At 46.2% G+C, this 144179-nt stretch overlaps 2 protein-coding genes, 1 long non-coding RNA gene and 1 pseudogene across 3 annotated transcripts; all 4 read right to left on the minus strand.

The window, feature by feature from the left end:
• Positions 1-9955: 9955 nt before the first annotated feature.
• On the minus strand, positions 9956-12938 carry LOC120709854 (BTB/POZ and MATH domain-containing protein 2-like). The gene is made up of 5 exons (XM_039995492.1): positions 12491-12938; positions 11736-11872; positions 11567-11632; positions 11225-11437; positions 9956-10753 (listed from the first exon to the last, which is right to left on the minus strand). Exons 1-5 carry the CDS (start codon positions 12705-12707, stop codon positions 9956-9958), a joined length of 1431 nt encoding a protein of 476 aa, XP_039851426.1. The 5' UTR covers positions 12708-12938.
• On the minus strand, positions 11043-12153 carry LOC120710634. Its single transcript, XR_005689959.1, has 3 exons — positions 11736-12153; positions 11512-11632; positions 11043-11375 (listed from the first exon to the last, which is right to left on the minus strand). It is a non-coding gene; the product is annotated as an uncharacterized LOC120710634 (long non-coding RNA).
• An 8192-nt stretch (positions 12939-21130) lies between the features above and the next one.
• LOC120710635 (BTB/POZ and MATH domain-containing protein 2-like) lies at positions 21131-22286 on the minus strand. The gene has a single exon (XM_039996259.1). It carries the CDS (start codon positions 22284-22286, stop codon positions 21216-21218), a length of 1071 nt encoding a protein of 356 aa, XP_039852193.1. The 3' UTR covers positions 21131-21215.
• A 714-nt stretch (positions 22287-23000) lies between these two features.
• On the minus strand, positions 23001-68004 carry LOC120709855 (annotated as a pseudogene).
• Between the last annotated feature and the right edge of the window lie 76175 nt (positions 68005-144179).

The following is a 144179-nucleotide window of genomic DNA, read 5'->3' on the forward strand; positions in this document are numbered from 1 at the left end:
TTCATGTAGCTCATCGGAAGTATAGGAAAAACACATATAATAAAAATCTGACAGTATAGATTTAAGTGATGATGTGGCTTCATGTAGTTGCAGAAAAATCAGAGTTAATGTTGTTTAGTGGGTTCCATTTATATAGGATACTAGGTGATTTTCTTATGCGTTGCTGCGGGACTAAAAGAGTAGTTTCTAATGAATTCTCAATCAATAATATTTTGTAAACACCAAATCGAACGCATAGAAAAATGGAACTCGATTATTCTAGAGAAGAATAATGAACTGAATCTTCATTGTTTGAAAATAGATACTAAAAATGTCGTCGGCAGCCGGGTCTGAAAGATGGTGGGTCTTGAATCTTTGCGCCGCGCTGATCAATTCCTCTTCATCTTCCAAATATCATTGGTTGTTCTTATCCTTAATTGTTATCATGAGTGGGTGCATCAATGTTAGAAGGTAGAAAGACCATATAGATCAAGTCTGATTCAACGGATATAAAGAGCTCACTGGAAACAATCGAATGGTCAAAATAATGTTGATAGTGTGGCTCGCTAAGGTTTGAGAGAAATAGATATCAATGCTTTGTAGTGGGGACTAACTATATATATTTTATAGATATAGATATATGATGTTCTTTTACATCATTGGATGGACATGATAAAAGCCGTTTCAAGACTAGACTGATCAGACAAAATAAGAGATCTGAAAAGCAAGATATTTGGGTGTACTGCCTCTAAATCCAAAGGAACAATTAACCGAGGCTACATGAATCTTTGGTTGGACGTATCCTGAACAGACATTAAAACCCGTTGCAGAAAGGAAAGTAACAATTTTGTTGCAAACCATGGACATGGTTGTGGTCCACAAAATTAAACACAAGGACATGGTGTAGTAGTTATTCGACGTTGATGGTGTACTAGTATGTTTGAGGGGTCTGTTGTCTTGTCTGAATGTTGGTTAGTCCTGTTGAAGGCTTCAGTTTGACTCTCAAGGTAGTAGTTTGTAGCATTAGCAAGTGTGTCTGATGTCAAAAGAAAAGTGTGTCTGATGTGGCTGGACTCGAGCCAGATCGATCCAAGTTCTGTATGCAGCTGATGGGTCGTCAGCCAGATTTACAGTACACGGTAAAATTTTAAGAAACTTTTTGGCCCTACTGATCTATACGGGCTGGGATGTTCATCCCTCGATTGTACAAGGACACCAAGCCGGAATAACAGGCAGAATGCTCCGATGCCCTCTGTTCAGTTGGCTGTAGTTGATAGCTGGTGCCGATTTGCTATTAGAGAAAAATACTGTTGGCTGGCTGTTGTTGATTCGTTGTGAGAGAAAATACTGTTGCTGTGCGTGGGACCTAATACTACAGATCAAAATATCTAGGACCGTAGGTACGGTCGTGGATGCACTGCAGGGCCGTACCGGCAAATTCGAGGGCCCTGTGCGAAACAATGGACTGGGCCCTAGTGGCCTAGTGCAGGATCGTGAATACCAAGTGATAGCAGCCGGCAAGCGCGATATGCGCGATGTGCTGTGTGAAAGCACAAATGTTAGAAGTCACACGTGTGACTGACAGTTAAATCATCACAAAAAGGTCTAATAACTATTTTTTTGTTCCGGAATAATTTCTTTTATTGCTGGAACAATTGTTATTGCTTGAGCAACAAAAATTTTTTCCAAAAAAAGTTTGTTTTAGCAACAAAGTATTGAGGGGCCTAGTTTATTAGGCCGATTTTAGGTTCAAAATATGGAATCCTGGAGAGGTTGTGGTGCTGTGATAGGTCCACTCGAGATCACACACCTGACCCCGAGTAGCACCCATGTAAAAGGAAGTGATAAGTGATACGCCTACAATGATTTATCTTTTAGGAGCAATTTGGGCCATATTTTGCTACAAATTGAATCAATAATTAACTAAATTAAAGTATTTACATGACTATATCTAATGTATATATAATATTTTGGGGCCCTTCAAATTCGGGGGCCCTGTGCGGTCGCACGGCCCGCACGTGCTTAGATACGGGCCTGATGCACTGATCCCTGGACCTCCTATTGTCGTCAACAACCAATGCGTTAACCAATTCCAGAATTCCTAACGTATCATCGTGTTACGTTTTCTCTAGAACAGGACTGTCAAGGCATTTTGCTCCGCAAAGGGTTATCCCTAATCAACTTTGTTGATGCCACTTCATCTTTGGAAGTTTTTTAAGACATAGCAGTTGTTGTTATATGTCTTTCACGTGATTATTCCGCGATTTTTTCAGGCTCTTCACCCACTCTTGAGGAATCAAATCGAGTATATTGCATCCAATTGTTATTTAATTGTTTGGATTTCTTTATGACTCCGTCACCTGTGACTGTATCATAACTGTACGTACATAAGTTTTAATAAGCACTCAGATATGTGTACACATAGGGCCAATTTGGTAGAGCTTCACATAATTCCAATTCACTATGGGGTCTCATTATATGAGAGAAGTGATTCACTAGCTGAAAATGATTCTTTATAATTCTCTAAGATTGACATTATGAAAAAACATAAGTGAATCATATGAAGCTACTTCAGCTCCCAGCTTCTTAATTCTTTTCAGAGAAACAATTCACAGAATCAGCACATAATCACTTCTCTTAGAGAAACCGTTTGCAAGAACTTCTCCTGAATTCAGCCTAGAAATTACTCTGCAAAGTCTCCCAAATATGGCCGTAGTGCACCCGTTAAATTTGGGCTATAACTCTATCACTAATAGGAAATATAATATATTGATAGAATTAAAATTAAAGTAAATTGCACCCACTATACGACAACTTGTCAGGTGGGTGCAAATTGGTCTAACAACTTGTAAAATACTCAATTTAGTGCAATAACTTGACAAGTGGGTGCAGATCGGTCCAATAACTTATAAAATATCAAATTTAATGCAATAACTTGGCAAATATGTGCATTCACAGTGAAAACATTACACGGCAATGTAACTAACGCAAGGTCTCAATAAAAGAGTATATTCACATTAGGACAAATTATTAAGTATTATTTTGACTATTGATTTTTGTGGTGCGCCTGCATGGCAATGTATTTGGCCAAGATAAAACTCTCAGTGTTTAGAAATTAATATTATGTCTTTATATTAATTATTTTTGTATAGTGATTTAATTTTAATTAAAACTATTTAATATTAAAAAAATTCACCCTCACTGTTTTCGATATGTTGATTAAAAACTATTTGTATCTTTTAGGAGCTTGGTACTTATATTTTTAAAGCCTCCTATATACACTAGAAAGAAAAAATAAGCTAAATAAAGTAATAAACAGAAACAAACATGAGCATTATTGAATACACGAGCAGAAGCGCAGAAGAAACTTAAGGTTTTAGGGTCACTCTTATCGACTTCGGTGTTTCAGTGATGCTAATCGTGTAATTCAATTTGATTGAATTTGAACTAATAAGAAATTATACATAGTTGAAAAACAACAATCGGATCACCATTAATAATTTCCATTTATAAAATTTAAGAATTATTGACGTTCATCTACTTTGCTTAATATATTATTGTTGTAATGGTGCTTAAATAATATATTATTTTTAATAAAACCATAATTAATTTATTCTGAGAATAAAATTATTGGTGTCCATTGCAAAATAAAAATCTATGATAAAATAATACGCTCCGATGTGAATATACTCTTTATTGTGACCTCACGTTAGTAAGTACATTGTCTAGTAATGTTTGGACTGTGAATGCACCAATTTGTCAAGTTATTGCACTAAATTAAGTATTTTCTAAGTTGTTGGATCAAACTGCACCTAGCTGTCAAGTTATTGTACTAAATTAAGCACTTTACAAGTTGTTGGACCAATTTGCACCCACCTGCCAAGTTATTGTATGGTGGGTGCAATTTATTATTAAAATTATTCTATTGTCTTTGATTATAAAAAAACCATATAGTTAAACTTTACCAGATTCACGTGAAAAAAATGCTTTCATAACATCCTAGCACTACTCCAACATAGGTCATCACGGCCAGTAGTAAAACGCATCTTCGTCGGTTTGGGTCCCGTTTGATTAGGGTCGATGGTGACGGGGAGAGTCATCACCAACGGTTCTAGAATCGGCGGTGATGTCCTACCTAGAAAAAAAAAGCGTTGCTCAGCGCCCGTGTGCCACACCGCGCATTGCCGCGTTGCCCCACGCGCAGCGCCTCACGGCCCCTAGCATGCGCTCGCGGCCATGCGGGCCTTCTGCGTCCCCCCATCCGTTCCCTCGCGCACCGCCCCACAATGTTGCCACCCATGCTCGCGCCTATGCGGCCCATCGGCGCTTGCCTGCAACTTCGCACCCTGCCGGGAAAGGAGTGGAGGGGAGGGGAGGCGGCGGCGGGCTTCGAGGAGAGGATGAGGGAAGGGCCGGCCGTGCGGCACGGCGCTGCTCCCCTACACGCCGCCACGGCCCTCGGCCTGACTGCTTCACGCGCCGTGGACCTATGCACTGACCACCGTGGACCCACGTGCGGTTGCTCCCCTGCGTCGCCGCAGCCCCATGCACGGCTGCTCTCCTGCACGCCACCGCGGCCGTTGTGGTCTCCGCACTGCAGGAGAGGGGGTGGGGAGGAGCGACGCAGGGGACGGCCAGGGAGGGAGGGAGGAGGAAGTGGCGGCAGGGAAGGCGGGAGGAGTGGCGGAGGGTGGGGATCCGGTAGGAGAAGAAGGGAGGGCAGAGGAGCTGTGGGGGATCTGGGGAGGAGGTGAGCCGGTGGGGGAGAAGGGAGAGGAGGGGGCAACAGAGGAGAGAAAGGAGAAGAGCACGGGAGGGAGAGAAGCGAGCTGTGGGAGAGAGAAGAGTAAGAGAGGAGGGAAAATAAAATAGAATGGTGATTGTAGCACCACCGGATCGGATCGTATTACGATCCGGCAGCGATGTTGAGACTACAACAAAACATGCATGTAAAGACATTATTTTTAACTTCTAGAGATATTTTACATTGTCTCTCACGTAATTGTAGTCATTTTTCACTTTGTTAATTTTGTCTATGTTCTATAAGACAACTTGTAATGACACACTATTATGTCTCTACCCTTATTGCATAATCCTAAGCTTGCTACCATCTCAACCTTACATCAACTATTATGCATATACTTAGTACAATTATTATGAGTATTCCATAATGTGCCTCAATGATCTAAATACTGTCTCATGATATTAAAAGGAATGAATCAAACTATGCCACTATGGGCTAAAGTCAAAAATTAAAGTGTCTCAAACTTTCCCCTAATAATCTGTACTGACATTTTACAAAATAACTTAGAAAAATATCTCTATGATTTAAAATATCTCAAATAGTGTCTCAATACATATGCCTCTTTTTAAAGTGCCACAAAAAGTGTTTTTACAATTTATTGTGACATATTTGTAAAGACAAATTATAAAGTATCTATACAAAAGTGTCTACATTAGATTCGTATTGCGACCTGCCGGTGATGCTTGTCGAGGTTATCACCACCGGTTTGTAATAGAAATTGACGGTAATGTCCACTGTCACCACCTGCTAAAAAAGAACCCAGCGGTGATAGTCTTAATGTAGTAGTGTAGTTAATATCCAATGCTTTAATAACCAAGTCTTAATGTATACTTCTATAGAATAGGACTGCCAGGCATTTAGCTCTGCAAATAAAGCGTTATCCCTAATCAACTTCTTTGATGCCACTTCATTTTTGAAAGTTTTTTAAGTCATAGTAGCTGTTGTTATATGTCATTCACGTGATTATTGGCACGAATTTGTCCGGCTTCACCCACTCTTAAGGAATCAAATTGAGTATATATGCATCCAATTGTTTTTGTAATGATAATTTTACGACTTCTTTATCAGAACCACTAATAATATAATTCTTGGCATGACTTGACGGAACAAAGATTTGTATTGGACTGTGAGTGCAGTCTATGTTCTAAATAAGCTGTATGCAAGCCTGACCTCAAGGAGGCGGGACGTTACAATTAAAGGCTTCTCTAGATCGTACTACTTTACCTATAATTTAATTGAGTCTGAGGCTGAATTTGAGTTGATAGAATCCATACGTAGCAAAGGACCAACCCGAGTTGTAAGGTCTCCTCCAAAGAGGTAGCTCTAAGCTAGCAAAATAGTTTTTTTTACTTAATGAATAGTAGTAAAAGTGAAGAGCTATTGTGGAGTGAAGAGATAGCCTCAACCACAATGTATATATATGGACTAGATTAAAATACACCAGCAGTCTATATACTTGTTGTGGCGTGTTATCTAGGTCCCTAAACTCTTAAAATGTAGTTTAAGATTCCTAAACTTGTTTCAAGGTGTCACTTAGGTCCTAAATCTCTCAAATGCATTTTTAGGTCTATAAATTTATCTCGCGGTGTCATGCAGGTCCCTAAACTCTCAAGATGCTATTTTTAATTTAATATAAATGTTGTTTAAAGATGAAAAATTCTTTTGCTACTTTAAGTTTAACAAAATTGCTATTTTGATTTTTATTGAGAATGGGAACAAATTATCTTAATAAATTTATATAAAGCGCATTCAAAATATAATTAGTTAGTAGAAAATATTCAGGATTAGCATTGATATCTCCATGTTAAACAAGAAAACTAATTCAGAACTAAAATGGTCTTAGTGGTAAAATTTCTAAATAAATCGGCTCAAAAATAGTTTAATAAACTGTCCATCCAATTAATTAATGGTAATTTTGGGATATGAAAATTCACCTTGAGAGTTTGGGATCGAAATGACACATTGAGATAAGTTTGGAGACCTAAAGATATATCTTGCTCGTTTAGGTAATTGAATGACACAAGTTTATGAATCTAAAAATATATTTTGAAAATTTAGGGACCTAGATGATAACTTGAGACAAGTTCGAGGACCGCTTATGTATTTTACTGTATGGACTAAGTAGTCCATATGAGCAGTTTTTGCGTTAGTGGACTATAGCTGATGCTGTCTCCACAATGTTTCTGCCAACAAGTAGTCTATAAGTTGGGCCAAATATGAGATAAAAAAATCTTTTTCTTTACAATCATGTGCAAAACCGAGAGAGAGGAGTATATGAAAAAGCAATATTTTATAATTCCTATGGATAGTTTAAAAACTTATGGGTATCTTATTTTTATGGACTAGTCTTAAAATATTCCAGCTACCTGATAGCAAATATTTTAAACCTATGGACTACCTTATGGCAAACATTATAGTTGCTCTATCGTTTTTCAATGCACTTCTCTCTCACCGCACTGTATTCAGGACGGTCTATTCATCTCATCAGTAGTTGCAAGCTTAGAGCATCTCCAAGAACTCTTGTATCTATAAATAGCTAAAATCCTAATATAGCTATTATGTAAAACGAAATAGCTAGCGAAAAAGGATGAAATCCAACAGTTTCTCCAAAATCCAAAAAGGAATGGCTAGCGCTCAGTGTTAGGCAAAGATGCCTAGCGACACCCCTTGGATAGAAAACGGGAATAGAAGACGAGATAGATAGAGTTTCTGTTAGATAGAGACTTTTTGTCTTCCTTTTCTTTTTTAGAAAACTCACCAAAAATACAAGAGCTCTTGGAGATGCTCGGTACCAGCGGGCTCTTGCCATTAGATAAGGCCTAATTATCTTGTTTTATGTACTAACTAGGTAGACAAAACTCCGGTGGTTTTTCAATAAGTTTTGTAAAGCTGACGAGGCGCACTTGCTCCCGCCGTAGGTACGTGTCGCCTACCGGGCGAGCTGCTTCTGCGTCTTGCCGGCGCTTTCCAACGAATTTCAAGTTTTCAACGGGTAGGTAGATGCCAGCTCGATGTGCTTGTGGATGCCACGCGCCCTCCTCGATCAGTCACCTTTTTATCCCGAGCATATTCCACGCCTTTCACCGGGTTCACACATCCCCTCTCCGGTCACGTCCTGCAGCCGGATCAAGATTCCTGTTTCGCTTTTGCTTGCAACCATGGCCCAACGACTACTCATCATCAGTTATAAGAGTAGTTCAAATTTGCTTACCAGACAACGGGAGTCCTGGACTCGTGTGCTTCCCAACCTAGCTACTTCAATTTGGTTTTATTTCAAGGACTTGAGGTAATCGAGAGAAGATTAGACCAGAAATGCATGGCCCTGTACGTTTGGCATGCTTGGCCGTGTTTGGTTACATTTCACGTTTTTACTGTAGCACTTTTGACCAAAAATTTAGAGTAGCAAACGAAGTCTAATTACAAAACCACCTCCACAACCCCCCGTGTAAATCGCGAGACAAATCTAATGAGGCCTTTGACCGCGCGATTAGAGGATGGTTACTGTAGCATCACTGTAGCAAATCATCAATTACTTACCGCCATTAGATTTGTCTCGAAAAGTTACACTCATCCCTGAAAAGGTTTTGCAAATAGACTTCATTTAGTACTCCATGCACACGAGATTCTTTTCTCGAAAAACGTGCGCAAAAAATTTGGTGAGTAACCAAACACGGCCCTTAAATAATTTTTCTTCAATTTCGCTTACTGCAGCTACCCACGGAAGCAACTAGTCGGAGAAGTTACCGAGACTGAAAAACTAGATATTTGCCAACTTGCTTTTCCACCGCCTTTTCATGGACACTGACATGTGGTGGAAGTAATAGAGGAAGTGAGGAATAGTATAGCTGGAGCTGCCTGACCAGTAGCCGAAGCCGTCACAACGTTGTGTGCATTCACTGAAGCCGTCACATTAGTGAACCATCCCCGTAGTGCAACTCCCCCGCCATGCGCGGGTGCAGACCATTAGGGGAGGTCTATTCTTAACGCGCGCGACGAGGCGCAGAGCTATCACATAATGGATTTTCAGTCAGGCGGCACCACGCGCATGTTTTCTTCCTGGGCCGATTCGTGCGTTTTCGTGGGCCAGTTGTTTCGTGGGCCTGTGATTTTTAGATTGTTCTCAAGGCTTTTATAGAATGTTCTTCCATATTCTGAATTGTTTCCAAATTTTTAGATTGTTATATTCTTCACCATTTGGGAGTAGTTTCGAACTTTTCAAAATGTTCACAAAGATGAAAAAGTTCTGCAACATTCCTAATTGTTTGGAACTTTCCAAATTGTTTCGTAAACTTATACAAAATGTTCTGAAACTTTTTTATTTTTTTCCAGAACATTTGCAACAATAAAAAAAGTTCCACATGTAGAGCAAAAGGTTCTAAGAACATTTAGAGTCGTTTCAAACTTTTCAAAATGTTTAAAAATGTTCTTTACAAAAAAAATAAAATCTCAACACTAAAGTGTCATCTGGAAGGAAACGAATGGGCCACAAAATTTTGTCTTCTTGTCTGCTCGGATAGGTGACAAAAAGTGCTAGTGCCGTCCTGATAAATGGGCCGTGAATGGTGCCCAGCAGCGCGAGTACGCAGCAGAAACAGGCTTCTGCGACAGGACGGTGCCCAGTAGCGCGCCCGACCATTAGGGTCTGATTGATTGCCTGTTTGCTCGGCTAGGCTCGTTGTCAACGACCTATAATTTGGAACCGAGGGAGTGTATTTTTAGAAAAGGAGGAAAATAAAGAATAATAGGGGAAAGCCCAAATAAACATATTTTTTTAGAATTATTATTGTAGTGCCGGACTGCCAAATCAGTACACACAAGTTGAATATAGTTTCTACCGGGATACGATAATACCCTCATAATGTGAATTAAGCCGATACATATATAGAATGCGTTCACCATTCAGGCAAAAATGGTTTTTTTGGGGTATACGTCTGAACATATATTTTATTAAGAGAAAAAAACAAATAGTAATGATAGAGGCCAACTAAGGAAAACCCATAACAGCAATTCAGTATAATTAATTCAGATAAACCCCCAAACCAGGGGCGAAGCCAAACCGATCGAGTCACCGGGTTGGCTCTATTCGGGGTCATACAGTGGTGAACAGTTTTTTACACTGAATGTTGCAAATTTCATCGAGGCAGCTCCACCCCGTCACAAACTTAACAAACACTACTGACCCTTGCCTTTGACGATCGCGTCCAGAATCTCCACCAAAACCAGAGGGCAGCTCGCGGCGAGATGCTTGAATCCATCTGTTTTCATGACAGCACCAAGCACATCCCGTGAGGCAACATACGCGAGGCAAGCGTCTTTGAGGCGCGCGCAGCGGTGCTGCTCCGCTAGAGCAAGAGTGGTGGCGACCGTTCGCGCGTCGATGCCACGGCACAGCTTGGCCTCGCACATCAGCCTGAGCCTGTCGAGCCCGTACCGATCCGCCGCGACCAGCAGGTGCTGCGCCGCCGCATTCTTGTCGTCGGCGCCACGCTTACCGTCGTCCGAGATCCGATCGGTGTACATGAAGAGAAGCAGCTCCTCGAAGACGCAGGGCTCCAGGCCGTCGACCTTGATCGGCTCCGCCGTATCCTTCTCCTTCATCGGGCCGAAGAGCTCCGCCGCGAAGACCGGAGACCGCGCGGCGAGCACGCATCTGTGGGCGCGGAACAACTGGCCATCGACGTTGAACGCAACGTCCGCGCCTCTCCCGTCCTTCAACATGCGCTCGAAGTGCTGGTGCATGTCTGATGGCGGAACGGCCACGGCGCGCACGTCCTCAGATACAGATTCTCCAACGACGGTCAGAACGCACCTGATCGTGAAGCCGTCGTCGCCGTTGAGGCGCAGCAGCGTTTTCAGGTTGGATTTCTCTACGAAGTTGGGAAAACCCCTGATATTAAAAGGCGCACCAAATGTACATGATTGCATGGCGGTGGCGCCCTGGACCTGGAGATCGGATACCTCGCCGTCTTTCTGCAGTAACTCTAGAGTGCACTTGGTCCCACTACGGGAGAAATGACCATAGTACCGATTGAGAATGAACTTAGGTACCGGTTTTGCAACCGGTGCTACCAAACCGAGACCAATATGGCTGTCTAGAACACCGGGTAAAACACCCGGTACATTAGGTATCCTTTGCTACCGGTATCAATAGCCCCCACGCCCGTTCTACTCACATCGCTCGCACCCCTCCCGTTATGCTCCCCGTTACGCTCGCATCCTCTCCCGTTACACTCGCACCCCTCACAGATAGTACTGAATCAACCACAAAATACTGAATCTATCGATACAAAATTTACAGATCCCACAAATCATTCGAAGAATCAAACACAAATACTGAATCGATCGATACAAAATTTATAGATCCCACAAATCATTTACAAGATCGATACAATCCATACCATCCCTATTTCAGAAAAGTTCAAAAAAGAAGGAAAAAATCACCCAAGTCCGTCTCCCGCAGCGGTGGCCGGCAGTGGCCTCCTGCCCCGCCTCGAGGAGCTTGGCGATGTCCCTCCGCATCTGGCGGAGCTGCAGCTCCCGCCGGTTCCGCAGCAGCTTGATCCGCGGGATCGTTAGCTTCAGCAGCGTCTTGCTGCGCCCCGACCACCGGCACACAGCACCAGAGAACCCAATCAAAACCGGAACCACATGAATCTAACAGACAACCAGAGCTCCACCAGAAATCCCCCACCCCAGAAACAGCAGTATAGCAAATGGCACGCACTTACCATTATCCACGACGGGGCTAGAGAAGAACTCCGGCGGCAAGCTGCTGTGCCTGACCAGCAGCGCCAGGTTGCCCTTGAAATCATCCAACGTCCAGAGATTCCCGGTCAGCGGTTCCGGGAGCTGCACGCCCACCACAAAGACAGGGGAGCAGCCAAGCACACCAGCATCAGGCTCAAATCTCACAGCCAAGACCTTCTCAAGAACACGACCGAGACGGACATACCTTGAACTGCGGCGCGCGGAAGCCGACGGCAACACCGGTGGACTCCGTCCTTGCCATGCGCACCCGGAGCCGCCCCCTGCCCACGGCAGCCGACGAGGCGAGGGAGCCGCATGGGCGGCGGTGGCGAGGCGGGAGCGCTAGGAGCCGCAGGAGGGGATGAGCAGGCAGGCCCGCGTGCCAGCGACGGCCATGGACACGGCGCGCTCTGCTCTGCTAGACTGCTACGACCCTGAAGGCTGTGTGGTTGAGGGCTCGCTGGAAATGCTGGCGGAGCTGCAGCTCCTATGCGCCCCGCAGCGGCGGCATTCGCTCCCTAGCGCTCCAAAGGAAAGGATAAGGTAGAGAGATGAGAGGAAGAAAAATGAGAGCGGTAGAGTAGAGAGAGGACGCCCAGAAACTTAGAAATATCTGAACGGAGAGGCCGTGCACCATTGGTATCGGGTGATGGTTTCCACCGGTATTTAAACTCTACTTTTAGTACCGGTGTGTGCTATTACCCGGTACTAAAAGGTATCTTTTTCATTAGTTCTGGGTTCTGGCACAAGCCGGTGTCAATTTTTAATCATTGGTACCGGGTTGTTCCATGACCCGGTGCCAGTCTCTCTTGGATACTGGTCCAGATCAAAAATACTAGCTGGCCGTTGCACCCGGTACTGATGCTCATATTAGTACCGGGTGAAATAACAAGTGATATTTTTGATCTGGACCGATGGCCCGTTTTCTAGTAGTGTCATGGCGTCCTTGGCACCGCCGACACAAGAAGACTGACGCGTAGGCGGCTTTGTCCTCCTCCCCGTCGGGGTAGAGCCTGATGTTCCAGGCACGGCCGCCGGCGGTGAAGGTCCTCGAGCTGACGTACCTGCCGGCGCCCATGCCCTCAAGCAGCGAGAAATCGGTCACCTCGAAATTGTGGGTGGCTTGGGCGCTCGTCGTCACGAGCCTCGACGATGTCTCGGACCGGCGCTTGTCCATGGCCGGGGCAGCAGCAGGAAGCGGTCGATCGTTGAGTCGTTGCCCGTGGGCGGAGGAGAACGTACGGCGACGATGTGCACCTTCGTTAGATTAATTAGATCTTGCTTGCTGCTTGTTTCGTTTAATCTAACCGCATCAGTTATCTCGTGGGATTATATTAATTCCACCGTTCGGATAAAAAAACTATTTGTGCATAAATATATTCTAGACTCGAGAGAAATACTATGCGGGGGGAGATCAACCGAGATACTTAAACGGAAAGAGACGAAGCTCTTGCCGTGCTGTAAAATGTTTCTGTCTCAATTTCTACATTTTTTCTAAAGCAAGCAATAATTATTTTTTCTAAGGACAGGGTTAACGCGCGAGCTATTGTGCGACCCTCCTCCATTTAGCGCCGATTTAGCGCATGCCTCCCTCTCGTATTGGTGGACGTCACTTTCAAACTACAGGATGAGAGATTTCATTCAGATTTTTTTAACATGCAACTTGTTCGAATAAATATTTTATCTCATTCATATGGTATTCGTTTTAAATACCGATTGTACTATTGTGTTTTATGTGATGAGACGAACAAAACTAGATCTCACTTGTATATATTTTGAAGATATTTTGTACTGACAGCAAGTTGCTATTTGTTATACACATAAGTTGTCATAAAAATTAAAAGTTTCGTACACATGAATTGCTACACATATAATATATAAGTTGCCACAAAGAATATTTATTAATTATTATAAAAGAAAATTGTCACAAAAATATAATTAGTCATGGACATAATGCCACACATATAACATATGAGTTACTGTAAACAAAATCTAGCATGCGAAACAAAAGTTATTATATACAAAAATTATCACCACAATAAGCCGATACACATAAATTGCTACAAAAAAAATCAAATCATCACATAAGTAACCATAAAAAAAGTGTGGACCACAAGAGTGAATCTAGGTCAAATCAAGACCACTTGTAGACAAAAGATATCGAGATGAATTTCGAAGTGGAAGGCCATAAGGAATGAAGAACCGCTAGAGGGGATGATGCGGGCCACGTGGGGGTTGTATGAAGGTGCTGGACCGTGGCCATGCACATAAGTTGCCACTATACACATACTAACAACTTATATATGTATATTGTAGCAACTTCTTTAATAACCTTCAAACTCAAATTTACACATAAGTTGCTACTAGTATAAAATATCGTCAAAACATATACAAGTGGGATCTAGTTTTGTTCGTCTTGTCGTCTAGAACACAACAGTGTAACCGGTTGTCGAAATAGAGATCGTATGAATGAGATAAAATATTTTTTAGCCTATTGCTTAAAAGACTCCAAAACTCATTGTACTAAGAGGAACAACATGTAGATGGGGTGTACATTTCATGAGGGAGGATGCTGCCCATATTCCACGTGGGAAGTGGAGGATGCAAGAAGACCAGAGACGAGGGAGGTGTGGGCCGTGATGTTCCAACAGGCCGTAGGCGGGCTTGGGGGTCGCGGGATTCCAACAAGTAGCGACTGGTCGGCGGTTAGATTTTTCTTTTTTTGAAAGTAAATAATGATTACTTAGTTCATTAATCGCAATATTCTAATCAAAACTCGGACAAATTAATTGGAATTCGGATATCAATGTCGGGGTATTCTAAATTACGGGAGGGTTCCGTACGATCGATTTCCGACAAATTGTTTTTCTTCCCATTTTTAATATTCTTTTGTCGTTTTGTGACAAAATTTTCAAAGGAAATTTTCTGAGAAAATATTTTGAAGAGAGAAAAAGGGAAAAGTTTGATGAGAAAAGTTTGAAACAGAAAATTTTTAGAATAATTAGAAAAATTGGAAGAAAAACTTTTCCATTCAAATCTAAACTAAAGAAGCTTGAGAAATTTTTTCTTTGAAGATAGAAAAAGGAAAAATTTGATGACAAAAGTTTTGAAATAGAAAAGTTTGAAAATCATTGAAACAATTTGAAGAAAAACTTTTAGCATTCAAATCTAAACTAAGAAAAGTTTGGAAAAAAGTTTTGTAAAAAAATTTTGCATCCAAAAATCAAAAAGAAAAAAAAAGCATTGCTCCCCGGCGGAGCTCGCCGCCGCCGCCGCCGGTGGCGAGCGTCCAGGGGTGGTACCTGCCGCCGTCGTCGCGCCTCCATGAGAAGGCCTCCGCCGCGCTGCGCCGCGCCGCCGGCCAACTGCGTCGCACTCGGAGCTCCCCAGCCGGAGACGCCGACGGCCCGGAAACTTGCCGTCGCGCCGCACCTCCCCGCAATCGCCGCACCGCAACTCCCTGCCGCGCCGCTCGCCCTGAAGCCGAAGCTCGCGGAGTTCCCGAGCCGGATTCAGATCGAGAGGGAGAAAAAAGTAGAAAAAACGAAGGGAAAGGGATAGTGCGTGCGAGGAATCACGTTGGTGCCGGGCCCACCACGTGGGTGTCGGGGTCGACCGTGAGTTCTGTAAAATCCGCATTACATCACAACATGGACTCTACATGAAGTTAAAGGATACAGATTTGGTGATCTTATATTATCCGTAGCAGTGCACATGCACTATACTATAATATAGTACTAATCCACATGTAAATGGAATTATATTATACATAAATCTTAATAAATAAGAAGAATCTTAACATGTCAGGAACCCGCACCTTGCCACCCTTGAATCTTTCGTAAAGAATTCCATAGCGTGCAGGACAGAATGAAAAGCAGGTTGTGTGAAAGAAAAACAGGTAAAAACTAAGAACAAAAGTGAACGGCAAATAATGCTCAAACCTATTGAGAGAATTTCACAGAACTTCATTGTAGAAATGGATCAAACACACATTCTGAAATACGTACTAGAAGTTACAACGGATACACCAATCACTCTTCAGCTGGTTGATCGGCCAACCATGCAACAGTATTTTTCTCTTATACCAAACCAGCACCAGCAACCAAAACCAGTACCAGCAACCAGTCATCAGCTGACCTGCAGTACTTTCTTCTCACAACAAATCAGCACCATCCACCAGCCACAGCCTGCCGAATAAAGTTAATAATATAATGCAGTAGAATGTGATCGAATATCATGGATACTGAATGATAAGGACTAGGCTCGATCTTTCGAGAGGTAGGAATAATTTTGATTGGTGGAGGACTCGACGTTGACGATCCGGCTTCAAATCAACATGATTCGAACCCTGCAACCACTACACCACTGCTCTGTTGGTTATCAACCAAGCACAACTTGATTGACCTCGCCGAGAAGCTTTTCCTGCAAGCGAATCGAAGGACACAAGCAAGAAGATGTAAACACGCAATCTGATATTGCAAATATGGATGAAGTGAATCAAAAGAGGGGTTCAAGAACTCGATTCCAAAGGACTAATTGACACAGTGGAGGAGATCAAGAACGGGGCCCTGGATCAATGTATAAGGACTTGTCGCCACAGATACAACGATGTAATGTTTATTCCACGAAGAAAAACACAAGACTAAATAAAACCCAAGTCTAAACAACGGTGGCTAATGAGTTTATGGGAGAACCAGGGGCGTCCTAAGGTTGGGGCCGACAAGGTGGGCCCCACAACATGGGCTTAAGGCCCGACACGATACAAAGCCTGAAAAGGACCAAAACAGGTGACACAGCACTTTTTGTGGTCACACAGAATGTTCCACGAGGTTTTTGGAACAGGTACCAGAACCAAAAGAAGCGCCTCATCGTCACGATTCCAACGCATTCAAGATCACCTCATTTGGACGCCGTATGAGGGATATATCACCGAAACCGTGCAGGGGTGTCGGCTGAATCCGAGATGAACGTGATGACCGAGTTGGTGACGACTTATAACTTGGGGAAGGCCATGGCATGAACGTGTCCACCATGTCAATGTCCTCATCACTGAAGGCACTGTGCATGCTACGTGTATTATCTGTCTTTCCAGTGAGGCTACTTGCTCCCTGCAAGGAATATAGCCCCATTTGGCAATTGTTTGTGATTTTGGTGATTGTGTAACAACATAATAATAGAACTAACAAGTTTGTGAGATCATATTTATAGGATTTCTAGATCCCATGGATAAAATCAAATATGTCCAATTCACCATCGAGATGTGTCCATTTCGTAGCCATCGGTCAAACCGACAGTCATCTGATAAACTGACGCATAAGCATCTACATTGGACAGTGATTTTTAAAGGTCAACTGAAGAAAGCACCGGTTAAACCGATGATGCCAAAACAAGCGTCGGCGCATTCACCGTACTTTTACTTAGAGAGCATGTCACGCGACTAGGAGCGAGGCCTTTAGCAGTAGTTAAACTGACGGTGCATCAGATTACAAGGCATCAGTGCAATGCTGCATCAGCAGCTGAGAGCTGAGATGAAAGCTTGAAGATTGGTTAAACTGACACCAAGGCATCAGTTTAACCGATGACTACTGAGTCAGCAGCATGCAGTGTCAGAAGGCCCAACTGATAGATTCAGACTGTGGGTGAGTGATTGAATCGACACCCCCATCCTGAGTCAGCAGTAGGCAGTGTCAGAAGGCCCAACTGATAGATTCAGACTGTGGGTGAATGGTTAAACTGACACCCCCATATTAAGGCGTCAGTTCAACCGATACTTGGCTGGATTTTGCTAGCTATTGGGACAACAGATTTATGGACTTGGTGGCCTACGCATCAACCCGGCCATTTGATGTTTGCTCGAGTTCAAGGAGATCCCATACACATTGAAGAATAACTCCAAGCCATCTAAGTGCAAAGTGATCATCACATCTTTAGTTCTTAGCACACCTTTAAGAGTGTTAGTGCTAGGTTAGCTCATGAGAGAGTGCAAGAGCAAGGTTGTGTGACTTGTGTGTTGTGCTTGAAGCTGCTCATGCTTGAATCTTGGCGCGCCGGTCTCCTTGAAGTCTTGGTGGCTCGCCGGCGCGTGTTCAATCCCACGGGACACACAATCTGCTTGGCCTCATACACAATATCTAGTAGCAAGTTCTCCTCTGGCAGCATATCCTTTAGGAGAAGAAGCAATGCTTTGAAACTCTTGTCTGTCCAACCATGAGCAGCCTTTAGTTGCAGAAGCTTCAGATCCCTGGTTACCCTCGAGTACTTCTCACAATGGGGATAAAGAGGTTTTTTGGAATCTTCAACAAATTGCTTATATTTACGCAGCTCAGTTTCAGTCATCTCATCTTCTCCCATGACATCATGGATCATCTCCTCAACATTGCCGACCAAGGCACGAAACTGGTCGTCACTTAACTCCAAAATGCACTCCTTATTGATGTCATCCCTGCATCTTTCTTGATCACAGTTGCCTTGCCCATCTTGATCATCATCCCTGCACCCAGCTTCTTGGGTATCGGCGACCCATTCCCTCCTTTCTTTAGGCCCTTCCTCTACGTGCTTATTCCAACAAGTGTAATTTGGTACAATTCCACGAACGATCAAATGCGCATAAACCATTTCAAAATCAGAGTATTTCTTATCATTTCCGCAATCGAGGCACGGACAATACATTGTTGTTTCAGACCTCGCTTCCATGTCGGCCCTCGCAATCTGTATGAAAGACTTCAACCCCCTCAAATACTGCGGACAACAATGGCTAGAAAGGCTCATCCAACTTCTATCTTCCATCTACATCCACAAAACACAAGATTTTTTAACAGTTAATTGAACATCGAGAATGAGGTGATCGAGGAGGAGGGAATGGGGAGATCAAGTGGGGATAATTTGGTGCACTAACCTTGCACGACCCCCAAATCGCCCAAATGCATCGCCGCCCAAAATCGCCGCCTCCTGCCGCCTCTGCGCCGTAACGAGCGGCGGCTGGCTGCCCGAGCGGCGTCTAATCGAGGGGAAATACTAGGTTAAGATCAACATGTGACGGGCAACGTTCGTAGGTGACAGACATCATAGTGGTCCGTCACTTATGATAAAGTGCTCACATCACCTTGAAATGGTTACAGGTGATGGGCAACATTCGTTGGTGATGGACGTCATAGTGGTCTGTCACATATGAAAAAGAGCTCACGTCACCTTAAAATGATTACAGGTGACGGGCTCCACATACCGCCCTTCACCTATCTTTCTCTCTCGGGAATCGCCACCGCCGCCTATTGCCCTATCCGCAACTGCGTGCCCGTTTGAATTCTGTCGGCCCTTTCGCATTCCGGCCTCTTGCTATAAATACTGCCTCCTGGCCTCTTCTTCTTCTCCAATCGCCATGGTTGCCATTGCCTCACGCATCACACAACTGCTCTCGCGCAGCCGACGCCGCACGCCACAATGTTGGGTTCGGGCTCTCCCTCCCACCGCTCCCGCTGCCGCCGCCGCCGCTTCGTTCAAGCGGTGGACTCGTCGTCCTCATCGCCGTCCCTGTCTTCGTCTTCCTCCCCCTCCCCCCCTCGTCGTCGTTGCCTTCGTCCTCCATCACCTCCTGCGCTGGCCCCTGCTCCGGCACCGGTGGAGGACGTCTTCAATCCCCACCCCTTCGGCCCAGGCGACACCTGGGCAATCGGCGTCCTAAGGGACTCGTTCAACTTGATGAACGAGACCCTCTGCCGCCTTGGGAGACCTCCGGTGAACGCGCCACTCGTGCCGAGCGTCGCCTGATACGTCTACGCCATCTTCATGGTGGCAGAAGTTATGAGGAGGCTGCCAAAACTATGTATATCGTGGTTTGTATGTAGCTCCTGTTATCTATACCTATTTCTAAAGCGAGTAAGGTTTCCACCTAAATTTTTAGTTTGGTCTCCTAAATTTTTGGTTCGGTCCGCCTTGTGTCATTGACAAGTGGGTATTAGTCCATCCCTTATGTGAGTCGGACTAACCCTTATCCCATGACTCGATCACGTGAATCCCTACAAATTAATGGGCAACTATATATACATATCCGACACGTATACCAACTTTGCCCGTAGCAACGCACGGGCATAATTATCTAGTATATATATTATGAACTTCTGCATGCTTGTTATCTCGCAACTATCTCGCAATTTCCACGCTTTTCTTATCTCACGCTATTCTCAGCATTGTTACCTCGCAATTTTCATCGTTTTGTTAGAACTGCGGCGACGTATCCAACAAAAAATGGCTAAGTTCGTCGCCACTGGTAAGATGACGCATACACATAAGTGACGAACTATACGCGTAATGCGTCACCTTTGAAGTAGCATAGGTTAAGCGCATCACAAGACGCGGTGATAGACTAAGTAAACGCCGTCACCTTTGCAGCTTCAGTCATGGCCCGTCACCATTGAATGTAATCTAGGTGACGGGGCAAAGAATGTGGACTGTCACCTCCAGTCTAGGTGACGGGCGTTGTTAAGACCCGTCACATATCCTGTCTCAAAGGTGACGGGCCACGTTTCTACCGAGGCCTCGCGAGGCCTAAACTGGTCCGAGGTGACGCGTGGAGATAAAGCCCGTCAACTCTACTTGTGGGATGATTGGCAACAACGGCAGATCACCTTTGTGCACGTCACTATAGGCCGTTTCATACATAGTGCCGCGGGCCTGGCTCGCATGATGCAATGATTTGCACCGGTAATGACATAATTAGTATATAATTATTATGTATTAATTGATATTAATGTTGCTAAATAATATCTAGTTATGATAAAATAAATCAAGGATTATTGGAGTATAATTTTGCAAAATAAGTATCGTATTGATGATTCTTCAAGAATTCTTATCTTGCGCAACATGTATTCATCATGCGGATAACCAAAGAGAAGCTCTCTAGTACCTGGTTGGAGCGAACAGTGCAACCAAACAAACGGGTCTTGCGAGCTAAGGATCGAATAGTAAACTGATGATGGAGTTCATGTCAACCGGGAAATGCTCCCTTCATTCTAAATTATAGGTTGTTTAACTTTTTTAACCTCAAATTTGACCACTCGTTTTATTTAAAACATTTGTACAAAAATAGTCAAATTTAAGTTATCTTTGAAGAACTTGTATTGATAAAGCAATCCACAACAAAAGAAATGATATTTTGCATAAATTTTTGAATAAGACGAGTGATCAAACTTGAGGTCAAAAAATCAACGACCTATAATTTGGAACCGAGGGAGTATATTTAAAAAAAAGAAAAATAGAGGATAATAAGAGAAAGCCAATATATACATATTTCTTTAGAATTATTATTGTAGTGCCGAACTGCCAGTAAATCAGTACACACATGTTGAATAGAGTTTACCAGGATACTGTAATGCCCTGATAATGTGAAGTAAGCCGATATATATATAGAATGCATTCACCGTTCAGACAAAAATGTTTTTTTTGGGGAATACGTCTGAACATATATTTTATTAATAAAAACAATAAGTAATGATAGAGGCCAACTAAGGAAAACCCATAACAGCAATTCAGTATCATTAATTCAGATAAACCCGCAAACCAGGGGCGAAGCCAACCGATCGAGTCACCGGGGTCGGCTCAATTCGGGGTCATACAGCGGTGAGCAGTATTTTACACTGAATGTTGCAAATTTCATCGAGGCAGCTCCACCCCGTCACAAACTTAACAAACACTACTGATCCTTGCCTTTGACGATCGCGTCCAGAATCTCCACCAAAACCAGAGGGCAGCTCGCGGCGAGATGCTTGAATCCATCTGTTTTCATGACAGCACCCAGCACATCCCGTGAGGCAACATACGCGAGGCAAGCGTATTTGAGGCGCGCGCAGCGATGCTGCTCCGCTAGAGCAAGAGTGGTGGCGACCGTTCGCGCGTCGATGCCACGGCACAGCTTGGCCTCGCACATCTGCCTGAGCCTGTCGAGCCCGTACCGATCCGCCGCGACCAGCAGGTGCTGCGCCGCCGCATTCTTGTCGTCGGCGCCACGCTTACCGTCGTCCGAGATCCGATCGGTGTACATGAAGAGAAGCAGCTCCTCGAAGACGCAGGGCTCCAGGCCGTCGACCTTGATCGGCTCCGCCGTATCCTTCTCCTTCATCGGGCCGAAGAGCTCCGCCGCGAAGACCGGAGACCGCGCGGCGAGCACGCATCTGTGGGCGCGGAACAACTGGCCATCGACGTTGAACGCAACGTCCGCGCCTCTCCCGTCCTTCAACATGCGCTCGAAGTGCTGGTGCATGTCTGATGGCGGAACGGCCACGGCGCGCACGTCCTCAGATACAGATTCTCCAACGACGGTCAGAACACACCTGATCGTGAAGCCGTCGTCGCCGTTGCGGCACAGCAGCGTTTTCAGCTTGGATTTCTCTACAAAGTTGCGAAAACCCCAGGCATTAAAAGGCGCACCAAATGTATTTGATTTCATGGTGGTGGTGCCCTGGTCCTGGAGATGGGATACCTCGCCGTCTTTGTCCAGTAACTCTAGAGTGTAGTTGGTCCTGGCGTCCTTGGCGCCGCCGACGAGACACAAGAAGACCGACGCGTAGGCGGCTTTGTCCACCTCCCCGTCGGGGTAGAGCCTGATGTTCCAGGCACGGCCGCCGGCGGTGAAGGTCCTCGAGCTGACGTACCTGCCGGCGCCCATGCCCTCGAGCAGCGAGAAATCGGTCACCTCGAAATTGTGGGTGGCTTGGGCGCTCGTCGTCACGAGCCTCGACGTTGTCTCGGACCGGCGCTTGTCCATGGCCGGGGCAGCAGCAGGAAGCGGTCGACCGTTGAGTTGTAGCCCGTGGGCGGAGGAGAACGTACGGCGACGTGCACCTTGGTTAGATTAATTAGATCTTGCTTGCTGCTTGTTTCGCTTAATCTAGCCTAATCATTTCGTGGGATTATATATATTAATTCCACCGTTCAGATAAGGAAACTATTTGCGCATAAATATATTCTAGACTCGAGACGGATTGTAAACGGAAAGAGACGAAGCTTGCGGTGTTGTAAAATATCTCTGTCTCTATTTCCACTTTTTTTTTTCTAAAGCGAGTAATGATTATTTAGTCCGTCAATCGAAATTCTAATCAAAATCCGGACAAGTCAATTGGAATTCTAATCGGAATCCGGATAATCAATGCCTTGTACGATCACAACCTAGACTCTACACAAAGTAAAAGGACACAGAGTTAGTGATCTTATATTACCCGTAACAGTGCACATGCACTATGCTATAATATAGTACCAAATCCACATGTAAATGGAATTATATTATACATAAACCTTAATAAATAAGAAGAATAACCCCGTACCCTGCCACCCTCGAATCTTTGGTTAAGAATTTCATAGGGTGCAGGACGGAATGAAAATCAGGCTGTGTGAAAGAAAAAAGGTAAAAACTAAGAAGAAAAGTGAACGGCAAATAATGCTCAAACCTATTGAGAGAATTTCATTAGCAATGGATCAAGTACACATTCTCAAATACAAGAAGTTGCAACGGATACATCTGTAATGTAATGCAGTAGAAAGTGATCGAATACCATGGATACTGAAGGCACTGCGGGCTATGTGTATTATCTGTATTTCCAGTGAGGCTACTCGCTCTCGACGACAGCGGCGACCTTGTCTAAAATCTCCTTCATAGCCAAAGGACAACTGGTGATGAGATGCTTGAATCCATCGTCACAGCATTGAGAACGTTCCGCGAAGCTATAAATCCAAAGCAAGCATCTTTGAGTTGTGTGCAGTGCACGCTCCGCTAAAACTAGGGCGGTCCCAACTGTTTGCACATCAATATCCTTGGCTCAGCCTTGCTTCACACATCAGCCTTAACCTGTTTAGTCCATATCCATCGGCTGCAACCAACAAGTGCTGCATCGCCACACTGCAACCATCTGCAGTGCAATCTTCTGGCAAGGAATTTATGCGTTAGAGTGCGCAGCGGAATTCGGCCTGGCCCACTATACCCACGAGCCGGCGCCCTACCAGGCCTAGGTCCACCGGAGCCCAACTAACCAAGGCCTCGGGCCTAACTCAACCCAAAAGACTAGCCTAATAAGTGAAGACTGCCTCACCTTATATGTTGGGCTCCCCATCATCAATTTCCGATATGGGACTAAATCCAACAATCTCCACCGTCACACATCGGGCCCAACTCTTCCATCTCATATAGCCCATGTGATCTCCCGAAAGACGTTCTACCAGGCCCCGAGTCCAACTCTCCAGCCACACACAACGTGTGCGACCTTCCGGAGACGTTCACGGGCTCCCCCATCACCATGTGACCCCGGAGATATTCCAAATTTTTCAACCTTCGGCTCGGATACCACTTGTTGGAGTATGTAGCGGAATCCGTCCTGGCCCGCTATACCTACGAGCTGGCGCCCTACCAGGCCTAGGTCCATCGGAGCCCAACCAACTAAGGCCTCGGGCCTAACTCAACCCAAAAGACTAGCCTAATAGGTGAGGACTGCCTCACCTTATATGTTGGGCTCCCCCATCATCAATTTCCGACGTGGGACTAAATCTAATAATAATTGTTAGAAATTAGCCCTTCGTGGCGATGAGCCGCACGCTAATCTCCACGCAGCGGAACGACAATTGAATCTACCGAGACGAACCTGCAAGATCACAAACGACACCGGAGGCACGATCTTTGTTGATGAGGTTGGGCCAAAGCCTACATCCCCGGGGCATGACTACGGGTGCTCCTCCCCAATATCGCAACACCGGCCACTTTAGGGTCCCGACAGCATCGTGCCGCCTCCCTCTTGCAAGCCTGTCACTATGTCGCCATAGTTACAACAACAACCCTCCTCTCATATTTATGAGAAGGTCCGGGTTACAGAGTTTGACACGAACTCTACCCTATACTACTAAATACAACTCAAGTCCTATCGTAACCGGACTCGTACAAATATTCGACACATATTCAACAAACTCCACCTTGACGAATATTCGGCCATCTTGAAGCCATCATGTGCGAACCTCCATGTACACCAAACTTGAGTTGTCACCTTTGCCGCTTGATCAAGAGCTACCCGAAGAAACACTACTATCCCTGCAATTCCCAACTTCGTGACTCCACCTGCAGCAGTGCACCCTTCTCCTCTATCACCATAGTCTCTGCCAAGCAAAATTAGATCTCGTTCTAGCTAAACAGCTAACTAAATCTAACACCATGCTTTAATTACCTGTCTGATACTGAGATTCTTGGTGTTGCTATCTGAGTCACATAAAAGAATTGCCACATTAGCATTGTTCTTCCGTTTTCGCTGCCTGTTGACAATCACTAACGACCCATTTTGACCGTCAACTATCGTGCAAAAGTCGAGCATCAGAAGGAACAAATGTTAGTATAGGATGATTATTTGACGAATTTCACAGATGCTAGTCTGAGAATGTGTGCATGTGAATTTGGGCCAAAACTGCATGTAACATGCATATTATCCAAGGCATAAATCCCCATGCCAAGCACAAAGGCCCACTTGGCAGCCACACAAGAGGAGGAGAACCAGCCCATGCACAATGCCACATCAGCAATCCGAGGCAAACTCCTCTCAACCAATCAGACGCAAGCACAAGGATCAAACGACCCACATGGCAGCCATGAATAAGGAGGAAACTTGGCATGCACTCTTCCCTGGAATGAGGGACCCACATGTCATCCACCCACTAAAGGAGAGGTCGGTTGGGGCCCACATGGTCTCGACCAACCAAGGAGGTTAGCCAACGGCCCATGGGCCCCACCGCCTCTCAACCTCCACGTGGCATCTCCCCAATGGCTCCTTATGGTGGTTCCAGGAGGAAGAGGCCGTGGCTACTTCCTATAAATACAAGGGGAGGGGTGAGAATAGGAACACATACACATACACATACACACAACACATCCTCACAACTCACCTTTCTCCCTTGGAGCTTAAGGCCTTCATCCTAGATGCTTAGGTAGACTAGGAGGTGTAGAAGAAGAGGAGGAGACTGAGGAGGAGTCGAGGGAAGTGCCGGGTCTATCGGCACTCTTCTCCGCTTGTACCTCGACGGATGCTTATTCGGTTGTAAGAGTTCGAGACTTTCTTTGTTTGTTTATTTGGAACTAGAGTTTAGTTCGCAAATTATCAACTCTGCCTTATATTAGTTGATGTGTATGCTAGCGAGTAGCATTTGATCTTAGCTTAAGAGCCCGGATAGAAAAGGGTACTCTTGGCTAGGGCTAAGGTTAGTAGGGAAAGGCGTAGACGTGGTGTCTAGACTGGACTATACCACTCAGTTGTCTGATAGTCCCACGGTTTGTAGAGGTAGCCGGCAGGTGGTGACAGCCCTGTTCGAGCTCTAGTAATCCTCCACGTTTGGATATTGGATAGAGTATCATATTGGAGCTATCGGCTTGTATAAGCCGGTCGATACCTTTAGCTCGAAGTATAACGGCAACGTGATCTTTTCTTCTAAGCATAGATTCTAGATATAGAAAGTCCTCTCTTCTGTCTGCTCCACACCGGCGTGTGTGTCCTTGGATGAGCCTGAACCCGTAGATAGTGTACTCATGTTCCAACCTCTGCAACCATCCCTTGTTTTATGAAAGGAAATATCATAGAAGCTCTTCATGACCCTGCTGCTAAGGTTTGCATCTTACCCGAGTGCCTTTTGGATACTCTTGTGGGTAACAAGCCTCTAACCCCGACCAGCAAGTACTTTAAAAGTCAATCTGGACTGTTCTTTGAATGTCGAGGGATTGCAAGGGATGTGCCTATCACCATAGACAAAATTGAGGTGCATTTAGATTTTTACATCTACGATATCCTCAATTTTGATCTTCTCCCACTAGAAAAACTTTTAGCATCTCATGGGAGCCCAAATGAAATGCTAAGGGAAAATACTTCTGCCACTGCTGCCCCTTTTTAGAAAATCCATTGGCAAAGCATCTCCCTGAGTAGAACTTGCTCGAGGAGATGGTGCATACATCTCCGTTCGTATCATCCGACCCCGTCCTCTTGAAAGATGTAGAATCTTCTAAAGAGTACGACTCGAAAGATAGCCTTCACTTTTGTGAAGACGAACGTTCATCGTCCCCCTCGATCGAGTGTGAGCCTCTTCTCGCTGGCCCTGAATATGTTGTTCTCGATCTTTATCGAGTTACAACTATGAGCTTCCACGATAAATCTCTTGAGATGGAGAAATCATGGGCCAAGGAATTTTGTGAGGCGCCTACTCTGGAGTCCAATGAAAAGGATTCCTCACATGAGCATGGGAACTTCACTCTGGATATACCACATAAACCATGCTCATTCAATGCAACTCTAGAGTTAGGCATGCTTAGTGCACCGTGCACACACGAGGACAACAACCACCTTATGGTCCTCTTCTGCAAAATCTTCAGAAGGTTGGTTGTAGATGTATATGTTTATCGTAAACATTGTAGATTTCGTGGGTGCACCGTGGCACTAACCTTGTAGCTAGCTTCAACAATTGGTGGTGAAATAATGACCCATCACTAATTATGGCTACAAGAGTTAGCATGGTCGAGCTTATGACTAGAAACAAAGCACTACCGGGAGATAGCCCGGACTATCATTTATTTATTTTCTTCTTTATTTCCCTTTCAATAAAAAGCAAGAGCATTTTCGAGGATATAGTTTCCCTTTGGGTATTGTTGGTCCTAACCTTTCTAGGTAAAGATCAAGAAGAATGACGGACAAACAACACCTACGAACATGAGAGCTACACCGACTACAACACTTCGATATATCCTGATGAAGGAACAACTACAGAAGGAGATTTGAACTCCATACACTTGAAGTTTTGCAAACTCCAAGTGTGGGGGAGGTATGTGAGTACCCCAAAGTAAGTTCTTTTCTCAATTCATATCTTGTCTTGGAATTGGTGCTTGTCCTCGCATCTTGCTCTACAAAAAAAAATGAGAGGAGTTGCCATGGTGACGAGTTTATTATTAACAAAACACCACGGTAAGTACTCTCAATGTCCTGCTTTTGACATTAAACAAAGCCCTGCCGGGAGGTCGACCAAGGATCACCAGGTTCGTACTCATGCTTATCTCTGTTTGAATAAAGCTCAATCATGCTTCATGCTTTCTTTATCTGTTCTTGTATGCTCTAGTTTGGATGTGTGTTCGAAAACACATTCATAGGCCTTTTTAAATCAAGCATGGTGTTTGGGTTAAAATGTTCTCTTCAGTCAAACTAGACCTTGTGTCAAGTTTGATTGATGTTCTGAAGTTAATACTTTTATAGATATTGGTTGCATATATGGACTAACCCTTGCAAAAAACTTCAAATCCAAAGTGGGCGAGTCATTGAGCTGAATTCAAGCAGAAAGGTAAGCCAAGGTTTTGGATCAATGTTGCACAACATATGCATGTTCATGCAATCTTCATTCAGCCTTGCCTGAGTAAGCATCGTGGTGAGATTAAATTTTAGTTTCAATAAATTTTTGGAGCTCCTTGGTTCTTAAAACCGGTAGAGCTATTAGTTTGTTTCCATATTTTTGTTTTTGAATAAGCACCAGGTATAAGAATAAGTGTGGGGGAGATCTCTCGGAACTTTCATGCATATACACTCGAGATCTCCCACAACACGTGCACAACACCGAATGAACCAGAATGCAAAAAGCCAAGACGAATCAGAGCTCATATTGGGCAGTGGAACCTCAGGTTTGGCTGACTAGTACTAGCTCCGATCATCTTCATCGCGACAGTTTGTGCACTCTACCCCTCATACTCTCCCTAACCTATGAGTTTAAATTAAATGTTGATCAATCACAAAAATTAAACTCAAGGAATATCCTCTGGCTCTTGTGCTTCTCTATGATTGGCTCACATACCTTTTATTCTTTGCTAAGCCTAAGCTTGTGAATCATATCTTAGGGAACCCATAATTATTAAGTTGTTGACAAGTGAGATATGGTTTGATAGAAGAATTCTTGCTTTATCTGCTTATGTGTCTGGGAAATTTTTATCAAAAGAAAAACCTCTATAGCTTTATTTCTCCACGTGTTTGTCCTACCAAAGCCATATGTTGATCTTCATGAGACAAATCTTCACACATATGTGCCTTGTTGTTACATTGAGCTTCATCAAACTTTGTGACCCTAGTGAGATACCTTTCATACTTGTTTGATCAAGATCATGTGCACTCCACCAGCTGAACTTCTACACTGGAAGTCAGTTATGCCATTCCATCCATCCACAAAATAAAACTCCAATGATCTCTCTCTCTCTAGTATCTTCCAAATGAGGCATGGGCTATCAAAAAAAAGAGAGAGAAAAGATGGCATGCCCAAGAAGCATGACCTAAAAAAAATGGACACATCAATGTCCATGAAAAAAAGAGAGAGAGAAAAAAAATATATAGCCATATCCTCCAGTTATCCAAATAAAGGAAAGAGAGATTCATAGAAGGAGTATTTCATTCCATCATCCACCTTCCATATGTGCACAATCTTGATCAACTTGTTTGATTAGTCATCTCCATGGATCTGTTGTTTGATTTTGCAATATATGTGACACAAGTGCATGCTTCCATTTCCCTACCTTGAGCTCCACATAAGCTATCTTTAGAAGTAGGGTGAAAAGAGGCAATGCCTTGGTGAGGATATATACACAGTGAGCGACATGAGAGATCCTATGGAGAAGTAAAGCTATGGTTTGTCTTTGCAAAAATATTTCCAAAACCCCAGTTATATAGCAGGAAAGTGGAGGAGACTGAAGTCAGCACCGTTCCTCTCTTCAACTTCCCAAACATTTATGGTGAACACATCAAAGTTCACAGGTAAGGGTGAAGCTTAGAATAATTTGTATGCAGGTGTCATATCATGTGAAGTCGGGTCCGCCATAGTTCTTGGCTTTACTCGAAGACGAGCAAAGAACTAAGTGTGGGGGATCTTATTGACGGTCACTAACGATCCATTTTGACCGTCAACTATCATGCAAAAATCGAGCATCAGAAGGAATAAATGTTAGCATAGGATGATTATTTGACGAATTCCACATATGCTGGTCTGAGAATGTGTGCAGGTGAATTTGGGCCAAAACTGCATGTAACATGCATATTATCCAAGACATAAATCCCCAGGCCAAGCACAAAGGCCCACTTGGCAGCCACACAAGAGGAGGAGAACCAGCCCATGCGCAATGCCACATCAGCAATCTGAGGCAAAATCCTCTCGACCAATCAGACGCAAGCACAAGGATCAAAGGACCCACATGGCAGCCATGAATAAGGAGGAAACTTAGCATGCACTCTTCCCAAGAATGAGGGACCGACATGTCATCCACCCACCAAAGGAGAGGTCGGTTGGGGCCCACATGGGCTCGGTCGACCAAGGATGTCGGCCGACGGCCCATGGGCCCCACCGCCTCTCAACCTCCACGTGGCGTCTCCCCAATGGCTCCTTATGGCGGTTCCAGGAGGAAGAGGTCGTGGCTCCCTCCTATAAATATAAGGGGAGGGGCTGAGAATAGGAACACACACACACACACACACACACACACAACACACCCACTCAACTCACCTTTCTCCCTTGGAGCTTGAGGCCTTCATCCTAGATGCTTAGGTAGACTAGGAGGTGTCGAAGAAGAGGAGGAGAGTGAGGAGGAGTTGGGGGAAGTGCCGGGTCTGTTGGCACTTTTCTCCGCTTGTACCTCGACGGATGCTTATTCGGTTGTAAGTGTTCGAGACTTTTTTGTTTGTTTATTTGGAATTAGAGTTTAGATCGCATGTTATCATCTCGGACTTATATTAGTTGATGTGTATGCTAGCGAGTAGCATTTGATCTTAGCTTAAGACCCCAGATAGAAAAGGATAGTCTTGGCCAGGGCTATGGTTAGTAGGGAAAGGCGTAGACGTGGTGTCTAGGCTGGACTAAACCACTCAAGTCTGATAGTCCCATAGTTTGTAGAGGTAGCCGACAGGTGGTGACAGCCCTGTTCGAGCCCTAGTAATCCTCAATGTTCAGATATTGGATAGAGCATCATATTGGAGCTATCGGCTCGTATAAGCCGGTCGATACCTTTAGCTCGAAGTATAACGGCGACGTGATCTCTTCTTCTAAGAATAGATTCTAGATATAGAAAGTCCTTTCTTCTGTCTTCTCCACACCGGCGTGTGTGTCCTTGGATGAGCCTGTACTCGTAGATAGCGTACTCATGTTCCTCAGTGGATACGATACTCTTGGAATACTCTTGGGTGAAAGCTACAGCGGTATCCGTGCACTTGCGGATTTTATTCGTGACATTGCAAAATACCAGCAAGCTTTCTGGCACCATTGTCCGGGAACGGTAGCGGGAGTAGAGGTAGAATCAAGGAAAAAGAAAAAAGAAGATACGAGAACGACTGAGTCCGTATCGATAGTCCTAGAGCTTGACGTCGCTAGCGGAGGATGGTTTGCACACACAACTCCGGAAGAAGGGAGAGACATCCTAGATAGTTTCCTAGAAAACTCTTTCTTCGCTACCGACCATAGTGAACCCCACTGGGAGGGATCCGCGTCGAGCCATGAGAGTCTCTCAACACCCGAATCTGAGCCTTCATCTTCCACATCTCAATATTTGTTTGTTGAGCCCTCTCCCGAACCAAAAACACTGAAGGAAGAAGAAATTCAACCTTCGGAGTTCTCTTCCAGATTCGAAGATGACCCTTTCGGGAACATCAAAAACACTTCGACTCTTAGGGTCGAGAAGTCTACGGAATCGTTGTGCCCTTATGAGACACTCGGTAAAATTTTCTGCCATACACCCACAATGGATTGGTCAAAGGAGGCAAAGTGTAACGTCCCGCCTCCCCGAGGCCGGGCCCGCTTACATTTGGCTGCTTTCTAGGATATAGACTGTCCTCACAGACCAACACCAGTCTTTTCTGCACACTTTGTCCTCACTCGTGTGCACCCGGGAAGAACTTCCCGGTCGGTCACCCATCCCCGTATTTCTCCGGGCCAAGCACGCTTAACCTCGGAGTTCATTGAAGACCGGCTTCTGGAAAAGAAGTTGCAACTTGTTGGTATGAGTATTCTATTAATCCTATTAAGCCCTGTGCCGGGGTGTCACATACTCACCCCCTTAAGAGACCGACGTCCTCGTCGGTCAATCCCAAGCCAGGAACGTCCTCTCTTGGCCACGTCCCGTACGTCCAGTGCCAGCAGCCCATGTGCCACGTCCGTGCGTCCAGTGCCAACGGTCCCTGTGCCACGTCCGTGCGTCCAGTGACAACGGCGCATCCCAGATGCCCGCGCACTGACCCGCCACGCACCCGTGCACATGCCGGTGGCATCTGCGCCCCCACGCGCCCGTGCTCATGTCTCCGCACTTACGCCCGTACGTGCCCGTGAAACCGCGAGAGTCGGCTCTGATACCATTCTATAACGTCCCGCCTCCCCGAGGCCGGGCCCGCTTACATCTGGCTGCTTTCTAGGACATAGACTGTCCTCACAGACCAACACCAGTCTTTCCTGCACACTTTGTCCTCACTCGTGCACACCCGGGAAGAACTTCCCGGTCGGTCACCCATCGTGCGCACCCGGGAAGAACTTCCCGGTCGGTCACCCATCCCCATATTTCTCTGGGCCAAGCACGCTTAACCTCGGAGTTCTTTGGAGACCGGCTTCCGAAAAAGAAGTTGCAACTTGTTGGTATGAGTATCCTATTAATCCTATTAAGCCCTGGGCCGGGGTGTCACACAAAGCGTGCTTCCAAAGCAATTCGGATTAGCCCAACCTCTGCAACCATCCCTTGTTTTATGAAAGAAAATATCGTAGAAGCTCTTCATGACCCTGCTGCTGAGGTTTGCATCTTACCTGAGTGCCTTTTGGATACTCTTGTGGGTAACAATCTCTAACCCCGACCGACAAGTACTTTAAAAGTCCATCCGGACTGTTCTTTGAATGTCGAGGGATTGCAAGGGATGTGCCTATCACCATAGACAAAATTGAGGTGCATTTAGATTTTTACATCTACGATATCCTCGATTTTGATATTCTCCTAGGCTACCCGCTAGAAAAACTTTTAGCATCTCATGGGAGCCTGGATGAAATGCTAAGGGAAAATACTTCTGCCACTGCTGCCCCTTGTTTAGAAAATCCCATGACAAAGCATTTTCCTGAGCAGAACTTGCTCGAGGAGATGGTGCATACATCTCCATTCGTATCATCCGACCCCATCCTCTTGGAAGATGTAGAATCTTCTAAAGAGTACGACTCGAAAGATAGCCTTCACTTTTGTGAAGACGAACGTTCATCGTCCCCCTCGATCGAGTGTGAGCCTCTTCTCGCTGGCCCTGAATACGTTGTTCTCGATCTTTATCGAGTTACAACTATGAGCTTCCACGATAAATCTCTTGAGATGGAGAAATCATGGGCCAAGGAATTTTGTGAGGCGCCGACTCTGGAGTCCAATGAAAAGGATTCCTCACATGAGCATGGGAACTTCACTCTGGATATACCACATAAACCATGCTCATTCAATGCAACTCTAGAGTTAGGCATGCTTAGTGCACCGTGCACACACGAGGACAACAACCACCTTATGGTCCTCTTCTGCAAAATCTTCAGAAGGTTGGTTGTAGATGTATATGTTTATCGTAAACATTGTAGATTTCGTGGGTGCACCGTGGCACTAACCTTGTAGCTAGCTTCAACAATTGGTGGTGAAATAATGACCCATCACTAATTATGGCTACAAGAGTTAGCATGGTCGAGCTTATGACTAGAAACAAAGCACTACCGGGAGATAGCCCGGACTATCATTTATTTATTTCCTTCTTTATTTCCCTTTCAATAAAAAGCAAGAGCATTTTCGAGGATATAGTTTCCCTTTGGGTATTGTTGGTCCTAACCTTTCTAGGTAAAGATCAAGAAGAATGACGGACAAACAACACCTACGAACATGAGAGCTACACCGACTACAACACTTCGATATATCCTGATGAAGGAACAACTACAGAAGGAGATTTGAACTCCATACACTTGAAGTTTTGCAAACTCCAAGTGTGGGGGAGGTATGTGAGTACCCCAAAGTAAGTTCTTTTCTCAATTCATATCTTGTCTTGGAATTGGTGCTTGTCCTCGCATCTTGCTCTACAAAAAAAAATGAGAGGAGTTGCCATGGTGACGAGTTTATTATTAACAAAACACCACGGTAAGTACTCTCAATGTCCTGCTTTTGACATTAAACAAAGCCCTGCCGGGAGGTCGACCAAGGATCACCAGGTTCGTACTCATGCTTATCTCTGTTTGAATAAAGCTCAATCATGCTTCATGCTTTCTTTATCTGTTCTTGTATGCTCTAGTTTGGATGTGTGTTCGAAAACACATTCATAGGCCTTTTTAAATCAAGCATGGTGTTTGGGTTAAAATGTTCTCTTCAGTCAAACTAGACCTTGTGTCAAGTTTGATTGATGTTCTGAAGTTAATACTTTTATAGATATTGGTTGCATATATGGACTAACCCTTGCAAAAAAACTTCAAATCCAAAGTGGGCGAGTCATTGAGCCGAATTCAAGCAGAAAGGTAAGCCAAGGTTTTGGATCAATGTTGCACAATATATGCATGTTGATGCAATCTTCATTCAGCCTTGCCTGAGTAAGCATCGTGGTGAGATTAAATTTTAGTTCCAATAAATTTTAGGAGCTCCCTGGTTCTTAAAACCGGTAGAGCTATTAGTTTATTTCCATATTTTTGTTTTTGAATAAGCACCATTTACAAGAACAAGTGTGGGGGAGATCTCTCGAAACTTTCATGCATATACACTCAAGATCTCCCACAACACGTGCACAACACCGAATGAACCAGATTGCAAAAAGCCAAGATGAATCAGAGCTCGTATTGGGCAGTGGAACCTCAGGTTTGGCTGACTAGTACTAGCTCCGATCATCTTCATCGCGATGGTTTGTGCACTCTACCCCTCATACTCTCCCTAACCTATGAGTTTAAATGAAATCTTGATCAATCACAAAAATTAAACCCAAGGAATATCCTCTGGCTCTTGTGCTTCTCTATGATTGGCTCGCATACCTTTTATTCTTTGCTAAGTCTGAGCTTGTGAATCATATCTTAGGGAACCCATAATTGTTAAGTTGTTGACCATTGAGATATGGTTTGATAGAAGAATTATTGCTTTATCTGCTTATGTGTCTGTGAAATTCTTATCAAAAGAAAAACCTCCATAGCTTTACAACTCCACGCGCTTGTCCTACCAAAGCCATATGTTGATCTTCATGAGACAAATCTTCACAAATATGTGCCTTGTTGTTACATTGAGCTTCATCAAACTTTGTGATCCTAGTGAGATGCCTTTCATACTTGTTTGATCAAGATCATGTGCACTCCACCAGCTGAACTTCTACACTGGAAGTCAGTTATGCCATTCCATCCATCCACAAAATAAAAGTCCAATGATCTCTCTCTCTCTAGTATCTTCCAAATGAGGCATGGGCTATCAAAAAAAAAAAGAGAGAAAAGATGGCATGCCCAAAAAGCATGACCTAAAAAAATGGACACATCAAAGTCCATGAAAAAAAGAGAGAGTGAAATATATATATATATATATATATATATATATATATATATATATATATATATATATATATATATATATATATATATATATATATAGCCATCTCTTCCTGTTATCCAAATAAAGGAAAGAGAGATTCATAGAAGGAGTATTTCATTCCATCATCCACCTTCAATATGTGCACAATCTTGATCAATTTGTTTGATTTGTTATCTCCATGGATCTGTTGTTTGATTTTGCAATATATGTGACACAAGTGCATACTTCCATTTCCCTACCTTGAGCTCCACATAAGCCATCTTTAGAAGTAGGGTGAAAAGAGGCAATGCCTTGGTGAGGATATATACACAGTGAGCGACATGAGAGATCCTATGGAGAAGTAAAGCTATGGTTTGTCTTTGCAAAAATATTTCCAAAACCCCAGTCATATAGCAGGAAAGTGGAGGAGACTGAAGTCAGCACTGTTCCTCTCTTCAACTTCCCAAACATTTATGGTAGACACATCAAAGTTCACAGGTAAGGGTGAATCTTAGAATAATTTGTATGCAGGTGTCATATCATGTGAAGTCGGGTCCGCCATAGTTCTTGGCTTTACTCGAAGACGAGCAAAGAACTAAGTGTGGGGGATCTTGTTGACGGTCACTAATGACCCATTTTGACCGTCAACTATCATGCAAAAGTCGAGCATCAGAAGAAATAAATGTTAGCATAGGATGATTATTTGATGAATTCCACAGATGCTGGTCTGAGAATATGTGTAGGTGAATTTGAGCCAAAACTGCAGTTAACATGCATATTATCCAAGGCTTAAATCCCCAGGCCAAGCACAAAGGCCCACTTGGCAGCCACACAAGAGATGGAGAACCAGCCCATGCGCAATGCCACATCAGCAATCCGAGGCAAAATCCTCTCGACCAATCAGACGCAAGCACGAGGATCAAAGGACCAACATGGCAGCCATGAATAAGGAGGAAACTTGGCATGCACTCTTCCCTGGAATGACGGACCCACATGTCATCCACCCACCAAAGGAGAGGTCGGTTGGGGCCCACGTGGGCTTGGCCGACCAAGGAGGTTGGCCGATGGCCCATGGCCCCACCGCCTCTCAACCTCCACGTGGCATCTCCCCAATGGCTCCTTATGGCGGTTCCAGGAGGAAGAGGCCATGGCTCCCTCCTATAAATACAAGGGGAGGGGGTGAGAATAGGAACACACACACACACACACACAACACGCCCTCTCAACTCACCTTTCTCCCTTGGTGCTTGAGGCCTTCATCCCAGATGCTTAGGTAGACTAGGAGGTGTAAAAGAAGAGGAGGAGAGTGAGGAGGAGTCGGGGGAAGTGCCGGGTGTTGACACTGTTTTTTGACACGTGTCAAGGAAGGTGATTCTTGTGAAGGGAAGACGGCCGATTTGGAAGAAACCAAAAGATACACAGAGTTGGAATCGGCCGATAGGAGTCCATCCGATGGGCTAGGAGAATATTCTGCGAAGACGCTAATTTGTCTGCTCTGGTGCTCGGCCGATGGAGAGTTGCCAATGAAGTCAAGGAAGTAGAAGAGGATCCGGACTCTACGAGAATCTTGATGATTCGGTTGTAGTATTTGTTGACACTCACTAACGATCATTTCCAGGCATCAACTTGATCAGAAAATCATGAGAGTTTGCATTTCTTACAGGCATCCTTATCCAATAAAGTCCCTAAACCACACTTTACCTTTTAGAATATGCAAGTTGTGTTTTCAAGTTAATATGCAGGTTACAAGCACACTTTGGTCCGACATAAAATCACAGAAATTATCAGAGCACCGATTCAGGCTCAGATGGACCAAAAGTGATGCAAGAACCCAATTCAAACAAGTCAAGACAGGCCAACCCCAGTGTGGATCAGACAAAGAGGACCAAGACAGCCCACCAGAAGAAGTTGGGGGCGGTTGGTGGCCCAGGCAGGCCGACCGACCTACCTGGTCGGCCGACCTGGCCCATGGGCCCCACCGCCTCAACCAGGGCACGTGGCGCTTCCCCATTGGTCCCCTACGTCGGTTGTGCTGGCTTCACCCCGTGTCTCCCTGCTATAAATACAAGGGGGGGGGTGGAGAATAGGACACACACACACACACCACACACCACTCACCTCTCCTCTCTTGTATTCCTTGCATAGTCTTTAGGCTTAGTAGAGTTTAGGAGAAGTTTAGGAGTCATCGAGTCGCCGGTGTTGCTCGAGAGTCTGGTATGGGTTCATCTCTAGCTCTCTCTAGTAATATTCGATTGTTTTTAATAGAATTAGACTATAATTACCGATATCTGCTTGAAGTATATTCTGAGTTATCGAGTATATGCTTCTTGTCATGGTTGCATTATCATTCTATGCTTGCATTGTATGATCGCCCTGTGCTGGAGATGGTTAGTCTTTTGTTCTTAGAACTCTATCAACTGCTCCAGTATTCGTATGATTGCTCTATTGTGATGTATGTCCATCCAGAGGGTGGGGGCTCCGCGCGGGACACTAGAGTATCCCTTACTAGTGTAGACATAGTGTCTAGATTAGCTAAGTGTTGCTAGATGTCAACTATACCCACGGTTTGTTGAGGTAGCCGACAGGTGGTGACAGCCCTGTCCGAGCCTTTTAGTAATCCTCCACGTTTGGTATGGGGGGTAGGAGGTACATAAAGTCGCCGGGGTGTACGGGCTCCTCCCTCGCTTCGATAGCGATCTCCCTGTTGTGTAGTTTAATCTCTGACGAGCTAACCAATGAGAAAGTGTAGATATAGCTAACCTAGTGCAGCTGACTCGAGTTCTGACTTTTACCTTGCTCCCGGCCTAAAGCATCTTTTATCTTTCTTTTATCTTTCTTTTATTTATTCATCCGAGAGGGTAGTTTGTGTGTGTGTACTACCTCCTACCATGTTATTATCTTACCCCTGTTTATGCATGAGAATATCCAATCTAGATAGAGTTCTCCCACTAATCTATATATTCTCTCACTCACCACCTTCCCTGCGGAAATATAAATGACACCCCGGTATACTCCCGGGTAAAATGCTACAGCGGTATTCTGTGCGCTTGCGGATTTATTCGTGGTTCATGAAATATTGCCACCCCAAATTGGCGTCTGCAGGCGTCATCGCTGGTGACGTTGGTAGGCGCCAACAAGCATTTTTGGCGCCATTGCCGGGGAAGACACAGAGTGAAATATATAGATAAAAGTTGTGAACAAAATCGAAATTGGTATTCACTTACTAAACAGGCTAACTTAGCTTTGTTTTCTTGTCTTTATTGATATGAAAATAGGGTAGTGTATGACCGGTTTCGATCTGCCGCAAAACTTTCATTCCGATCCAGAGTCACATTTAAGGAGGACGCGAGCTCGTCTCGTATAACCTCGGATTTTACTCTTGGCAGTCGATCCAGTCATTGCATCATCGTCATCTCCTAGAGCTATGGCCTAGAAGACACTCCATGATTACTATGCTCCGTCTGCTAACCAGGTCCCTACTGGGCCTGAGGTTAACACTGGAGGAGAAAATTTCGAGATCAAGATGGGTCTCATTACGATGGTGCAGGCCAGCCCATTCTGTGGCAAGGCCAATGAGGATGCCAATGCTCATCTCCAGCAGTTCCTGGAGCTCTGCAATACTTTTGTTATCAAGGGTGTATCGCAAGATGCTATCCGGCTCTGTCTGTTTCCATTCTCTCCCTTGGGGAGAGCGAAGCAATGGTTTTATGCTAACAAGGCTGTTGTGGATACTTGGGACAAATGTGCCAAGGCGTTCCTCTCGAAGTTCTTCCCGACGGGCAAAACCAATGCTCTTCGTGGTCGGATTTCGAACCTTCAGCAGGCGTCAAATGAGTCAATTCTGGAGGCTTGGGAGAGGCTTCAGGAGTACATTCTAGCATGTCCGCACCATGGAATGGTTAATTGGCTTATTCTACAGAACTTCTACAATGGGTTGACACAGTCATCCCGTGATCATGTGGATGCCGCTGCGGGTGGAGCTTTCTTCTTGCTAACCATTGAAAGAGCTACATCATTGATCGAGAAGATGGTTTCCAACCAAGGTTGGAGCGATGATCGCCTCCAACCGCGCCAGCGAGGTATGCACTGTATTAAGGAGGCCGACATGCTTGCTATGAAGATTGATCTCCTCCTCAAGGAATTTGAGGACTGTTCCCAAGATAAGGCTCAATTGCAAACACTTCAAGCCTTGGATACTCGCATGACGAGTGAGGTCTGCGGGAATGTTGGACATTTGGGCGATAATTGCCCAAAAACCCAAGAAGAAGCTCTATTCCTCAATGGCAGCAATGGGTTTCGTCCACAAAGAGGTTAGGGGTGGAATCAACCACGCCCATACTACCAAGGAGGTAATGGGAATTCAAATTCTTTCGGTCCTAACCACCCTACCTTGAGAGATCTTGTCTACGGCCAAACGAAGATCAATGAGTCCCTTCAGAAAAAGTTGGACACTACAGACAAATCTATGAAGACCATCCATGCCAAGATGGATGGATTCTCCACTGCTATGAAGAACCAGCTGAGTTTCAGTAAGGCGCTAGAAACTCAATTGGCTCAATTAGCTGCTGCTGAACTAGGGAAGATTCCAGGGCAACCCGAATCAACTCTAGAGAGCGTAAATGTCATCAATGCTATGTGAAAAGAGTCACTTAGCAAGACACCCCTCAGCTATGTAGAAAAGCTCACACGCCCAAGAAGAGGTGCGTGGGGCGAGTTAGCAGCCACAATAAGAGAAGATCCTGGAACCCCAGTGATCAGTTGCTCAATCTTTGACTATGAATTTGATCACGCCCTTTGTGACCTTGGAGCCAGCGTCAACATCATACCCAAGGTAACTTTCGAGAAGCTAGGCTATCCATCAATCTCCCCTACCACTATGTGTGTTCAGCTGGCGGATTCCACGATAAGATATCCAGAAGGAGTTGTGGAAAGGTTAATGGTAAAGATCAAGAATACCTACATATTAGTGGACTTTGTAGTCCTTGATATGGAAGGAGATCTTGGAATTCCACTCATACTTGGGCAACCATTCCTCAAGGATACAAACGCCAGAATTGATGTGGGGACAGGAAGAATCAGCCTCTATATCATGGGAAAGACCATGAAATTCAAGTTCCAGAACAAAAGGGAGGTATTCCTGATTCATGAGGATAGTGAGAAATAGGGGCTATGGGCAGAGCCAGGTTGGGATGATTAAGATTATCATCCCCTTTCCAAGCCAGCTTGGGAGGATTGGGAAATTCATACTCCACCAACCGAGCCAATGGAAGACGACCAGAAGATCCCTGACTTCATCACCAACATAGTATGGGAAGATCTGGAAATTGTCTATCCTACATCCGAGGATCCTGTTCCTGCGCCACCAAAGAAAACCAAGAAGGTGTGGCGCAAGAAGAACAGGACGTCATCGACCGCTACTACTTCTCCAGGTACGGACGAAATGACCTCAACCTGATCAGGTATGTAGAAAGGTCCTGCTTTTTGGACCCTAAACCAAGAGCTAGCTTGGGGGAGGTTCCCTCCCCTAATTCAACTATATCCCTTTATTTGCTTTCAATAAAATTTGATAAAAAACTTTCAAAAACAAAATAAAAATTTACTGCTTTATTTCCCTTTTTTCATGATGTGCGTGAAGAATGTTTTAACTCCTTTTGACAAGTTGAAAGGATGAGTTTTGCTTTGCTCTATCATGTCTGTTGTGCCTAGTTTGAAAATAAGAGTTCTCTTGAGTTTAAATCTGCTAGTTATGCAAATATCCTGTCAATGAACCTGAAGGTTCCATGGGTTGCATATGCTTGATTCAAGTCTAAGTTGTTGCGAGTTCAAATATGGTAAATAAGGTTGTGCAAGCTTGTTCTAGTGATGCTTGAAGTCTGGAGTTGTTTTCAAAAATTCTAAAAGAGGCAAGTTCCCCAGCGATATGCAAAGTCCTACCAGAGTCATATGTCATATTCCATGAAAAACCCTTTACACATATGCTGCTTGATATTCTGTTGAGTTTTGTCAAATTTTGTGACCCTAAAGAGATGCCTTTCATGCTTTCTCGATCATAAGCACGTACACGTCCCATCCAATTGCTACATTCCTACACTGGGAATTGGCACCGCCACCCATTCATTCCACATAATAAGTGCTCCATGTCTTGGTAATCTCTCTCGTAGAACATTCCTGAAATAAAATAAAGTCAGATTATGGTTGCCCCAAAAAGAGAAAAGATGGCATGCCAAATAAACATGACCCAAAAAAAAGAGAAAAAAAGGGGGTAGCCATGTCTCAAAAAAGAAGAAGAAAGAGACATAGGGATGATTCGAGAGAGAAAAGCCATTACCTCAAGGAGTAAGTCATATCCATCCATCCATCCATCCATCCATCCATCCACTCATACACTTGCATCTTTTGATCGAGATTGCATGACTTGTTTCTCCATGGATCCTCTCTTTGACTTTACAATAAATAGAATACAAGTGTGCCCTGTTCTTATCCTACCTTGAGCTCCTTAAAGGCTTGTAGTAGTAGGGAAGATCAAAGGCAGATACTGCCCTGGTAAGGAAATACAAGATGAGTGCCTCGAGAGAGTTATCCTGGGAGCTTTGCCATGTTTTCAAAAATCTTTCAAAAAAGTATCTCTAGATGGATTGCGGATCTATGAACAAGTAAGTATCACTCTATGCACCGTTCTGACTTTCAACAGCCCAAGACAAGGAGATAGCTAAAAAGCCCCATGAAGGAGTAAGGTAATTGAGCAAAGGTATGCTAACCGACTTATTTAAGCTTATATATGAATCCCTTTGCTTCAGACTATGACATGACAGGTAAGGTACGAGTCAAAATGATTTTCTGATCAACAACCTGATTTGTCCTATTTTGCTTGGGACGAGCAAAGGACAGCTTGGGGGATCTTGTTGACGCTCACTAACGAACATTTCCAGGCGTCAACTTGATCAGAAAATCATGAGAGTTTGCATTTCTTACACGCATCCTTATCCAATAAAGTCCCAAAACCACACTTTACCTTTTAGAATATGTAAGTTGTGTTTTCAAGCTAATATGCATGTTACAAGCACACTTTGTCCAAACATAAAATCACAGAAATTATGAGAGCACCGATTCAGGCTCAGATGGACCAAAAGTGATGCAAGAACCCAATTCAAACAAGTCAAGACATGCCAACCCCAGCGTGGATTAGACAAAGAGGCCCAAGACAGCCCACCAGAAGAAGTTGGGGGCGGTTAGTGGCCCGGGCTGGCCGACCGACCTACCTGGTCGGCCGACCAAGCCCGTGGGCCCCACCGCCTCAACCAGGGCACGTGGCGCTTCCCCATTGGTCCCCTACGTCGGTTGTGCTGGCTTCATCCCGTGGCTCCCTGTTATAAATACAGGGGGGTGGAGAATAGGACACACACACACACCACTCACCTCTCCTCTCTTGCATTCCTTGCATAGTCTTTAGGCTTAGTGGAGTTTAGGAGAAGTCTAGGAGTCATCGAGTCACCGGTGTTGCTCGAGAGTCTGGTATGAGTTCATCTCTAGCTCTCTCTTGTAATATTCGGTTGTTTGTAATAGAATTAGACTATGGTTACCGATATCTGCTTGAAGTATATTCTGAGATATCGAGTATATGCTTCTTGTCATGGTTGCGTTATCATTATATGCTTGCATTGTATGATCGCCCTGTGCTGGAAATGGTTAGTCTTTTGTTCTTAGAACTCTATCAACTGCTCCAGTATTTGTATGATTGCTCTAGTGTGATGTCTGTCCATCCGGATGGTGGGGGCTCCGCGCGGGACACTAGAGTATCCCTTACTAGTGTAGACATGGTGTCTAGATTAGCTAAGTGTTGCTGGATGTCAACTATACCCACGGTTTGTAGAGGTAGCCGGCAGGTGGTGACAGCCCTGTCCGAGCCTTTTAGTAATCCTCCACGTTCGGTATGGGGGGTAGGAGGTACATAAAGTCGCCGAGGTGTACGGGCTCCTCCCGTCGCTTCGATAGCGATCTCCCTGTTGTGTAGTTTAATCTCTGACGAGCTAACCAATGAGAAAGTGTAGATATAGTTAGCCTAGTACAGCTGACTCAAGCTCTGACTTTTACCTTGCTCCCGGCCTAAGGCATCTTTTATCTTTCTTTTATTTATTTATCCGAGAGGGTAGTTTGTGTGTGTGTCACACTACCTCCTACCATATTATTATCTTACCCCTATTTATGCATGAGAATATCCAATCTAGATAGAGTTCACCCACTAATCTATATATTCTCTCACTCACCGCCTTCGCTGCGGAAATATAAATGACACCCCGGTATACTCCCAGGTAAAATGCTACAGCGGTATTCCGTGCGCTTGCGGATTTATTCGTGGTTCATGAAATACTGCCACCCCAAATTGGCGTCTGCGGGCGTCATCGCTGGTGACGTTGGTAGGTGCCAACAGTATTTGAAGTAGTTTATCTTTAGTTAGCCTTTTCTTTTAAGTCAAGTAATGTTTGCCGTGATCGGCTAGGATTTGATAGCGCTAGGCTATAAATATCAGTTGTAAGGGACCGGAAAAACTTGATACACATCCAATGCAACAAAACTTTACAATTTCTTTGCACTTTTTCAGCGACTTCACGTTTTCTTTTCTCTTTTCGACGAGTTCTTTCAAGTTGATCAAGGACGCCTCACATCCGAGCGACTTGATCTGCTGGTGAGTTTTTGTTTTACCGAGTATATCTGAGCTTTAGCTTCCGGGCGCATCGCTGTGGCTTCGTTCAGATTTATTCCAAAGTTATCGAATTTATCTAGGCTTTGACTTCCGGGCGTATCGCTGTCGTCTCATCTAGATTTATTCACCAATTATCGATATCGGCTAGATTTGTAAGTTTCCTACGCTTTTTGGCCATTATCATATCTAAATGGGAAAATTCGATTCATGCCACCACAACTCCGTGAAATTGGGTTTCACGTTGAAAATCATGCCACTCAATGGCATGGATTTCAACATGAAATCCAACTTCAAGAAGTTGTAGTGGCATGGATCCAACTAATCCTATCTAAAAATATATCGGATCGGTTTTAGGTTTTGCAGTAGCACTTTTTTATTTCAAGAGCCGGTTTAGATATGTTTTTAGCTCGCATCATCTGAGTTACACATTCATAGCTTAGATCTTGTCATACACACACAATCGGCTGTTTAGAGCCGGTTTTGTCGTTTTGTGCATCGGCTGATCTTGCCGATGCGCTTGTTTATTACATGCCTGCATTTAATATCCTTTTGTCGTCTATAGTATCGGCAAAACTTGCCGATACGCGCATCTGAGAGATATTCGGAATCACAGCCGATACGCTCTCGAATTTGACTCTGTTTTCTCCCTTGTCAATTTCAGATCAAATTGACTGGCACGCTTGGTTCACTTTCCGTGCTTGGCGAACACTTTCCCTCGGATTCCAGTGTGTTGATTTTTGCGTCAACACATCTTTTGGCACGCCCGGTGGGACCGAAAGCTTCAACATGGTGGAGATCGCAGATAAATCTACAGTTAGTGAAGAAAACTAGATTCCTGTTCCTGAAGACAAGCTCAAAGAAGAACGAAAGAAGGAATATGCAGAGATGGTGGAGAGATTCAAACGTGAATGCCTCAAGTCATACAACGTCAACAGATCTGGTGAGGTGATCAAGAAGTTTAATCTTCCATCTTTCCAGCCATTGACAGAGGCTCAACGTGAAAGCAAGATGATAGATGCAGTTGGCCAAGCTGTGGCACAAGCCTTCATCAAAAGTGCAACAGTTATGGGCAACACGGTGCACAATGTAGTGGTCAAAACTTTTACTGAAGGCACGTATCCAGGGTGCATGGGTCCTTGCTATATAGAGCCAGATCAGATGCAGTATGTTCCCTTGGAAATATCTATGGCAGCAGCTCTGTCGGCTCAAAATAGCCAGGCAGGAACAAGCAACAGTCAAAACCCACCCCAGATTACTACTGCAACATCGGCGGTTACAACATATCCTATCTACTCAACCAGGCCACCGATTGCTACAACTGTGCAGGATGGATCTGCGTCCGTATTTCCTAAACGATGGAATCCTGCTACTGGGTTTGGCATGCATCCGGATTTCTATTCTAAGCCACCCAAGATGCAGTTTAATGCATCGGCTTCTAAGCCGATGGCCTCTCAGCCTGATCCATCGGCTGCTCAGCCGATGGGTGCACAGCAGGATGCATCGGCAACACAGCTGAATGCACAAGGCGCATGGAGTCCACAATAGATGGCACAAGCTAATGCATCGGCGCCATCGCCGATGACCCCACAGCAGCGTCTTGCTATCCTGCTTCAACTCCAGTCTCCTTCAGAAGTGTTGTTGTCGCAATCTCCGCATCAGAAGGGAGTCAACTGGGTATTCCATAATCAAGCAACTGGACAGATACGGTGTGTCAGTGTACCATACATGGATGCTACTGGGCAACAGTCGGCTAGTCCATCAGCTCCACAGCCGACGATGACTCAGCAGACACCCAATCGGATAGCTCAGCAGACACATCAGATGCAATCGGCTGAACAGCCGATGAACCATGTAGCTCAACAACTTACGATGATGACCAATGCAGTGAGCTCAGTTTCTCCTCAGCAAATGCCAATAGTTGAGCCGCAAGTTGACTGGAGCACAAAGATAGCTGAAGTGATGAGGGAGCAGTATGGTTTGAGACCAAAGCAACAGTCTGTTATGTACAAGACTTCCTATCCTCCGGTTTATAATCAGATTCCTCTCCCACACAAGTACAAGATGCCTGATTTCACAAAGTTCTCAAGGCAGGGAGAAGTTTCTACGATGGAACATGTTAATAGGTTCCTTCTACAGTTGGGAGAGGCGGGCAACCATGATGCTCTCAGAGTCCGTTTGTTCTCCTTGTCTTTGTCTGGATCGGCCTTTGCTTGGTTCACCACTTTGCCGGCAAACTCCAAATTATATTGGGCCGATCTAGATAGACAATTTCATCAGTTCTTTTTCTCTGGGATTACTGAGTTAAAGTTGACCGATTTGACTGGCTTAAGACAAAGAAACGATGAATCGGTTGCTGCTTTTATCCAAAGGTTCAGAGATGTCAAGAACCGATGTTACAGTTTGGTTCTGTCCAATCAGCAATTGACCGATGCAGCATTTAATGGGCTCTTGCCGCACTAAAGATAAATACGCATCGTAGGAGTTTGAAAGTATTAGCCAGATCGCGAGTCGGATGACAGGGGTGTAACACCCGGTTTATAAAAGAACATAAACCGAGCAATCATATACGTGCCAGGATCAAGTCACACGTATATACAACAGAATGAACAGTATATCATAGCACATATGACGTAAAAAGATATAATAAATCGAAATACGAATGTTATTTATTACAATAATGACAAAATGTCTGATACAGCGGAAGCGAAGTACAAAATACGAATAAAGCTCTCCGAAGCTGAAGCAGGGCGCCACAGGGACGTCGACTGGGAGACGAAGCACCTAGAAGTCCTCGTAGTCCTGGTAGCGCTGGACGAACTCCCTCGAGTCGGCAGGAACTGAGCAGCAGTAGCGTAGCCAAGAGGAAAAAGTAGAGAAGAGGCAAGAGTGAGTACACAACTTGTACTCAACAAGTATAACACAAACTATGGGGCTCTAGGCTGGCTGACTCAACTGCATTAGCTTTTAAGTGTTGGCAAAATTTTATTAAAGCTATTTATTACGAGTTGATGAATTACCATTAACCCAGTTACATAGTAATTAATCAAGATTAAACATGTTACTACTGAGAAACCAAACCAAAACCAAGCCACCAAGGTAAACCCCGAGAAGCACCTCCCTCGTCGGAAGGAGATAACTTCACTAATCAAAAGGAGGATCTGGGCCGCTCATAACCGTGAGCACGGCTAGTATACCAGTTTTACACTCTGCAGAGGTTGCACATCTTTACCCACAAGTCGTGAGCTACGCCAGTTGTTCATCACACTTCCTTAGGTGAGATGGCCAGCGACTCACTACGAGGCCTTTAAAAAGAATCTCGTTGGTAAGGCGTAACCGCGAGAGTTAGGTCGGCGACGATGGGGCCCACCTCCGGGGGTACAAGCACAGGAGCGCAATCCAAGCACAGACCAAGCCGGAGGAGCAGGGACCATTGAAGCTTACTACTCTTGCCCCGCAGGTAAGTTACTCCAAACCAAAAAGATCTAGTTATTACGCCAAGTCTATCCCATTCTAGCCTTGTGGTAGCGCTGTTGTCCCAGGTTGTCGCTCTATGAACCGGTCCTTATGGAGAGTGGCCAACCAAGCACTAAGCACCGTGCTGGCCCCCTAAACCATGTTTCTACAAAAACCATCTTTTAACGAGAAGTGAGCCACTCAAGCCACACAGAGTGCCACTCTCAGAATTAAGTTCAAGTAAACCATTAATCAAATTAATTAAAAAGGACCAGAGTGTGTTATAGCGCAGCAACCTAGCACAACTAACCAAAATGCAACCCAAAGGTATATATAAAGGATATAAAGTGGCTAGGAAATCCTTATAGGCATACAGTATTAAAATGCAGTATGAAAATGTATTTAAAGGTGATAGGTTGTTCATGTTATACTTGCCTTCCTCGTACTGCTCCTGCTGCTGCTCAAACTGCTCCGAAGACGGCTGCTCCGGGTACTGGTACTGGGGCTCCTCAGAAGGATCAACGTCTACTCACGAACACATGGCCAAAACAATGCACGAAAATAAGCATACAAACAAACACTAACAAAAACTAAGAAACAATACATCAATACATAAAAACAGCGCACAAAACTACTCTAGAACTATTCTACGCGTTACAACGATCGCGTGGATATAAAGAACGCTAAAAACGGAGCTAAAACGCATAAACTAGGCCTAAAACAAGGTTCAGGGGCTTATTTGTAAGAAAACTGAAGTTCCAGGGGGTTTTCTACAAAAACTGAGGACTAAAACGTAAAAACCAGAAAGATCCGAGGGCCAACGCGTAAAAAGACCCTAACTGGACGGCGGGTTCTATTTTGAGAAAAGCCAGGGGGTTATCTGCTAAAAACTGGGCCCAACTGTAAATATTATTGAAAGCGCCTGGACTGCGGGTTGAAAACGAAGAAAGGTAGGGGTTCTTTAGCAAGTTTGCCAGGCCGAACCGGTATCTAGGGTTCTGGGCCGTTGGATCCGGATCTGAGGGTTGGGATTTGATCGGTTTGGGATCTAATCTCGGGCGTACATCTCGGATCGGATGGCCAGGGTTGAACGCGGCTGACGGCGGCGGCGGGACTCGCCGGGATTCCTCTCCCGCGGCGGGGGATCGCCGGCGTAAGCCGAAATCGACGCTCAGGGTCTCGATTCGACGCGGGTGAGTGTCTAGGATGGGCTACGCGTCATGCGTAGTCCACCTGGGACCTTGGCGGGCCTCTGGGAGGTCAGTGGCGGTGAGAGCAAGGACGACGGCGGCTCTGCACGGTGGCTCTCGCCGGCGAGCCGCGTTCTGGCGCCCAGGGTGTGCCTAGGCTACGGGAAGTAGCGCAGAAACAAGAGGGGTCGGGGCGCAGCTCACCGAGGGAGTCGAGGCGGTCGGACTTGCAGCGTGGAGGCCCGGCGACTTCGACCGGCGGCGGTGAAGGGGCGGCGTTCATGGTCCGGGCGGCGCGGGGTTCCTCCAGGCGCCTGGATTGCTTGGATCGACGCGTGGCGGCTCTACGAAGCAAGACCGGGGTCAGCGGGGCACGGGAGACGCCGGCGGCGTGAACCCAAGCGAGCGGCGCAACTCACCGTCGAGCGATTCGCGCGCGAATTCCGGCGCGGTGGGGCCTGGTCTCTGGGGCAAAGACCTTGGGGGGGTCCCCGGGTGCACGGCGGTTCTCCTGCGGGGTCTGGCGGAGTGGGTGGCGCAGCGGTGTGGCGTGGCCGCGGCGGCGCTGAGGGCTCTGCGCGGCGGAGCGAGCAGAGCGAGATGGAGGCGGCGCTAGGGTTCGTGGGGCGGCGCTCGGTTGGATTGGGAGAGGGCGCAGAGGATTGGGGCGGTTTAAAGGAGGCAGGCCGGGGATCTCGGCGTGGGAGCAAGGAAGGGAATCCCGGCGAACTCGGCGGGATTCAGGCGCGGGCGTTGCGCTGCGGGGGAGAAGAAGCTGGCAGGCGGGCCCGGGCTGCAGTGGGACGGGGCTGAGCGCTGGGCCGCGCGGAAATGGGCCGAGTGGCGAGCCGGGCCGCGCACGGGAGGGAGAGGGGGCCTGGGCCGGTTTGGGGAGAGGGGTGGGCTGCGGGTTGGGTTTTGGGTTTGGGTTATGGGTTCCCTTTCTATTTTCCTTTCCTATTTCCTATTCTTCTCATTTCTTAATCTAATTCAAACAAAGTTTGAATTCAAATTTGAATTTGAATTCAAACCACACTCAAATAAAATTATGCACCAGCATGAATGCAACAAAAATTTAAACCTATGATAAATTTTAATTAATTAAGGAACAAAAATTTGATTAAATGCCAACTAAACACAATAAACCTTAGAAAATTTAACTAAAGCCAATTAATTTATTAGTAAATACTGAAATTTAAAATTAGGGTGTTACATACCCTACCCCCTTAAAGAAATCTCGTCCCGAGATTTAGCTGGGCTGGCTAGCAAAGAGATCTGGATATGTCTTCTTCAACTCATCTTCTCGCTCCCAAGTAGCCTCAGCTTCACTGTGATGACTCCACTGAACTCTGCACATCTTGATGCGCTTGTTCCGAGTAACCCTCTCTGAGGTCTCCAGAATCTTCACCGGATGCTCAGTATAAGTCAGATCCTCCTGGACATCGACTCCATCCAGGGGTGCCTGCTCCTCGGGTACTCGCAAACACCTCTTCAGCTGAGATATATGGAAGACATCATGAACTCCTGAGAGACTGAGAGGTAACTCCAGGCGATAAGCAACTTCGCCTTTCCGCTCTAGCACCTTGAATGGCCCCACATACCGAGGTGCTAACTTCCCTTTGACATTAAATCTACGGATTCCTCTCATCGGAGACACCTTCAGATACACATAATCACCGATGCTGAAAGTCAGGTCTCTCCGTTTGCCATCTGCATAGCTCTTCTGTCTGCTCTGTGCAATCCTCAGATTTTCTCGCACAGCCTGAACCATCTGCTCTGCATCATCTATGATCTCAGGGCCAAAGAGCTGCTTCTCACCGATCTGATCCCAATAGAGAGGAGTCCTGCACTTTCTGCCATACAATGCCTCAAAGGGAGACTTCTTCAGACTGGCCTGATAGCTGTTGTTATATGAGAACTCAGCAAATGACAGGCACTTATCCCAACTAGTACCGTACTGAATGGCACAAGCTCTCAGCATATCCTCCAACACTTGGTTGGTTCTCTCTGTCTGCCCATCTGTCTGAGGGTGATAAGCCGTACTGAAACGCAGCTTCGTATCCAACGAATCATGGAGCTGCTCCCAGAAACGAGAAGTGAACTGAGACCCTCTGTCAGATATAATCTTCTTCGGCACACCATGCAAGCAGACAATCCGAGAGATGTACAACTCTGCAAGTCTAGCACCAGAGTAAGTAGTGTTCACTGGAATGAAGTGAGCAACCTTCGTCAATCGATCCACTACTACCCAAATGGAGTTGTACCCTTTCTGAGTACGAGGCAATCCAACAATGAAGTCCATAGTGATTTCCTCCCATTTCCACTCTGGAATCTTCAGCGGCTGTAACAGACCTGCTGGCCTCTGGTGCTCAGCCTTGACACGCTGACAGGTGTCACAAATAGCCACGTACTCTGCCACTGAACGCTTCATCCCATACCACCAGAAACGTTCCTTCAGATCATAATACATCTTCGTGCTGCCCGGATGAATAGAGTATGCTGTATCATGGGCCTCACTCAGAATTAACTTCCGAAGATCATGCACATCAGGCACGCAGATCCGGTTCTTGTACCACAAAGTACCCTGATCATCCTCTCTGAAATGAGGAGCCTTGCCCTTCTTGAGCAACTCACGAATCTCCTGCAGCTTCTCATCATCTTTCTGATGCTGCCTGATCTCTGACTCTAGAGTCGGTACTGCCTCGAATGCTGCACTGGAAGTATGATGCAAGAAGCCCAGACTCAACTGCTCGAACTCCTCGCATAACTCTGGAGGCATATGGAAAGCCACGGCCATGTTGACATAACTCCTTCTGCTCAGAGCATCTGCTACAACATTGGCCTTGCCCGGATGATAGTGAATCTCCAGGTCATAGTCCTTGACCAACTCTAGCCATCTTCTCTGCCGCATGTTCAGCTCATTCTGCGTGAAAATATACTTGAGGCTCTTGTGATCAGTGTAGATATCACACCGCTGCCCATACAAGTAATGCCTCCAAATCTTCAGAGCATGCACAACTGCGGCTAACTCAAGATCATGAGTAGGATAGTTCAGCTCATGCCGGCGTAACTGCCGTGAAGCATAAGCTATCACTCTGCCCTCCTGCATCAGAACACACCCAAGACCATCCTTCGAAGCATCACAATATACCGTGAACCTCTTCGTCTGGTCTGGCAGAGTCAGGACTGGCGCCGTAGTCAACCTTTTCTTCAACTCATCAAAGGCCATCTGACGCTCATCAGTCCATATGAATGCCGCATTCTTCTCTAGCAAGGAAGTCAAAGGCTTCGCGATCTTGGAGAAATTCTCAATGAACCTCCGATAATATCCTGCTAAGCCCAAGAAAGATCTGACTTCCTTCACTGTCTGCGGTGTCTCCCACTCGAGCACATCCTTCACCTTGCTTAGATCAACAGCAATGCCTCCCTGAGAGATAACATGACCGAGGAATGGAACCTCGTCAATCCAGAACTCGCACTTGCTGAACTTGGCATACAGCTGATGCTCTCTCAATCTCTGCAATACAAGTCTCAGATGCTCCTCATGCTCTTCTTCTGTCTTGGAGAAGATCAGAATATCATCAATAAAGATCACTACGAAGACATCCAGATAGTCCATGAAAACCATGTTCATCAGATGCATGAAGAAAGCCGGGGCATTAGTCAAGCCGAAGGACATGACTGTATACTCATATAGCCCGTACTTGCAGGTGAATGCCGTCTTCGGAATGTCCCCAGGACGGATCCTCAGCTGAAAATAACCCGAACGAAGATCAATCTTCGAGAATATACGAGCACCTCGAAGCAGATCGAAGAGATCCTCAATACGGGGCAGTGGATGCTTGTTCTTCATGGTGACTGCATTCAGCTCCCGATAATCGACACACATCCTCTTCGAGCCATCCTTCTTATCTACCAGCAATAATGGAAAAGCCCAAGGAGAGAAGCTGCGACGGATATAGCCCTTGGCTAGCAACTCATCAATAGTTTTCTTGACTTCTTCATGCTCTATAGGCGCCATACGGTAGGGCCGCTTTGCAATAGGAGTTGTGCCAGGCAAGAGATCAATACAAAACTCAATGGCGCGTTCAGGCGGCATACCTGGCAGATCATCCGGAAAGACATCCGGGAATTCAGACACCACGCGAATACCGTCCGTGGGTCTAGCCTCCATCTGATGAAGAAATCCAGAAGGCTCTACTGCACTGATAACAACCTCTTGGCCACTGGAAGCAGATAGCAAGACTGTCCTCTGAGCACAATCTATCCGAACTCCCCATTTGGCCAGAGTCTCCATTCCCAGAATGACATCAATGCCCTTGGTGTCTAGCACCATCAGATCAGTACAGAACTCTACTCCCCTCAAAGAAACACTGACTCTCGGGCAGTAAGTGTGAGACCTCAACTGTCCTCCCGGTGAAGATACTAACAGGCACCTCTTTAATGTGCTAGTATGAATACCATGATGCTCGACAAAAGACTGAGTAATGAAGGAATGCGTAGCACCAGTATCAAAAAGCACTGTAGCTGGATATGAATTAACCATGAACGTACCAATAACCACGTTGGGAGCCTCGGCCGCTGACTCGGCCGTCACGTGGTTCACCCTGCCCTGTGCTGGCGCCCTGGGCTGAGCTGGGCGCCCCTGCTGTCCGGCCTGCGCCTTCCGGGGGCAAGCGTTGGCGTAGTGCCCCGGCTGGCCGCAGTGAAAGCAGGTGCGAGGTGGTCCCTGAGCCTGCTGTCCGGTAGGAGCTGCCGGACGTGGAGCCTGTGGTGCCGGTGGAGCTGGTGGAGCAGCACGAGCCGGAGGTGCCGGTAACCTCGGGCCCTGACCTGCCTGCTGCTGTCGAGGCGGGTACTGCTGCGGTGGCGTCTGCTGGTACTGCTGAGGAGGCCGGTACTGCTGCTGGTACTGCTGGGGCGGCTGGAGTCGAGGACGAGTGTTGCTGCCGGAAGCAACGGGGACAACCTTCCTCTTCTTGTCCTCCATCTCCAAGTGCTTACGCTCAGTGTTGAGCGCACTGTCAACCAGATGGTTGAAGTCGTCGAAGCGGAGGTTGAGCAGCGCGTATTGGAGGTAGTCCTCAAGACCCTCCATGAAGTGCTCCTGCTTCTTGCGGTCATCCGCAACCTCGGCAGGGGCGTAGCGAGCCAGCTGAAGAAAACGATCACGATACTCCGTGACCGACATAGTCCCCTGAATTCACAAAGACAGATAGATATCGGAAGATTAACTCAAGATTCATAAGGATAGAACAAGGGCATTAGCTCAAAAGAAAACGCTGAATGATTATACTTAAGATTACCTGCTTCAGTGCAAGGAACTCCTTCTGCTTCATCTTCATAACGCCCGCGGGGACGTTGTGGCTGCGGAAACGCTCCCTGAACTGGAGCCAAGTGAGAGCCTCGCGGTCGTGAACTGGGTGGGACTCCCACCAGTCCAAAGCTGCCCCTCGCAGCTGTCCTGCTGCGTACAAGACGCGCTCACGATCATCGCACTGGGCGATGTCCAGCTGACGCTCCACTGCACGGAGCCAGTCGTCGGCCTGAAGAGGGTCGGACGTGTGAGAGAACGTCGGCGGGTGACCCCTCAGGAACTCAGCACGCCTGTCGCGAGGCTGCGGCGGTGGAGGAGGCGGAGGCTGAGTGTGAGCGTGCTGAAGAGCCTGAACAGTGTTGTTCAGGGTAGCCATCATCTGCATCTGGAGCTGGAAGTACTGCTCCGGAGTCAAAGGCGGAGGCATCGGGATCCCGGTACCCTGGTTGTTCTGACCCTGCTGCTGGCCAGAACCTGAACCGGTGCTCCTGGTGTTCACCATCTGATTTGAACAAAAGATTTCACGAGTAAGGATATTGCAGGAATAAATTCAGATGGATATGATAACTCTTTGCGGAAAAAGACTCAGCCATGATAAAGTAGACAGGATAGAGTGGACTGTTTTACCCCCAACGATCTAACTCATTTTATTAATTAGTTAACTTTAACATCCGAGTGATTTTCTTTAAACAAATTTAAACTACTAAACTATGCAATCAGTCAAAAATCCAAATCAAGCATGTAGCATAATAACAAGCAGACAATTTTCATGACTTAGCCGAGTTTAGCAAAAGACTCGACTAACACAACGCGTCGCGGAACGTGCTATCGGATTATTATAAAAAGGTCACCTAGCTATGCTCATGGTGGTCAGATGACTGATTCAGGCCAAAATCTACGAAACTATTCTTCAGAGAGAGAAATCAAGGCAAGAAGGGTAAAAAGTCAAAGAAGTCAAGGGGTATAATAGTAAAATAGTTTCAGCAGTCAAGGATTGGAGAGAAGAAGTCCTAAAACTCGACCAGTTCTATCTAGGCTTCGTCCTACAGTCGATATGGCTCTGATACCACTCTGTAACACCCGGTTTATAAAAGAACATAAACCGAGCAATCATATACGTGCCAGGATCAAGTCACACGTATATACAACAGAATGAACAGTATATCATAGCACATATGACGTAAAAAGATATAATAAATCGAAATACGAATGTTATTTATTACAATAATGACAAAATGTCTGATACAGCGGAAGCGAAGTACAAAATACGAATAAAGCTCTCCGAAGCTGAAGCAGGGCGCCACAGGGACGTCGACTGGGAGACGAAGCACCTAGAAGTCCTCGTAGTCCTGGTAGCGCTGGACGAACTCCCTCGAGTCGGCAGGAACTGAGCAGCAGTAGCGTAGCCAAGAGGAAAAAGTAGAGAAGAGGCAAGAGTGAGTACACAACTTGTATTCAACAAGTATAACACAAACTATGGGGCTCTAGGCTGGCTGACTCAACTGCATTAGCTTTTAAGTGTTGGCAAAATTTTATTAAAGCTATTTATTACGAGTTGATGAATTACCATTAACCCAGTTACATAGTAATTAATCAAGATTAAACATGTTACTACTGAGAAACCAAACCAAAACCAAGCCACCAAGGTAAACCCCGAGAAGCACCTCCCTCGTCGGAAGGAGATAACTTCACTAATCAAAAGGAGGATCTGGGCCGCTCATAACCGTGAGCACGGCTAGTATACCAGTTTTACACTCTGCAGAGGTTGCACATCTTTACCCACAAGTCGTGAGCTACGCCAGTTGTTCATCACACTTCCTTAGGTGAGATGGCCAGCGACTCACTACGAGGCCTTTAAAAAGAATCTCGTTGGTAAGGCGTAACCGCGAGAGTTAGGTCGGCGACGATGGGGCCCACCTCCGGGGTTACAAGCACAGGAGCGCAATCCAAGCACAGACCAAGCCGGAGGAGCAGGGACCATTGAAGCTTACTACTCTTGCCCCGCAGGTAAGTTACTCCAAACCAAAAAGATCTAGTTATTACGCCAAGTCTATCCCATTCTAGCCTTGTGGTAGCGCTGTTGTCCCAGGTTGTCGCTCTATGAACCGGTCCTTATGGAGAGTGGCCAACCAAGCACTAAGCACCGTGCTGCCCCCCTAAACCATGTTTCTACAAAATCCATCTTTTAACGAGAAGTGAGCCACTCAAGCCACACAGAGTGCCACTCTCTGAATTAAGTTCAAGTAAACCATTAATCAAATTAATTAAAAAGGACCAGAGTGTGTTATAGCGCAGCAACCTAGCACAACTAACCAAAATGCAACCCAAAGGTATATATAAAGGATATAAAGTGGCTAGGAAATCCTTATAGGCATACAGTATTAAAATGCAGTATGAAAATGTATTTAAAGGTGATAGGTTGTTCATGTTATACTTGCCTTCCTCGTACTGCTCCTGCTGCTGCTCAAACTGCTCCGAAGACGGCTGCTCCGGGTACTGGTACTGGGGCTCCTCAGAAGGATCAACGTCTACTCACGAACACATGGCCAAAACAATGCACGAAAATAAGCATACAAACAAACACTAACAAAAACTAAGAAACAATACATCAATACATAAAAACAGCGCACAAAACTACTCTAGAACTATTCTACGCGTTACAACGATCGCGTGGATATAAAGAACGCTAAAAACGGAGCTAAAACGCATAAACTAGGCCTAAAACAAGGTTCAGGGGCTTATTTGTAAGAAAACTGAAGTTCCAGGGGGTTTTCTACAAAAACTGAGGACTAAAACGTAAAAACCAGAAAGATCCGAGGGCCAACGCGTAAAAAGACCCTAACTGGACGGCGGGTTCTATTTTGAGAAAAGCCAGGGGGTTATCTGCTAAAAACTGGGCCCAACTGTAAATATTATTGAAAGCGCCTGGACTGCGGGTTGAAAACGAAGAAAGGTAGGGGTTCTTTAGCAAGTTTGCCAGGCCGAACCGGTATCTAGGGTTCTGGGCCGTTGGATCCGGATCTGAGGGTTGGGATTTGATCGGTTTGGGATCTAATCTCGGGCGTACATCTCGGATCGGATGGCCAGGGTTGAACGCGGCTGACGGCGGCGGCGGGACTCGCCGGGATTCCTCTCCCGCGGCGGGGGATCGCCGGCGTAAGCCGAAATCGACGCTCAGGGTCTCGATTCGACGCGGGTGAGTGTCTAGGATGGGCTACGCGTCATGCGTAGTCCACCTGGGACCTTGGCGGGCCTCTGGGAGGTCAGTGGCGGTGAGAGCAAGGACGGCGGCGGCTCTGCACGGTGGCTCTCGCCGGCGAGCCGCGTTCTGGCGCCCAGGGTGTGCCTAGGCTACGGGAAGTAGCGCAGAAACAAGAGGGGTCGGGGCGCAGCTCACCGAGGGAGTCGAGGCGGTCGGACTTGCAGCGTGGAGGCCCGGCGACTTCGACCGGCGGCGGTGAAGGGGCGGCGTTCGTGGTCCGGGCGGCGCGGGGTTCCTCCAGGCGCCTGGATTGCTTGGATCGACGCGTGGCGGCTCTACGAAGCAAGACCGGGGTCAGCGGGGCACGGGAGACGCCGGCGGCGTGAACCCAAGCGAGCGGCGCAACTCACCGTCGAGCGATTCGCGCGCGAATTCCGGCGCGGTGGGGCCTGGTCTCTGGGGCAAAGACCTTGGGGGGTCCCCGGGTGCACGGCGGTTCTCCTGCGGGGTCTGGCGGAGTGGGTGGCGCAGCGGTGTGGCGTGGCCGCGGCGGCGCTGAGGGCTCTGCGCGGCGGAGCGAGCAGAGCGAGATGGAGGCGGCGCTAGGGTTCGTGGGGCGGCGCTCGGTTGGATTGGGAGAGGGCGCAGAGGATTGGGGCGGTTTAAAGGAGGCAGGCCGGGGATCTCGGCGTGGGAGCAAGGAAGGGAATCCCGGCGAACTCGGCGGGATTCAGGCGCGGGCGTTGCGCTGCGGGGGAGAAGAAGCTGGCAGGCGGGCCCGGGCTGCAGTGGGACGGGGCTGAGCGCTGGGCCGCGCGGAAATGGGCCGAGTGGCGAGCCGGGCCGCGCACGGGAGGGAGAGGGGGCCTGGGCCGGTTTGGGGAGAGGGGTGGGCTGCGGGTTGGGTTTTGGGTTTGGGTTATGGGTTCCCTTTCTATTTTCCTTTCCTATTTCCTATTCTTCTCATTTCTTAATCTAATTCAAACAAAGTTTGAATTCAAATTTGAATTTGAATTCAAACCACACTCAAATAAAATTATGCACCAGCATGAATGCAACAAAAATTTAAACCTATGATAAATTTTAATTAATTAAGGAACAAAAATTTGATTAAATGCCAACTAAACACAATAAACCTTAGAAAATTTAACTAAAGCCAATTAATTTATTAGTAAATACTGAAATTTAAAATTAGGGTGTTACAAGGGGAGACTCGATCCTACGAGTCCAAGAAGCCATTTCAGAAAAAGATCAACTATGTGGAATATTCTACTAATAATAATTCTAAAGAGGAGCAAGAAATGGTCGCATCGGCTGAGTGGATGCAGAACAGCAAGAAGCTGGGGACGTGTCCAGTTGGAAAGAAAGAGCCTGAGTCGTATGGGTTTGACATCACCAAAGCCGACAAGATCTTTGACTTGTTATTGTCGGAAGGGTTGATCAAGTTGAAGCCATATCACAAGATTCCATTGGAGGACGAGCTCAAGAATATGAAGTACTACAAGTGGCACAATGCCACATCGCATGACACAAATGAGTGCAAGGTCTTCCAACAGCAGATTCAGATGGCTTTTGAACAAGGGAGATTGAAATTTGAGGCTCCCAAGAAGACGATGAAGATCAACGGACATCCTTTCGCCACAAACATGGTTGATGTGGCCAAAGATGAAGGTTCTCCTCAAGCCAAGATTCTGACGTCATCATCGGCCAAGAGATCTAGAGCTGTTGACCCTAAGGCTCAGATAGTGGCCGATGAGGTCAAAGGAAAGGGTTCAATGGAAGATGCTGGATGTTCTTTGGCACCACGTAGATGTGTAACATCTCAAATGCTGTGGAACAAGTTTCAACGTGATCGTGAAAGGCGGCAGCGTAGAGAAGAAGAGGAATGATGTGGACAAGATCATTGGAGGTGTCCTTTCTTTGTCTACTGCTGGGAAGAAGGGTTAACATTGCCATCGGCATATGATTGTCCTGAATGCAATGGTCAAGGCAGCCGATCATATGAAAGACCACGTCATGAACCCTATCGACGTGAGCGCACTCCTGTGCATGATAGGCTAGGAAAAAAGGTATCGGTGCATGATCGACTGGGGGGCAGGACCATGCTACGTGATCCTGCTGGAAGAAGAATGACTGCACATGATCGGCTAGAACAGATGGCCGATGACAGAGTGCAAGATGATCAGCCGATGCGGAGAGATCCAGAATGCGAACCCGATCGCATGGATCAATCCCAATGGTGTCCAGGAGGTTTGACCAGGTCTCAGAAGCGACGTGTTCAGAGGCTATGTTAGCTGGAGATCATTGAAGAAGAGAAGAACAGATTTTGCACAAGAAAGGAATCAAATCACAAGTTTGGCATGCTAAGCCCAGAGCCGATAGTGATCAAGATTCTGGATCATCGGCTGCGCCAATTAATATGGTTTTCATAGTACCAAAGGAGTTTATGTCACCGTGTGATGAAGATCATGGACCAGAATTAGAGGAAGCCATGGCATAGTTGAATTTAGAGCCATTGCCAGCAACCTTTGAAAAGCCAGAAGATGAAAAGAGGCAACATCTTAAGGCATTGTTCTTGAAAGGGTTCATTGATGGAGGTGCAGCAGTGAACATAATGCCCTATGTTATGCTACGCAAGCTCGGGAAGAATCAAGGTGATCTGACAAAGACTGATATGATGCTCATGGATTTCGAAGGAGTCGTGTCTCCTGCTTTGGGGGCGTTATGTGTCGATCTCACAATTGGCAGTAAGACCCTTCCTACTACTTTCTTCGTTATTAATGGCAAGGGTTCGTACAGTTTGCCGTTGGGTTGGGACTGGATTCATGCCAATTGTTGCATTCCATCTACTATGCATCAATGTTTGATTCAATGGGTTGACGATGCTGTTGAGATAGTATCGGCCGATTCGTCATTCAGTGTGGCATCGGCTGAAACCCATATAATGAGTTATGAACGGATGAACTGTCTTTCTGGTCAAGCATGGGAGAAGGATTTCTTTCGGATGGCTGATTATGAAGTTACGTCAGAAAATTCAGGAGATTCTTCGGAGGGATTCCTGATCAATGAGGGATATGGCTGATTGTAGTATCGGCCGGATTTTTTAAGTTATAGCCAATACTAGAAAGTATTGCCTTTAGCGCAAAAAATGTGTAAAAGCTGATTTGCAAGTTGGATGCATCGGTTGTAGCATGGCCGACACGATATGAGTCTCCCTTAGAGCAATAAATCATAAAGACAAGTTTCTGGACTAAGATCAAGTTGTCTGCCAATTCTGGAGGTTACAGTACATGAGATGATTTTACAGTAATCCTAGAGCTTCCTGGATTACTTTTATCGCGCACAGGCGAATCTGATCAATGTTTTTGATCACTTGGTTATTATCTACTAATGAGCTAGGAATCGGCCGCAAACTCTTATGAAGTTGATATGCTTGACGAGCATGCTTTTGCTTATCTTCCTCAAGTTTGACAATGGCCGGTGGAATTTGAGAGAGATCGTGATCTGCAGTATCTATTGCTTGATTTACTTGACTAAGCTCCTGCAGAAGACGATCACGTTTGGCATCCAGTGTAGTCTTGTTTCTCAGAATGCTGGCTTGGGTATCATTCATAGATTTGATTTCGCCGATGGCCGATTCTGCTAAAGCTTTGAAATTATCTCTTTGCTTGATAATTTATTCCTGCTGAAGATGATCGGCAAGTTGTTTCTGAGCCTTGTTGAATTCTGCGCGATGACTCTCGATGAAGGCTGCAGGGGTTAATGCCTCTTCGATTGATTCTGGAAGCTTACCCTCCAATTCTTCCAAGATAACGCAGATCGGCTGTGCATTCTTGATCAGTTGGCTGATGTCTTGATTCAGAAACTGGAGGGATTCCTGGAGTCTGGCCTTGATTTCATCTTGGAGTCTGGCCTTGATTTCATCTGATAGTACAGCTGAATCGGCCGATGTTGTTTCTTCTCCTTCTTCCTGAGAAGTAGCTCCGATTTGAAAGGAGAATAGACTGTTGTCCGGAGACTCTTGTGCCTGAAAGGAAGATAAAGTTAAGATGGCCGATGGAAATAAAAGAGTGATGGGATCGGCCAACAGAGAGAAAGGTTGTTTACCTGCTTCAGGCGTATTTCTTCTAGATTGGAGCCAGCAGGAACGAGGGGTTGCGATGAAGAGCTCGGGATTGCAGTGTTTGGCTGGCCAAGTAATTCAGATAGTGCATGGTCAGCAAGCTGAAGGATGATTGTCAGAAATATATAGAATATATTCATGAGCAAGTTCTGAAATCGTACCTATATCAATGGAGAGTCCACCCTGAATTTCCTGGGAGTTGGAGGTGAATGTTGTACCTGATGAAACCAAAAGGAAATAATACCAGATTCAGGATCATGGAAAAATTTAGATACTTACTGAGTAAATGGAATCATACTTGAATGGTGGGTGATTTTCTTCTCCTTCGGATTGGTGTTCAGGGGTATCTTGGTTGTGAGGTGAAAATATGATCAGCATTCAGATAAAGTGAACTCATAAAGAATTCAAGGTTTCTTACCTTCTGAAGAGGACGAAGGAAGATAAACCAGAACATTTGTTTGGAGTGCTGTTGCTGCTGAAGATTGGTCTGGAGATTTCTTTTTCTTACGAGTTGTCACCTTGGTGTAAGATACTTTGCGTTTTCTCCCAGTGGCCACATCTATCAGAGTTGGAGCACCATAGCCGATATTTGGTTTATCGGATGGCAAGGCATAGTTGATCAGCTGCCCACTCCTGCTGATTGTTGGAGGATTCCGATCATCATCCTACAAGGAGTAGAGGTTAGACGCTGCAAGTGAAAGATGTTAAGAGATGTTGTGAGAGGTAATTTGACTTGTACCTCATTCTCGCCTGATTGGTAATTGTTGTCTAGAGCCATGCAATATAGATTGGCCGATTTGCAGAAGATATGCTCTTGCCATTCAGACCACCATTGGATGAAAGGAGTAATGGCAAAAGGTGCAATCTGCCAATCGGCTAGAAGTGTCATATCTACATCAGGCTCCAAATCTTTTAGCCGACCATAAGAGAGTGCGTTGTCAAGAGCTCATCTGAACTAAACTGTGCCAACGAAGAAGAGAAAAGGGGGCACTTGGCCAAATCCCAGTTGTCTACCAGCCACTGATGGATTATAAAACTCATAGCCAGGGGCATCTTTGCCAGCTGTGAAGTTGATTGGCAGAATTCTTGGAGAAATTATTTCCTTCATGATCTTAGCAGCTTCTTCATCAGTTTTCCATGAGTCAAGCTGAAATTTGAAGGGGCTTTCATATGTGACCTTTTCATCATGGTATGCAAACCAAATAGTGGAGGCCTCTAGAAAACCATTATAGAAACACTTGAAGAAATCAGTAATGGCAAGGACCTTGGAATCATTGGCAATCATGATAGCTGCTTCGCCAAATGATGTACATCGATGAGTGACAGCTTCTTCTTCTTCAGAGAAATTTTTTGATGGAAATTCTATCTCTGACAATTCGACTGTCATGGTCTTGTGCATATACATATACAGCCAGAGTTGAATAAACCACCATGGGCCTCCCAAGTTGGTAATCTGCTGATTCTTTATAAGTATGGACGATACTTGGTGGAGCAGATGATAGACCGATCCCAAAAGATGCTTGCCGAGGGGGACAGGATTGCCGATGGCTAAATTTTCTGCCAGCTTGAGGTTATTGCTTGTTGGACCAACTGCTTTACCACAAAAGATGAATTTCTCAAGCCACATGTTGAGAAAGGCAGTATGCTCTTTGACAGATACTGATCCGGTCTTCATATTCTTGCCGATGTATCCTTTTCATCCGCCGATGCTTTTGGTTTCAATCTTGAAAGATGCTTTTTCTAGCAAATGAAAAGGTCTATCGGCAGCGTGAATATTCAGGCCAGTGAGCATCATAACATCCATCAAGGTTGGTGTCATTGGTCCATGGTTAAACATGAATGCGTTAAGGGCATCAGACCAGTAGTAAGAGGCCGATATAAGCATCGACTCGTTCCTAATCATCTCCGACAAAGACAGATTCAGGCATTGACTAATATCATACTCTTCCCAGTTGGTTCTCTGAACATTGACTATTCTACAGAACCAGTTCCTCCATCCAGGAGTAACCCTTGGCCAAGATCTGAAGGCCTGAGTCCAATCCAGGTTTATGTTGGATGATTTGAGGGGTACTCTGCTAGTTTCCAGATTGATGATACTAGAGGGATCTGGATTACCCATCGGACCTAAGCAAACCATGCTGGATTGGTTTTCTAGTGGAATAATTGCGTTATCCCTAAGATTCTGAAAATGATGGCGGAAATGAGAAATGTGACTGAAGGAATCGGAAAAGGAATGGGGGGCAAAAATGCAAATGGAGGAAAGACGTACCTCTAGGATCTCGGAGATGGACGCCATCGCTGGAGGAGGAGTTCTTGGACTTGAATCTTTGAAACCCTAGGAAGGTGTTTTGGCTGCGACGGCGACGGCGGAACAGATGTGTTCTTGAACAAAGAAGGAAGCAGAGGTGCTATAGGAGAAGTGCCAGCGGAGGGGAAGATGGAGGTATTTATAATTCGTGCCCAAGGGTAGAGTGGGAATTTGGTGTTCTGTTTGTTTGGAAGACAGAGATTCGTTTAAACGTTGGCAATCACGACTGGAGTTAATTTCGGAGTAAAACAAATTACTCCGAAACTGTGGGGCATGTGTTGACACCGTTTTTTTACACGTATCAAGGAAGGTGATTCTTGTGAAGGGAAGATGGCTGATTTGGAAGAAACCAAAAGATACACAGAGTTGGAATCGGCCGATGGGAGTCCATCCGATGGGCCAGGAGAATATTCTGCGAAGACGCTAATTTGTCCGCTCTGGTGCTCAGCCGATGGAGAGTTGCCGATGAAGTCAAGGAAGGAGAAGAGGATCCGGACTCTACGAGAATCTTGATGATTCGGTTGTAGTATTTAAAATAGTTTATCTTTAGTTAGTCTTTTCTTTTAAGTCAAGTAATGTTTGCCGTGATCGGCTAGAATTTGATAGTGCTAGGCTATAAATATCAGTTGCAAGGGACCGGAAAAACATGATACACATCCAATACAACAAAACTTTACAATTCCTTTGCACTTTTTCGGCGACTTCGCTTTTTCTTTTCTCTTTTCGACGAGTTATTTCAAGTTGATCAAGGATCCCTCACATTTGAGCGACTTGATCTGCTGGTGAGTTTTCGTTTTGCCGAGTATATCTGAGCTTTAGCTTCCGGGCGCATCGCTGTGGCTTCGTTTAGATTTATTCAAAAGTTATCGAATTTATCTAGGCTTTGACTTCCGGGCGTATCACTGTCGTCTCATCTAGATTTATTCACCAATTATCGATATCGGCTAGATTTGTAGGTTTTCCTACGCTTTTTGGCCATTATCATATCTAAAAACATATCGGATCGGCTTTAGCTTTTGCAGTAACACTTTTGTTATTTCAAGAGACGGTTTAGATCTGTTTTTAGCTCGCATCATCTGAGTTACACATTCGTAGCTTAGATCTTATCATACACACGCAATCGGCTGTTTAGAGCCGGTTTTGTCGTTTAGTGCATCGGCTGATCTTGCCGATTGTGCTTGTTTATTACACGCCTGCATTTAATATCCTTTTGTCGTTTATAGTATCGGCAAAGCTTGCCGAGATGCCTATCTGAGAGATATTCAGAATCTCAGCCGATATGCTCTCGAATTTTACTCTGTTTTCTCCCTTGTCAATTTCAGGTCAAATTGACTGGCATGCTTGGTTCACTTTCCATGCTTGGTGAACACTTGCCCTCGGATTCTAGTGTATTGATTTTTGCGTCAACACTGAGTCTGTCGGCACTCTTCTCCGCTTGTACCTCGACGGATGCTTATTCGGTTGTAAGTGTTTGAGACTTTCTTTGTTTGTTTATTTGGAACTAGAGTTTAGATCGCATGTTATCATCTCTGCCTTATATTAGTTGATGTGTATGTTAGCGAGTAGCATTTGATATTAGCTTAAGACCCCGGATAGAAAAGGGTAGTCTTGGCCAGAGCTAAGGTTAGTAGGGAAAGGCGTAGACGTGGTGTCTAGGCTAGACTATACCACTCAGTTGTCTGATAGTCCCACAGTTTATAGAGGTAGCCGGCAGGTGGTGACAGCACTGTTCGAGCCCTAGTAATTCTCCACGTTCGGATATTGGAAAGAGCATCATATTGAAGCTATTGGCTTGTATAAGCCGGTCGATACCTTTAACTCGAAGTATAACGGCAATGTGATCTCTTCTTCTAAGCATAGATTCTAGATATAGAAAGTCCTTTCTTCTGTCTTCTCCACACCGGCGTGTGTGTCCTTGGATGAGTCTGAACCCGTAGATAGCGTACTCACGTTCCTCAGTGGATATGATACCCTAGAATACTCTTGGGTGAAAGCTACAGCGTTATCCGTGCGCTTGCGGATTTTATTCATGATGTTGTAAAATACCAACACTGCCATACTACGCCTGACGTCTTACACCGTAGTCTCCTGCAGCTCTGTCCAACCAAATAACTCTAGTTGCAATGCAAGTACAGACATCTGCAATCTATACTTCCTTCCAGTTCGACCCTTGAAGCTTCTTCACGCCCTTGGATCCATGCTTCAGAACCCCGCACGTGCAACTCGAATCGATCCGCGCTCTTGCTGATTTGGAAACATGCAAACTCCTTCCATGCAAATCTGCATACCGAGCTCGCACCACGTGTCACCACGCCACAGAGAACAGCAACCCCATCAGCCGCCACGCTTCTATCTCGTCGTCGCTGATCGTGTTTTTGTCTCTGACCACGGTCTGACTAGCCTGTTGCCACCAGTCTCTTCACCATGCACCACGGTATTTTCACCCGCAAAGTGAACTGTCCGCCAGCCATCAAGGACTATCCGCTATGTGCCTCACGAATTGTCCGGCCCAGTCTATCTATCACAGGTAGACCACCAGCGAGCTGCTTAATACCTCGACCATGCCAGCTTGCCGCCTGACTGTCGTTCCCAAGCACCCACTGAAAACCGCTATTGAACTCCTATCAGTCGCCATGTGCACCACGACCGAACACAATCAACAGCTTCTGCTCGTCGCCAACGAGCCACAACACCAGCTACACCAGCTTGAAGGTCTGGTCTGCCAAACGCTATCTCTCCTCCTTTGCCTGTTGCAATTTTCATCAGCTTCCGCGACGTCCTGTCGTACCATGTAGCTCTGTTGTGCCCACAACCCTGCCACATCTTCCGCACGACACACCTTATCGCCATATGCTGACCTGATCGACATGGCGTGTCGATCACCAGACTATCTGTACTTACCGCAGACTGTCAATTCTTGTTCATAACTGAACCCGATATATCGTCGAAGCATCCTGCACAAAGCTCATACCGCCACATGTGACAAGTTGAACCCATACTCCATCTACCGTGAGCACCAGCTTTGAAAATATCTTGTACGCTCATGTCATCTATGGCTTCACATGTTGACCACTAAAAAAAAAGAAAAACCTGAGTCACAGTGGACAAGTCCAACACGGATACTCCTTTCTTTAATTTTCCTTTCTTTCCCGTGAATCCAACCATCTCCAAGCCTAAGACCGAAGCTCTCCAAGAAGTCTTGCTTGCCCTTCACCCTGGTCCCTGGCTCCCATGACAAATCGTCGTGCTTGCCCTTCGAACCGTGCGCATGCATCATCTGCAGCCGACTCTTAAATGATATGTCCGTGCCAACTTCGAACGATCCATCCTGCTATAATCCTCGCACCTTCAGGTGATCTTCCGCAATATCGATCTCTAGATCCAATTCAAACCATAACTCTTGATATCAATTGTTAGATATTAGCCCTTCGCGGCGACGAGCCGCACGCTAATCTCCACGCAGCGGAACGACGATTGAATCTACCGAGACGAACTTACAAGATTACAGACGACACCGGAGGCATGATCTTTGTTGACGAGGTTTGGCCAAAGCCTACATCCCGGGGCATGACTACGGGCGCTCCTCCTCAATATCGCAACATCGGCCGCTTTAGGGTCCCGACAACATCGTGCCGCCTCCCTCCTGCAAGCCTGTTGCTATGTCGTCATGGTTACAATAGCAGCCCTCCTCTCATATTTATGAGAAGGTTTGGGTTACAGAGTTTGACACAAACTCTACCCTATACTTCTAAATACAACTAGTAACCGGATTCGTACAAATATTCGACACATATTTAACACTATGTAGATGAAGCATAGGAGTGCCACGAATATCGAAGGCTCCACATCATCGATCTTGAATTCTTGATGCACTGCGCATCCTTTTCCTTCATCGGGCCAAACCGCCAAAGAGCTCTGCCTTGAACACAATGGAAAGTGTGGCTAATATGCACCTGTGAGCAGAAAACAGTAGGATGCATCTGGGATCTTGGTCCAGCTTTGGCTGAGGAACCACAATGCAACGACGGCTCCATCTTCTGTACGAGGATCTCCCATTACAGTCAGAACACACTTGATTGTAAAGCGGTCATCCTTAGGAGGCAACAACTAGTCTTGGCGAATGTAGGATAATTTTTAGGAGGAGCTTATTTTTATCTGTAGATAACTTTAGTCTCTCCACGCAGTGCATTCATGACAAAAAAATTGTAGGAGAGGCTTAGGAGGGGCTGTATGGGTCCAACTAAGGATGCAAGTTCCACATTTTTTGGGTCATTGGGTCGATCCAAAACTTGATAAAATGAACTATAGTGGCATGCTATGTAATTAACTTGGAAAAAAAACTAAAATGAGAAATCCAAAAACACCAATAGGTATCCACTTGCATCCCTAGGTTCAACGGTGGTAGGTAGGGGTGGTAAATGGCCCAATATTTTAAACTAGAAATTCTAAGAGCCGGGCTCTAAAAAGACCGGACTCTAATCTTATATAATTTTAAAAGCTTTGTTGGGCTATGAAGAGACTATTAGAGTCATGAACCATTACCACCCCTAATAGTAGGAGGGGCCGGAGCTCCTCTAGACCCACCGTTGGCTCTGCCCCTTTGCAGCTTGGATTTCTCGAGAAACATGAACCAGCCCCAGCTGTCATTTACCGATTTAAAGGTATATGTTTGTGGATTCGACACTTAATCGCCTTTGCCTACTAAACATAAGCTTAATCTGAGCTTAATCTGAGGTGGCCGGGCAGCTCCGGCGGCGGGGCCGGCGCGGGCGTTATGTCCTCCGTGCGCGGCGGCGTGAAGACGGTGAGCTCGCACCGGATCTTGAGGCGGTCATCGTCGAGGCACCCGGAGAACTGCAGGAGCGGCTTGAGGTACAACCGTAGAAGACCTTCAAAATTCAAGCCCCAGCTCTTCGGGTGCGGCCACCCGTAGGTCACCGTGGCCGACCTGCGGCGCCAGGCTGAGCCACGACGCCACCGCCCTGCCGTCCCCGTCCACGAGGCTCAGGGTGTACTTGGCGTTCTCACGGCCACCGCTCCGTCGCAGATGGACAAGAACGCGGACGCCGCGCTCATGCAGCAACAGTCCTCCATGGACTGCCCGTCCGGGTAGAACTCGATGAGCCGGTTGTAGCCGCCGACCGAGAAAGGGGCGGACTTGATGGACCTGCCGGTCCCGATGCGGCTGTTTAGCGGGTGCGGTTATCCATCGCTTCAAGTGATTGTTCGGTTATCCATCGCTCCAGGCGATTGTTCCACAAACCGTCACCTCAAGCAAACGCATGGTTCTCGTTGTGGTAGTTTTGGGATATGTTTTAGGCCTGTCCGTACCAGGAAATTCGTGCATGGATGCAAAAGTAGATAAAAGTGCTGAATTCACCTACATGTATACAAATTTCAAACTAAAAAAAAGCTATAACTATTAAACTGAGTATCCAGATTAAATTTGGATTGCACTATTATTTTTTTGGTAAGATCTTCAAAATAAGACCACACTTACCTATGTTTGCACTTTATTTTTTAAAAGAATTTTTTAAATACTAAATACTTAATACTTAATTTCGGAAAATGGGAACAAATATTTAGGAACATGAACAAATGATTATTTCCAGCAAACAAAAATTTAAATATGGCAAACAAATAATAATGCACAACAAACATAATATTACACATCGCGTACATTTTATTGTATAGGTTAAATACGAAAAATAAATAACGCGAACAAATAGGTCAATGTCATGGAACAATTTAATCTACAAAGCGTACAAATAATTTAGCATTTCAAACAAATTAGTTATACACAGACAAATACTTTTACATGGAGATAAATAAAACTACAATACAATTAAATATATATTTACATTTAATAACATAGAATTTATGAATCATTTCACATGTAAAATATTATTTATAAGCATATATACATGTGGTAAAATAAATTACCATATAAATAAAATAAATCATTTCACACACTAATTTATGAATATCGAATAGAAAGAAATAAATTTGCATGTGAAAAAAATGTACTAAGTAATAGCAAGTTCGGAATGGATCGAGACGGTAAATCTACATGTGAAAGAAATATACTAAGTAATAATAAATATAATAAGTATTGTAGTGATAAATATATAATTTTATATTAAAAAATTAGAAAAGAAAGAATATAAATTTAAAATTTACTCATAGGAACTCAATGAACAAATTAGGGTAAAAATAAATTAAGAAAATAACTAAAAAGTATATTTTAGAAAAATCAACATAAAATATAAGGAAGAAAACTGAAACCACAAAGAGAAAAAAGAAAACATAAGAAAAATATATTAAAAGAGAGAAAACAAATAACACAAGGAAAATGAAAGAAAAATATATGGAAGAAAAAATGGAGGGAAGAAGAATGAAAAAGAAAATAGGAAAGAGAGAGGAAAAAATAACAAACATGTGAGGTTTTCTCCTATTCTAATGAATCAATTATGAATTTGTGTACATACAGAAGAATGAGATGGGCTATAACAAAAAGAAAACATCTACTTAGAAATAAAAAAAATAAGTAAGCAAATAAAAGGAAAAGGAAAATAATTAGAAAAATAAAATAAGACTAAAAAAGATTTGTAGAATGGATCAAGAGAAAGCGTGTGATGGAAGGGGAAAATAGATGGGAGAAACCAAACATTACTGGATAAAAAAAATATGCGGAAAAAATGAAACGAGAAACAACAAGGCTACAAATTTTCTTCTTGCATGTTAACGTGCGATGGTAGATCAGCTCCAATGTGTGCGCAGCACATCGACTAGCAGCAGCCTGGAGTAGAGAGACATGGGGCTCTGGGCTCTGGTTGATGGTTGGTAGTAGCTTGAGCAACGAGAAATAAAAGAGAAAAGCACACGGCATGGTACTGCAAATATGATAATGGGTCGAATTTGACTACGTCACTCCGAGTGATGGATTCATCATTTGTAGCCTAGACGATGTATAGTGCCTCCCAACTGTTGAGCTGGGAGTAGTTGGCCACCTTGAAGTCGTGCGTCCCCGTTACCTTCTCCGCTCAGCATATCGACAACGTGTCAGGTTGACGACTAGGGCCGTGCCGGCATAAATCGGGGTCCTGTGCGAAATTTTGAAGTGATGCCTACTAGACTAACTATTCTTATATTTTTTGCTGCCATAATCATATTTTCTAGATCGATTTGCAGAAAATATGGCTTCAATCGATCGTTTTCTAACATAAAAAATGAAAGAACAAAATTATAATTAATCCATTAAAAACTCAAAGGATACAAGTATATATGTATATCAATGCGGTTGGGGGAATTAAAAGAAATATCTATTTACCTTCTCTTTAAACCAGTCAATTGCGTGAAGAGTTGAAATTGCCGACCTGTCATTGCTGAATTCTCCACCTGCCCTGGGCCGCCGGCCGGCTGCTGCACTGCGTCGCCATCGCGAACTCGAGATCATGGCCTCGGCGGTGACACGGTGTTGCCAGCCCCTGCCATCTGGCATCTGCCTCGACAGCTCGGCCCTTGGTGTCGTGACTCGTGAAAAACAAGAACTGAAGATGAATCGGCACATAATTAGAGGAAGACGGTACGGCAACTAAACTGGCGGGCGGCAGGCGTAAGGACTCCTCAGTGTTGCGGGCCTTTTTGTTTTGTGCAGGGCAAGGGCGTGGTATGCGTCCGTTTCACTATTTACATTAGGACCGGTCAAGTAGGAAGCATGCAGAGAGTTAATGGGCTGCTACAAATTCTAGGGCCAAAAAATGGGGGCTCTGTGCAGCCGCACGCCCCCTGGGCACGGGCCTGTTGACGACGATGGCGAGGGGATGTGTGGTGGGCCATGGCAGCAACAGGCGTTAAAGCTAGCTAGGGAAGATAGATCAACCATTCAGTTGTGCAGGCTCTTTGCATGATCTCTCTCTATACAAGTAGTAGACCAATATAAACGCAAGATCTTCTTAGAGATAGAGTATCTTTCTCTCTCCGCTCTTTTAATTTTTATCTTTTTCTTGCGAAAGAATTACTCCATACATTTCTTTTTTTATTCAAAAAATTGTATATAGGAGAGCCGCTGCCTCCGTGCAGCCCTGACTCGATGTGCGCCACGTGGAGGCAAGAAGTAGGGATGCGCTCGCTCGCTTGCGCCCGCACACGTCATTCGGCTCGGCTCGTTCATCTTGTAAGCACTGGCTGCAACACTCTCACGGTGAACCTGCAGGCTGGCACACTACCACAGAACTGCAGAAAGAAGATCCACATCACAGACCCACAGCAAAACGCGTCTGTGGAGTAGAACTAGAGATGTTGGCATCGAAACACGTCTGTGATGCAGCACTTATCACAGATGCGTATTCATAATAAGCATATGTGATATTGTAGACGCGTTTTATCAAACCACATTTCAGATAATATGGAAAATACAGACGCAGGTTCATACAATAGCTATCATAGACACGTTTGTTTAACTCGCGTATTTGATAAGTAGTATATCATAGACTCGTGTTGTTGAGACGCGTTTGTGACATGCTGATAGAATTTTTATTCCCAGCGCTCACCACAACGACGCGAGTCTAACCCCTTACATGCGGCTCCGCCCGCTATTGTATAGGGAGTTTCCTGAGCACTACACCTGGAATAAGGGTTGAAAGTGTTGGAAACCTAGGAAGAGGAGGTTTCAAATTTGCAGGTTGTATGCGAATCCTGCTGAAGGTGAAAGATATTATTATTTGCGTGTGTTACTCAATCATGTGAGAGGTCCTACCTCATTTGATTCATTGTGTAAACTTCATAATGTGTTACACTCGACATTCCAAGAAGCATGTGAGGTACTTGGTCTCGTTGAGACAGATAGTTCATTGGATGATGCTTTCACTTAGGCTTCGACATTTAAAATGGCTTGTGCTTTGATAAGAATGTTTGCAATTATTATTGTATTTTGTGAATGCACAAACATTAGAGCATTGTGGGATAAGCATTTTGAAGATATGGCTGATGATTATGTACGAAATCATGGTAACACTCCAGTTGTGATTCAACTTGTGCTTAGGGATATAGCTGATATTGTACGATCAATAGGCAAAGATATCAGAAACTATGAACTCCCAAAGTTGGATGTTTCAGGTGCAAATTATTAACATTTCTCTTCATAAAATTATGTCTGAATTATTTTTAATATAATATACTTGGTTTCTGTTATTTTCACTATAAAAATTATATTTCACAATAGTAACATGCATTCAACTATAGGAGCTTCAATTATTTATATCTTTTTTTTAAATTTTACAAATTCATAGATGAGATATCTAGAGACTACTACAGAGAACTCATTGACACATTGAATGCCGAACAAATGGTTGGGTATAATGAGATTCTAGATCATGTGCTTAGCCATAAAGGAAATGTCTTTTTTGTTGATGGCCATGGTGGAACTGGTAAGACCTACCTCTATAGAGCATTGCTGGCAAAAGTTTGATTGATAGGTCTTACTGCCATTGCTACTGCGACATCTGGAATTGCAGCCTCTATTATGCTGGGTGGTCGTACTGCACACTCTAGATTCAAAATCCCAATAAAGCTTTGTGAAAACTCCATTTGTAACTTCACAAAACAGAGCGGCACCACTGCATTGCTGCACACATCATCACTGATTATATGGGATGAAGTGGCCGTGACAGGAAGGCAAGTAGTGGAAACACTAGATAGATCTTTGCAGGACGTAATGGGATGCAATCAACCTTTTGGTGGTAAGGTAATATTATTTCGAGGGGATTTTAGACAGGTCCTTCTGGTTGTCCTCGTGGTACTAGGGCACAAATCACCAATGCCACACTTCAGCGATCATACATATTGGAGAAGGCGCGTAAAGTACGGCTTCAGTAGAACATGAGAGCTCAAGGCAATGCGTGGTATTCTAATTTTTTGCTTAGGATTGAAAATGGGATGAGGTGACATATACAAATGATGACGTGTAGCTGCCAGATGATATTGTTATAGAGTATGAATTAGAGAATTCGACTCACACTCTCATAGAGCATGTGTTACCGGATTTGGAAAAAAATTAGACGTCTGCATCTTATATGCGTGAACGTACTATTTTGTCGACAAGGAATGAGCATGTTGATGGACTAAATGCTAGGATGATTGATATGCTTCCAGGCAAAGAAAAGGTGTTCTATAGCCATGACTCTGTTGATGATGACTCAAATAATAGTTATCCTCTGGATTTTTTCAACTCAATCACACCAAATGGGTTACCGCCTCAAGAGCTGAGGATAAAAAAAGTTGTCCAGTTATTCTCCTGAGAAATCTTGACCCTCACAATGGTCTGTGTAATAGTACTCGTTTGATGGTGAAAGGTTTTTATGATAATGCAATAGATGCTGAGATTGTCAGTGGTCAATATGCTGGTAAAAGGATTTTCATTCCTAGGATACTGCTATCCCTGTCGGAGGCCATTACACTTCCTTTCAAGTTCAAAAGGAAACAATTAGACTCAATTTTGCCATGACTATTAACAAAACCCAGGGGCAAACTATCCCAAATATTGGAATATATCTTTCTGAACCCATGTTCTCTCATAGGCAGTTGTATGTTGCATTGTCAAGAGGTGTTTCTCGTGAAACTACATGGTTCTTGTCCAGACCAAACAAAGACATTGACCCAACAGGAAAAAGAGCAAAGAATATTGTCTACACATATGTACTCGAGGATGTAAGGTTTCTTGTGATCAATCATCAATTTCGAATACTCAAGTTTTGATTTAAATTTGGATATAAACGGATCTGAAGATATGTGTTTGTTTTTATTATGATGCAGGACGTGGGTACTTGGCGTAGATCACAATCCGCATGCAAATATTTGAGTTATTGCAGAACTTAAGATTTATACTACTATATTGCAATCTAATTACCTGTTATAGTTATTGTAGTATATATTATGTTTTAACTATAATCCACTTACCATTATGTCGGGCTATATCTTATTTCCTGTTGCTGATCGAGTGAGTCACAGATGAATGTTGTGTGAGCTACTTTGTTTCGACGCAATTTCTGGTCACAACGTAATTATTCAAACACGTGCGTGCCGCACGTGCACACTAGTAGTGTGGACAAAAGGTATAGAGTAACTACGTAGCAACTGAATAAGGATAAATACGCATCCCCATGAGTACTATATGACGTACATTTCCCAAACGTCTGGTCTCTAATTGAAATCTGTTGAACCGAAACTGAAGCTCGTTAGTGCTGCAGCGCCAGCAGTAATCACACGCTGCAAGCATATTTTGCTCCTTCTCCCTCGAACTAGGCTTCCCTACTACTCCGTATGCAGTTCCACATTCAAAACGCAGAAGAATTTGATTTGCCTTAGTTCATCATCCAGTTAGTTAATCAACACATGTCAAATTGGTAAAGCCTAGAAAATTTCATCTCCAACATTCATCTCCAACATGCAAGAATACCGAAGCAAGTGGCAGTTAGATCAACGCTAAACATTCATCTCCAACAGGCGCACTACTACAAAATTTCATTAACCAAGGCGCTTTAAAATTGCCTCGGAGGCAGGCACATTAAAAAACCGCCTCAATTAATGGCCTGCATTAACCGAGGCGATCACTTTTTATTAACCGAGACAGTTAAGAAAAATCATCTCGCAAAATACATTAATCGATGGGCTTGGCGGGCCCAGGATGGCCTGCCGGGCTTTTTTTAAAATATTTTTTTGATTAACCGAGGCGGACAGCAAAACCATCTCGGTTAATGTCCGATTAACCATGATGTTGGCTCCGAGGCAGTTGCAAAAATCGCCTGTGTTAATTCTTTTTGCCCACCTTAGTAAAGATTTCTGTAGTAGTGAGGCTTTGTAAAACTCAGTGGATAGGTATAGTTTGGACAAATACCTTGAATTTGCGATCCGACAGCCTCTGTATCCGACTCGCCACTGTATCCGGCTAGCCAAAGCACTCCCCTCGCTCAGCATTTTCACGAGCCAACGCCGCTCGCCATCGCCTTCCCACACGCCGCGCTCCCTTCGTCGCGCTCGACCTCTCACCAGGGCCTTCCACTCGCGCTGGGTAGAAGCATCGTGGACGTGACCGTCATCCTCCCACTATTGCCCTCCCGGCGTTGCCAGGTAGCAGTGCCATGGATCCAACCGGCGAACCCGCTGGTGATGGCTGGCTCGCCATTGATATAGCACGAAGGTCTCGTGCCGCCAGTCGATTCACCCGTGTCGGTCGATTCCCCACGGCCCAAGCAACCCCACCAACCTCCCCCGACCTCCACCTCGCTTCTGCCCTCCCCACAGCGAGCCGCCAGCGAGTTCCATGCCTTTGAGCATGGCCGCCGTCGCCTTCTGCCATGGCGCCATTCGTTTCCGGCGTTCGCTCACCGCCGATGACCACCTAGCTAGATTCATTGGCCTTCCTCGTCGTCGGGGTGCTGGCCTCATTGGCAGCCGCCGCTGTACGGCGGCCAGTGGCGGCGGCGGCCGGTGACCTTAGATTGGGCTGTGCTATGGGTTCAGGGCCCACGCGTGTGAGTATGAGTGAGTAACGAAGGTTCGGACGTGGATATGGTTGGAGTACGGAGAGTCAAGATTTGGAGTGGCTGTTCGTTCTCCAGCCCTTTGGGAAGTTTTTTTTTTTACATAGTCTTTTACTTTTTCATTTAGTTAGGATTTTTATCCGGTCTATTGGAGTTGCTATGTATGCTAAAAAGTATTTGGCAGAATAAGCTTATCCAATCATCATCCGTGTCTTCCCTCCAATCATGTAAAATGCCCTAGCCAGTAACAGTAACCAATGTCAACCGTTTCCCTTGCATTTATTCTGAACTTATCCCTAACCTCCGAAAGCTCATCCCTTCCTTCCCGCCATCTCCTACCTCCCATCATCTCCCCGGCCGCCAGCTTCAGCACACTCCTCCAACCGGCCGCATGACGTGCGTGTGCACCAGAGCCTCCCACTGTCGGCTATATATACTACATCTCTCGTGTTCATGTCCAAAGCTTGCATCCATCACGCAGTTGACCTGGACTGACAGCGCACACTACCAGAAAATGGAAATTTCATGACGGTGAGGTATTTTCGTGGGAGGTATTGGGGAACCGTCATGAAAATTCTTATTTTCGTGAAGGTGCGTCAAAACCCGCCATGAAAATATATTTTCGTGGAGGTGTTCCATACACCGTCACGAAAATGTACTAATTATTTCGTGAAGGTGTGCCATATACCGTCACGAGAGTGTACTATTTTCGTGATGTTATCGTGTAGACTCTCACGAAAATAAGCTATCCCCCTCACGGAAAAAGTTAACTGATTGAGATGAGGAACACATAAATAGTTGGTCTTTCTCTTTTTAATCTAGAATTAAAACTTGTATATAGTATTTCTCTATCATAGAGAATCCAAATTTGATGTTTCTTTTTTTTTAATTTTTCTAAAATCAAGCTCTTTCATTCAATAGATTTTGTTTGTATAGAATTGTTATTCCCCAAAATTTTTTATGTAGCTTTTTTTTCTTCTAACTAGTTACAAAATAGAAAAACATTTTATGGCATAGTAATTGCTAATGTAACTTCATATTTTCTAATACTAAGATAAACATAAGTTCGTGCCAAAATTTGAGGAGCATATGAGTTTTAAAATGTTCCAAGATGTGAAAACTATATCATTTAAGTTGAAGTGTATGAAACCTTAAAAGAAATGTGTCCTATATATGAACAATGTATACTCCAATTTTTGTAAATCTTATGAAACTTTTACTCCCACTTCATCACCCTCCAAACCGAACCAGTGCGACCAAGGATTAATGGTAAATGTGATCCTCCAAACCTTTCCTGTCTAGCGAGCAACAGAAGTATTCTAAGAAGGGCTAAGCATCTAGTCAGGTTAAGTAATTAACTAACTAACTAGTGCCAAGAACAAGGATAATAAATCAATGAAGGACTATGCATCAAGATAGGTATAAAAATGCAATACATACATACTATACATATATAGCCCACAATACCCAAGTGGAATAGCTAAACTAAATCAGATTAAATAGGTGCAAGGAATATGTTTAGCTACTTGCCTTGGTTAACTTCGGGTTCGACCACGAACGGGACTCCGGGTTCAGGCTCAACGGACTCGGTGGGCTCCACGGGTTCGACCTCCGACGGTTCGGTCACTAAAATGCATGAATGCGATGCAAGAATTAAGAAATGAATTAAACAATAAACATAAATCATGAAATAATTTGAGCATGCAGAGGACATCACAAAGAACTCATGAAAATTAGTTTTGCAGCAAAAACATTTTTCTATACTTAATCATAAATAGATCAAATTTCAGCTACTCTAAGCAAGATAAATCGGGAAAGGAATGCAACCTGAACTAAACAAATCCAAGAAAATTATCTTAGATACTAGGCATGAAAACAAAGCTAATAAAACTAGTTTTACTATTTTCTCACTTTCCAGTAAAAAGTTCTACATTAAACCATTTTCAGATAAAGTATAAGAAAACAAACTAAAACTTTGATACACAGCAAGGAAGCATTTGAAAAAGTTGCACCATTGGAAAGAATATTTCACGAGGAACCTAAAAAAAATTGGTTTGGCATTTTTCGAGCAGTATACAAATATCTAGGCATTAAACTCACTTTTGCAAGATAAAACTATAAATAAATCTACAACAAAGTAACATGCACAACAATATTTTTCTTGAGTAGATCTAAACTAGCGGAATCCAACAAAACAAGTTTCATATTTTTTGAAGTTATACACGAATTTCTATAGATTTTGTAAAATTGCAGACAACTAAAACGTTACAAAACCGTAGCAAAAAGCTAGGCGCACCCAAGGGCAGCCACCCCGGCCACCGATAGGTGGATCCAGAGGGCCGGGCGGCACCACCAGGCCGGCGCGGCATGCGCTACGTGGTGGCGCCTGCGGACAGCGGCGCGGTGGGACAAGGATGGAGAGGCTCGGGACGAGGGCGCATGGCGTGCCCTAGGTGACGGCGAAGCTCACCGGTGGCAGCACGGGAGGAGAACGGCGACGAGGCGGCGTCCCGGCGGAGGAAGGCGGCGGCGGGCGATGGCGCTCGCCGGGGAGGTTGTAACACCCTAATTTAAATTTCAGCATTTATTAATAAATTTAATTGGCTTTATTTAATTTTCTACGGTTTATTGTGTTAGTCTTGCATTTAATCTAGTTTTTGTTTCACAAGTAATTAAAATCTATCATAGATCTACTTTTAATGTTGCATTCATGCTGGATGTTTTTATTTTTGCTTGTGTGCTTTAGGTTGTGGAATTCAAAATTTAATTTGAATTCATCTAGTTTGGTTTGAGTTAGAATTAGAAATAGAAGAGAAGAAGAAACTAGAAAAGAACCCAGCCCAACCCAAAGCCAAACCCAACCCACCAATCCAGCCCAGCCCGCGTCCCCCTCGCTCTACCTCACCCCGCACGGCCCACACCTCAGCCCAACAGAACTCCGTGGCCCAGCTCTTTCCGCGTCCGGCCCACACCTCCCTTCCCTTTCCCTCGCGCGCCACCGGCCCAGCACGCCCAGCTCCGCGCTCGGCGCCCCGCTTCCGCATGGCGCTTGGCCTCAGGCCCACCCGCCAGCGACGCGACCCCCGCTCACCCCGCTCGCCTCAGCCGCGCACGCTCCCTGCCACCTGGGCCCAAGGCGTCGGCGCCCGCGCGTGCTCGCCAGCCGCTGACAGCCCGGGCCCCGCTGTCGGGCTCGTCTCCCTCCCTCGCGCAACCGAAGCCGCGATCCTCGCCGAGGAAATCGCCGGCCTTCCCACCCAGGCGCGCACGCCAATGCGCCCCGCCGCCTTATAAGTATCGCCCACTCCCCCTCCGAACCCCCCAGTCTCGCCTCGCAGCGCCGCCACCGCCCCACCCAAACCCTAGCGCCGCCTCCGCGATTTCTCCGCCCGGAGCAGAGCCCGCGCCGCCGCGGCCACGCCCCTCCACCACGCCGGAGCCCCGGCCGAGCAGCGCGCCGGCTCCGCCTCGACGCTCGGGTCTTCCCCGAGCCGTTTCCCTCCGCTGCGACCCACACCGACCCCGGTTCGACCTCCCTCCGCGAGCTCCACCGGCGCGCCACCGCCGGACGTCGCCGCTGAGCGCCCTACGCCGGCCACCTCCTTCAATACACAGCTCGGTGAGCACCCCCAGTTCCTCACCATGCTTTTGCGCCCGTTGTTTTAGCCGTAATGCACCCCCAGTGGCCGCTCGAGCTTGCGCCGGCGAGACCTCGCCGCGCCGAGCCGCCCCACCGTCGCGCAGCCACGTCCGGTCCCCATCACACCTCGCAGAGCCCACCAGTGGTTTAAGCGTGTCGCCTGGAGGCTTATAGACCCCAGCCCCGCTCGATTTCCCACCGGGAAGGCCTAGATTGGCTACCTCCGGCCGCCCGCCGCCGCGGGAGCACGTCGGCGGCGCGTCCCGCCGCCGCCCCCGCGCCCCTTTCAACCTGCGCCGTCCGATCCGGATTCTACGGCTACGGTTAGATCTGGGATCCTTTAGATCTGAGCCGCCAGATCCTAATCCTGCGGCTGAGATCCAAACGTACCGCTTCAGCTTGGTCATTTTTCTAAAGAGACCCCCAACTTTGGCTAAATTAACCCGCAGTCCACCGCCTTTGAAAAATAATTGCAGTTAAGCCCAAAATTTTGCACGGACCCCCCTGAGTTTTCCAAAAATCAAACCCGCCGTCCACCCTTGGCAGTTTTACGCGTTAGACCCTAGAACTAATGGATAATTATGTTTTAGCCCTCGGTTTTAGCAGAAAAGTCCCTGGAACTTCAGTTTTCTTACAAATAAGCCCCTAGAACTTGTTTTTGGCCTAGATTATGCGTCTTAGCTCCGTTTTTAGCGTTCTTTATATCCACGCGATCGTTGTAACGCGTAGAATAGTTTCAGACTAGTTTAGTGTGCTGTTTTTATGTATTGATGTACTGTTTCTTAGCTTTTGTTAGAGTTTGCTTGTATGCTTATTATTGTGCATTGTTTTGGCCATGTGTTCGTGAGTAGACGTTGATCCATCTGAGGAGCCCCAGTACCAGTACCCGGAGCAGCCGTCTTCCGAGCACTTTGAGCAGCAGCAGGAGCAGTACGGGGAAGGCAAGTATAACATGAACAACCTATCACCTTTAATTACAATTTCATACTGCATTTTAATACTGTATGCCTATAAGGACTTCCTAGCCACTTTATATTCTTTATATATACCTTTGGGTTGCATTTTGGTTAGTTGTGCTAGGTTGCTGCGCCATAACATACTCTGGTCCTTTTTAATTAATTTGATTAATGGTTTACTTGAACTTAATTCTGAGAGTGGCCCTCTGTGCTTCGTGCTTGAGTGGCTCACGTCTCGTTAAAAGATGTTTTTGTAGAAACATGGTTTAGGGGGCCAGCACGGTGCTTAGTGCTTGGTTGGCCACTCTCCATAAGGACCGGTTCATAGAGCGACCACCTGGGGCAACAGCGCTACCACAAGGCTAGAATGGGATAGACTTGGCGTAATAATTAGATCTTTTTGGTTTGGAGTAACTTACCTACGGGGCAGGGGCGGTAAGCTTCTATGGCCCTCGTGCTGAGTGGCCTCGTCTGTGCTTCGTGTCTCGACGCCCACTAGACCTGCTCCATAGTCGCTGATCCACCCTCGCGGTTACTCCCTACCAACGAGATTCTTTGTAAAGGCCTCGTAGTGAGTCGCTAGTCATCTCACCTAAGGAAGTGTGATGAACAACTGGCGTAGCTCACGACTTGTGGGTAAAGATGTGCAACCTCTGCAGAGTGTAAAACTGGTATACTAGCCGTGCTCACGGTTATGAGCGGCCCAGATCCTCCTTTTGATTAGTGGAGTTATCTCCTTCCGACGAGGGAGGTGCTTCTCGGGGTTACCTTGGTGGCTTGGTTTTGGTTTGGTTTTTCAGTAGATACATGATTAAACTTGATTAATAACTATGTAACTGGGTTAATGGTAATTCATCAACTCGTAGTAAATAGCTTTAATAAAATTTTGCCAACACTTAAAAGCTAATGCAGTTGAGTCAGCCAACCTTAGAGCCTCATATTTTGTGTTATACTTGTTGAGTACAAGTTGTGTACTCACTCTTGCCTCTTCTCTACTTTTTCCTCTTGGCTACGCTACTGCTGCTCAGTTCCTGCCGACACGAGGGAGTTCGTCCAGCGCTACCAGGACTACGAGGACTTCTAGGTGTTCGTCTCCCAGTCGACGTCCCTGTGGCGCCCTGCTTCAGCTTCGGAGAGCTTTATCGTATTTTTGTACTTCGCTTCCGCTGTATCAGACATTTTTGTCATTAATGTAATAAATAACATTCGTATTCGCTTTATTATATCTTTTTACGTGATATGTGCTATGATATACTGTTCATTCTATTGTATATACGTGTGACTTGATCCTGGCACGTATATGATTGCTCGGTTTATGTTCTTTTATAAACCGGGTGTTACAGAGGTCCTGCAGAGCCGTATCGACTGTAGGACGAAGCCTAGATAGAACTGGTCAAGTTTTAGGACTTCTTCTCTCCAATCCTTGTCTGCTGAAACTATTTTACTATTATACCCCTTGACTTCTATGACTTTTTACCCGTCTTGCCTTGATTTTTCACTCTGAAGAATAGTTTTCATAGACTCTGGCCTGAATCAGTCATCTGACCACCATGAGTAAGCTAGGTAACCCTTATATAATAATACGATAGCACGTTCTGCGACGCGTTGTGTTAGTCGAGTCTTTTGCTAAACTCGGCTAAGTCGTGAAAATTGTCTGCTTGATATTATGCTACATGTTTGATTTGGATTTTTGAATGATTGCATAGCTTAGTAGTTTATATCTGTTTAAAGAAAATCACTCTTATGTTAAAGTTAACTAATTAATAAAATGAGTTAGATCGTTGGGGGTAAAACAGTCCACTCTATCCTGTCTACTTTATCATGGCTGAATCTTTTTCCGCAAAGAGTTATCATATCCATCTGAATTATTTCTGCAATATCCTTACTCATGAAATCTTTTGTCCAAAATCAGATGGTGAACACCAGGCGTGGTTCTGACCAGCAGGGGCAGAACAACCAGGGTCAGAACACCCAGGGGACCGGGATCCCGATGCCGCCACCTTTGACTCCGAAGCAGTACTTCCAGCTCCAGATGCAGATGATGGCCACCCTGAACAACACTGTTCAGGCTCTTCAGCAGGCTCACACTCAGCCTCCGCCTCCTCCACCGCCGCAGCCTCGCGACAGGCATGGAGAGTTTCTGAGGGGTCACCCGCCGACGTTTTCTCACACGTCTGACCCTCTTCAGGCCGACGACTGGCTCCGTGCAGTGGAGCGTCAGCTGGACATCGCCCAGTGCGATGATCGGGAGCGAGTTCTGTACGCAGCAGGACAGCTGCGAGGGGCAGCTTTGGACTGGTGGGAGTCCCACCCAGTTCACGACCGCGAGGCTCTCACTTGGCTCCAGTTCAGGGAGCGTTTCCGCAGCCACAACGTCCCCGCGGGCATTATGAAGATGAAGCAGAAGGAGTTCCTTGCACTGAAGCAGGTAACCTTAAATATAATCATTCAGCGGTTTCTTTTGAGCTAATACCCCTTGTTCTATCCTTAACAATCTTGAGTTAATCTTTCGATATCTATCTGTCTTTGTCAAATCAGGGGACTATGTCGGTCACGGAGTATCGTGATCGCTTTCTTCAGCTGGCTCGCTACGCCCCTGCCGATGTTGCGGATGACCGCAAGAAGCAGGAGCACTTCATGGAGGGTCTTGAGGACTACCTCCAGTACGCGCTGCTCAACCTCCGCTTCGACGACTTCAACCATCTGGTTGACAGCGCGCTCAACACTGAGCGCAAGCACCTGGAGATGGAGGACAAGAAAAGGAAGGTTGTCCCCGTTGCTACCGGCAGCAACACTCCTCCTCGCCTCCAGCCGCCCCAGCAGTACCAGCAGCAGTACCGGCCTCCTCAGCAGTACCAGCAGAGGCCACCGCAGCAGTACCTGCCTCGACAGCAGCAGCAGGCAGGGCAGGGCCAGAGGTTACCGGCACCTCCGGCTCGTGCTGCTCCACCGGCACCGCAGGCTCCACGTCCGGCAGCTCCTACCGGACAGCAGGCTTCGACACTCGCACGCGTCTGCTATCACTGCGGTCAGCCGGGGCACTACGCCAACACCTGCCCCCGGAAGGCGCAGGCGGGACAGCAGGGGCGCCCAGCTCAGCCCAGGGCGCCAGCACAGGGCAGGGTGAACCACGTGACGGCCGAGTCAGCGGCCGAGGCTCCCAACGTGGTTATTGGTACGTTCATGGTCAACTCTCACCCCGCTACAGTGCTTTTCGATACCGGTGCTACCCATTCTTTCATTTCCAAGTCATTTGCCTAGCAGCATGGTATACCGGTTTTTTGTATGAGGACAGCTATGGTAGTTACCTCACCTGGGGGTCAGATTCGTACATGTTCTATATGCTCCAGAGTTAGTATTGTCATAAAGGGGGTAGAGTTCCGCACTGGCTTGATAGTTATTGACTCCTCGGGGATAGATGTGATTTTGGGCATGGAGACCCTTACCAGATGGGGAGTCCGTATTGATTGTGCTCAGCGGACAGTTCACTTATCGGCATCTGATGGCCAGGAGGTGATAGTCAGTGCTTCAGAGCCTTCTGGATTTCTTCATCAGATGGAGGCTAGACCTACGGACGGTATTCGCGTGGTGTCTGAATTCCCGGAAGTCTTTCCGGATGATCTGCCAGGTATGCCGCCTGAACGCGCCATTGAGTTTTGTATTGATCTCTTGCCTAGCACAGCTCCTATTGCGAAGCGGCCCTACCGTATGGCACCTATAGAGCATGAAGAGGTTAAGAAGACTATTGATGAGTTGCTAGCCAAGGGCTATATCCGTCGCAGCTTCTCTCCTTGGGCTTTTCCATTATTGCTGGTAGATAAGAAGGATGGCTCGAAGAGGATGTGTGTGGATTATCGGGAGCTGAATGCAGTTACTATCAAGAACAAGCATCCACTGCCCCGTATTGAGGATCTCTTCGATTTGCTTCGAGGTGCTCGTATATTCTCGAAGATTGATCTTCGTTCGGGTTATTTTCAGCTGAGGATTCGTCCTGGGGATATTCCGAAGACGGCATTCACCTGCAAGTACGGGCTATATGAGTATACGGTCATGTCCTTCGGCTTGACTAATGCCCCGGCTTACTTCATGCATCTGATGAACATGGTTTTCATGGACTATCTGGATGTCTTCGTGGTGATTTTCATTGATGATATTCTGATCTTCTCCAAGACAGAAGAAGAGCATGAGGAGCATCTGAGACTCGTATTGCAGAGATTGAGAGAGCATCAGTTGTATGCCAAGTTCAGCAAGTGCGAGTTCTGGATTGATGAGGTGCCATTCCTCGGTCATGTTATCTCCCAGGGAGGCATTGCTGTTGATCCGAGCAAGGTGAAGGATGTGCTAGAGTGGGAGACACCGCAGACAGTAAAGGAAGTCAGATCATTCTTGGGCTTAGCTGGATATTATCGGAGGTTCATTGAGAATTTCTCCAAGATCGCGAAGCCTTTGACTTCTTTGCTAGAGAAAAATGTGGCTTTCGTATGGACTGATGAGCGTCAGAGAGCCTTTGATGAGCTGAAGAAGAGGTTGACTACGGCGCCAGTCCTGACTCTGCCAGACCAGACGAAGAGGTTCACGGTGTATTGTGATGCTTCGAAGGATGGTCTTGGGTGTGTTCTGATGCAGGAGGGCAGAGTGATTGCTTATGCTTCACGGCAGTTACGTCGGCATGAGCTGAATTATCCTACTCATGACCTTGAGTTAGCCGCAGTTGTGCATGCTCTGAAGATTTGGAGGCATTACTTGTATGGGCAGCGTTGTGATATCTATAATGATCACAAGAGCCTCAAGTACATTTTCACGCAGAATGAGTTGAACATGCGGCAGAGAAGATGGCTAGAGTTGGTCAAGGATTATGATCTGGAGATTCACTATCATCCGGGCAAGGCCAATGTTGTAGCAGATGCTCTGAGCAGAAGAAGTTATGTCAACATGGCCGTGGCTTTCCAGATGCCTCCAGAGTTATGCGAGGAGTTCGAGCAGTTGAGTCTGGGCTTCTTGCATCATACCTCGAGTGCAGCGTTTGAGGCAGTACCGACTCTAGAGGCAGAGATCAGGCAGCATCAGAAGGATGATGAGAAGCTGCAGGAGATTCGTGAGTTGCTCAAGAAGGGCAAGGCCCCACATTTCAGAGAGGATGATCAGGGTACTTTGTGGTACAAGAACCGGATCTGTGTGCCAGATGTGAAGGATCTCCGGAAGTTGATTCTGAGTGAGGCCCATGATACAGCTTACTCTATTCATCCGGGCAGCACGAAGATGTACTATGATCTAAAGGAACGTTTCTGGTGGTATGGGATGAAGCGTTCAGTGGCAGAGTACGTGGCTATTTGTGACACCTGTCAGCGTGTCAAGGCTGAGCATCAGAGGCCAGCAGGTCTATTACAGCCTTTGAAGATTCCAGAGTGGAAATGGGAGGAAATCACGATGGACTTCATTGTTGGATTGCCTCGTACTCAGAAAGGGTACAACTCCATTTGGGTAGTAGTGGATCGTCTGACGAAGGTTGCTCACTTCATTCCAGTGAACACTACTTACTCCGGTGCTAGACTTGCAGAGTTGTACATCTCTCGGATTGTCTGCTTGCATGGTGTGCCCAAGAAGATCATATCTGACAGAGGGTCTCAGTTCACTTCTCGTTTCTGGGAGCAGCTCCATGATTCGTTGGATACGAAGCTGCGTTTCAGTACGGCTTATCACCCTCAGACAGATGGGCAGACAGAGAGGACCAACCAAGTGTTGGAGGATATGCTGAGAGCTTGTGCTATTCAGTATGGTACTAGTTGGGATAAGTGCCTGTCATATGCTGAGTTCTCATATAACAACAGCTATCAGGCCAGTCTGAAGAAGTCCCCCTTTGAGGCATTGTATGGCAGAAAGTGCAGGACTCCTCTCTATTGGGATCAGATTGGTGAGAAGCAGCTCTTTGGCCCTGAGATCATAGATGATGCAGAGCAGATGGTTCAGGCTGTGCAAGAAAATCTGAGGATTGCACAGAGCAGACAAAAGAGCTATGCTGATGGCAAGCGGAGAGACCTGACCTTCAGTGTTGGTGATTATGTGTACCTGAAGGTGTCTCCGATGAGAGGAATCTGCAGATTCAATGTCAAAGGGAAGTTAGCACCTCGGTATGTGGGGCCATTCAAGGTGCTAGAGCGGAAAAGGCGAAGTTGCTTATCGCCTGGAGTTACCTCTCAGTCTCTCGGGAGTTCATGATGTCTTCCATATATCTCAGCTGAAGAGGTGTCTGCGAGTACCCGAGGAGCAGGCACCACTGGATGGAGTAGATGTCCAGGAAGATCTGACTTATACTGAGCATCCGGTGAAGATTCTGGAGACATCAGAGAGGGTTACTCGGAACAAGCGCATTAAGATGTGCAGAGTTCAGTGGAGTCACCACAGAGAAGCTGAGGCTACTTGGGAGCGAGAAGATGAGCTGATGAAGACATATCCAGATCTCTTTGCTAGCCAGCCCAGCTAAATCTCGGGGACGAGATTTCTTTAAGGGGGTAGGGTATGTAACACCCTAATATAAATTTCAGCATTTATTAATAAATTTAATTGGCTTTATTTAATTTTCTAAGGTTTATTGTGTTAGTCTTGCATTTAATCTAGTTTTTGTTTCACAAGTAATTAAAATCTATCATAGATCTACTTTTAATGTTGCATTCATGCTGGATGTTTTTATTTTTGCTTGTGTGCTTTAGGTTGTGGAATTCAAAATTTAATTTGAATTCATCTAGTTTGGTTTGAGTTAGAATTAGAAATAGAAGAGAAGAAGAAACTAGAAAAGAACCCAGCCCAACCCAAAGCCAAACCCAACCCACCAATCCAGCCCAGCCCGCGTCCCCCTCGCTCTACCTCACCCTGCACGGCCCACACCTCGGCCCAACAGAACTCCGCGGCCCAGCACTTTCCGCGTCCGGCCCACACCTCCCTTCCCTTTCCCTCGCGCGCCACCGGCCCAGCACGCCCAGCTCCGCGCTCGGCGCCCCGCTTCCGCATGGCGCTTGGCCTCAGGCCCACCCGCCAGCGACGCGACCCCCCGCTCACCCCGCTCGCCTCAGCCGCGCACGCTCCCTGCCACCTGGGCCCAAGGCGTCGGCGCCCGCGCGTGCTCGCCAGCCGCTGACAGCCCGGGCCCCGCTGTGGGCTCGTCTCCCTCCCTCGCGCAACCGAAGCCGCGATCCTCGCCGAGGAAATCGCCGGCCTTCCCACCCAGGCGCGCACGCCAATGCGCCCCGCCGCCTTATAAGTATCGCCCACTCCCCCTCCGAACCCCCCAGTCTCGCCTCGCAGCGCCGCCACCGCCCCACCCAAACCCTAGCGCCGCCTCCGCGATTTCTCCGCCCGGAGCAGAGCCCGCGCCGCCGCGGCCACGCCCCTCCACCACGCCGGAGCCCCGGCCGAGCAGCGCGCCGGCTCCGCCTCGACGCTCGGGTCTTCCCCGAGCCGTTTCCCTCCGCTGCGACCCACACCGACCCTGGTTCGACCTCCCTCCGCGAGCTCCACCGGCGCGCCACCGCCGGACGTCGCCGCCGAGCGCCCTACGCCGGCCACCTCCTTCAATACACAGCTCGGTGAGCACCCCCAGTTCCTCACCATGCTTTTGCGCCCGTTGTTTTAGCCGTAATGCACCCCCAGTGGCCGCTCGAGCTTGCACCGGCGAGACCTCGCCGCGTCGAGCCGCCCCACCGTCGCGCAGCCACGTCCGGTCCCCATCACACCTCGCAGAGCCCACCAGTGGTTTAAGCGTGTCGCCTGGAGGCTTATAGACCCCAGCCCCGCTCGATTTCCCCCCGGGAAGGCCTAGATTGGCTACCTCCGGCCGCCCGCCGCCGCGGGAGCACGTCGGCGGCGCGTCCCGCCGCCGCCCCCGCGCCCCTTTCAACCTGCGCCGTCCGATCCGGATTCTACGGCTATGGTTAGATCTAGGATCCTTTAGATCTGAGCCGCTAGATCCTAATCCTGCGGCTGAGATCCAAATGTACCGCTTCAGCTTGGTCATTTTTCTAAAGAGACCCCCAACTTTGGCTAAATTAACCCGCAGTCCACCGCCTTTGAAAAATAATTGCAGTTAAGCCCAAAATTTTGCACGGACCCCCCTGAGTTTTCCAGAAATCAAACCCGCCGTCCACCCTTGGCAGTTTTACGTGTTAGACCCTAGAACTAATGGATAATTATGTTTTAGCCCTCGGTTTTAGCAGAAAAGTCCCTGGAACTTCAGTTTTCTTACAAATAAGCCCCTAGAACTTGTTTTTGGCCTAGATTATGCGTCTTAGCTCCGTTTTTAGCGTTCTTTATATCCACGCGATCGTTGTAACGCGTAGAATAGTTTCAGACTAGTTTAGTGTGCTGTTTTTATGTATTGATGTACTGTTTCCTAGCTTTTGTTAGAGTTTGCTTGTATGCTTATTATTGTGCATTGTTTTGGCCATGTGTTCGTGAGTAGACGTTGATCCATCTGAGGAGCCCCAGTACCAGTACCCAGAGCAGCTGTAACACCCCGGGTGTTTGCACAGTAATTAAATAAGTGTCTGCACAGTAATGGTGTAGGTTGGTTTTGCATCATGTGCTTGAAATGCGTAAAAAGGATCTTTTTGTAATTATGAAAGGTTATATGTGTAATTATAATTTTATGCAAGGTCCTTTTTGCAGTTGTGTTGAATGGATTGTGTAATTATAGTTTTAGTGGAGGGTGTTTGTGCAAAATTTCAGTGCATTTAATGCATGGTAGTCAATTTTGCTTAAAGATCTACATTTGAAGTGAAATTGCTTTGAAAAAGACAAAATTCCTGGAATTCAAAGATCCTTCAACGATTTTAATTTTAACTCTTGAATCTTTGGTCAAATAAATTTTTGCACAACATAAAAGTTGTAGATCTTGAAAAGTTGAACAACTTTCATGTTGGGCACTTTTGCATTTGAGCTTTGGTTTAAAAGTTATTGCTTGTTTACAGAAAGGTCCCTGGAACTTTTGGAAATTGCAAAATCGCCCTTATGACCATCTCCCCCTCTCTGCTCTGCTTCTCGCCGCCGGCCACCGACAGCGCCGCCCGCCGACGCCTTCCCGGCTTTCCCGGCCATCAATTCGCCGTGCGCTGGCTCCCACGCGTCGCCGGCGAGCTCCTCCCCCTCCTGTTGCCTCGCGGTGGAGCCCCCACCCCTCGCCACGCGCCCCCGCCGAGCCCAGAACCTCCCCGGCGGCCGCCACCGCGACGCCGCCGTGGAGAGCCCAAACCCGAGGCCCAGCTCTCGATCTTTCGTGCGCCTGAGCACTACAAGAAGCCCCGCGCTCTATTCCCCTCCTCTTTTCGCCAGTTCCCTAACCCCACGCCCCAGAACGCCGCCGCCGCTCACCCCGAACGCCGGCGAGCTTCACCCCGCCGCGGAGCCGCCACCCCAGACCCGCTCCACCCCTACAGCCCCCACCTTTAGCACCGCCTCGACCTCGCGCAGCTCCCAGGCCACTTCCCCTCGCCTGAACCTCACCGGAGCACCCTCGCCGTCGCTTGCCTCCGCCGCCGACCCGCCCTGCTCCGCCGAGCCGCCGCTTCCGAGCCCCTCCGCGCAACCCTAGGCCACCCAGAGGTGCGCCTTGCACCCGTGAAGCTCACGCACCCCTCCCCTCTCGCCGCCGGTGAGCCCCTCGCCGGGAAACGGCCGGTCAACCGCCGCCTCCCCTCTCTGACCCGGCCCAGGGACCTCGGGTTGAAAGGAAAGAAAACCCAGGGGGTTATTTGCATAGGCCTAGACTCAGATGAATAGTGCCAGTAGGGGCTGCTTTGTAATATTTTCAGTGAACTTTGAAATTCTAGATCAATTCATATAAAATTCGTAAAATAGCAAATCTTGATGTTTTGGAATCCTTTTGAAGAGCTCTATGCAGTAGAACCATAATATGTTAGGCTTTAGTTGCAAGTTTTTGCTGTATAAATGGTTTTGTGTCACTAGATAAAGAAATACTAGATGTTTAATCTTTTTCTTATCTGGTGCTTGAAAGCTGATATTGCTATGAAATTTTGGTGGTAGTTTACTTATGTAACACTAGCTTTGCTATAAAAATTTCATGGTCAGTTCTCTTGTGTAGCTATTTATTTGTTTTAATCTTTGTTTAGTACACTTTATTTATGGTAAATAGTTTCTGTTTGTAATAAATCATGATTTTATTTTGACATGTTCTTTTTGAATAGTTTAGTTTGTCCAGGAAGTTTAAGCTTCAGTTCATGGCTAGATCAGTAGTTAAAATTGATTTTTGTTAAACTGATGTCTGTTTTGTTTATTTTCTCAGAATAAATTCTATGTAGATAAAATCATGAAAAATTCACAGTAGCTAGATCGTCCCTGTGTAGATCTCATGTTAAATTTTGAGCTTCTGATCTTCTTTAGTTTGACCTGTGTAATTCTTGCTTGTTCTAGATGTTATCGTAGTAAATGATTTGTTGTGTTTAAATGGTTAAATGTCTTGGCATGATTTTTACAGGGTAGATTACTTTGTTCACGTTCTGTTTAGTGTAATTTTGGTAGATTTTATTACTATTTGTACTCTGATCTGTTAATTTATTTACAAACCATGACTTACTTGTATAGGAAAATCACCACCACTCATTTTGTGAAGTTAGTTAACTTCTTTTGTACTGTTGATCATGATGCCTTGTGTAGTTAAATTTGTTATTTAACTACTCTATAATCGTTTACCCATGTTTGTTTTTAACATTGTTCTTGCATTGCATATAGACACGACTGCCTTATCGGACGGGACGTACGAGCTGATCCCGGAATCTGACGGAGGTGATCTCGAAACTCAAGTGAACACTGCGGAACTAACTGAAGCCCCGAACCAAAGTTCGGAAGAGCCTAGCGCTGAAATAGTTAGCAATTACCGAGAAGGCAAGCCCCGGACATAACCTATACTTCAAATTAATATCATTTACTGTATTATTTTACTTGTGCATTTACAGTTCATAGGAGTTGAATTGAAACCCTAGATGCATGATCCTAGGAACCTATGTACTGAACGCTAGACTTGAGTTCGAGTAATTGCTAAGCTTATAGGAACGGTAAAAGTCGAGTGATTGCCTGTCACTCGCGAGCTTATTAGGAATTGCTTGTTTACTTTCTGTTATCAATATAAGGACGACGGACGGGGTTGTGTTCGATATCATGTCCTATGTGAGACCCCGTCTGTGTTGATGAACTTGCTAAGGTCGCGGTGTGTGGTAGTGCTGGTTAAGTTTTTGAAAGTACTAGTCACATGCCGTAAATATGGTACGCGGCAAGCCTAGTAGCCGATTGGACCGGGGAGTGGATATACCTCCCACTCTCTCAGTAGGGATAGGTTTTATTATATGTTGCGCAACACTACGACTTCTAGGGATAAGGTTCGGCCTTGGAGCCCTGTAGTCGGGGAGAGTGGCACTATCCACAAGCCGGAAAGAAAGGTTAACGGTTGTTTGGGAATGACCCGACGGTATTCCAGACGTGTGTGCTAGGTTACCCTTGCAAGGTTGAATCTCGATTCAGAATCGTCCGCCTCTCACGATGAAATGAGACTGCTTGATCTCTTTGCCACACAGAGTAATAAGAGCAACAATATTCTTATTAATCTTGATGCTTGCTTAGAAGTTCCACCATGTTTGGTTAGTAGATGCTTACATAGAATGGTTAATCAACTAGAATCTTGAAGCTAAAACTTGAAAGTAAGGACCTACTCTTTATTGCTTTTCAGCAAAGGAAAACCAGAACCTTACAAAGCCTTGCATAGTCTAGCTAAGGTGGGCTACTTATACCCGTTGTCGGTTAAGTCTTGCTGAGTATTAGAATACTCAGCCTTGCTGTTGAAACCTTTTTTTCAGGTATGAGTTTTGAGGATCAGATCGCTAGCTTGACCTATCCTTGCGCTTTGCCTCCTGGCTGGTCCGTAGAATGGGATACGTCTTCGGCCGGCAATGACTATGACGAGTGATACCAGGCTTGGGCTAGCTCGGTATACCTTTGCGACGTGTTGTAGTTATCGTGTTTTATCTTCCGCTGTTTAAACTCTGATTCTACACTTATGTTTTGTATAACTGTTTTACTTAAGTTGGTTTTGTAATAATCTTTTGAACTGGTTTGTAATCTTTAATATGCCTGTGTTGTAAAATTGTGGTTGTAATATCTCTGGACTCGCCTTCGTGCGGGGTATGCTTGTTCGATCCGAGAATCGGTGGTTGTATCGGGACGTTACCCGACAGACCAAAAATTGTTCCGTTTGAAGTGCGTTTAAGCTAATGTTGCCTTTATGGTGATGGTTTACGCACTTGAGCCGGGATAATTTAGGCGGTTCTGCCACAGCAGCCGTCTTCCGAGCACTTTGAGCAGCAGCAGGAGCAGTACGAGGAAGGCAAGTATAACATGAACAACCTATCACCTTTAATTACAATTTCATACTGCATTTTAATACTGTATGCCTATAAGGACTTCCTAGCCACTTTATATTCTTTATATATACCTTTGGGTTGCATTTTGGTTAGTTGTGCTAGGTTGCTGTGCCATAACATACTCTGGTCCTTTTTAATTAATTTGATTAATGGTTTACTTGAACTTAATTCTGAGAGTGGCCCTCTGTGCTTCGTGCTTGAGTGGCTCACGTCTCGTTAAAAGATGTTTTTGTAGAAACATGGTTTAGGGGGCCAGCACGGTGCTTAGTGCTTGGTTGGCCACTCTCCATAAGGACCGGTTCATAGAGCGACCACCTGGGGCAACAGCGCTACCACAAGGCTAGAATGGGATAGACTTGGCGTAATAATTAGATCTTTTTGGTTTGGAGTAACTTACCTGCGGGGCAGGGGCGGTAAGCTTCTATGGCCCTCGTGCTGAGTGGCCTCGTCTGTGCTTCGTGTCTTGACGCCCACTAGACCTGCTCCATAGTCGCTGATCCACCCTCGCGGTTACTCCCTACCAACGAGATTCTTTGTAAAGGCCTCGTAGTGAGTCGCTAGTCATCTCACCTAAGGAAGTGTGATGAACAACTGGTGTAGCTCACGACTTGTGGGTAAAGATGTGCAACCTCTGCAGAGTGTAAAACTGGTATACTAGCCGTGCTCACGGTTATGAGCGGCCCAGATCCTCCTTTTGATTAGTGGAGTTATCTCCTTCCGACGAGGGAGGTGCTTCTCGGGGTTACCTTGGTGGCTTGGTTTTGGTTTGGTTTTTCAGTAGATACATGATTAAACTTGATTAATAACTATGTAACTGGGTTAATGGTAATTCATCAACTCGTAGTAAATAGCTTTAATAAAATTTTGCCAACACTTAAAAGCTAATGCAGTTGAGTCAGCCAACCTTAGAGCCTCATAGTTTGTGTTATACTTGTTGAGTACAAGTTGTGTACTCACTCTTGCCTCTTCTCTACTTTTTCCTCTTGGCTACGCTACTGCTGCTCAGTTCCTGCCGACACGAGGGAGTTCGTCCAGCGCTACCAGGACTACGAGGACTTCTAGGTGTTCGTCTCCCAGTCGACGTCCCTGTGGCGCCCTGCTTCAGCTTCGGAGAGCTTTATCGTATTTTTGTACTTCGCTTCCGCTGTATCAGACATTTTTGTCATTAATGTAATAAATAACATTCGTATTCGCTTTATTATATCTTTTTACGTGATATGTGCTATGATATACTGTTCATTCTGTTGTATATACGTGTGACTTGATCCTGGCACGTATATGATTGCTCGGTTTATGTTCTTTTATAAACCGGGTGTTACAGAGGTCCTGCAGAGGGGAGGGAGCCGGATAAGGAGGGGAATGGGTCGAGGAGAAGGGGATGATGCTCCCCAAGCGAGGAATCGAGGAGGGGTTCACTAGAGGTGACGAATCATGGGCGGCAATGGAGCTCCGGGCGGCGGCGGTAATGGAGGTTTGGGGGGCTAGGGTTTGAGGGGGAGCGAGGCCGGCCGAGTGCGGATAAGGAGAAGGCGAGGGGGAGAGTGAAGGGGTGGCACGGAACACGAGGATGAACGGCACGTGTCCCGAGGATGGACGCTGGCGGCGGGCGACGCGTGCGCGCGGTGCCGAGCAAAACAGAGAGGAGGGAGAGGGAGAGGCTGACGGGTGGGCCCGGCATGGGATTTTTTTCTTTTCATTTTTTTCTTTGGGCTGTGACAACTCTCCCCCCCTTAAGAAAATCTCGTCCCGAGATTTAGGTAGACAAGAGGGGAAGGATAAAACTCGGACTAGGTTGAGGCCATATTCACCTAGATAAGATAAACATCTAAGAGATGATGCACAAAGACAGGGATGATGTGTTGTGAGACATTCCTAGGGTTTTCTTGATGGTGACTGTGTACACATATATAACATCTAGAACTATGAACTTCATCAAGAAAGTGGGGTGCAGTAGGGAGAGAACTTACTCATCGGAAAAGAATTCCAGGTATTCTTGACGTAACCGATCCTCACGCTCCCACGTGGTTTCATCCTCGGAATGATTGCTCCACTGAACCTTTACAAACTTCACCATGTTACGCTTCACATTTCTTTCATCTCGATCAAATATGGCAATTGGGTGTTCTTCGTAGGTAAGACCCGGTTGAAGGTCAAGTGACTCAAGGTCGATGGCGTCAGTTGGAACACGATGACATTTCTTGAATTGGGAAATATGAAAAACATTGTGCACGGCAGAGAGTGATTGAGGAAGTTCTAACTGATAAGCCACTGCTCTAACTTTCTTGATAATCCGAAAAGGTCCGATGGGCTACATCAGAATGCAACGCGGGGTGTCGGACTCCAATGGGCTGTGTGGCATCGCAATGGAGCCATCTTACCCGACTAAGTATGCATCACATAATAATACAATCATGGAAGGAAATCTCAAAGATAAGCTTTAGATGGACGGGCACGCATACTTTCAAGCAACTTGATTACCAAGATATTGGACAAAATGTAATCGCAGAAGTTAGACAAGTTGTTTGAAAGGAATTACAAAGTGTTTTTCGAAATTTCTGCTCCAAGAATACAAGAAATATTAACATTTCAAAGAAAAACAAAGATGCAAAAAGTATACTCTGTGTCTTAGATCGAAATGGCCATCGAGATTATATTAGCGAATACCCTAGCTAGATTCTGTGTTCGGGTGGATTGTCTTGCCGCATATATATATATTTTAGGTTTTGGAGTAGTCCATACCTACCTTATATATATAGTCCGAACGTAGGGTTATGACTTATAAGTTTGTTGGATCTGATTACAATCTACAAGAAAAATGAGCATTCGTCCTAACACGTAAGTACCAGACACATTTTTGTCCGGTACTAACGTGCGAAATTTGTACCGAGTAGAAATTTTCGATCCTCGGAGGCTACTTAGTACCGGTCGGTAACACCGACCAGTTCTAAATGTCATATATTAGTACAGGTTGGTGTTTTGGCTAGGTACTAAAATAGCGCAATCATTTAGTACCGGTCAGTGACACCGATCGGTACTAAATGGAGACATTCAGTACCGGTCGGTGTCTTGGCCCGATACTAATAGCGTATTTTTTGGCTAATGGCTGCTGCAGCCGGTACTAATGGCTGTTGCGGCCCGGTACTAATTGTCGCTTTTCAAGTGACAATAAAACTGTTTCCTATCTGCCGACTAAAATCTATCTCTAATGTCCGTGATCTTTACAGCTTTCCTAGCAGTACATGTCAGATATACCGTGTGTCACACTCCTGGATATAGCCGCATCCCTTGCTTGTATAGAGGTAGAGCCCATTATGTGGTACCGGGGCTCGTATCCGCACACAAGCGTCAAAGTAGAGATGATCAAATGTACACTTAATAATTTAATGTGCTTGTAATCATGAAACAACATCACCTCCTTTAGTTCTCTTAGAAAATATTTCTGCTCAATAAAATATTCTGATTTAGATTAGAACAATTGTATCATTAACTTTTAACATTTCTGTAAACTTTGGCATTCTAACATAAAAAAAGTACACAACAATTTGAAACCCATGCATGCATTCAGACCTAACTCAACCTATGTATGGACCTACAAGAAAAAAAAAGACCTGGCAGGTTTCAGTGAGCCAGAGATCCAGGGATTACCACCAGTCCAACGAAACCCCCCCCCCCCCACCCCCCCACCAACCCTAAAAGTTTACCGGTGTGTGCATCCAGAAGTGTTACTCCAAGGTTATTAGTTGGGATTACATGAGTAGAATACTCCTGATTTTATACTTAAACCAGTAAAACTACCATTACACCTAGAAAAGATAATCCATCAATAGTGTCAAACTTTAGACCCATATCCCTCCTCAACTGCTCCATCAAGATAATCACCGAGTTATCGGCCAACAGATTATAGAGATAGATAACAGATAACGGACCTCATTTACCTGAATCAGTACAGCTTTATGAAGATAAGAATAATTGTTGACGGTCCATAAGTGTCATACCTGACCGTCAACTTCTATAAAGAACAGCGACAAATCAAACACCATGCTAGAAATAGGAATTTAATCATGTCCACGAGTTTTAGTGAATCACTATTTATTGGAGACCATGTCTGCATATGGAGGAAAACCGTGCTATAACAAAGAAAAAAATACATCTCAAAGCATTTTATACGAGCACAAGAGTTGGATGTCCCTCGTCCTGAAGCAAATCAACCCAGGATGCTAAGAAACAGACCTCCGACCAATCGGAGGCAGACATATGGATTCAAAGGCCCGTAAACACGAGAAAACCACCTAAACTTACCACAAACCACTTGGGGACCGCGAATCCAATTTTACACGCAAGCGCTAGCGAGGGTTGTACCGCTCGATTTTCTGACCAACCTCCACGTGCGTGCGTCCTACTGAGTACTTTTCATTCCCTTTCGCTGGATGCATCTTTAAATTTTCCCCACCGTTTTTCTTTCATCATTATCTTTCACATCCGGTGGAGGGGAATAGCCAGCGCGCGGCTGACAGGTGCCGGGCAGCCTCAAGGATCACGCTGCGTGGCCGCCACACCAGGGGCACACGGAAGCGCATGCACACTGTGCAACTGCAAGGTGCAGATTTTGAGTGGTGGCCGGTGCATTGCGGCCGCCACGGGCTTTCTCGGGGGAGCGTCGAACGAGGTGAGAAGGCAGGAAGCCCGGCGATCTCGTGGAGGTGGAGTGGAGAGCTCTTTGTTTTCCATTTCTTTTCTCTTTCTTCCAAAAATTACTCAACGGATACATAAATTTATTATTAGAGGAGTTATGTATATAACTTTTCTTTTTCTTTCACAAAAAATTACTCAATTGATACATAACTTTATTATTGGAGAAGTTATGTATATAAATTTTATTTTTTCTTCCAAAAATTACTCAACGGATACATAACATTATTATTATTATTATTATTATTATTATTATTATTATTGAAGAAGTTATGTATATAACTTTTCTTTTTCTATATAAGCTTTAGCTTCTTTTTCTTTGCACAAGTTATATACACAGCTTTTACATAATTTTTTTTGCTTCTTTTGCATAAGTTATATAAATAATACTACTTATGAGAATTATCAGTTTGCACAACGTTTTTCTTCAGATTTGTTGCAACCAAATTTAGTGCAAAATGTTGATTATATGATTTTTCTCACAAAAGTTGTATATGTATAAATTTGGCATATAAATATGTTTTCATATTTTTGGCTACATAAGTTTGCTGTATAAATATTTTACTTCTTTGTTATATAACTCTATCTTAACTTTTGTGTATAATTTTTTTCTATATATAACGGTGGGACGGAGGGTAAAGATGAAAGGGAATGGAGAGGCGGGGACTACCACCTGAGCACGTGCGGACTCTCGCGGGGCGGGGGCGCATGCCTTCAGTCACGCATGCACGGCACAAGAGCCTCGCGCGGACTGTGCGGAAGACCTGTCAAAAGCAAATACGGAGCCGGCCGGCGCGGACCTACTGTTTCCAAAAAAGGAAATACTATTATGTCGGAAATCGATTGTTAAAAAGATCTCCTGGCGTGCGCTCGTTTATTAGCAAGCCCCCTTGGGGACCCTCCTGGTAGTTCCCCGACGAAAAAAAGGCAGCAACTAAGGGTCGGTCGGACCCCTCCAAACTCGGACGGCCTCCTATCACGCTCAGTTTTGGCAGGAAGATCCCGCATGGTTCTTCCAAGGCGGTTCACAAAGTTTCCATATATACTTAATACCAGCCAGAACCGACCTATTCATGATATAAAAGGTGGAGAGGAGATCCTCACAGCACACCAAGATATAAGTTGAGGACCGAAGCCGGCGACCAGAGTGGGGGGTGAATGGGAGCCGATCAAAATTTCTTCGAAATTCGAATCGTCGGCCTATATCCCAAAATCACCGTAAGCCCTCGAACCTAGGTCAGCGAGAATAGCTATGGACAAACTATCTCGAAGTAGAAGACCCAGGTAGCAGCGCGGAAGCAAAGCGAGAGAAACTTCTGGAATCGCAGCACAGCACACACAGACCGGTCTGACCGGTGCACTGGACCGGTCTGACCGGTCGGGCAATTCAAACCCTAACTGACCGGTCTCGCCCACCGGTCTGACCGGTCTCGTCTAGAAAACCCGCAAACAAACTTTCAAACCACTAATCTTGAGCAAACGAAGTCCAAATCCAACCAAACTTGGTGGAAACCTTCGTACCTACCCCGTGAACATATCCCCAAAAGATCTCACCCAAAAGATTCACGGATCGAGAGAAATCGAGGAAAGATCAAAGAGGATTGGAGTTTTCTCAAGAACACAAAATCACCAATTCGTGAGAACCCATGATTCCAGGGGGTTTAGCACTAGACTATAAGCATAGGAATCGTTCCAAAGAGTTCATCAAACTACGAAATCAAGGGTTGGTCTCCTCCAAACAAGAAACACACCAAAAGAGGAGAATTGAACCCAAAAACGCAAGAGAGAAGGGGATGACAAGATGCTCAGCACACACAAGTGTATATCAAAAAAATTTCATCCATTAATTTCCAGAGAAATTCACCTATACAACAGCTAGAGCCATCCGCCCATCATCCACCCTCTAGATTGGAGAGATTAGCTATAATCTAACTCTCTTTGCGTTGGAGTCCTTGGCCCTAACCTAGAGCAGGGGCAGGGAGAAGGAAAAATGAAGAGAAAACAAAAGACTCAACCAGCCACGGGCTGGTGGGGGGTATTTATACCCGGCTGCTGCGGCCAGACCGGTCAGACCGGTCCCGGGGACCGGTCAGACCGGTCGGGTCAGCAGCACCCAGTTGTACAGCCTCGATCGACGGCGGAGCTTCTTTCTTCGACTCGAAGTCTTTGCTGCGATGCCGCCACGTCGACGAAGATCCGGTCCGCGGTTTTGGAGGGTCTACGAAAACCAGGTAGGTGGCCGGTTTTGAGAAAACCGCCAAAACCTCATGCGCGGGAAGATTCGTGCCTCCACGTCGTGGCCCTAGACGCCGTTCCCGCCTCGGCCTCCTAACGGCCCTAGACGACGTCCGACGCCCGTCACCTCCTCGCCCGCAGCGAGGCCCTAGACGCCGTCGACGCCCGTCACCTCCATGACTCAGCGTCTTCAACCGCCGTCCGCCTCCTTGGTTTTGTGGCGCAAACCAAGAAACCCGCCTTCCGTCGCCGCTTGCGCCCTCGATCCAGGAGTGGACGCCACAGCTGCCGCCCGGTCCGAGCTCCTCCACGGCAACTCTCCGTCGACACTCGACGCCCGTGTACCTGCAATCCAAAGACCAAGCGCACGATCACACCACACGATTGACAATTCACTCATCACAAGCAGGATAGAGTACTCAACATTCCTCAATCTCCCCCTTGATGAGTGCATTGTCAACACACCACAACCGAACCGAGAGAAGTGAAACCAGAGAAGAACAAAGAAGCACAAAAGAGAAGAACTCAAGCAAGTGACACAAAGCTCAGAAAGGCACGATCAGTCACTTACTCAAGCATAAATCGATCCCCTAAGACAAGGGCAACGGCTCGACGCAATCGATCAAAAGCCAAAACATGACTCCTCAAAGACAGAGGTAACGCTCGACGCAGTCATGCAAGAAGCAGAGGTAAAACGAGGAAACCAGGAGCCAGAAACAAAGCAGATACTCCCAACCCAAAGCTTTTCCCTCTCACAAGTGCAACTCTCCCAAAATGATGCACTCTCAAAGCCTGTGCACAACAAGTTTTTCAAAAAAATCAAACAAGTCTCCCCCTTGTTCGATCACTTCTTCCAAAATTCTCCCCCTTGTTGGCACATGCACACATCAAGTCTAAAAAGACCTAAAGCTCCATCTGAAGCTGAAACTCCCCATAAACAGATGCTATGCAATGAATGCAATATAGGAGGTGTAAGTGAAAGCATTCAGGGATACAATGATATGAGCAACATCTAGTCACAAGCACGTGTGCATCCATAAACAAGACCTGCATCTAGCTCAACAGGGTATATCGAATCAGTCTAGAGCTAGGCAAGTTCAGTTTATGAGAAATAAAAGCATCACCCATGATCTAGCACTTACAGGTAGGGAAAGGAAAGCAGTGCTACTCATACTTATACAGGTGAGCCAAACCAGCCAAATATGTTGTTAACATTCATTTTTCCATCAATTTTATATCAAGCAATTCTCAATGCCAGGGGTTGAAAGCTTGTCAAGCTTTACTTAGCAACGAGGCCAAGCCTATGCCAAAAGACAATTAGAAGCTTAAGACACTCGTTTCAGTTATGCACAGCCTTGTCCGGGTTCTCACAAGTGCAAAGTGAGCCATCCCGAAAGCTCGATCAGTGCGACAAGCAATCCCACCTAGATCTTTTCAATCCATTTCAAGAGCAGTTCAAGTAATTTTATCAGTTTTAGATCATTTCAAGTAAGAATTGCTGAACAAAAGGCTACACTAGCATGAATAAAATAGCAAAGCATATCAACACGCCCTAACATGCTAGTAGCCAAGACATGGTGATCATGTTTTCAGATTTTTCAAATCAAAATAGCTTAACTCAGATGATGTCATATACACAGTGGAGCAAACTATACATGATCAAATTTATCAACTCACACTAGCAGGCACTAGAAGATCATAGCAAAGTATACAAGAATGCTAGTGCAAGTGAGACAATGTAAAATGCAAACATGTACAATGCATATGCACAATGCAACTACCAAACCTAGAAAACAAAGAGAAGCAAATAAAATCTACAAAGCTAACCAAAGAAAAGTCAGCAATCAAAAGGGGTAACAAACCCCAAGCTTCCCTCGCAAGCGAGCAAAGGTGTCATGCTCTAGCGGTTTGGTTAGGATATCTGCGGTTTGCCTCTCTGAAGGGACATGGATCAAGTCTATGTGTCCTCTCTCATGGTTATCTCGCAGGAAATGGAATCGGATATCTATGTGTTTGGTTCTGGAGTGTAGGACAGGGTTCTTTGCAATGCTAATAGCGGACATGTTGTCTACAAAGATGGAAACCCTACCAAAACTCAATCCTTAATCCTGCAAGGTTTGTTTCATCCAAAGTATCTGGGAGCAGCAGCTAGCAGCGGCAACATACTCAGCTTCTGTGGAAGAAAGCGCTACACTAGCCTGCTTGCGAGAGGACCAAGACACCAAAGATGTACCAAGAAATTGACAAGTGCCGGATGTCGACTTGCGATCCAACCGACACCCACCAAAATCGGCATCAGAAAAGCCCACCAAAACCAGAGAAGAATCTGCAAAATACCAAAGACCAAATTCAGGGGTGAATTTCAGATACCTGAAGATGCGTTTCACCACCTGCCTGTGGGAGGTGCGCGGAGAAGCCTGGTAGCGCGCACAAAGACAGACGCCGAACTGGATGTCCGGTCGCGTCGCCGTCAGGTACAGGAGGGAGCCGATCATGCTCCTGTACTCCTTCTGGTCCACCGCCTCGCCGTCCAAGTCCTCATCAAGTGCCGTCGATGTGCTGATCGGAGTCGGCTAAGGAGACAGGTCGATCATGTCGAACTTCTGCAGCAAGTCTCTAGTGTACTTGGCTTGATGGACAAAAGTGCCCTGAGGAGTTTGCTTGATCCGCAGCCCGAGGAAGAACTGCAACTCACCCATCATGCTCATCTCGAACTCCCTGGACATCTGATCAGAAAACTTGGAGACAAGAGCGTGAGAAGAGCCACCAAAGATAATATCATCCACGTATATCTGAACTAAAAGAAAATCAGTGCCAGATCGCATTAGGAACAAAGTTTTATCAACACATCCCATTTTAAAGCCCTGAGCCAGCAAAAATATTTTCAATCTATCATACCAAGCTCTAGGTGCCTGTTTCAAACCGTAAAGAGCTTTCTGAAGTTTATAAACACGGTTTGGAAACTTGGGATTTTCGAAACCAGGGGTTGCTTCACATAAACCTCTTCTTCGATAAAACCATTCAAGAAGGCAGATTTCACATCCATTTGGAAAACCTTAAAACCCTTGGAAGCAGCAAATGCAAGAAAGATTCGAATAGCTTCCAAACGAGCAACAAGGGCAAAAGTTTCCTCAAAATCAATACCCTCTTTTTAGCAGAACCCCTGGGCAACAAGACGAGCCTTGTTCCGAACAACCAAACCATCCTCACCCTGCTTGTTTTTGAAAACCCACTTCGTTCCGATGGGATTACAAGCAGGTGGAGGCTCGACCAAAACCCAAACTTGGTTTCTTTCAAAATTTTCAAGTTTCTCATGCATGGCATTGACCCAATTAGAATCAGAAAGAGCGTGTTCAATATCTTTAGGCTCAAAAGAGGCAACAAACGTTGAATGAGCAAAACCAGCGATACTTGTTACCTTGGACCTGGTGACTCGCTCGTTGAGGTCACCTAGCATCTGTTGAGGTGGATGGCGACGCTGAATGTGTCGCGGTGCTTCCCGTGTCGAAGTCGCCTCCTCCTCAACCAAAGCTGGTGCCTCCTCAGGTGCAGCTGGTGAAGCCTGAGTCACCTCCTCGATCAGCCCCCGGGAAGTAGACGTAGTCGGGTCGGGGCCGTCGTCATCGTCCGAGCTCGTGGCAGAGATAGCTAGGTCCACAGCACGCGTGGTAGCCTCAGCGTCGCCCTATGCAGCTTCTTCCTCCTCATCTTCAAAGATGGAGGTGCCGAGCTCATCATCTCCTGCAACTTCAAAGACAGAAGAATTGCACGGTGCAGTCTTGTCGAAAGTGACTTCACAAGTCTCTCTGGCAATGTTAGTATCAATAATCAGCACACGGTACGCTCTAGAGTGAGAAGCATAACCGAGAAAAATGCCGTCAGACGAGCGAGACTCAAACTTATCAAGATTTCCATCTTTCAGCACAAAGCACCGGCAACCGAAAACTCTGAGATGGTCAACACGGTGCTGGCGTCCAAACCAAAACTCATAAGAAGTCCTGTGCATGAAAGCACGCAAGAAAATGCGGTTGGACACGTAACAAGCGGTGTTAACCGCCTCAGCCTAGTATTTGCGAGGAGTCCTATGCTCATCGAGCATCGTCCTCGCCATCTCAACCAGCGTCCGATTATTCCTCTCTACAACTCCATTCTGCTGTGGAGTGTAGGGAGAAGATACTGGTGTTCAAGCCCTTGATCACTGCAAAAGGCGTCAAAACGAGCATTTTTGAATTCTGTGCCATTGTCACTGCGGATCGCTCTCATGGCCTGGGGTAACTCATTTTTCAACCTCAAGATCAAGTCTCGAACAAACTCGAAAGCCTCATCCTTGGTTCTCATGAAAAAGACCCAAGAATAGCGAGAAAAGTCGTCCACGATCACAAGAACATACCACTTCCCACCAACAGACATCACCCGAGAAGGACCGACAGTGTCCATGTGTAGCAACTCTCTAGGGTGAGAGGTCATCACCTCATTAACAGGCGGATGTGAAGTGGCAATCATCTTCCCGTGGCGACATGGATGGCAAACAAGGTCCTTTTCAAACTTCAATTTGGGCAATCCTCGGATCAGGTCAAGTGAGCTCAGTCTAGACAACAAGTTAAAGCTCAAATGTCCAAGTCTCCTATGCCACTTCCACAGATCAGAAGAAGGACCAGCCATCAAGCAATGAGAAGGGCCAAAAGGAGTTCCAGAGAAGTCAACCAAGAAAACCCGATCGCGAGGTGTAATCCGGCAAACCAAATCTCCCCTGGAATCCAGAACACGCGAACAACCCTCCTTGAAGCGAACCTCAAACCCTTCATCAAGAAGTTGCGAAACAGAAAGCAAATTGAACCCAAGGTTCGAAACCAAAGCAACTTCTCTCAGGGTAAAGCGATCAGAAACTCGAACAGCGCCAAGTCCACGTACCTTTCCTCTTCCATTATCCCCGAACACAATGTACTCCTTTGAGCACATCGGGGTGAGGTTGGAGAACCATTTGTCATTCCCAGTCATGTGGCGCGAACAACCGGAGTCCATGATCCACCTGTTCTCCAAGCCTCCAACCTGCACATCAGTAGTGAGACAAAGGGTGAGCAAATGTCTCAACACTGGGGTTAGCAAAGTGAGAAGCAAACCAGTGTCGAGCCATTTGCTCTACAGAAGGGATAGCAAAATCAGACAAAGCGTATCCCCCATCCCGTCTACCGCGTGACTGACGAACACCACCGCGAGGAAAGCGTGGAGCCTCAAAACCTCCTCCAAAGCCTCGGTCCCGTGGTCCGTAGCCGTACTGAAAACGACCAGGAGCACGACCGGCAAAGCGAACACCCGCTGGAGCATGGTAACCACCACCGTCTCCCTGACCTCCACCTACACGGCGTGCCCTAGCATCTCGCCTATCACCATGCCGAGGAGGACCATGCACCCGAGCAGAGTACATGTCCGCGTTCCGTCTCTCCTACTCTTGCCTCACAGCCCGCTTCCTCCTGAAGCAAAACTCCTCCAGGTGACCTTCCCTGTCACAGAACTCGCAGTGGTACCTCACCTCACGCTTGGGAGGTGGAGGCCTAGCCTGCGGACGGGGAGGAGCAGCCCCCTTCTTCTGGGCAACCTGGGCTGAGGCAGCAGGGAGCGCATCGAGGGGATTCCTCAGCACATTGGGCTTTGGAACCCAAACCTGCTTCTGCGGAGGTGCTTTCGGTGGTTCTTTAAGCACACCATCCGCGGGGTCAATAAACGAAGGCTGCGTGCTCGTGCTAGCAGTGTTTCCAGCAGCCTTGCCAATCTTACCATACAACCTATCAAAGTCTGACTTCGTGTATGTGTAACCAACCCCAAACCCATCACCACGCTTGAACTGCTTAATCATCATGCCCAACTGCGGCTCACTGCTAGAAACCCAACTCAGAATCGCCCTAAGGTATGTGTTCTCATTCTCCAAGTTGGCTTTCTCTACCGCAAGATTATCCAAATCAGAGATCAAACCAGGGCAAACAGAGCAGTCAATAGGTGGGCTAGACTCTATGACCTTAGTCTTTCCAAAAGACTTGATCAAAGCGTTCTTCTCCTCTAGCTCCGACCTAAGCGTGGGACAAAGCTTACAAGCGCCAAGCAAAGCAGGCCTAGATCTAAGCTCCTCTAGTTCACAAACAACAGTAGCAAACTTGGACTGCAAAGAAGCTAGATCAGACTTGAAGATAGGACACTCATCGCATTCAAGCATATCACTAACAATGGGAGCGTCCTTGACAAGTTCAAACTCATGCTTGGCCTTGGCTAGCTCGTGAGACACGTCAGAAAGCGAAGTCTTAGCAACATCTAAGTTCGCGACGTTCTCATCATGCTTGGCACGGAGAGCAACAAGATCGTTCATGTGAGATATGCAGCCAGCGCACTCATCCACACTAGATTTATCCCTAGCACAAGCCAGCTCAGCCCTAAGCTTTCTACGCTCTCTAGCTGCTTCCTTAAGCAGTCTCTTCTAGTTGTCGAGAGCGGCGTACAACTCCCTAACCTCTGTATCAAGCAGGTCGATCGTGGAGTTTACCTCTGAATCACTCTCGGATCCAGGAGAAGAGCCGGAGTGCGTCGGTGTAGCATGTCCACCTGAAGACACACGAGCACCATCGGCTTCGCCCGCCATGGTGCAGAAGCTCTTGCGCCGACCGGCCGCCAAGCAAAGGCCGATGAAGCCGGTGGCTTCCTTGTCCCGCTTCTTCTTCTTCTTGTCGTCGTCATCGGAGGTCGGTGAAGAAGAGCGGTCGGTGTCGGAGCTCTTGTCGAGGTCGCTGAGCTGCGCCAGGAAGGCCTTCTCCCGCTTCTTGGCCTTGTACTGGAAGCGCTTCTTGAGCGACTCCTTGTCGAAGCGTCCTTCCCGGTCACGACTGCGGTGCTTGTGGCGCCAACGCTCCTTGTTGGAGCCTCCCTCGTCGCGGTCGCGGTGGCGGTAGTAGTCGAAGGAGTTGTTCTGGCCACCGCCGGACTTCTTGGGGCAATCGGCGATGAAGTGGTTCAGATCGCCACAGTTGTAGCACCCGGGGTTCTTCTTCCTCTGCCTATTGTGGTAGACGCGCTGGAACTTGCTGATGAGGAAGCACAAGTCGTCATCGCCCAGCGTCTCCAGTTGCTCATCTGAAACAGAAGGCAAAGAGGCAAGAGAAAAGCCAAGAGCAGAGTTAGCGATAGAGCTCGATCCACCTGGGCCAGTCACAAGAGCGACGCTCTTGGAAGGAGGGGCACCATTGAGCTTGGCTCGTGTCTGGTTATCCACCTCCGTGGCCTTGAGCTTGCTGAAAAGCTCGTTCACGGTCAGAGTCTCATAGCCTGCAGACTCAATGATCGTGTTCACCTTGAGATCCCACACAGAGCGGTCAAGTGCGTAGAGCAACTTGAGAGCCTTCTCGTGCTCTGTGTACTCAAGGGCACCAGCAGATTTGTTCGCGTTGACCTTGTTCACAATCGACTGAAAACGACTGAACATCAGATCAATGCTCTCACCCGGCTCCTGTGTGAAGTTCTCGTACTCACGCCGGTGAGTCTCGAACAGTCTGGCCTTCACCTGAGGTGTACCCTCGTGGTAGTTCTCAAGGCACGTCTAAATTTTGTGGGCTTCCTGAAAACCCTGGATGCGTGAGAACTCCGCACGAGAAACGCCAGCGAATAAGGCATTGACGGCCTTGGCGTTAGCCTCGTGCTGGGTCACCTGGAGAGGTGTGGTCCGAACAGCAAGCACCTCGTAAAGCTGGTTTGTGGTAATCTCCCAGACATCGGCTCCCATGCTCTGCAGGAAGGCTCTCATGCGAACCTTCTAGTAGGCATAGTCCTCGCCGGAAAACACCAGGATCTTACCAAGACTCGCCATGGTCACTGAGTGGTTTTCGAACTGGTTAAGGTACTGAAAACCTCAACCGAGCTCTGATACCAATTGAGGGACCGAAGCCGGCGACCAGAGGGGGATGAATGGGAGCCGATCAAAATTTCTTTGAAATTCGAATCGTCGGCCTATATCCCAAAATCACCGCAAGCCCTCAAACCTAGGTCAGCGAGAATAGCTATGGACAAGCTATCTCGAAGCAGAAGACCCAAGTAGCAACGCGGAAGCAAAGCGAGAGAAACTTCTCGAATCGCAGCACAACACACACAGACCGGTCTGACCGGTGCACTAGACTGGTCTGACCGGTCGGGCAATTCAAACCCTGACTGACCGGTCTGACCAGTCTCGCCCACCGGTCTGACCGATCTCGTCTAGAAAACCCGCAAACAAAACTTCAAACCACGAATCTTGAGCAAACGAAGTCCAAATCCAACCAAACTTGGTGGAAAGCTTCGTACCTACCCCGTGAACATATCCCCAAAAGATCTCACCCAAAAAATTCACTGATCGAGATAAATCAAGGAAAGATCAAAGAGGATTGGGGTTTTCTCAAGAACACAAAATCGCCAATTCGTGAGAACCCATGATTCCAGGGGGTTTAGCACTAGGCTATAAGCATAGGAATCGTTCCAAAGAGTTCATCAAACCATGAAATCAAGGGTTGGTCTCCTCCAAACAAGAAACACACCAAAAGAGGAGAATTGAACCCAAAACGCAAGAGAGAAGGGGAGGACAAGATGCTTAGCACACACAAGTGAATATCAAACAAATTTCATCCATTAATTTCCAGAGGAATTCACCTATACAACAGCTAGAGCGATCCGCCCATCATCCACCCTCTAGATTGGAGAGATTAGCTATAATCTAACTCTCTTTGTGTTGGAGTCCTTGGCCCTAACCTAGAGCAGGGGTAGGGAGAATGAAAAATGAAGAGAAAACAAAAGACTCAAAAGACTCAACCAGCCACGGGCTGGTGGGGGGTATTTATTCCCGGCTGCTGCGGCCAGACTGGTCAGACCGGTCGGGTTAGCAGCACCCAGCTGTACAGCCTCGATCGATGGCGGAGCTTGTTTCTTTGACTCGAAGTCTTTGCTGCGATGCCGCCACGTCGACGAAGATCCGGTCCGCGGTTTTGGAGGGTCCGCGAAACCCGGGTAGGTGGCCGGTTTTGAGAAAACCGCCAAAACCTCACGGCGAGAAGATTCCCGCCTCCGCGCCGTGGCACTAGACGCCGTTCCAGCCTCGGCCTCCTGACGGCCCTAGACGCCGCCCGACGCCCGTCACCTCCTCGCCCGCAGCGAGGCCCTAGACGCCGTCGACGCCCGTCGCCTCCGTCAGTCCCGAGACCAATGCCCGTCACCGCCACGACTCGGCGTCTTCAACCGCCATCCGCCTCCTTGGTTTTGTGCCGCAAATCAAGAAACCCGCCTTCCATCGCCGCTTGCGCCCTCGATCCTGGAGTGGACGCCACAGCTGCCGCCCGGTCTGAGCTCCTCCACGGCAACTCTCCGTCGACACTCGACGCCCGTGTACCTGCAATCCAAAGACCAAGCGCACGATCACACCGCACGGTTGACAATTCACTCATCACAAGCAGGATAGAGTACTCAACATTTCTCATAAGTGAATTAAGAAGAAGATATGTCGAGGGATTCCACCTTGGCACTGGTTGTATGATTAGGATAGGTAGTAAGAGCAACTCCAACAAATTGATCTTCCCCTTCCCCTTTCCACTTTTTCTCAATATAGGGGATTGATGTTGAAAAAATCTACTCCAGCAAATTGATTTTCCATCTCCCTTTCCTCTTTATTTTTTCTCAATCCCCAATAATTTCTCTCCAATCCCCAATAAAAAGGAAGACATCGCATCTCCCTTTCCATATAGAAAAGGGGGAAAATCAATCTGCTGGAGCACTTTTTCAATATTTGTTGAAATTGAGAAAGGGGATTTCCCTATATGGTGAGAAAGGGAAAAGGGGAAGATCAATCTGTTGGAGTTGCTCTAAGTACCTCTATGTTATCTATAGTGGTAAAGTTCTTAGTAAGTTTATTCTTTTCTAACTATTTGTTTGTGGGTTCATCGTTTGTTCTTGTAGTGTATACTCTAGTAGAGGGTCCCTGATTAAGACGCATAAACCCTGCATGACAATAGTGTAGAAATCCATAGCATAGCCATGGTGGCTAGGATCTAGATTGCCTTTGTTTGATGCGAGCCCCATGGTGTTGCGGGGTAGGCAGCAGGAGGTGACAGCCCTATCCGTCTACCATGTTCTGATGTGATTTGCGAAATCCCTGACAAATCAGCGTCAAAACCGGTAACCAAAGTAAACGATTATAGTAGCTGAGTTTATCCTTCCATGACCTTTATCCTTAGACAAAATAGCTACCTAAGCCATTCGATCTCTTGTTCCTGCGGTAAACTAGCTAGAAGACTGTTAGACCTCCATTCCCTAAGCAAATATAATACCCTGAATACTGTTTGGGTGAAGTGCCAGTTGACACCATTTTTTGGCATGTGTCAATTTGTTGGGCAAGCAGGCGATGGAAAATGGGCTGGCGCTGGATTAGAAAGAAGAATGGAAGATATTGGGCTTTTTTAGCCAAGATGGGCATCGTAGCCGATGGGGCTAAGGAAGGAGCTGACAAGGTTACGTCAGCAGGTTATCTTTAGATTCTGTTTCTTTTAATTAGGCAAGTGTGTTTTTTTGATTCGCAAGTTGTAATCTCACCGTTTCGATAAGGGAGGTTAGGGTTAGGCTATAAATAGCTGATCTCCATCATTTGTATACCTTGATCAACCACATCCAAACACAAACCTTACATTCAATGCATCTACTTTTCCGCATGGCGGCTTTGTCCTAGTTGCAGTAGTTTTTTTTTTCTCTTTACGTGTTCTTCTCAGAAGGTATGTTCCATCGCTTGTTTAAAAGTTTCGAGTAGAGTTGCGTAGATGGGTTTAGGTTGATAGCGCATCGCTTCTTCCTCCGTCTATGACGCTCAAAGTTATCGACCATGCTAGATCTGTCCAGTGGGGTTTAGCTGTTCACCAGTTAGCAATATTGTGCTTTTAGTTGTATGCGACATTCCCGTCGATAGTGAGGCGCCTGTGGTGACTTTGTCAATCTCGAGAATGTGTCGACTCATCAGTCTTCGAAGATGCTCATAGTGGTAGGATTTGTGTACGTGTGTTCAATGGGGTGAATGTGCATGCGACGTGAGTGTGTGAGTTGTCCTGTATAATCTCAATTAAAAATTTGCAAGGAGCTCTTGAAATTTCCCTACTGAGCTGTTTGTTGCGTAGAATACTATTTTTCCCTCTAATGTGCATCTCCTTTTTCTTTCACCTATTTCAAAGTCATGTTTCTCACTGATTACGTACGTAGTTATTGTCCTGGATTATAGTTCATGTTATCTTTGTGGCTGAGGTTTCAACAACAAGGTTCATAATGCCACTATCTAATAAGATTTGGGGGCCTAATCCTCAGATTGAGCTAAAGTTTTTATCAGTTAATGGTTGCTATATGCTTATATTGCTTTTCTCTATTTTACCATCGATTCCAGTTTGTCCTTTATGCTGCTATCTCCTGATTTCATTTCCTTTTTTTTTTCTATGCCAGAAGATATTATTGGATCCAGTTCAGGTATCTAGGTCCCTACCGATGCAGAACAGCCGAAGTTGACTGAAGATGTGCTTCAGTAATCCATGTAGAGTGCTTTGTGGGAAAGGATTCCTGTCTTCCAATGTGAAATGGTTAGTTCTCATTTTCTTACTGGGAATGGTGGATGGGTAGGGTACTTCGTACATTATCTAGCGAGTTGCATCCGTTTTATCCTTTTTTCTCCTCTTATTGCAATACATCTATCCTACAAATATGTACGTTGCTTGGCGCCTCATATATTGTCCGTGATCCCTATTTTAATTTTTCTAAAAGAAATACATATTCATCGATCATTTGTTCCACATAAGTAGTAGTTGTTTCCAGCTAGGTACGTAGATTCTTACATATTGTCTTGGACTCGAAAGTTTGATACATCCTACAGTACGACCGCACTAATTCAAACAAATTTCAAGGACCCTATTATATATTTCCTTTTCAAACATGTCATTCTGGACCTATATTTCTTACATATGGAATTGATAAGGCTACATGAATTTCTTTTTGCCCTTGCGGCAAACAAGCGACTGAAACGAGTTCGCATGCTGAACTACTGCAGATGCCATTCTATATATCGCCCTAATCTTCTAGGTAAACTGAAATAATCGAATGTAGCAAGAATATTTGATTTCAAAGACAAGGGTTGTATACTGAACTGTCGCAACTATAGACTGTCGTTTCTCTTTTTGTTCTTTGTGTGATCTATCGAATGAAGTAATCTTTCCTCATAAGTTCAGTATATATATATATATTTTATTTGTTTGTTTCTAGTATCTCCTCTACCACGACACTTCCTGACCGAAGAATGTGCCAACCTTCCTGCAAGATATAGGTGCTATGAGATGTTTCAAGGTCTTGGCCCTTGGGCCTTATATATGGCCTTTACATGCTAACTGACAACTTCATGTACAACAAATAAAATCTTCTTTCCCCATTTTTACCACTGAATATAGGTGGAAAAAAGAAGAAAGAATCAACGACCCCGCTTATTTGAGTTCTCCAAAGTTCAAAGATCATCTGAATGGCACACTACAGTCGCATGGCTTGGTACTTCATTTGTTGGAGAAACCCATCCTCGATTTCTCAATATCCTGAACCGCATACATCATCTGCATCTGCATTCTGCCTAGCATATAAATCGTACCTGGGACAAATCCCAAACAGAGCCTCCCGTCGCCGACTCTGAACATAAGCTTTTCTTGATCCAGCACCAGGAGAACCCCATGGCTAAACATCAACTGCACTTGAGGTATCACCCTCTCCGCCGACAAGTAGTCCGGATCAAAGCAGCCCGGCGAGCTCCGGATGCGGTCATAGCCTCTGATGCGCTTGGCCACCTCATCTTCCAGCTTGTCGTATGCCTGTCTTGGCAAGATGGAGAATGCTGCCCCCAAGTCAAGGTAACACGCAGCAACCGTTGTCCCCCTCGGAGCGACCCCTCTTCCTGCTGTGAGGTCTAGTGGGCAGCCGTCGACCGTAATGCCTGTCAAAGCGAGGTAGTAATCCGAGCCATTGGTGAACATCGGGGTGAAGTCCAGCCCACCCTCGTCGTAGGCACCCACTTGTATATAACCGACAGAGGTCGGTGAAGGCAGGTAGTAAGAGAAGGCCTTGTATTGACGAGTTCTTTCCACGACCTGGGAGAAAAAAGATAGCTGCCCAGTTGCGAAGCCGAAGATACCCGAGTACCTTCCGAACGCGCCGGCGTAGCGCTGGCTGCAGCCGAACACGAAGCCCGGCAGGTCCTGTCCACCGAAAGTGAGCATGTCCGTTCCGACGCGCCCGGCGGAGGCCGAGCTGTCCATGTACTCGATGTAGTACACGCAGGTGCTCTCCTGCACGGCGCAGAGGCCGGGGATGTCGCCGTTCCCGCTGGCAGACACGCAGGACGCCGACGAGCAAGGCAGCCTGCGGTACGTGGTGGACGCGCCGGGGTCGAAGAGCGGGCCGTCGTGGTCGAAGCAGCCCTCCTTCTCGGCGCAGGAAACGCACTGCACCCACGCGAACGCGGCGGCGCTGTCGATCAGCACCGTCTGCCTCGTGGGCGGGGTGCCGAGGGCAATCTGCGTCACGAAGCCGGAGAGCGAGCTGGCGCTGGTGACAGGGGCCGAGATGTTCGTCGGCGGTGCGCGGCGGCGCCGGAATGAGAGGTGGGCGGCGAGCTGGTGCTCCCGCTCCAGCGTCGTGGAGCGTTGCCGTGAAAATGGGAGGCCCGCCGGGTTCCGGACAGGCGAGCAAGCATGCTGGTGGTGCAACACCGTCAGGCGGATTGCGCCGCTGGTGTTGCTCAGCGGGTGATTGTTATCTGTGGGGCAGCAAGATTCATTTGCAAGAAAAAAATCAAACCGAGAAGAGAAGACGTAATGATAGCGTTGTAACTTGTAACTGACAAAAGAAAAACAGGGTACGGTGCTGATGTTGCAACAATTCAGGATTTCAGGTACAGACATTGCCACAAATCCACAGCTGTGGTTTATTGTTTACGTACCATTCCAGACGGAGGAGCAATCTAGGGAAGCTTCAATCGCGGGCCAGAGGAGAGCCACGGCAATGACTATCGCCTTCATACTCTGTTCCATCTGATCAATTGTTAGAACAGCTCCTATCAAATAGTGATATCTTTGGTCAAGTGACCCAGCTGGAGAGAAGTAGTTGGGGAAGAACATTTGTGTGCTCTCATTCAACGGTTCGATTCATTTGGCAGGTGCCGGAATCAGTATTAGAACATAAGTTATGTATGATTGGATCAGTTTAACCTCCCTACTAACCCAGTTCATCAGGTCATAGGTTTGGCATGGGAGCCCATCTTCTGAAAATGCAATAATTGAAAGTTATCGGGTGCTTTAGCTTAGGAGGGGGAGGGGGCAAATTAGGCCACTTAAAAACTTAACCTAAGGCTCCAGCTAGTGTAAAACTCTATCCCAAAAGAGTTTTGTAACCTATAGTCAATCCTATCAAGATACTACTCTATGAGAGTAAATGCACACAAGTTGCAATATAAGAAATGTGGAAACATAAAGGAGGGATGAGTGAAAACAAACTCTCGACAGAGGATTTATCCTGTGGTTCGGTTAGCCTGGAAGGCACACCTAAATCCACGTTATTGAAGCACTCACAAAGAGTATTGCTATCGGCAATCAAGTCTCTTCTGTGAATACAATCATGTCACCTTGATCCCACTTTCAACTAAGAAGCTTTTCCATGAAGGAAGGGGGTCTCCACATCCCCGCACAAAGTTGTCGACGTTGCTACATACCAAGCCAGAGGGTCGTTGACGTGCCAGTGAGCCACCAATGCTCCTAGGGGCCAGCGCACCGAGATACACTTGTTGGCTCACTCTAGAACCACTCACAAGGTAACAACACCTTGCTCTCTCACTTAAGAGCTAACCTAGCACTAACACTCTCAAAAATATACTAAGGACTAAAAATGTGATCACTAAGTACTTGGGTGGCTTGGAGAACTTCTTCAATGTGTCTAGGACTTCACTTGGACTCCGGCAAACTTCAAATGGTTGGGGGATGCCATATATATAGGCCATCAAGTCGAACTAGCTATTTGTAGCCGTTATCCAATTTTTTGCGTAGGCATCGATTCATCCAGTGGTTGGGTGTCGGTTCAACCGGTCTCTAATAGTTTCAAACTAGCCGTTGGTCTTCTGACGCGCTGCCTGCTGCTGATTCAGTACCCATCGGTTTGACCGATGCAATGCACCGATGCCCCATCGGGGCAATAGTATGGTGCATGCACCGATTCGGTGCTACTGAGTTTTCCTCACTTGGCTCACAATTGCATTTCCAATTGCACCGATGCCCATGCAATCTCTGGTTTTTCACTATGCATGACTTGTCCAATCGCAGCTAATTCTGCTGACTTGTCCAATGCATCGCAGCTAATCTCTGTTTTTTTCACTATGCTTTGGCGTCTCGACGGTGGTTTCGACTTGGCATCTCGACAGTGGATTGAACATGGCGTCTCGACGGTGGATTGGACATGGCGTCTGTCGGATTGCTTATCTGGCAAGTCCATCAGGATTATGCCCGGCGGTAGATTTGTAGGTGAAGGGGGATTCCGGAGCCAAGAACTAGATGGTTGCGAGATGACGCTAGGGTTTAGACAGGTTCGGGCCGCTAGGGAGCGTAATACCCTACATCCTGTGTTGTGTGTATTGTATGAGCTTGACGATGATGAATGAGATGCGTTCTATGGGTCCCCTCACAACGCCTTTATAGGCCAGGTGCCGTGGGTTACAAGTAAGGGAAGATATCTACTCCAGTTGTTACATGGAATCAGGTCGGTTGAGGTCCCTAGATATCCGGTATACATATCCGCGCCTTGATCCTGATCCTCGGAGGAATCTTCTAACGTCCAGCCGAGTGCTTGTCCGCTGGGTAGCCGTGCAGAGTGGTCCTGGCCGAGCAGGTACCCAGTCGGGAGATAACTACTCGGCTGGGAGGTACCCGGATGTACCTTCATCAAGCCCCCGAGTGCTGAAGAGCTTGAGCCTGAAACTTGATGGTTGACTTGTGCGAAGTTCTTCGGGACTCATGATGATGTCTGACTTCCTTCAGTCTTCAACGGGATGAGCCCAGGGTGCATCCGTTGGGTGCGGCCCCGAACCTTGGAAGGTTTCGAAGAAGCTTTTATAGGGTCAATAAAGAAGCATTTCTTTGCCTGAATTCCCGAGTTGCATGAGCACTCAGTATGTCATGCTGCCTTGTCATTTTCCCGATCATTCACCAGACCGGACCCACTTGACTCTGAAGTCACGACATCCAGCCTCCGAGCAGGACTGCTGGCGGAGTTGCGGAGACACGCCAAGTGGTAGCGGCGCCTAGCTCCCGATCAAGGTAGCTGGCGGAGTCGCGGAGACACGCCGAGTGGTAGCGGCGCCCAGCCCTTGAGCAGGGTCGCTGGCGGAGTCGCGGAGACACACTGAGTTGTAGCAGCGCGCAGCCCCTAAGCAGGGTTGCTGGCGGAGTCGTGGAGACACGCCGAGTGGTAGCGGCGCCTAGGTAGTTTGTATTTTTACCATTGGTCTTTAGTGCAATGGGCAGAAAGTTACCGTTCAGGGCCCGCTCCTTGCCAAGTATGACTCGGGCAGTTTTTGTAAAGTCGATTCGAATTTCGCGCAATCTTCGGGGTTGCCGTTGCGCGTGTGTCTGATCCTCATTAAAAGGGGAAGGGCCTGGCCCATGGAGGACTACCCGTTCCCTCGCCTCCTTGCTCTTGCCTTCTTGCCTCCTCGCCGCCAGTTGCCCCCTTCGCATTCCCGCAGATCCGATCCACTCGCTGCCACCTAGAATGGCCGAAGAGTCATCAAAGTCTTCCTCCTCCACATCGGGGAGCGGGGTCGACGTGCCGCCGACCTGTGACACCCGGTTTATAAAAGGACATAAACCGAGCAATCATATACGTGCCAGGATGAAGTCACACGTATATACAACAGAATGAACAGTATATCACAGCACATATCACGAATAAGATATAATAAATCGAAATACGAATGTTATTTATTACAATAATGACAAAATGTCTGGTACAGCAGAAGCGAAGTACAAAATACGATAAAGACTCTCCGAAGCTGAAGCAGGGCGCCACAGGGACGTCGACTGGGAGACGAACGCCTAGAAGTCCTCGTAGTCCTGGTAGCGCTGAGCAAACTCCCTCGTGTCGGCAGAAACTGAGCAGCAGTAGCGTAGCCAAGAGGAAAAAGTAGAGAAGAGGCAAGAGTGAGTACACAACTTGTACTCAACAAGTATAACACAAACTATGAGGCTCTAAGGTTGGCTGACTGACTGCATTAGCTTTTAAGTCTTGGCAAAATTTTATTAAAGCTATTTACTACGAGTTGATGAATTACCATTAACCCAGTTACATAGTAATTAGTCAAATTTAATCATGATACTACTGAGAACCAAACCGAAACCAAGCCACCAAGGTAACCCCGAGAGGCACCTCCCTCGTCGGAAGGAGACAACCCCACTAATCAAAAGGAGGATCTGGGCCGCTCATAACCGTGAGCACGGCTAGTATACCAGTTTTACACTCTGCAGAGGTTGCACATCTTTACCCACAAGTCGTGAGCTACGCTAGTTGTTCATCACACTTCCTTAGGTAAGATGGCTAGCGACTCACTACGAGGCCTTTACAAAGAATCTCGTTAGTAAGGAGTAACCGCGAGGGTGGATCAGCGACCATGGAGCAGGTCTAGTGGGCGTCAAGACACAGGTACGCAGACCAAGCACAGATGAGGCCACTCAGCACGAGGGCCATAGAAGCTTACCGCCCCTGCCCCGCAGGTAAGTTACTCCAAACCAAAAAGATCTAATTATTATGCCAAGTCTATCCCATTCTAGCCTTGTGGTAGCGCTGTTGTCCCAGGTTGTCGCTCTATGAACCGGTCCTTATGGAGAGTAGCCAACCAGGCAGTAAGCACCGTGCTGGCTCCCTAAACCATGTTTCTAACAAAACCAATTTTAACGAGAAGTGAGCCACTCAAGCCACACAGAGTGCCACTCTCAGAATTAAATTCAAGTAAACCATTAATCAATTTAATTAAAAAGGACCAGAATATGTTGTAGCGCAGCAACCTAGCACAACTAACCAAAATGCATCCCAAAGGTATAGATAAAGGATATAAAGTGGCTAGGAAAGTCCTTATAGGCATACAGTATTAAAATGCAGTATGAAATTGTAATTAAAGGTGATAGGTGGTGTTCATGTTATACTTGCCTTCCTCGTACTGCTCAGGCTGCTGCTCAAACTAGTCAGAAGTCGGCTGCTCCGGGTACTGGTACTGGGGTTCCTCAGATGGATCAACATCTACTCACGAACACATGGCCAAAACAATGCACAATAATAAGCATACAAGCAAACTCTAACAAAAACTAAGGAACAATACATCAATAAATAAAAACAGCACACTAAACTAATCTAAAACTATTCTACGCGTTACAACGATTGCGTGGATATAAAGAACGCTAAAAACGGAGCTAAAATGCATAAACTAGGCCTAAAACAAGGTTCAGGGGCTTATTTGTAAGAAAACTGAAGTTCCAGGGGGTTTTCTGCTAAAACCGAGGGCCTGGACGTAAATAAACTAAGGCTTATGGGTCTAACTCGCAAAAACTACAAGCCTGGACTGCGGGTCCTATTTCTAAGAAAGTCAGGGGGTCAACTGCTAAATACAGGACCGATCTGTAAATACTTTTACACAGCTCAGGACGGCGGGTTGATTCAGCAAAAGACCGAGGGATCTTTAGCAAAAAGACCAGGCCGAACCGGTATCTCCGGATATGGGCCGTTGGATCTTGATCTCGTGGCTCAGCGCGGTTTGGATTTAGATCTAATCTGATCCGTAGACTACGGATCGGACGGCTAGGACCTGTTTGGGCGCGGGGTGGCGGCGCGGCTCGCCGGAACTCCCTGTTCCGCGGCGGCGCGTGGCCGGAGAGGGCCAAAGCGGCGCCCTAGGGGTCGGTTTGGGCCGTGGTTTGGCCGGGGGGGGGGGGGGGGGGGTAGACCGCGGCATGCGTAATCCACTGGGGTGGATATCGCAGTGCTGCGGTGGGGCAAAGCAGGGCGCATGGCGTGGAGGCGGCTCGGCGTGGCGGCACGCCGCCGGCGGGAGCGTCTTCGTGCCGCGCGGGTGGGCCTCGGGCTAAAATAGCTAGCGCAGGAGGGAGGGGTGGTTGTTGCGTGGCTCACCGAGGTTTGAATCGGGGGATGGTGTGGCGCAGGGTGGTCGGCGGCGTGAACCTGGCGGCGGAGCTCGACGGAGCGTGGCGATGGGGTCGACGCAGGGCGTTTCCGGGTGCTGGATCGGCCGGAGGGGTCCGTGCGGGTCCTGCGAAGGTGTTCCAGGGGCCAATTAAGTCCGGTAGTCACCGGAGGTGGCTAATTGAGACGGAGCAGGGGCTCACCGGCGTGGAGGTCGCGGCGGCGCTCCGCTCCGAGCAGAGGCAAGGCGGCGGCTAGGGTTGTGCGGCGCGTTGGTGGGTGGAGGGAGCAGGGGGTCTCGGTGGGTTTAAAGGGGGCACCCGGGATCTCGGGCGGGCGTGCCCAGGAAGGAAAGGCCGGCGTGGATGGCGGGATTACGGCGCGGCCGTTGCGCGGCGAGGAAGGCGGGGATAGGGATGACGAGTGGGGCCCACTGGTCAGCGGCGGGGAGAGCGAGAACGGGCGACGCGCTGGGGCGAGCGGGGTGCGGGCCGCGGCGCTGGCTGGTGGGGTCAGGCGCGAAGGGGGTGGCGACACAGTCGCGAGCGGGCTGAGCGGGGTCCTGCTGGGCCGAGTGGGGACTTGGGCCGCGGGGAGAGGAGCGAGGGTGGCGAGCTGGGCCGGCCGGGTTAAGCCGAAGGGGAGGAGGGAGGTGTGGGCTGTTGGGGTTCTCGGGCCGGGGAAAAGGAAAAGGAAAGGCCCGCAGGGAAGGAGGGGTTGGGTTGGGTTTTCCCATGGGCTGGGTTGTTTTGGGTTTGGGCTAGCTCCAGGGTTTGGGCTCCTTTTCTATTTCTATTTTCTCTCTCTTTTCTATTTCTAATTCAAACAAAGTTTGAATTCAAATACAAATTTGAATTCAAACCACACTCAATTAAAAGTATGCACCAACATGAATGCAACATAAATTTTTAAACCTATGATAAAATTTTAATTACTTGTGAAACAAAATTAGATTAAAATGCAAGCTAAGCAAAATAAATCCTTAGAAAATTAAATAAACCAATTAAATTTATTACTAACTAGGAAAATTAAATTAGGGTGTTACAAATCCTACCCCCTTACAGGAATCTCGTCCCGAGATTCTGGGCTTGCTAGCAAAGAGATTAGGATATGTCTTCATCAACTCCTCTTCCTTCTTCTGGCAAGTCTTCCGAGAAGACATCCGAGAATTCAGACACCACGCGAATACCATCCGTGGGTCTAGCCTCCATCTGATGAAGAAAACCAGAAGGCTCTGTAGCACAGACTGTCACCTCTTGGCCATTAGATGCTAACAAGTGAACTGACCGCTGAGCACAATCAATTCTGACTCCCCACTTGACAAGAGTATCCATTCCCAGAATCACATCAATACCCTTGGTGTCTATCACCATCAGATTTGTAATGAACTTTACTCTTTCTATGGAAACACTGACTCTGGGGCAGAAGATATGAGACCTCAATTGTCCTCCAGGTGAAGATACTAACATGCACTTCTTTAATGTGTTAGTACGAATACCATGATGCTCGACAAAAGACTGTGCAATAAAGGAATGCGTAGCACCAGTATCGAAAAGCACCATAGCTGGATATGAGTTAACTAGAAGCATACCAAGAATGACTGGACTATCATCCCGAATGGTTTCTGCTGACACATGGTGTACTTTACCCTGGAGGTATTCTTTTGGTCCTCTCTTGGATTGCTCACGCTTTGTACGATTACTGCACACTGGTATCACCTGCCGCTGATCCTGGTCACTCTGAGCATCCTGCTTGGAGCAGTCCCCAGAACTAAGGTGGGCCTCGTCACCACTGGTATGCGGGATTGGTGAAAGGTTCTGGACTGGTGTTGCTGGTGACAGCTGATTCTGAGGACAACTTTTGGCATAATGTCCTTCTTGCCTGCATTGGTAGCACAGGCGACGAAGGTGAAAGGCGCCACTTGGTTGACCTCCCTGTGAACTTATCATCACATCTTGCATTATTTCTGTTGCGTGCTCTTTGGACTCCTTGTGACTGCGTGGCTGAATCACCTTCATAGTGATGGTCAACCCATCAACATAATCATAGAGAGCTTGGTTCTCGACCTGTGTATCTCTAGAGCACTTAGGATCCTTTCTCTTCTGGACAGTCTGTAGCTCATCGACCGATGGACCGTCGAGGAAAAGGGAATCCTCTGTCAGCTGCTCTTGATGAGACCTCTTTCTCTTTGTACCGGAGAATAACCTCTGGTTCCTCCTAATTGTAGCTTCATCTTCAGTCGCACGAACTTGACGACAAGGAATCCCGTAGAATTGACAACATGGGCAAGCTTTCTCACCATCACCCATTGCACTGTTTCCAAGGTCTTTTTGTTCTGCCGACATCTGAGCTGGGGCAAAGAAGAAACACAGATTGGTAAGGTCAAGGAAGAGAGAAAAACTCCATTATTTAAGGTTCTATCCTATTTAGACAACTCTGCACAAGCATCACTGCTGATAACTCCAGATAAGTGTTTCATAAATCCGGGAAAAAGGAACTATAGCATAACTATTCTGTCTCATCTGAGAGATTCTCAAATTCTTCTATACTATCTGTAGGCTGGGGTGTCACATCCCTACCCCCTTACAGAATCCGACGTCCTCGTCGGTGAATCTCTGGATATCACCTTCTCTTCGCGCTATCCTTCTTCTCAACAAGACAGAAACCCAAGGCATGATAAGGTAGAGAGAATAGAGTGGATGGTTTTACCCCCAACGGTCTAACTCATTTTATTAATTAATTAACTCTAACTTAAAACTGATTTTCATTAAACAAATTTAACTACTAAACTATGCAATCAACCAAAAATCCAAATCAAACATGTAGCATAATAACAAGCATACAATTTTCACGACTTAGCCGAGTTTAACATACGACTCGACTAACACAACGCGTCGCGGATCGTGCTATCGTATTATTATAAAAGGGTCACCTAGCTAATACTCATGGTGGTCAGATGACTGATTCAGGCCAAAATCTACGAAAATTATTCTTTAAAGAGAAGAAATCAAGGCAAGACAGGTAAAAGGCATAGAATTCAAGGGGTATAATAGTAAAATAGTTTCAGCAGACAAGGATTGGAGAGAAGAAGTCCTAAAACTCGACCAGTTCTATCTAGGCTTCATCCTACAGTCGATACGACTCTGATACCACTCTGTGACACCCGGTTTATAAAAGGACATAAACCGAGCAATCATATACGTGCCAGGATCAAGTCACACGTATATACAACAGAATGAATAGTATATCACAGCACATATCACGAATAAGATATAATAAATCGAAATACGAATGTTATTTATTACAATAATGACAAAATATCTGGTACAGCGGAAGCGAAGTACAAAATACGATAAAGACTCTCCGAAGCTGAAGCAGGGCGCCACAGGGACGTCGATTGGGAGACGAATGCCTAGAAGTCCTCGTAGTCCTGGTAGCGCTGAGCAAACTCCCTCGTGTCGGCAGGAACTGAGCAGCAGTAGCCTAGCCAAGAGGAAAAAGTAGAGAAGAGGCAAGAGTGAGTACACAACTTGTACTCAACAAGTATAACACAAACTATGAGGCTCTAAGGTTGGCTGACTGACTGCATTAGCTTTTAAGTCTTGGCAAAATTTTATTAAATCTATTTACTACGAGTTGGTGAATTACCATTAACCCAGTTACATAGTAATTAGTCAAATTTAATCATGATACTACTGAGAACCAAACCGAAACCAAGCCACCAAGGTAACCCCGAGAGGCACCTCCCTCGTCGGAAGGAGATAACCCCACTAATCAAAAGGAGGATCTGGGCCGCTCATAACCATGAGCACGGCTAGTATACCAGTTTTACACTCTGCAGAGGTTGCACATCTTTACCCACAAGTCGTGAGCTACGCTAGTTGTTCGTCACACTTCCTTAGGTGAGATGGCTAGCGACTCACTACGAGGCCTTTACAAAGAATCTCGTTAGTAAGGAGTAACCGCGAGGGTGGATCAGTGACCATGGAGCAGGTCTAGTGGGCGTCAAGACACAGGTACGCAGACCAAGCACAGACGAGGCCACTCAGCACGAGGGCCATAGAAGCTTACCGCCCCTGCCCCGCAGCTAAGTTACTCCAAACCAAAAAGATCTAATTATTACGCCAAGTCTATCCCATTCTAGCCTTGTGGTAGCGCTGTTGTCCCAGGTTGTCGCTCTATGAACCGGTCCTTATGGAGAGTAGCCAACCAGGCAGTAAGCACTGTGCTGGCTTCCTAAACCATGTTTCTAACAAAACCAATTTTAACGAGAAGTGAGCCACTCAAGCCACACAGAGTGCCACTCTCAGAATTAAATTCAAGTAAACCATTAATCAATTTAATTAAAAAGGACCAGAATATGTTGTAGCGCAGCAACCTAGCACAACTAACCAAAATGCAACCCAAAGGTATATATAAAGGATATAAAGTGGCTAGGAAAGTCCTTATAGGCATACAGTATTAAAATGCAGTATGAAATTGTAATTAAAGGTGATAGGTGGTGTTCATGTTATACTTGCCTTCCTCGTACTGCTCAGGCTGCTGCTCAAACTAGTCAGAAGTCGGCTGCTCCGGGTACTGGTACTGGGGTTCCTCAGATGGATCAACGTCTACTCACGAACACATGGCCAAAACAATGCACAATAATAAGCATACAAGCAAACTCTAACAAAAACTAAGGAACATTACATCAATAAATAAAAACAGCACACTAAACTAATCTAAAACTATTCTACGCGTTACAACGATCGCGTGGATATAAAGAACGCTAAAAACGGAGCTAAAACGCATAAACTAGGCCTAAAACAAGGTTCAGGGGCTTATTTGTAAGAAAACTAAAGTTCCAGGGGGTTTTCTGCTAAAACCGACGGCCTGGATGTAAATAAACTAAGGCTTCAGGGTCTAACTCGCAAAAACTACAAGCCTAGACTGCGGGTCCTATTTCTAAGAAAGTCAGGGGGTCAACTGCTAAATACAGGACCGATCTGTAAATACTTTTACACAGCTCAGGACGGCGGGTTGATTCAGCAAAAGACTGAGGGCTCTTTCACGACTACAAAAACGTTGATTTGTCCCGGTTGGGAAACTGCTGTTGTCCCGGTTTCCCAACCGGGAACGCCTGTCCGGGACAAAAAGGGGTGCCCTTTTGTCCCGGTTGGTAACACCAACCGGGACAAAAGGTGCAGCCAGCGCCCACGTGGCTGGCGCACCCTTTTGTCCCGGTTGGTGTTACCAACCGGGACAAAAGGTCTCTTTTTTTTCATGTTTTTCTTTTCTCAATTCTTTTTCTATTTCAATTATACTTTTGCATTTCAATTAAACTTATGTATTGGAATTCAGTGTGTATGATCTCCACTAATATATACATATATATATAGTTACTTATATAATATTTGTCCTAGATAGTTTTCATATATAAATTAATTCACTTATATATATATGTATACACATATCTATACATGTGAATTCCTTTACATATGAAAATGTCTAGGACCAATATTATATAAATATATATATACACATATATATTATTGGAGTGCTTATATATATAATACATACATACTCCATCATATTTGCATACGTATATTCGTTCTTAATTACATAGTAGAATTCGCCTTTTGGAAATTTAATACATACATACATACTCATAAATAGAAATTTAATACATAGACACACATATATATTTACATAGTTATATTCGTTCTTAATTACATATATACGCGTATATTGTCATATTTGCTGTGATTGTCAATATTAGATATTCCATCGTAGTAGAATTCGCCTTTTGGATCGAGGACTTGCTCAACAATAAATCCGGAGAATTGTTCTTGAATCGCCATAATCTTTTCCTCCGGTATGAGTTTATCGCGCATCTCCCCGACCTATGGAAAAAGGGGATAATTAATTTCGACTAATTAAAATACGAGTTCAAATATTAACAAATTTTTTACTTACTTCCTCCTCCCAATCTGTCCAGCCCTTTGGAGGACCTACCAGACCATGGATGTTCTCGCATACATAGTATGCGCACAATACAGTGCCTGGTTTCTGCCTCATACACTTTAAGAGAGAAGAAATTATCAGGTATTTACATGAATATATAATAAAACTAATGAATCATGCAACGAATCATCCAAGCGCGTACCGGAAAATCTGTCTTGATCTTCAATTCCTTGTCAAATTTGCCTGGATGATTTTTAGCGAATTCTTTCCAAACCCCGTGCATGATTAGAACAATTATAGTCAAGTAACAAAGTGATTCAAATTATCGGTCACCGACGGAGTAGTGGTAGATTTACTTTTTCATCATGTTAAGAAGATTTTCGTATTGTTCTGGAGGTCTCCTCAATGAGTCCATAACCACGAGTAGGCTCTTCTCGAGAATTATGACAATTAGGACCCAGTGTTCACTGCAAGATTATACGGAGGCAGTTCTTGGTAGTTAAGGTTTAAACAATTCGATTACAGAATAGAAAGAGTTAGACGGAAGGAATCACTCATGCAAAGTTGTAAGGAAACAATATCATTTGCTTGTTGTGATAAACGCTTATGTACTTGAACAACATTTGGAATATCTCATCGGTATTGTCGCGTAGAAGCCTCCAATTACAAGTAATTGGGTCGATGAAGCCGAGGTGAGAGTATCCCTTTCTTCTGCAAGTATGTATCTCCATTCTACATGATACCGAATAAATCAAGAGATCAGTATGTTGAGATCATGCAAAACAATACGTAAGGAGAGTAAAATACTTACAGAACCCACAAGGCGACCATAGAGATGTCGAGGGCATCCTGATGGAATAGTTGGTAAATTTCTTCCCAGTTTATCCATAGAATGGCCTCCCCTCGTAAGAAATCGTCATCTTTAATCTTTGCGCCCTGCATGAAGATGCAATCGGCCATCGCACGCATGTAGTGCTGGTGCAGCTTATACATTTGCGTTGGAAGCACAGACACTACTTCGGGGGGTACAAGAGTTTTGCCGATCTCAAACGTCCATTTGACGACCACATCGGCCTTTGGAATATCTTCTCCCCCTGCAATCTGAGCGGCCGTCAGGTTTGATTCTTTCAAAAATGTAACAAAGTCTTGTTCTTGCGTCGTCTGTCCCACTACGAGAGGCTCTATTGATTGTTTCTTTTGGGCTCCGAGCTGTGGAACGTCGGACGACGACGACTTTGATTGTCTCTTCTTTTTCTCAGTAGTTTTGATAATTATGCATTCGTAGTCTGAAGGGGGGTCTCTCGGAATGAATTTTCTCTTATTTGCTTCGCACATTCCCTTAAAAAATTTCAAATCTATCGGATTTATCACTTTCTCGGGCTCCGGCTTCGGCTTCGGCTTGAAGTGCTCTTTAACTCTTTCTTGAGTTATCCGATCGCATTCTTCAAGGCTCATGTCCCAGGGTTTAATAGGAGCCTCCTTGGTTTTCTTCTTCTTTTTCTTCTTCTTTGGAGGCTCCTTAGCCGGTGCAGCTACCTTCTTTGCCGGCGGCCGTTTCTGCTTCTTTGCCGGCGGCGGAGGGGGTGACCATGGAGGCGACGGTGACGCTTGAGTGTTCATCGGCGCATGAGATGATGGTGATGGAGAATGTGCCGGTGAACCTTGCAGAGACAGTGCTGCCCTTGGGGAGTTTTGCGGAGATGCCGGTCTTGGAGAGGCATGCTGAGATGCCGGTCTTGGTGTTTGATCATCCGACTTTAGGACAATGTAGCGCTTATCCCATAGGATGTAGCCATGAATGGCTTCTGCTAGTGTCCTCTCCCCATCGCCTCCAGGAATATCAAGCTCGAGCGTCTCCCAACCCTGGCACACCTGCTCCACGCCAACTCTTGTGTATCTAGGCGGAATTTGCTGCCCGTGGTACACGTCGCCTGGTTCGGTTGGCATGGCGGTACCGTACGCAACAGTGAACATTAAGTTCTTAACGGCAGTCTGCAGGTCACAAGGTGTCCGGTGGGTGATCTCATCCACTGGAAATCGCTGCGGGGCCGACGCTTCAACTGCGGCCTGGATCCCCGTGGGCTCGGCGGCGGCGACGTCTGTGGAAGCGCAGCTGCTTTTCCGCTGAGACAGGTGATCGGCTGCGACACTAGGCTCTGAAGGCAACGTTTGCGCTTGCTGTTGCTGGCTCATTGCTACGGCCACTTGGCGTTGAACCTCTTCCTCCAGTCTTTGATCGTGTGACATGAGCCGTTCCTCTAGCCTTCGCAAGTGCTCCCGCTCATCATTCTTTCTTCTTTGCCGGCTTCTATATGACTCAATGTAATCCCTGAACCCATACTTCCACGAAACCATGCCTTTGCCTCTTGTGCGGCCCGGATGCTCTGGATTCCCAAGGGCGTAAGTCAGCTCGTCCCTCTCTCTATCCGGCTTGAATGTTCCCTCGGCCGCTGCTTGTATGGCCTCCTGTAGTCTCTGGGCTGCTCGCTGGATGTTTGGCCCATAGACGCAGTCACCAGTCAATGGGTCCAAACTTCCCCCGTGACCATAAAACCAGGTCCTTGACCTTTCAGGCCAGTTCATGGTCGCAGGTTGGATGCCTCTGTCAAGCAGATCCTGCTCCATCTTCTCCCATTTGGGTACTGCAAGCTTGTAGCCTCCTTGGCCTAGAGTGTGATGGTACACTTTCTTCGAGGCGTTGTCTTTGGCCTTCTGCACCTTCTGAAGCCCAAGCTCTGAAGACTTGTATTCTACAAATGCATCCCAGTGACCCCTGAACTTTTCGAGCTCGCCGGTAAATACGGGTGTGGTCTCGGTCTTGATATATTTCTTCGTCAAAATTTTCTTGAATGATCGCAGCTGTTCGGCCATCTTACTCAGGGTCCAGTGCTTGCATATCTCTTCGGATTCAGCTGGAACCGTGAAGTTTTTCTTAAGCTCCCGCCAGCACCATTCTTTTTCTCTTTCGGGTACCGCATCCCGTTCCTCGCTTGGATTGGAAGCTTTCCAGAGCTTGAAGCTGATCGGGATGTGGTCCCTGACAATACATCCGGATTGTCTTATGAATTTTTTGGCGGCAGCTTCTGGAGCGATCGGTTCGCCATCTGGACCAACTTCCGTTATAATGAACCGCCGTTCCAGTTTTTTTGTTGGGCCTCGCTTCGTCTTTTTCTGCTGCGACGATGATCCAGACGGCTATAAAAAAACATTCATAGTATTCATATAGATTCAGATGAAAATATGATTGTCACTACAAATAATTATAGTTGTGATATGTACATTAGCACTTTGTTCAGCAGCAGCGTCATCCTGAATAGATGGTGCCTCAATTCCATCACCGGACATATTCAAATATATGTCGGTATTGCTGCCATCATCAGCTTGTTCAGCGACATCTCCTTGACCTTCGCCAATCATATTCAACAAGAACTGTTCGTCTTCCGCGTCTGTGTGTCGCGTGTCCATCGTAACTAAAATATGAATACAAATAAAACCCTTAAAAAATTATCTAAATAATCCACATATTTGCGAGCATTTGACTAAGTACCGATCGATGGACGAGGTCGAGTAATATTCTCTAAGTAATTCAAGAAATGAACTTGAAATATTCTATCGATAATTTCACTAAGTACCGATCGATGGATGAGGTCGAGAAATATTTCACTAAGTAATTCAAGAAATATACATGAAATATTTAAAAGAAATTTAAACTCACTTTACACATACATACATACATACATTCATACATTTAAAAATTTGTAAATATACCTTTATTTACACAACAAATTATGATTTCACTCTTAACAACAAATTATGATTTCACTCTAAATAACATGAACTCTAAATTATGATTTCAAATTATAAGCATGTCCCAAAGTTACATGAGTGTAGCTTCCTAGCTACTGAAAATGAGCCATAATTGGTCGACGATGTCGATCTCAGTGCTGCAAACAGTACTCGACACACTCTGAGAACTAAAAATTAAAGAACATTGGGGAACTATATATACAGAGGCAGGAGCTTCCCAACGTAGCGAGAGGTTCTGGGGTTCAATGGAATGGAGAAGGTGTTGAGGGGACTCTCGTAGTAGGACGATCTTTTAGGAGATGAAACCTCGGTGTCAAATGCAGTGGGATTCGGCCTTTCTCCAGTATGATTCCATCTATTTTCTAGACCTTCATTGATCCTTCATTGATTGTGTACAATGCTAAATTAACCATATAATTTGCTACTTTCTTTGAATTGTGCCGATTTCATCAGGTTCTTTTGTTGTGGTTGATTTTATGGACTTAGGTCTAAGTAGCACGAAACTAAAAGTTTTTTTATTAGTAAATGTTATAGAAAATTTATGGATCCATGTTACTTACTTGCCAAGAGTTTTCTTTCTAGTAAATCGAAGTCAGCAATTTACGTCAATTAAGTTGGACCCTGAATATTGTTATTATAGTAAATTCATAGATTCATGTCAATTACTTATCAATAATTTTTCTCTCATGCAGATCATAATTTTTCTGTGTTGGAGGGGACGAGATCGAGCTCTACCTTTGGGTACGCGGCGTGGGCTTTATGATCTAACGATTAGCTACAAAGAAGAGGCTGTTTCTCACTTATCACTGTGACAAAACATGTGCATCTACTATTCACTGGCAAATTTTGTATCAGAAGGCATTGATTGAACATCCGTTTCTAAATAATGACAGTGATATATGCATATAAATCCAAACTGAAAGCCTCTGAAATTTAATGTGCCCTGATTGAACACACTTCTATCGCATTTCTAACAGAGACAAACTCAGAATTAATAGCAAGATCTATTTGCCAACAAGCAAAGAAAACTAACCTAAATTTTATTAATCAACCTAGAATTCATTAGAGTTGCAGCAAGATCCTCTACTATGTGTTCAGAAAGTTTGCTCTAGATCACTTTCCCAAAGGTAGCCTCAGTAGCAGTAGAGGATGCTGGGAGACCAATCTAACATAAGAGAAATAAGAACTGATGGACACACTCAGCTAATCTTTACAATGTGTCCCATGTGTCATGCTTTTGCTAACAACCAATCAAAGAACATCGTGCTGTCAGGAGCATTTTGTTAGCTTTTCTTAAAGATTCTTGCGAAAAAGAATTAGCCTAAGACAACTGAAATACTGTTGAAGCTTAAATACTGTCGACGGCGAGCAGGGGATGGTGGCGAGGGCGTTACGGCGGCGGCGGTGGCTCTGGGCGGCGGCACGCGTGAGGTCGGGGCTCTGGGCGGCGGCGACATCGATGGCGGCGGTGCTCGGCTCGCGCGGTGGGGGGAGCAGGACGGTGGCGGCGGTGGCTCTGGGCGGCGGCGTGAGGTCGGGGCTCTGGGCGGCGGCGACGTCGATGGCGGCGGTGCTCGGCTCGCGCGGTGGGGGGAGCAGGACGGGCGCAGTAGATGAGAAACCAAGTGTTAGGAGAAGGGCGAAGGAGGAAGGAAATATAGGGGGGGGCCTTTTGTCCCGGGTGAAGCCACGACCCGGGACAAAAGGTCATTTTGTCCCGGGTGGTGGCTTCACCCGGGACAAAAGGCCCCCCCTTTTGTCCCGGGTGAAACCACCACCCGGGACAAAAGGACCTTTTGTCCCGGGTCGTGGCTTCACCCGGGACAAAAGGGGTTTTTGGGCGGGCCGGGAAAATTCCCAGCCCGCGGCCCACCTTTAGTCCCGGGTGGATCTACCACCCGGGACAAAAGGGGCCCGTTTTCCCTCGTTCCCGCCTAATGTTATGTTTGTTTTTGTTTCTTTTTACTTCTCTTTTAAAATTGGCTTTCATTTGTTAATTCAGTTAATAAAATTATGATTCCAAAAATTATGGAACAAAATTTCTTATCTCTATATAAACTTGATACACGCAACAAAAATAATTAATTTTCATTCAAGTGATTGGGTCAATGAAATATCTAACTTTTTTGAAATCATATTTGTTATTTTGACCATGCAAAAATATATTAGGTGAATTTTTTTTTTCAAACTGTTGCTTTTCGATAGAAAGTGGATTCTATCACGATATTAATGAGTAGTGTGTGAGTTTGAGAGATAGTGTGTGTTAGTGAGATTGTGTGTGTTAGTGAGAGAGTATAGTGTGTTAATGTGAATGTAATTTCATGAAATAAATAAAATTAGTTGAGTAATCCATTATTGAATGAAAATTATAATTGAGTCTAGTAATTAAGTGAAAAATATATAAAATAATATAAATAACACATAAAGTATAATTGTACAGTACATATATAATAAAAGTATTCGAATTGCGATTATGTTTTTATACAATAATATAAAATGATTCAAGTACACGAAGGATTAGCGGTAACAGACTTTCTCTTCACAAATGTCCCTTGATTATGATCACGGCGCAAGTATGGAGCATCATCATTGGCTAGTAGGATGCATGAATCAGCATTTACTTCGAAAGGTGGAATGGCAACAAAATTATTATATTCTTCTGAAAAGTCTGTCTTGTCCTCCACTCCAACGATGTTTCTCTTTCCTGATAGAACTATGTGTCGCTTAGGCTCATCCTTTTGCTTGTTGATCCCCTTCTTTGGCTTGCTGGACATGTCCTTAATGTAGAAAACCTGAGCGACATCCTGGACTAGGACAAATGGCTCGTCTCTATACCCAAGATTGTTGAGATCAACTATTGTCATCCCATACTCATCTTTTGTTACCCCTCCTCCAGATAGCTTAACCCATTGGCAACGAAATAGAGGCACCTTGAAATTGGGACCGTAATCCAGCTCCCATATCTCTTCAATGTAGCCGTAATATGTGTCTTTTTTTCCATTATTGTCCGTGGCATCCATACGAACACCGCTGTTTTGGTTGGTACTCTTTTTATCTTGGGCTATTGTATAAAATGTGTTTCCATTTATCTCGTACCCTTGGTATGTTAAGATATTCCAAGATGGTCCCCTAGCCAATAAGAACAGTTGTTCACTTATATCCATGTTATGCATTAGATGCTTCCGCAACCAGCTGCAGAAAGTGTTCATGTGCTCACGTGTAATCCATGCCTCAGACTTTTCTGGGAAATTGGAGAGCAGAATTTTCTTGTGTTCCTCGATATATGGGTCAACCAAGGATGATTGTTGAAGAACCGTATAATGCGCTTTCTTGAATGAGAAATCATCTGTGCAGACATAAGATTTCTTTCCTAATGTACCCTTTCCAGTTAGTCTCACCTCATATCGCGATTCAGGGACTCCAATCGGTTTAAGGTCATCAATAAAGTCAACACAAAAGTCAATGACCTCCTCAGTTCTGTAGGCACTGGCGATGCTTCCTTCTGGACGAGCTCTATTACGAACACATTTCTTGAGTACCCCCATGAACCTTTCGAATGGGAACATGTTGTGTAGAAATACTGGTCCGAGAATATCAATCTCTTTGACAAGGTGCACTAGAAGATGTGTCATGATGTTGAAGAAAGATGGTGGAAATATCAGCTCAAAGCCAACAAGACATTGCACCACATCGTTTTGCAGCTTTATCAAATTCTCCGGGTCAATTATCTTCTGAGAAACTGCGTTGAGGAAGGCACATATCTTCACGATGGTTAACCGGACGTTATCAGGCAGAATCCCCCGCAGCACAACCGGAAGAAGTTCGGTCATAAGCACATGGCAGTCATGGGACTTGAGATTTGTAAATTTCTTCTCTGCCAAATTTAAGATTCCTTTTATATTGGATGAGTATCCAGATGGAACCTTTATACTGCTCAAGCAGTCAAACATGGTTTCTTTCTCTTCCTTGCTAAGAGTATAGCTGGCAGGACTTAAGTATTGTCGTCCATTATCTCGCTGTTGTGGATGTAAGGCATCTCGTTCTTCCATACGTTGCAATTCTTGACGTGCTTCTACTGTATCTTTTGTCTTTCCGTACACTCCCAAGAATGCTATCAGGTTGACGCAAAAATTCTTCGTGAGGTGCATCACATCAATTGCATGACGAACATCTAAGACTTCCCAATATGGTAGCTCCCAAAATATAGATTTCTTCTTCCACATGGGCGCCATTCCGTTTTCGTTCGGAACAGGTTGGCTACCAGATCCCTTTCCAAAAACAACTTCTAGATCTTTTACCATGTTGAAGACGTCTTTACCACTACGGTGCATCGGTTTTGTTCGGTGGTCCGCTTGGCTTTTGAAATGCTTGCCCTTCTTTCGTACCGCATGCCTGATGGGAAGAAACCGACGATGACCCATGTATACAACCTTCTTACAGTGAGTCAACCATATATTATCGGTATCATCTAAACAGTGTGTGCATGCTTTGTATCCCTTGTTCGAATGTCCTGACAAGTTACTAAGAGCAGGCCAGTCATTGATCGTTACGAACAGCAATGCTCGTAGGTTGAAGTTTTCCTGTTTGTATTCATCCCACATCCGTACACCTTCATCGCCCCAGAGCAATAAGAGTTCTTCGACCAATGGTCTTAGGTACACATCAATGTCATTTCCGGGCTGCTTTGGACTCGGGATAAGCAATGGCATCATGATGAACTTTCGTTTCATGCAGAGCCATGGTGGAAGATTGTACAGACAAAGAGTCACAGGCCAAGTGCTATGACCACTGCTCATCTCACCAAAAGGATTCATGCCATCCGTACTCAAACCGAACCTTATGTTTCTCGCATCCAAATCAAATTTAGGGTACGTTCTATCTATTTTTCTCCACTGCGACCCATCAGCGGGGTGTCTCAACATCGAGTCTTTCTTGCGTTCCTCTTTGTGCCATCGCATCAACTTAGCATTATCTTTATTTCTAAACAGACGCTTCAAACGTGGTATTATAGGCAAATACCACATGACCTTCGCAGGAACTCTCTTCCGGGGAGGCTCCCCCTCGACATCTCCAGGATCATCTTTTCTAATCTTGTAACGCAATGCACTGCATACGGGACATGCATCCAAATTCTCGTACTCGCCTCGGTAGAGGATGCAGTCGTTGGGGCATGCATGTATCTTTTGCACTTCCAGTCCCAAAGGGCAAACAAGTTGTTTGGCTTCATACGTTGTGGCAGGCAATTCATTGTCCTTAGGAAGCATTTTTTTAACAAGTTTGAGTAATTCACCAAATCCCTTGTCGGATACACCATTTGTCGCCTTCCATTGCAGCAACTCCAAGGTGGTGCCAAGTTTCTTAAATCCATTTTGACAATCTGGGTACAACAACTTATGATGGTCCTCTAACAACTTCTGGAACTTCAACCTCTCCGTTTCACTCTCACAGTCTGCCTGCACATTGTGCAATGCTTGCCCCAGATCGTCGCTGGGATCATTTTCTACTACATCTACTTCGGGCTCTTCCATGGGAATATCGTCATCGAATGCACCGATTCCAGCATTCCCGGGAAAGTGGTCGTCAAAATCTTCTTCTTCATTGTCTTCCATGGTAACCCCCTGTTCTCCGTGCTTCGTCCAACAAACATACTTTTTCATGAAACCATTTGCGAAAATGTGGCTGTGTAGGATTCTTGAAGATGAGTAATCCTTGTTATTGTTGCAATGAACACACGGGCAGCACATAAAACCATTCTGCTTGTTTGCCTCAGCCACAGACAAAAAATAATGCAGGCCATCAATGAATTCTTTCGAACGTCGGTCAGCATTGTACATCCATTGCCGGTCCATCTGCATTTTAAATAAATCGATTTGAATTCTTTACACGTATCGAATAAATAAAATATATCAAACCTAAATTAAACTAAATGTAACATAACATGAATAATTAAAAGATATGCAATATCCATCATACATCTTGATTAATTAAAAGGGGTACTTAATCCATTACAGAACTTAACAAAGGAGTACTATACAAGAAATTTAAAAATTCGGTCAACAACACATAGGTTTTCAACCGTCCTTGCGTTGGAACGCAGAATGTTCTAACGGATTTCTTGCTGGCGGAGAATAAGATGGCGGAGCTGAAACCTCTGAGTTTGGTGGTGACGAACCGTAACGCCGCAATAACGGAGCGCTGCCCTATGAAAAGCACTAGGTTTTTTGGACCGACGACCTACTCGAGTTGTGCCCTTCTCTCCAGAAGGACAACGATCACCCCCACCGGCGCCACTCCCTCCAGCTGCTGAAGCCATATTTTACTGAAAAATACCTTTATTTTCCACAAAATTATAAATTCTTACCATTACAAAGCAAAAATTATTTACTATTACAATTACAATGATCAGATTAATAACTCTTGCAAATAACAATGAAATTATATAAAAAAGACGAAATGTATCATTAATCCTCAAGAAATCTCTAATTAATTGAAAGAAATCTCTATAACTTCTAATTACTTTGACACCCTTCAGTTCCAGGAGTACACTCTTTTCAATATCCAGAAACCCTCTAGAAGAAAAATTAACCTTTATTTCTAAAAATGTATATGTCAGTAACCTCAACCCTGCGGTGATGAAACTGCCTTTCGGGGGGACACGGTGCGGTACAAGGATGTCACCAATCGGCTAGTCGCAGCACCAACATTTACGATTAATAGGCACAGCACTTGGCACAGGCAGCATGCTCGTTCATATGCTCTCAGTACAACAACGGCATGCTGACTGCGTCAAATGCTGTCTTCTTATCAATCGGAAGTGCTGGTGATGCGACCAACCGATTTGCGACGTCCTTATAGCGCATCGTGTATCCCTGAAAGGTAGTGCCATCACCGTTGGATGGAGATTAACGACGTATACTTGTTTCGAAATAAAGATTTTTTTAGCTTCTAGATGGTTTCAATGTGAGCCTGATTAAATACATCACTAGAGTGTCAAAATAATCCATTCATAATACAAAAAATTCTATAATATACTCATTTCATTAATTCATTCACGAATAAAAAAATCAACTATCCACAATATGGTCATATATACAAGTACATCACATGAAGTATCTACACTCATTCTAAAAATTTCTACTATCCATATACTCATCTAAATCTAAAAGAAAATTACACCTACATATGCAATCTAGCTAGCTAAATGTCCAAGAAATGAGCTAGCTACACATTTTCTCTATTTCTAAAGTATGAAATGAGCTATACAAGCCAAGGAAGAAGAGAAAAACAAGCCCCAAACCTTTAGAGCAGATGGATGGACGGGGAATCAAAGATCTTCACAAATGTGGTGAAGAAATGAGCAAGAACTCCTCTATCCCGAGCCAAGAACAGCAAGAAAACAAGTGAGCTGAATGGCTCGGGCGGGGGGAGAGGGAAGGGGATAAGGGGCGCAAGGCCTTTTGTCCCGGTTGGAGGCACCAACCGGGACAAAAGGGGGGACTTTTGTCCCGGTTGGTGGTTCCAACCGGGACAAAAGGCTACGCGGGCCTTTTGTCCCGGTTGGAACCACCAACCGGGACAAAAGGCTCCCATTTTGTCCCGGTTGGTGTCTCCAACCGGGACAAAAGGCCCCCGTCCCCCCCGCTGGCCCGGCTAGCCGTTGGACCCGGGACAAAAGCCACCTATTGTCCCGGGCCCAAAGGCTGCCGGGACAAATGGCCAGGAACAAAGGCCTGTTTTGTAGTAGTGTTTAGCAAAAAGACCAGGCCGAACCGGTATCTCCGGATATGGGCCGTTGGATCTTGATCTCGTGGCTCAGCGCGGTTTGGATTTAGATCTAATCTGATCCGTAGACTACGGATCGGACGGCTAGGACCTGTTTGGGCGCGGGGTGGCGGCGCGGCTCGCCGGAACTCCCTGTTCCGCGGCGGCGCGTGACCGGAGAGCGCCAAAGCAGCGCCCTAGGGGTCGGTTTGGGCCGTGGTTTGGCCGGGGGGTAGACCACGGCATGCGTAATCCACTGGGTGGATATCGCGGTGCTGCGGTGGGGCAAAGCAGGGCGCATGGCGTGGAGGCGGCTCGGCGTGGCGGCACGCCGCCGGCGGGAGCGTCTTCGTGCCGCGCGGGTGGGCCTCGGGCTAAAATAGCTAGCGCAGGAGGGAGGGGTGGTTGTTGCGTGGCTCACCGAGGTTTGAATCGGGGGATGGTGTGGCGCAGGGTGGTCGGCGGCGTGAACCTGGCGGCGGAGCTCGACGGAGCGTGGCGACGGGGTCGACGCAGGGCATTTCCGGGTGCTGGATCGGCCGGAGGGGTCCGTGCGGGTCCTGCGAAGGTGTTCCAGGGGCCAATTAAGTCCGGTAGTCACCGGAGGTGGCTAATTGAGACGGAGCAGGGGCTCACCGGCGTGGAGGTCGCGGCGGCGCTCCGCTCCAAGCAGAGGCAAGGCGGCGGCTAGGGTTGTGCGGCGCGTTGGTGGGTGGAGGGAGCAGGGGGTCTCGGTGGGTTTAAAGGGGGCGCCCGGGATCTCGGGCGGGCGTGCCCAGGAAGGAAAGGCCGGCGTGGATGGCGGGATTACGGCGCGGCCGTTGCGCGGCGAGGAAGGCGGGGATAGGGATGACGAGTGGGGCCCACTGGTCAGCGGCGGGGAGAGCGAGAACGGGCGACGCGCTGGGGCGAGCGGGGTGCGGGCCGCGGCGCTGGCTGGTGGGGTCAGGCGCGAAGGGGGTGGTGACGCAGTCGCGAGCGGGCTGAGCGGGGTCCTGCTGGGCCGAGTGGGGACTTGGGCCGCGGGGAGAGGAGCGAGGGTGGCGAGCTGGGCCGGCCGGGTTAAGCCGAAGGGGAGGAGGGAGGTGTGGGCTGTTGGGGTTCTCGGGCCGGGGAAAAGGAAAAGGAAAGGCCCGCTGGGAAGGAGGGGTTGGGTTGGGTTTTCCCATGGGCTGGGTTGTTTTGGGTGTGGGCTAGCTCCAGGGTTTGGGCTCCTTTTCTATTTCTATTTTCTCTCTCTTTTCTATTTCTAATTCAAACAAAGTTTGAATTCAAATACAAATTTGAATTCAAACCACACTCAATTAAAAGTATGCACCAGGATGAATGCAACATAAATTTTTAAACCTATGATAAAATTTTAATTACTTGTGAATCAAAATTAGATTAAAATGCAAGCTAAGCAAAATAAATCCTTAGAAAATTAAATAAACCAATTAAATTTATTACTAACTAGGAAAATTAAATTAGGGTGTTACACGACCTCAGAGGCATGGTCGCGAAGCACCCTCTGGGAGGAGGACATCCAGGAGTTGGTGGAGTGCGGGCTCCTCCCCGAGAAGGAGATCTTGTTGTGGAAGTGCTGCTTCGGGGAGGACTTCCCGACGGAAGAAAGGATGGAGATAGTGGTCTTCCGGTCCTTCTACGAGAAGGGCTTCGCCTTGCCCACGGGGGCCTTCTTCCGCGGGCTCCTTTTCTTCTATGGGCTTGAGGTAACTCATCTCAAGCCGAACTCAATCGCGCAGATTGCGATCTTTATCGACCTGTGTGAGGCATTCTTGGAATCGCCCCGCACTTCAATCTGTGGTGGGCGCTGTACCATCTGAAGGGGTACCCGTCCGCCGCCCGCCGCAATGTGGTGGGCGGCGCCACCTCCTCTCTTCGCCAGTGTACACCTGGTTTATAAAAGAACATAAACCGAGCAATCATATACGTGCTAGGATCAAGTCACACGTATATACAATAGAATGAACAGTATATCACAGCACATATCACGTAAAAAGGTATAATAAAGCGAGTACGGATGTTATTTATTATAATAATGACAAAATGTCTGATACAGAGTATGCGGAAGCATAAAACATAAACGATATCTCTCCTCGGAAGCTGAGCAGGGCGCAACAGGGACGTCGACTGGGAGACGAATGCCTAGAAGTCCTCGTACTCCTGGTAGCTCTAAGTGAACTCCCTCGCGTCGGCAGGAACTGAGCAGCAGTAGAGTATTCCCAAGAGGAAAAAAAGAGTAGAGTAGGCAAGAGTGAGTACACAACCGTACTCAACAAGTATAACACAAACTATGAGGCTCTAAGGTTGGCTGACTCGACTGCATTAGCTTTTAAGTCTTGGCAAGGTTTATTAAAGCTATTTACTACAAGTTCGTGAATTACCATGAACCCAGTTACATAGAAATTAATCAAAATTAATCATGAACTACTGAGATCCAAACCAAACCAAACCACCCGGGGAAACCTCCCTAACCAAAAGAAGATAACCCCACTAATCAAAAGGAGGATCTGGGCCGCTCATGACCATTAGCACGGCTAGTATACCAGTTTTACACTCTGTAGAGGTTGCACATCTTTACCCACCAGTCGTGAGCTACGCTAGTTGTTCATCACACTTCCTTAGGTGAGATGGCTAGTGACTCACTACGAGGCCGTTACAAAGAATCTCGTTGGTAAGGCGTAACCACGAGAGTTAGATCAGCGATGATGGGGCCCACCTCACGGGGGTACAAGCACAGGAGCACAATCCAAGCACAGACCAATCCGGAGGAGCAGGGACCATTGAAGCTTACCACTCTTGCCACGCAGGTAAGTTACTCCAAACCAAAATGACCTAATTAGTAAGCCAAGACTATCCCATTCTAGTCTTGTGGTACCGCTGTTGTCCCAGGTTGTCGCTCAATGAACCGGTCCTTATGGAGAGTGGCCAACCAAACACTAAGCACCGTGCTGGCCCCTAAACCATGTTTCTAACAAAACACATTTTAACGAGACGTGAGCCACTCAAGCCAACACAGAGGGCCACTCTCAGAATTAAGTTGCATATACCATTAATCAAATTAATTAAAAAGGAGCAAGTGTGTTATAGCATAGTAACCTAGCACAACTAACCAAAATGCAACCCAAAGGACATAAATAAAGGATATAAAGTGGCTAGGAAATCCTTATAGGCATACAGTATTAAAATGCAGTATAAAAGTGTATTTAAGAGTGATAGGTTGTTCATGTTATACTTGCCTTCCTCAAACTACTCCTGTGCTGCTCAAACTGATCAGAAGATGACTGCTCCGGGTACTGGTACTGGGGCTCCTCAGATGGATCGACGTCTACTCACGAACACATGGCCAAAAACAAGGCACAACATAAACATACATGCAAATAATAGAAAAAACTAAGAAACAGTACAACAATACATGAAAACAGCAAACAAAACTAGTTTAGAACTATTCTACATTTTACAATGATCGCGTGGACATAAAGAACGCCTAAAACAGAGCTAGAACGCAAAATCTAGGCCTAAAACAAGTTCTAGGGGCTTATTTGTGAGAAAAAACTAAGTTTCTGGGTTTTCCTGCAAAAACCGAGGGCCTAAACGTTAAAACTAGAAAGATCCGAGGGCTGACACGCAAAAAGACCCTAACTGGATGGCGGATTCTAATTCTGGAAAGCTTAGGGGCTAAAGCGATAAAAACATGACCTATCTGGAAATAGTTTTGAATGCTGATGGACTGCGTGTTGAATCTCAAAAAGCGCAGGGGCTCTTTAGCAAATCGTCCAGGCCGAACCAGTATCTTCGATTCACGGCCGTTGGATCGCAATCTGGTGGTTTAGATCAAAGTGGCCCACGATCTAATCTGGGCCACTGCTTCCAGATCGGGCGGCTCAGGGGAAAAAGGGGTGAGGGCGGCGGCGCGACTCGCCGGAGACGTGTTCCCGCGGCAGCGCTGCACCGGAGAAGTCTAAACTCGGTCTTCCCGGGGCGGATTCGAGCGGGATCTGGGTCGGGAGGCATCTACGCGGCATGCGTAAAGCACTGGTGGCGACAGGGAGGCTGGTCGGGTCGACGAGGCTGCGGGGGTTTGCTGGGCCGCGCGTGCGGACGGAGTGGTGGAGCAGGCCCGTGTGGCTTGGGCCAGAGCGGGGGGTAGGGAGGTCGCGGACCGGGCCGGGAAACTGGACCGCGAAGTGAGGAAGGGAGGAGGAGGCGGGTTGGGCTGAGGAGAGTTGATGGGCTGTAGGCAAGGAGAGAAGGAGATGGGAAACTTGGCCAGCGCTGGTCTGGTGCGGGAGGGAGAGAAGGGAAAGGCCGGCTGGGCCGTAGCTGGGTTCTTGGGCCGGGTTATTGTGGGTTTTGGGCTGGGTTCCTTTCCTTTTGCTCCTTTTCTAATTCCTAAAACAACACTACTCAAACTAAAACTTGTTGAATTCAAACTCAAATTTGAATTCAACCCTAGCACTCAAACAAATAAAAGAGATGCTCCAGCATGAATGCAACAACACAATTTAAACTTAGACAAAATTTTAATTACTTGAGGATCAAAATTAGATTAAATGCAAGTCTAAACACAATAAACCTTAGAAATTTAAATAAACCAATTAAATTTATTATAAAAAGTTGGAATTTAAATTAGGGTGTTACAGTCCCTACCCCCTTAAAGGAATCTCGTCCCCGAGATTCAGCTGGGATGGCTAGCAAAGAGATCTGGATACGTCTTCCTCAGCTCATCTTCTCGATCCCATGTTGCCTCAGCTTCATTGTGATGACTCCACTGAACTCTGCACATCTTGATGCGCTTGCTCCGGGTAACCCTCTCTGATGTCTCCAAAATCTTTACCGGATGCTCAGTATAAGTCAGATCTTCCTGCACATCTAACCCATCCAGTGGTGCCTACTCCTCAGGTACTCGCAGACACTTTTTCAGCTGAGAGATATGGAAGACATCATGAACTCCGGAGAGACTGGGAGGTAACTCCAAGCGATAAGCAACTTCGCCTTTCCTCTCTAGCATCTTGAATGGACCAATATACCGAGGTGTTAGCTTCCCCTTGATGTTGAATCTGCGGATTCCTCTCATCGGAGACACCTTCAAATATACATAATCATCAACTCTGAAGGTCAAGTCCCTTCGTTTGCCATCTGCATAGCTCTTTTGCCTACTCTGTGCAATCCTCAGATTCTCCCGCAGCCTGTACCATCTGTTCTGCATCTTCTATAATGTCAGGGCCAAAGAGCTGCTTCTCACCAATCTGATCCCAATAGAGAGGAGTCCTACACTTTTTGCCATACAATGCCTCAAAGGCGGATTTCTTCAGACTGGCCTGGTAGCTGTTGTTATAGGAGAACTCAGCGTACGACAGGCACTTATCCCAACTAGTACCATACTGAATAGCACAAGCTCTCAGCATATCCTCCGACACTTGGTTGGTTCTCTCTGTCTGCCCATCTGTCTGAGGATGATAGGCGGTACTGAACCACAGCTTCGTATCCAACGAATCATGGAGCTGCTCCCAGAACCGTGAAGTGAACTGAGATCCTCTGTCTTATATAATCTTCTTGGGCACACCATGCAAGCAGACAATCCGAGAGATGTACAACTCTGCAAGTCTAGCACCGGAGTAAGTAGTGTTCACTGGAATGAAGTGAGCAACTTTCGTCAGACGATCCACTACTACCCATATGGAGTTGTACCCTTTCTGAGTATGAGGCAATCCAACAATGAAGTCCATAGTGATTTCCTCCCATTTCCACTCTGGAATCTTCAAAGGCTGTAACAGACCTGCTGGCCTCTGATGCTTAGCCTTGACACGCTGACATGTGTCACAAATAGCCACATACTTTGCCACTGAACGCTTCATCCCATACCACCAGAAACATTCCTTGAGATCATAGTACATCTTGGTACTGCCCCGGATGAATAGAGTAAGCTGTATCATGAGCCTCACTCAGAATCAACTTCCAGAGATCATTCACATCAGGCACACAGATCCGATTCTTGTACCACAAGGTACCCAGATCATCCTCTCTGAAATGAGGAGCCTTGCCCTTCTTGAGCAACTCACGGATCTCCTGCAGCTTCTTATCTTCTTTCTGATGCTGCCTGATCTCTACCTCTAGAGTGGGTACTGCCTCGAATGCTGCACTCGATGTATGATGCAAGAAGCCCAGACTCAACTGCTCAAACTCCTCGCATAACTCTGGAGACATCTGGAAAGCCACGACCATATTGACATAGCTTCTTCTGTTCAGAGCATCTGCCACAACATTGGCCTTACCCGAATGATAGTGAATCTCCAGGTCATAGTCCTTGACCAACTCTAACCATCTCCTCTGCCACATGTTCAGCTCATTCTGTGTGAAAATGTACTTGAGGCTCTTGTGATCAGTGTAGATATCACACTGCTGCCCATACAAGTAATGCCTCCAAATCTTCAGAGCATGTACAACTGCGGCTAACTCAAGATCATGAGTGGGATAGTTCAGCTCATGCCGGCGTAACTGCCGTGAAGCATAAGCAATCACTCTGCCCTCCTGTATCAGAACACAACCAAGACCGTCCTTTGAAGCATCACAATACACCGTGAACCTCTTGCTCTGGTCTGGCAGAGTAAGGACTGGCACCGTAGTCAACCTCTTCTTCAGCTCATCAAAGTCCATTTGACACACATCAGTCCATATGAATGCCGCATTCTTCTCTAGCAAGGAAGTCAAAGGCTTCGCGATCTTGGAGAAATTCTCAATGAACCTCCGATAATATCCTGCTAAGCCTAAGAATGACCAGACTTCCTTCACTGTCTGGGGTGTTTCCCACTCGAGCACATCCTTCACCTTGCTTGGATCAACTGCAATACCTCCCTTGGAGATGACATGACCGAGGAATGGAACCTCATCAATCCAGAACTCGCACTTGCTGAACTTAGCATACAGCTGATGCTGTCTCAATCTCTGCAACACGAGCCTCAAATGCTCTTCATGGTCTTCGTCTGTCTTGGAGAAGATCAGAATATCATCAATGAAAATCACCACAAAGACATACAGATAATCACTGAAGACCATGTTCATCAGATGCATGAAGAAAGCCGGGGCATTAGTCAAGCCGAAGGACATGACCGTGCACTCATACAGCCCGTACTTGCAGGTGAATGCCGTCTTTGGAATATCCTCAGGGCGGATCCTCAGTTGAAAATAACCCGAATGAAGATCAATCTTTGAGAATACACGAGCACCTCGAAGCAGTTCAAAGAGATCCTCAATATGGGGCAGAGGATGCTTGTTCTTGATAGTAACTGCGTTCAGCTCCCGATAATCGACACACATTCTCTTCGAGCCATCCTTCTTATCTACTAGCACAATGGAAAAGCCCAAGGAGAGAAGCTGCGACGGATATAGCCCTTGGCTAGCAACTCATCAATAGTCTTCTTGACTTCCTCATGCTCTATAGGTGCCATGCGGTAGGGCTGCTTTGCAATAGGAGCTGTGCCAGGCAAGATATCAATAGAAAACTCGATGTCGCGTTCAGGCGGCATACCTGGCAGATCATCCGGAAAGACATCCGGGAATTCAGACACCACGCGAATACCGTCCGTGGGTCTAG

The sequence above is a fragment of the Panicum virgatum genome, chromosome 5K, assembly GCF_016808335.1.
Source record: "Panicum virgatum strain AP13 chromosome 5K, P.virgatum_v5, whole genome shotgun sequence".
NCBI lineage: Eukaryota > Viridiplantae > Streptophyta > Magnoliopsida > Poales > Poaceae > Panicum > Panicum virgatum.

Bases quoted from the DNA above. Each gene is read 5' to 3' on its own strand.
- LOC120709854 (XM_039995492.1), bottom strand. From the start codon at position 12,707: ATGGACAAGCGCCGGTCCGAGACATCGTCGAGGCTCGTGACGACGAGC. The intron at 11,633-11,735 runs GTATGTCCGTCT...GTGGGCGTGCAG, and splicing joins TCCGCGCGCCGCAGTTCAAG to CTCCCGGAACCGCTGACCGG. The intron at 10,754-11,224 runs GTGATTTTTTCC...GAGTTACTGCAG, and splicing joins GCTGCGGGAGACGGACTTGG to AAAGACGGCGAGGTATCCGA.
- LOC120710635 (XM_039996259.1), bottom strand. From the start codon at position 22,286: ATGGACAAGCGCCGGTCCGAGACAACGTCGAGGCTCGTGACGACGAGC.